At 40.7% G+C, this 121,896-nt stretch overlaps 5 protein-coding genes across 5 annotated transcripts in view; 2 read left to right on the top strand and 3 right to left on the bottom strand.

Annotated features, from left to right (window-relative positions):
• Positions 1-1,222: 1,222 nt before the first annotated feature.
• Positions 1,223-19,954, top strand: WIPF3 (WAS/WASL interacting protein family member 3; the record flags this gene model as incomplete). Its single annotated transcript, XM_079538306.1, has 7 exons — positions 1,223-1,303; positions 14,321-14,453; positions 15,389-15,517; positions 16,852-17,577; positions 18,552-18,698; positions 19,345-19,446; positions 19,914-19,954. The coding sequence occupies 7 exons, from the start codon at positions 1,223-1,225 to the stop codon at positions 19,952-19,954; spliced, it is 1,359 nt and encodes a 452-aa protein (XP_079394432.1).
• Positions 19,955-25,638: 5,684 nt separating this feature from the next.
• On the bottom strand, positions 25,639-58,173 carry SCRN1 (secernin 1; the record flags this gene model as incomplete). The annotated part of the gene is made up of 8 exons (XM_079538564.1): positions 58,026-58,173; positions 49,951-50,110; positions 40,497-40,678; positions 36,254-36,456; positions 32,796-32,990; positions 31,070-31,235; positions 27,200-27,380; positions 25,639-25,797 (listed from the first exon to the last, which is right to left on the bottom strand). The coding sequence occupies exons 2-8, from the start codon at positions 50,107-50,109 to the stop codon at positions 25,639-25,641; spliced, it is 1,245 nt and encodes a 414-aa protein (XP_079394690.1). The 5' UTR covers position 50,110; positions 58,026-58,173.
• A 10,381-nt stretch (positions 58,174-68,554) lies between these two features.
• FKBP14 (FKBP prolyl isomerase 14) lies at positions 68,555-74,084 on the bottom strand (the record flags this gene model as incomplete). Its single annotated transcript, XM_079538676.1, has 4 exons — positions 68,555-68,713; positions 70,270-70,397; positions 72,561-72,712; positions 73,891-74,084. The coding sequence occupies 4 exons, from the start codon at positions 74,082-74,084 to the stop codon at positions 68,555-68,557; spliced, it is 633 nt and encodes a 210-aa protein (XP_079394802.1).
• Positions 74,085-74,790: 706 nt separating this feature from the next.
• PLEKHA8 (pleckstrin homology domain containing A8) lies at positions 74,791-95,829 on the top strand (the record flags this gene model as incomplete). The annotated part of the gene is made up of 14 exons (XM_079538529.1): positions 74,791-74,830; positions 83,613-83,729; positions 84,288-84,443; positions 85,375-85,499; positions 86,169-86,327; positions 87,130-87,170; positions 87,895-88,052; positions 90,071-90,230; positions 90,635-90,720; positions 91,399-91,457; positions 92,550-92,680; positions 93,248-93,318; positions 94,683-94,744; positions 95,632-95,829. The coding sequence occupies 14 exons, from the start codon at positions 74,791-74,793 to the stop codon at positions 95,827-95,829; spliced, it is 1,563 nt and encodes a 520-aa protein (XP_079394655.1).
• Positions 95,830-108,149: 12,320 nt separating this feature from the next.
• The window catches only part of COLQ (collagen like tail subunit of asymmetric acetylcholinesterase), a gene marked incomplete at both ends in the record, with an annotated part of 33,121 nt that continues 19,374 nt past the window's right edge, over positions 108,150-121,896 (bottom strand). Inside the window, 8 exons of the mRNA XM_079538717.1 lie at positions 108,150-108,219; positions 110,420-110,522; positions 111,746-111,866; positions 112,439-112,558; positions 115,104-115,243; positions 116,904-117,000; positions 120,769-120,849; positions 121,503-121,538. Of these exons, the coding sequence (XP_079394843.1) occupies positions 108,150-108,219; positions 110,420-110,522; positions 111,746-111,866; positions 112,439-112,558; positions 115,104-115,243; positions 116,904-117,000; positions 120,769-120,849; positions 121,503-121,538 (768 nt within the window). The remainder of the gene's footprint in view (positions 108,220-110,419; positions 110,523-111,745; positions 111,867-112,438; positions 112,559-115,103; positions 115,244-116,903; positions 117,001-120,768; positions 120,850-121,502; positions 121,539-121,896) is intronic.

Genomic DNA, 121,896 nt, shown 5'->3' with positions numbered 1-121,896 from the left:
ATGTGAGGGGAGGAAAGCTCTGCAGAGGGATCTGGATAGGCTGGTTCAATGTGCTAAGACCACCTGTATGAGCTTCAACAAGACCCAGTGTTGGCTAATAGTGCTTACTTCTAGTAACTGTGAATTCTAGTCTTGGGTGATGTCTTTGCTATATTATAACTTGAATAGCTATTCAAGCATATTTTGGTATGTCCAGTTAAAAGATTCTGTAACGATCTAAACTCTAACTAAATAATGTTAAAACAGTGTAAAATTGCATCTTTTCTCAAACAATGCAATTCAATTAAATTTGCCTAGAATACAGTCCAATTATGGGAGCTTTGTGAAATGCAGTCAACCAAAATCTGTCCTTAACCCAAACTCTGCAAATTGTTAATGATATATCTATTAATATTACTTTAGGTACATTTGCACAAGCTTTGGGTGTTGATAATCCCATCTCCTATTTGTAAATTAGTGTCTTCAGCATTCTGTTGGAACACATTTGTCCTTTTAGTCAGTATATTAATAAGGAATTGTGTAAAGTTAACATTTTAAAGTGACACAAAACAACATACATTTGACTTTAGTGCTTGAAATGTCTGATCCTTATATGCTGCCATTTAGTAATAGATCTATATTTAATGAAACTCTAATCTGTAGAACTATTTCTTTTTTATTCAATCATGTGTGTCTCTTTTTTTTTTTTCTTTTTTTTTTTTTTACATTGTGAGTCACTGGACTTGCTCCAAAGCTCCTTGCTTGATCTTTTGAGCATCAAACCTCTGATTTCAAGACATCAGAGTTTTTGTCCCAGTAGGAGTGTCTACATTTGGTTGACTGCGATTAGTTCTCTGCAGAGTTGCATTTTGGAGCTGTGGGCTGGATTAAGGGAAAGCATAATAATTAAAGCTGGACAGCTTGGCATCTATGCATTTGGTATTCATGGCACTTGTCCAAATATGTGAGCTTGGTCTTTATGTGCTTGTTGTCATCAGATAACTGTAATGAGGCTGTTCTTACTGTAGTTTTGGAAGCGGTGCAGAGCAGAAGTCTTCAGTCTGCTGAGAGCTAGAAATTTGGCTGATCTTCAGCTTACAGTGCATAAACACATTCGTTCCTCTTCTTTTTTTTTCTTTTTTTTTTTTTTTTCTCCAGTTTTCTTTCTCCTCCCTTCCTTCCCGTCAAGGACACAGACTTTGGCTATATTTTTCATAATTGTGTGAAGCTAGAAACCTGACGGATGCCTGTGCCACCTCCGCCGCCTCCTCCTCCACCACCTCCACCACCTTCTGGAGGGCCCCCTCCACCACCACCACCTCCGGTAAGGCTGACTTTTTATCTCCATTAGCAAAATCTCATGTATGGTAACCAGCTCAGAGCTCCCAGAATTTGGTGTGCACGTTCATAGCAAGTATCTGGGGCAAGTGTTGTTTTGCTTGCTTTTGCTCTTCTGTTCACTACAGCTGTGGTCTTCAGAGTGAGGTAAAACTGTCCATTGAGGGGAAGAGAGAAAATGTTTGGACTTCGGTAGTATGTGTGTGTCATTTATAAATTAGTAAATATATGTATGCTGGTTGTGCATGCTGAAAATTTTTTCATTAATAGGAATGTATGATTACAAAAAGTTAAAAGATTGGAGACCCCTACATTAAAGTACATGTGGTGAGAATTTGGCATTAGTGAATTCTTCTCCCGTCAGAGAACTGATTTTTGTGTTATAACTTGCAGGTGGTAAGTCTTAATTTCTTCATCTGCTTTCATATAGCTTCTGTTAAGACTCTCAATGCTCAGCTGCTGCTGTTTCTCTTTCTAGCACATGCCATCTTCCTGGGGATACAGCACAATATGCTTTTATACACGTGCAGGAACAATTACTGCTTGTAACAGATCATTACTTTGTGTGCCATGAAGTAGAACATGTACCTTGCCAGCACATTTGCAGTAAGGGAAGGATGCTGCGTTTGGAGTTTCATGGTATTACATTTTGAGAGCTTCACAATTAACAAACAAGGTTAAGCCATTCCTTTTATACCGTAATCTTTTGTTCATAACCTGTTTCTGCACTGAAATTCATAGGCTGTTTTTGAAGAAGTAAAAGTTGGCATGGTTATGTTCAAGACATGAAATCTCTCCTTATGTTTCCATGTATTTTCCTGTCACTGTTGTAATTATTTGTCATGTAAGTTAGTTCCTATAGCAAAACAGTACTTTTTCATGCCTCAAATGTATCTGAGGAGGTTTTTTTGTTTGTTTCTTTTGAGAAATAAACGGTCTATTGGGATGTGGCAGGGTCAAAAGCTTTATTCCTGTCTCGTGTTCTTCAATGTCTGCTATTTTGTTCCCACAAAGATCTGTTGATTTTTATTTTTTAATTTTTTTTTAAATAATGTTTTTATGTTGTCTTCATCCAGGTGGAGATTTTCTTGCGTGTTTCTCTTAACTGCTTTGCAGGCTGAGCCATTTTGTAGAGCTCTCCACGAGCTGTGGAGATGAAGAGGAGGAAGACAGAGACAGTGCATTAAATCAGCAGTGTTTGATTCCTTTCGTCATTCTGCTTTAATTTTGGGCACCATCAGCAGTGTTTTCAATTAGCAACTCACTGAGTTGGTACACCTACAGTTAGATACTGAAATAGGTGGGCTGCATTTTGTAAGCAACTTAATGCCCACATCAGCAGCCAAAGTCAACAAAGCTGCAAGTGTTCTTATCCTAATAAATTTAGCTCAGTAAGAGAACTTTTTAGATTCCTAAAACATCTTCCAGATTGTAACTGACTTGGGAAAGCTAAGAGGACCCCTAAGAACCAATACCAGCAAGTTCTGTTTTTTTCCATCCTCCTTTGCTGATGGCCAAAGCCTCTGCTACGATAGTTTTGATATAAGAATTATGACAAAATTATACAATATTTCCATATTTTATCTAGATCATTCGTTAACTAAAATTATCTTCTGTTGGTAAGATGTACAGAATTTACACTCGGTTTCATCTTGTTGATGCGATGGAAACTAAACGTATTTCTAATTCATTTCCCTGTTCATTGCAGTTGGACTAGATGACTTTTAAAGGTTTCCTCCAACTCTAAGGGTTCTGTGATTCTTTGATATTAAAGCCTTCCATCCAAAGAAAGTACTGAGCACGTGTGCCAATGTAGAGAATTAGTATACCAGTGTGAGTGAGTATTGCTGTTCTGTAACAGCAAAAGGATTTTTTCCTGTCGTAATGGAATCAGAGAGGGCCAACGCTGGGAAGACCTGTAGTCCAAGTTCAGCTGAAGCACAGTACAATAATCAGATCTCCAGCTGATGTTAAGTTGCACAGTAAAATCTTCTAATTGAGGAATCCATGAGAACTTGCTACAGGCTCTATTTTCATTTACTGTTAAGCTGTTTTTTAGAACTTGGCATCTGCCTTTTACAGCTGCTAATGTGCACAGCTGTTGTTACAGCTGCTAAATCTACAGTTGGAGGATGGAGGCATAAGAATTCTCATAGTCATGTAGCTTTAAGCAAACCTTCAAAGCAAGCAAGTTTTACTTGGTCAACACCCAGAAATATTTCAAAATACACAGCACTGTGATTTTTGTTCTTTCATATTGATATAATTAAACCACAGTAATACTTAACATATTGGCAAATAAAAGTTAGAGTGTAATTGCTGTGTTGATGTTTAGGCAATCTGCTGGTTTCACGGACTTGTTTTATGCTAAAAGGGAGATGAGTGTGTGTTGATTGGGGTTGTAGAATCCTGTCATTTTGCATGATACCATTACGTGGGTTATGTGGGTACCACGGATTGGTGTTGCTTTACTAATTGTATGGGTAGTAGCTGTGCTTTCTCTTGGCTTTCAGTAATAAAAGATTTTTAGAGAAATAGTCATTAATATTTTTTTCTGCATGTCTTAGTGAATATAGTGAGCCTTGATCCCAAATGATGTTGCAGTCCTTACCTCACTGAAAGCCTAAGCACTTTGACATTTTTGTACTGTTAACTTCAGTCAAAAGAAAGTTTGGTTCTATACTACTCTTTTCAAAGCTTTGAACTTGCAGATACCCTGAAGTATTTGTACTGAATTCTCACTTCTTGCATAGTTGCAAGGCCATACTAAAGTGATTTGGAGATGATATTTAAGACATGCTTGGAGCCACCTGTGCCCAACAGCTGAAAAGACTGCTAGAGCATACTTCAAAGAAAACCAAGTGGAATTTTTGGGAGGGAATGCTATGTATCTGGAATAGCAGATGCAGGTGGCTGAGTCAAAATGTAAATATAGCTAATTAGATTAATTAGGCATGTCTTCAAATACATGCCTTCATGGGGTCAGAGGAGAGAGATGAGTAGGCAGAATAAAACTGTGCCCCAATATATTTGCTGGCATTGGTTTGCACGATTCAGATCTTTTATCCTTTTCTATTCCTTTTCACCCCTTTTGCCTTTTAGTTGTATGAGGCATGATGGTTAGTTTAGGTTGTCATATTTCCAAAAGTAGAGACCACTACTGAGACAGATCAAGAAATTTCTCAGGTAAAGCTCCGAAGAGATGATCAAGAGAGAATTTTGCTTTGATAAATCTTGTTCACTTTTTATGTGCAGTGCTTTGTTGCCTTTGTACATAAGAATTCCCAACGTTATGTTCAGTCATCACACATTAAAATGTTAATATTGAAGGAAGTGTGTATATGTTGCAGGCTTGCTGAGTTGAGCCTTATTCACAGGAGGTGTTTGTTTAATGACTCATGTATTTGTGGAGCTTAAGAAAATACTTCTATTCTCTTGTTACTAACAAAGCCTTAGCGTAGAAATGAACCCCAACATTTGCAATAGATCACGTGATTGAAGGCAGTAAATCAGCACCAGGAGCTTATTTTCCTTATTGGCCTACTAAAAAATAGGAGTAAAGGAGAGGAAAGAAATACACTTATTGGGAGACTACACTTCAGTGGGAAAAATGTGAAATTTGACATAATGCTGAATATGAAATTGGTATGTAAATTAGTCTGAATGATTACTGCTTTCTCATTTAGTTAAAACAAAAAGAATTTCTGCTATGGATGAACGTATGTCAGTGTTTACCAGGTTTGTTATTTTGGCCATACTCTATTCTTGTAATAAAAAAAACTCAGAAGAACAATTCCTCATGGTATAACACTGTGACAAATGCATAATTTACACAGAGATAGAGTTAGCAATGTTAAGGAAAACATCAGCTTCGTGCAATTGTTGGAGTGCAAACCTTGTTGAGCTGTTTACCCCAACCTTCCCAAGGAATTCAGAGAATGACAGTGCTTATCTGAAAGTGTGTGGGAGACGGTTTTACTCCTGTGACATTTGGTTCTACTGTTCTTTGAAAAGAGAAAAACAGTGTATGTAAAACAGCTTGGCTGAAGATAATGACAATTGGTGGTACTCTGATTTGGTCCTACTGAATAGCATGAGAAGAAGAACGTACACGCGTATGTATGTGTATGCATAGGTAGGTGTGCATACTTGCTCATCATTGGTTGTAGAAGTAAAGGCCACTTCTTAAGTTTTCATTTGGAACCCGAGATGTGCGAACATGATGCTGAGTGGTTAGCAGAATCATGCATGGTGCCGATTATGAACTATTTAGGAATGTGTTTATTAAAATTTTCTGCGAGCCTTGAGTAAGAAGATACTTGCTACTTTGTCATGAAGTCCCTAGGTCATGGGATAGCAAATCGTCATGTTTATTGCTGCAGAGAGGGAGCTCATGCCTGCTGAGCTACTTGCTGGCTGGCCATCACAGGGGCTGTGCGAAGGGCTGGACAAAGTGTGGCTGAAATTGTTGAGGGTAATTCATTCCAACCGTTCATTCCATCTTCATTCCAAAATTCCAAAATAAGCTGATTTATGATGTTTTAATAATGTACTGCATCTCACTCCAGTCTGCTTGCATAAAGAAGTGAGGGGCAATTACACTTCTGTCTGTATGCAGTTTGTTTGACTATATTTTCGGAGAGTGGAAAATGTGAGATTACATAGCTATGGTGTCACAAAGTGGTGCTGCTGTAGCTTTCTGCACCTGTAGGCAACGAATACAGAACCGATCTGTGGGAACCGTGAAAGGTGGGGAAGACGTGGAGAAAGCATAAGTACTACATTTTTGTAGTGTGTAGTATGTGTTTCATCTGGCCAGAGACAGGAGCACTGCATTTGCACGTGTGTGCTAATTTTCTTCATTGCTTTCCTTGAAATTTCTTTGGTCACTGCTTTTGAAGCGAGCTCTGTTCTGCAATATATTTCATAATGCTGTGTGTCAGACATGCCGTATGAATGCAGTGGAAAGTATTTAAGTTTATTCTTGCTTTGGCTGTCTTTTTTTTTACATTTGATCTGTGAACCACTTTCTTGTATTTAATGGCTAAAAGTATGAAAACTGTAGTGTGCCACTGTAAGTGGCTGTAACTGGTCGATCCCCAGCACTAGAAGCTTCAGAGAGCAAAGGGTTGATTTACCTTTCTTCTCACAAGGTGTTACTGCCCTGAAAAATCACATCTGCAGTATATGCAATAGCTGCATGTTAAATTCCATCTCGCAATTCATGCTACACTTGAATTAGCCTCTCAATTAAAATGCAGCCCGGAATTGTAGCAATACCTGTGCCGGAATGTGACATTGCAAGAAACCTCAGTTTCTCAATATTGTTCCAATTTGGGCTGACCATAATTTTGCATTGGTGCTAAAATGCAAATCCAGGTAATTGGGTCGGACGGATAGCATAGCATTCTTAAACAGAACAGAAGGTCAAGTTGCAATATGTGTAGCTTGCCACCTGTTGTTGAATATTTTGTTATCACCACTCAGAATAGCCCATGTCATTCTGGAGACCCCGCTGTGGTAGGGCAGGTGGTGACACCAACTCCCACTGTGGTATTTTCAGCCTTGTTCAGTGTGATGTTTTTATTGTAGTGCCAGGACTTTGGGTTTACTTCTTTATATAAGAATTTTCACTTTTTTTTTTTTTTTTTTTTTCTTTTTTTTTTAAGAGGAGAGCTTGAGAGTTTGAATCCCCAAAAATGTGACAAAATTTTGACATCAGAAGGTGAATTTCTGAAGCCAGACCCAGGGTATTTTTGGTATCTGACTCATGATCTTTGTGAGCTGCTGGGAAAACACATCAATGATAATTTGATTTTACAGTGCCTCCATTCTGGTGATTTATGTTCCTCGGTATTTTATTTTAGTGAAAGAATGGCCAGAATTTGTGTTCAAAGTGTGAGTGTCAAGAAGTTAAATATGTGAAAGCTGAATGGCTCAGCAGGTATAAATTGTCATATTGATTTTGCTGCCTTTTTGCATTCAGGTACAAAATTTAGCAACCCACACAGGAAAACTTTAAGTACTCTGTTGTTAATAAACCCACAGTTCCATTCATAGCAGGATCAATCTAACTCTTAAGAATGCAAAATTTGTCATTGTCTGATGGAGTGGCACTGACATAAAGCGAGGAGGGTTTCTGTGGGGCGCAGTGGCATTGATTGCTGGTGGCCATTGAAATGAACACTGGAATAGAGAGGTACGAGAGAGTAACTCCTACTGTGCTTTTGTTATCTTTTGTTCTCTGCCATTGTGATTGCCAGCACATTTGCATCTAGTTGTACCTTGCAAGCAGGTAGGATGCTAGCGCAGAACACAGGGCTTTGCTAATGGAGCACCTCATTACTGAGATCTGCTAATGCCGGGATTAGGCTGTGGCTGAAGTGCTGGAACAGGTCTCTAACTAAACTTCTGCACCACACTTCCTTTGCTTGAGGATCGAGTGTGGTGCAGACACAGCCTATCTAAGTACACACATTGCTCGATGGCCTTTTCAACCCTTCAGATTCAGATTGCAGAACTTTGTGTGATAAATGTCAAGATCACGGTTAATCATTACTTAGCTGGGTGTAGATGGAATCACAAAACCCTGCTCTCGTCATTCTCCTGAAACAATGACTTGATTAGCTGCCAGGAAGTGATTTGGCGGGTCCCTCCTGTGGGTTCCCTCAGAAATAATGTGGGCTGGATCATGACCCGTCACATCGTGTGTGCTTGGAGCTCAGATCGCTACAAGTGTGTGAGATCGCCGTGTTTACGCAGGTAGACTGAGTGCCAAGAATTAATTGGTTTCATGCTATGCTGTAGAGCAGGAGTACAGGAGTAGCTCTGACCTTGCCATTGAGAGTACAAGGGGAACTTGCACCGTGGTGAGGTTTCCCTAATCGAGAGGCTTGAAATCAGAAGCTCTGTTGTTAATGGACAAACCAAAATTTTCGAGTACTGGATCTCACAAACTTCTGTGTTTTTCACTTTAGAATACATAGAATACAAGAGATTATATATTTTGTTGGAGAGGATTGTTGGATTCTTCCTCAAGCTGGAAAAGGGGGATGCTTTGTTTATTTTATTTTACATTTGACAGTGCATAATTAAAACCACACCTGATGCACAATTAAAACAAGCAAAGAAGGGTGACAGCATTTTTCTCTACCATACCTCTGCTTGCGACTTGTTGGAAACGGAGCTTATTATTTTAATAAGCTCCTGGGTTTTGTTGCACTTGAGCTTCCCAGCACTTTCCTGAGGGAGACCTCAGCTGCCCATCAGAGAACGCTCTGTGATAGGAATGTTCCTGCCTGCTGAGCAAACTGCTGCTGCTACAAATTTAACACTGTGAATTCCTGGCGTAATCCTGATCTGGTAGCAGGAGATAGATTTTGAGGGAAACAAGTTCCTCTGGTGTTTCAGATTTTGTACTACTAAAGTATAGATGAGTTTCGTAATTTTGTGCCGAAGAGGGGGATGGCTCACACTGAGACTTATGGTCATCTTCAATCTTCCATCTTGTTCCAAAACAACCTGATTCCTTCAATGAAAATTATGATATTTTGGTTTGTTCAAATATTCTGGCATCTTACTGCAAATATTTTTTTCTTTCAATTCTGTTTTGGAAAAGGATGGAAAAGTCATTTAAAAGTTGGATCATTTAAACCCGTGAGTCCTGATTCTCATCCCCTCTCACTGTGCTCATCTGCTTGTAGAGCCTTGTGGTGCCATATGGGCAGTGAGAACACCAATGGTCCTTCCTGAGAGGAATCAACCCCCCCAAAAAATGTGTTCTGTTCCTTTTGATGTTCTTGGCTGTCCCTAGCATTGTGCATACACAATGTACACAGCTAGCTTAACCTTTGTTGTCATCCTTCCTGAACAGGCTGTATCATCCGCTCTAGGATTCCAGTTATTGGGGATATAGGAAAAAAATTTGTTCCTTGTTTTTTTTGGGGGGGAGTAAGGAGGGGGGGGTTGTATCTCTGATTGTTCAGACTCTTCTCCCGGCTTCATAGGTTCCTTGAATTCTGGTTTCAATGTTGCAGTTTTTCGGCAATGCTCACGCACAGTTCCTTCACCCAGATTGGCACTTTGCATCCCTGGCTGCATTGCCTGAACAGCTGGAGCTGGTTTTGACGCCATCTGCTGCTCGCGCTGCTGCTGTTAGCTGTGCATTGCCACACCTGTAGCCTTACTTCTTCTTTCACATTTCCAAGTTTGGTCTGTGAATCATGTCTGCTTGGATGCTGGAGGAGGCCAGGTCTGGCCCTGTGCTCCTTCATATGTCTTTGTGATCAGGCGTCCCCTATCCTAAAGCATTCTGTTTGTCACTGCAATGCATTTCTACTTCCTCACAAGGCAAAAGAGAGATGCTACATGCTGCCCAGGGGAAGATTTCTTGCCTCAGCCCATGTCTGGGCAGGTTCTGCTAGGAATAGCATAGGAAGATAATAGGAAGGCAAGGATTTGTTAAGGGATGTCCTCAAGCTCTTTGTTTACTGAAATACACAGAGTGCAAGCATCCTGCCAGTGTCTGATCTCTGCATCAAATTCCATTTTGATGAGGGAAAAATGGAACATAGGAGAGAGTAAGGAAGATTGACAGCAGATTCAGAGAAATAAATGAAATTGTTGGCAAACATGAGAGCTGTCTTTCTGCCCATAATGAAAGACTGTGTGTCAAACGATTGATTGATCTTTAATTTTGTTGCCATATATCTTACCAAATAGATATTGTTAAGCATGGGCTAAATGTATTTTGACTTTCTTTAAGATCCAATTCAGGTAAATAAATACATTTTCTACACGGCTCTCCTTAACATATTTCTTATAGAAAGTGACCAGGAAAGGGAATGTACTGTGATGATGCCATTCATTAAATATTATGAATATTAAAATATTAATGCTCTGAAATAAAAAAGAATGCAGTGTTCTTAGATGGAATTGTCCTTTATTTTATCTTACTCGTGGCTCCTACCCACTACAGAGATGGAGCACGGGATCCTTTTTCCCCCATCAGGTGATGGGTTAATTCTGAAATAAAGGTCTATGGCTCTCTGGTTGCTGGATTTGCAGAAGGCTGGAGATACATTTGTGCTTCAGCTGTCATGTTTATGAAGATCTACACTATCCCAAATTACTTTTGAAATTCAATAAGGAACATATTTAAACATCAGAAAAAGTATAACCCATTTATGGGACAATTTATGCATCCACTGTGACCTGAGCTACCTGTCCAGAGGAATTCTCCTTTTCTGAGTGCAGAGCTGCTCTTTAACATCTGAAAGGTAGTAATTAGTATGTCCCTGTAATTAGTACTACAGTGAACTTTTCCAAATGCCTGGTGCTTTCTTCATTTACATCATTTCAGTACCTGAGCACATATACCTCTTAGATATTTTAAGTGTCATAGGAGCCCAGAGGGTAGGTCAGTGATTGCACTCAGCTTGCAAGATATGAAGTGAATTTCCTAGGATGAAAAAAAGATTTTAAAAAAGCCCAATGACTTGTGCTTCACAAAAAGCTCTCTGCTGCAGAGGGGCCAGCCTTAATCTGAAAACAGAGACTGAAATAATCTGCTGTTGTCCACAGTTGTTTTCCTCAAGGAATGGTCACTCTATAATTGCCTGCTTTCGAATCGTAGGTTGCCTGTGTTTTACATGCAATCACCAAACGCTTGTCTCTGCTGGGTTAGCAGGTCCTTAGCAGTCACCATTCTTTCTCTGCAAGGCTCTGTGCGTTCTGTAGGCAGATCACTCTCAAGGCTGATCAACCAGGCTGAGCTCCTGAAATCTAAATGTTTGCTTTCTGACTGCCACTTTGGTTCTCTTCTGGCATCTCCAGTGGTGGAGAGTATGTTTTGCATTCTTGTTCTTTTTGAATGGCCTCAACATGCAGTGATTCAAAGCCTCTATATCCTATCCTCATTTTCCATTACTGTGCTGGTCTGTTACCACCTGTAAATTTTGAAATGTTTATTTCCATTGTTGTTAATTTATAAGCTGGAACATCCCATTTGATGGCATTTTCCTGTTTACAAATGCTTTGGTGTCGTGTTATGTAGTCCAAACTTTCATAGACTCACAGAACCGTAGCATGGCTTGGGTTGGAAGGAACCTTAAAGCCCAGATAGTTCCAACTCCCTGCCATGGACAGGGCTACCACCCACCACATTAGGCTGCCCAGGGCCCCATCCAACCTGGCCTTGTGTGCCTCCATGGATGGGGTCCTGTATTGATCCAATGCCTTACAGAGAGCCTGATGTTAGGACACTGAAGGCAGAACTGGTGGAGTTTGAGACGAAGAGGGAGTACTTCTGTTATGTTCAGGCTATTTGCATGTGTGGTTTGTTCCATTCTGTTTCAAAGTACGTATTGAACATGCCGTTGCTTGTACTTGAATTAGTAGCAGAATAACTCAGTGGCTATTAAAACAGTGAGAGCCCACCAGTCCTCTACTGCTTCATGTAAATAAAGCATAGAATCTAATTTCAATCTGTGTTACCTTAGGCAGCTCTAGCATCTGATAAAATAAATTATCTTTGCATTCTCTGCTTCCCTTTTGGTTTTCATTGAAAGAGTGAGGTGTTTCTGTAAATAAGTGAGACTGCCCTTCAGTGAGGGGAAAAAGAAGCAGTCTGAGACTGACTTATGTCCTTTGTTTTGCACCTGTTTTCCCTCAGTGACTCAAAATAGATTTATTTTCCTGCTTAATTATTTCTATTTCATGTGCTCTGACTTGAAGTTGAACTCCAATAAGAGTTCTTGTTAGTGATGAAAATAAGAATTTGCAAGGACAGGGCAGTATCTGTGTGGGTGAGGTCCCTGCTGAAATGCTTCTTGACAAGAACAGTGGCAGCCCTTGAAAGAGGAAGCCACAAACAAGGAGTCTGCAGGAGCTCTGACCAGGGTGCAGGCAGGCAACGTTACACCCAGAGCATCCCTACTTTGTGATGGAAAAAGAGAATCCGTATCAAGCTACTCAGCAGCTCATCAGCCACCCACGCTGATCATAGTTCTCTTACTGGAGGAGGCAGAGACAGCTGGGGCTGGGCACAGAGTAGGTCCTGAAGGAAGGGGATTGTCTTCTGGGCCTCCAGCATAGCATTCCTTTCTTGTGTTATAAATTGTGAACAAATTGCTATCTCCTCCCTCTTACAGTGATATCAACTCTTGGGTTGCTTGCAAATATAAGTTGCCACAAGCAGGGCATTTTAATCTAATAGCTGTGTGGCTATCATGAATTTTTATATTCCAAGAATCTTCCTGCTGAGAAATGCAGGCTGGGAAGATGGAGTGGGCAGCTGGCAGAGTGTGTGGACACTTGAACCTGGAAACGAAAACAGCTGCTGGAGCTAATTTTAAACATAGGTCCTGATCAGATCCTTTTCAAACCTAATTGTCATGTAGCCGTAGAGAGGCGTGAAGCTCAAGATACTGGTAAAAAGCTGTGTGGAAAGGGAAGTCATCCTTACTCCAGTTATGGTATTTCCATTTTTCACAGTAAGTACTGTCAGCTTTAAGGAAATGTGAGTGGAAAGAGCGCCTGGCTTGTCCAAGATCTAATGTTGCTTTTGCTGTACGTGGAGCGTTTCAGGGTGGTCATAAGGGAAAATGAGAATCCCTGCCTTTAAAGCACAGGGGGAAGCAGCACTGGTTCAGATTGGGAAGCTATGTAAAAGAGTATGTTTTTTTCCATAATATTTTAAATGAATATATAGTTACGTTATCAGTCACAAGATTGTGGAATACAGAGTTTTTACATCAGTTGTCAGGAATGCAGCTGGCATCAGCAGCAATCTGGAGTGCCATCTAGTGGGGCTGTGCAAATGTGTCAATTTATAAATATTTTTGAGCTAATGTAACTGCAAATAATAACAGTGCAATTTTTCATTTAGAATTAGAAGTTAAGCATTTTAATAATTTAGCAGCTGGTTACATTTTTTTAAGCTTTTGTTTTGCCTTCAGAATGCTATAACCAAGTTGTGTGTGGTTGGCTATTTTAAAACATGACAGTGTTGTACTTTATTATGCCTGTGATGGTAAAATTAGGGTTTATCGTAGAGTCATAGAATCACAAAGGTTGGAAAAGACCTCTAAGATCATCCAGTCCAACTGTCCACCTACCACCAATATTTCCCCACTAAACCATGATCCTTAGTGCAAGATCTAAACTTTTCTTGAACACATTATGAAGACATAACCTGTGGAAACCTGTGGGAATTTGTAGTAGATGCAGCACGTTGCTGCTATGAAGATTTCCCTCTGTTAGACTGCTCTGTTAACCACATGATAGGATTGGAAATAGCTCTGCTTCAGAAAAGCAAAACTGCCAAAGATTTAAGCAGAATGTGCTTCTTTTTATAAAAGGAAACTTAATGAAATAAGAATAAAAAATAAAAATATGTTTTGTTTTTATTTTGAAACTTTGAACTTCAGCCTGACTTTACATTTACAGTCCTCAGTTAGGCTAGAAAATTTAATGAAATATAATTGCATTGTTGTAAATATTGTCTACTTAAACTGCTTAAATTTTCCAGTACAGAGAATCTAAATCAGTTAATGGCTAACAATCATGTTCAATTATAAGTTTGATATGCAAATAATAGTCTTTTTCCCTAAGGCAATACAACTAAAACAGAAGGATGTTTGTTCTAAGGAGGCTTAGTTACAAAGCATTGTAAATAGAGTGAAAAGAGATAAAGACAGTTGGGGCTGCAGTTGTGGGGCAGAGACCCCAAGCGGCCAAGTGAGGGGTCACGTTTCATGTAAGCATGACCCCCTAATTTCCTTTCAACAGTGTTAACCTCACTGATATTAGATGTGTGCTATATTTAAACTTTCAGGATTGCTGCCTTCTGTACAAACGAATGCTCTTCTGATTGGCTGAATCCAAAGGCTTTGGAATGACAGCTGCCAGGGATGGTTTATTTCAAATTTTCTGTCACATTTGCGTCCTTTCTAAGCATACATTTTTATCAGGACCTGCTGTCTAATGCTCATATCGTCAACAGGTGAGTTCAGAACTGCCCAAATTGCAAAAGGATGAGCAGAAAGCACGGAACGCGCTGTTGGCTGATATCCAGCAGGGAACTCGCTTAAGAAAAGTGACTCAAATCAATGACAGAAGTGCACCACAGATTGAAAGTAAGTACCTGCAGGAGGGCCTTGGGTGGGCTCTGCAGAAGCCCCGTTTGTGGAGGTCAGATGGGCAGGATTTGTGTGGGTTTGGAGTTCATCTAAGGACAACATCTTTAGGATGTAAAAGGGGAGGGCTCAATTTTCTAAAGGTACATCTTGTCCTGAGATCAACAGCTATTAATACTTCATAATAAGGCTGAATCTGGGTGTCACCTTAACAGGCATTCCTCGTTCCAAAGAAAAAAAAAACAATGAAGTCAGGAATGATGAAACCCATGAGAGTTTCTTTTTAAAATGATTGTTTAAACAGGAATTACTGCCTCCAGCAGAAGAGCTGTTCTTTACTGGATAAAAGAGAAATAAAATAGAGAAAAGACTGTTAGCAAGTTACAGCAGTTGCCAGAGCCTTTTCTTTTTAGTGTTTGTTCTCACCTGAACCCTTTCCCAGCCAACTTGCTAATGGCGGAACCCTGTTGTTGTTTAGTTGTTTTATTTATTATTAGTTTCTTGTCTATCTTAATCTGATAGTGGTAGAAGAAAGTATCTTGGGAATGGTGTGGGGAAGAGGCAAGACACAGAAGTAAGGTTATGAAGATCTTGATGTGCTCGATCAGCCAAACCCTAAGTCACTCCTGACAGGTCTGTTGGAGAATCTCCAACAAGGATTACATAAATATCTGTGATCTGAAGGTCTTTGTATGTATTTAAAACAACTTTTTGCTGGTGCCATCATTGACGTGAGATTAAAAAGCACCAGAGGGCACAGTGCTTCAAGATACCGGTCAGAAGAATGGTCATTACTGTATTAACTGTCCTTACTGAGCCAATTGAATGAGGAAGAAGTCTGGTCTTGACTGTGTTTATTGCTGCTCACTCTTAGCAGCCTGAGAGCATTGATGAAATGGCTTTCTGTCATGCTTTTTCTTTTCTTCCTATAACAGAACCCAAAGGAAGTAACAGAGATGGAGTTAGCCCAGCCATTAATAAGGGTGGCTCTCAGCAGCCCCTGGGAGGCTTATTTGCTGGCGGCTTTCCCGTTCTCAGACCAGCAGGCCAGAGAGACATGCCAGGTGAGGACTTCATTTGCACAGAAGAGCAACTGGGGGGAACTGCAATGGATAGTACAATGGATAAGAAATAGATTCAGTAGACTGCAGAATTTTACACTGGTATATTTTTACATCAGCTTAATGTAAACTCTTAACTGTGCCTCAGATAACCTCAGATTTCAATACTCTGTTTATCACCTTCAGCATAAATGGCAAAAAAAAAAAGTCATACCTCCTTCTCTCCATTACTGTGTATTTCTATGATGTTACAGGTTTGTATGTTACTTTAGAATTTAATTTTTAAGACTTATGCCATCTGGGTTTTATAAAGGACAGTTCTGATCCAGCAAGGTAATTTACTGACCTGAAAAAGAAGGTAACTGATGCTTCACAAGGACAGAAGCAAGGGATGAGTGGGAGCCCTATTGCTGCTTTTGTCTCTTTTCAGCCCTTTAGAATGGCTGCAGTGACCTCTGGTGCTGCTGGGCAGCTGGTGCCTGCATGGGCAGGACATAGCAGCAGGCATTTGCAAGGAAAGACAGCAATTGACTCTACCTGCAGCTGTTCTGTTTTTTTTTTTCTGGAAGACAAGCTCAAGATACTCAGCACAGGTTATGACGGGGCTTTCTCACAAAGCTGCAGTAGCTGCTTTGAGTTGTTCTTAAACTAGGACCAGACTTCTCAGAATGCAGAATGAGATACCTTTTGGACATCTTGTTTCAGAAAAATTTGGACATGTACTTAGGCAAATCATGTAAGATCAAGTGTCTTTGGGCATTTGCTGTTGAAAAGAAAACATTTGAACCTGCATCTTCTGGAAAGCCTTTGAGGCACCACTTTTAAAAACCCGCAGGATTGAGATTTATGTAACATTGGTGTGAATTTTTTAATCATAAGCAAGTACTTAAGGATGCAGGTGGATGTGCATCAATCTGCTTGTGTTCTCTGGGGCCTTTCACTCCAACCCTCAATGCCCCCAAACTTATGGACCATTCACATCCAGCTGGCTGCACCAGGCAGATGTGTCACTATGTAGGACACCTGCTACCACAGAAAAACACCTTCTCCTTCAAGTGCTTTGTGTTGCAGAAGCTGAGGAACAGAGAGGGGAGCAGGGCCTCTCAGTAGGTCAGCATTTAACTAAGCAGAGTCTGTAGTGTCTTGTAAAACACATCAGCTCCCAGGTCCTCTGCACCATGGGGAGACTTGTTGGATATGAGGCATTTTGAGTGGACTCATTTAATCACTCTGAGTGACCACTGGGGAGGGAAGATGAACAGTGCTTTTTGTGCTGTTTTGTCTGATGAGATGGAACAAAATACCAGTATGTGAGGTGTGATCTCTCTTTTTTTCAGGAGGGAGGCCTGGGCAGCTTCCTGGAGTCCGGGCAGCGGCTCCCAAGGCCGCAGCCCCACCGAACAGCGCTGCAAAGGCAGGCAGTAGCCCGTCAAACCCATCCGACAGCCCCTGGCCAGCCGTCCCACCGGAGCCTCCCAGCACCTCCCGGGCTGGCACCGCACGGCCCAGCCTTCCTGCGCCTCCTCCGCCACCTCCGGCTGCCAGCAAACCTTCCCTCACCTTCCCTCCTCCTCCGCCTCTTCCCCCTCCGGCAGAAAGGCCTACCAAGGGGGGATCCCCCAACTCTGTTCCTCTGCCCCCGCTCCCTCCCCAGGCCGACAAGCCCACAAAGTTACCAGTAGGTGCTTCGCAACTGCCTCCTCCTCCTCCTCCCTTACCCCCCTGTGGATTTCCAGCCAGGGTGACCGATTTCTCCACTGCTGCTTCCTCCCCATCAGAAGCAAGGGATTATCCACCTCCCACACCACCGCCGCCAGCTCCTCCTCCACTCCCCGCATTTCCCCCAACCTCGAACAGGCTCTCCTTCCCACCCTCCCCAGCCATCGGCAGTGCTGGGAGTGGTGGTGACGTGCCCCCACCACTGCCCCCCAAGTCTCCCCACTTGCTGTCCCATCTGCATAAACCCAGTAATATTCAGTCGCTCCCTCTCCCTCCCACCCCACCCCTTCCTCAGCCAGCAGCAGTGGTGGAGACCAGGAAGAAGAGACCAGGCCGAGGCCCAGGTGAGAGCAGCATTTGTTTGAAATAAAGTTTTCTACCTCTTTTGCCCAGCAGGGAAGTGGCACTGATGGCTGAAGCGCTCACAGGGGTGCAGGTACAGTATACGTAGCAGCAGGATGAAGTCCATAATGTGGGAGGAATGTAATTAGCATAGTGTGTAATGAGCATGCCAGACCTCAGGCTCTTCTGACAGTAACATCTGTCTGATTTGCAGTTACTCAAATTCCAGACTGCTTTTAACATCCCTCTTCTGATGTAATTGTGCAGACTGGAGCTATATTGGGAAATTTACAGGAGAGAATAGAATAAATACAGTATAGCTGCAGCCATAGATGTGTAAAGGTAAATATGGATGCAGTCCCCTGCTTTTCAGCAAAGGTAAGTAGAGCATGAGGCTCTTCTGAGTACTTGGGTAGTGGAGATACTGGCTAATGTTTCCCTGAGCAGATGATATGAGGAACTTTTTTCAGACATGATATAATGAGGATAATTAAAAAATGAGTTTAGATCTGTGTGGACTTGTGAAATGGAGACAGCTATTTAATATGGAACATTTGAAGAGAATGTTCTGTACTCTGTATCTCAGCAGCCAGACGTCAAGAGAAAGCTTACTGGTTCTCTCTGACAGCCATGGGAAGGCTCTGAGTACAGTAGATCAGCTGCTTTGTGACAGTGATTAATGCTGCTTGGGAATTGTGTGATGAACCATTATTTTATAGAGATGCTTTTCTTGTGATCATTCAACTTCTGAGGTTTCCATTTTGGTTATCTAGTGGCTAACTTGGAGGCCTCAGGATCCCTTTCTCTTACACAGTGTGTCCAGAAGATGTATGTAGTCACCTACAACAGCTGGATATGTTTGTCCCAGATATTGCACTCTTTTTTTATAACTCCCTCCAGTTCTGTGCAGAGCTTACTGTCAGTGTCATTAATTCGTGATGATCTTTTATATGCTGGTCTGCTTCCTCTTTTTCAGGAGCTGGTGCTGGGAAGCTTGCCATTCCTCCACAGCCACCTGCCAGGTCACCAACAACTGAACTCACAAGCAAGTCTGGAGTCTCAGCCTGGGCAACAGTTCATGACCCCTACCCACCACTCAAAAATGGAAATATGCATATTATTGGTAACGTCATCTAAATTAGCTTTAGTTGAAGACTTTAGTACAAAAGCCTTTGCTTCTCAGACTTTAGAAACTCATTCGTGTCTTTCTCATAACAGTATAGTAGTACAACTAGACTAACAGATTTTTTTTTTTGCTGAGAGAAAATGAAGGTGTTTTTTTTTTCCACAAAGGTTTTGAACAATTCAATAGACAAACTCAGGAACTACCTGCAAAATTATTTGAGATTTTGAGAATTTGCTACTGTGCTTACATTATTTTTCTTTGAAACAGTTCACAGACATTTTGTAGCTTTAATCCTATGCAGCAAAGCCTGCTAAACGCTACTTTTGTGGTCTGATGAATTGGCCATTCATTCTTGCTAAATTGCTTGAAAACCACGGAGGAATACATCTGTTAGCACCACATCATCAGTGCAGAAAACTGCAAAGGCAGCCAGAAGCTTAACTTCAGTTTCTAGCAGTGTTTGCAATTAAGCTAAAAAATTTGTATGGCTCACAAACTGGCTCAAGACTTCTTATTTGGAGTAAGCCACTATCTATTCCAGGGAAAACCAGTCTGCATTTGAAATCAATAGTGGCAATTTTTATTTATTTATCTATTTAAATCTCTAACAGTAACTAATGTTTGTTTCCCTGAAACTTCCTAGATGACTTTGAATCTAAATTTACTTTCCATTCTGTGGAGGATTTCCCCCCACCTGATGAATTCAAGCCATTTCAGAAAATATATCCCAGCAAGATACCTAGAGGTAAGTGTGTAAACATGGGAATGTCATACAGTTATCCAAGAGCATTAAATAGGGTGAGAGAAAATAATGAACAGAAACCAGCTGTACTATGAAAAGCTGGACTGTAAGCATAGAACAGATAGGACTGAGATTTGTTACAGTGGTAATAGAGACCAAAGATATAATGAAAAGCATTTAATTACTGTAAAGACTTAGTAGCAAAAAAAATAAAATTATGTGGGTAGACATGCAGTTTGTGTTCTTCAGACTTTTGCATTTGTGGAACAAATAGAAATTAAGTCTGTCTAAATCATCATCTGTATATAACACTTTTTGCATCGGAAGGCCTACAGAGCAATATGTATCTGTTTAACAACAGATGATAAACACAACATAGGTTGTTTAAACTGCTGTAGAACTACATCCAAAATGCATTCCCAAAATATGTATCTATCTCCTCTGAATTAACCTGTCCTACGTATTTACAGATCCCTCTAAAAATCCACCATTAAGAACACACGTGAGATGAGAAGAATCATCTGATCCTTTCTGGACTGGTATTAAAGAATGGAGAACATCAAGATAATATACAGAACTGAAGGGTCCCCATTACAGCGATAGAAATTACATTTGGATTGCAAGTGCTGCAATGTTAACATTTTTATAAGCTGAAAGAGAGATGTAAATGATACTTTTGGAAATACTTTGTGGCATACACACCACAAAAGTGTTAGCATAGGCTTTTAAATATTGTATATATGTGGATATTTTTTAAATGAAGAAGCATAAAATTTAAAATCTTTGTAGTGTTCAGACAATTCTTATTAAGCTGATATGTTACCTCAAAGAATACTTTTTGCATGATGTGCGTGTAGTTCATTTTTCCTCTTCCATCTTCATTTTTAAATATTTTAGTAATCCTTCAGTTATTATTCAGACATTTTTCCATGAGCTGTCAGAAGCTAACATGACATGTTTAGTTTTTTTGTATGCTTTTTGACTTCTTCTGTTCTACTTGTGTTCAGATTGCAACAGAATGGCACTTTCAAGAACAGAAAGGCCCATAATAATCCTCATCAAGCATGAAGAGAAAGGAAATCAGGGGTTGTGGCAGCTGTTGAGCTACCTCCTATTAATTACAGATCCCTATAGGATAGCAAACATGTCTGAAGAAACCCAGCTGGTAGGGTGGCCACAGACCTGACAAAGATGACAGAACTTTTCCAGAATGGCTAAAGAAAGAGGAAGCACACCATATAGAATAAGGAGTCCCTAAGATTGTGATTCCTGTTAAATGAATTGGTTGGAAAAAAAAAAAGCAAGGCAGCCAGGGATGAGACTTGAGCTCCTGCTTTTAAGATGCAGTAGTGAGATGTTTGTTTGGCTCACTGATGTTCAGATCACACAATGTCTGCTTCCAGCAGGAATTACACAAATGCAGCATTTCACTGTATTAGGAAGAGCCACCACCAGCTTGTGGGAAGTGATCACTCCTCTCTACTCAGCACCACTGAAGGCTTATCCGGAGCGTTGTGCCCAGTGCTGGGCTCCCCTGAACAAAAGAGACATGGACATACTGGAGAGAGTCCAGCATAGAGCCACCGAGATGATGAAGGGACTGGAGCATCTCTTCTGGCAGGAGAAGCCATCTATCTATTCTATCTCTTCTATCAGAAGTCTTCTGTCTTTTATCAGGAATAGTCAACATGGATTCACCGAGGGCAAATCAAGTTTGACCAACCTGGTAGCCTTCGATGATGACATGACTGAGTAGGTAGATGAGGGGAGAGCAGTGGATATTGTCTCCCTTGACTTCAGCAAGGCTTTTGACTCTGCTTCACATAGCATTCCCATAGTTAAGCTTAGGAAGTGTGGGATAGAAGATTGGACAGTGAGGTAAACTGAGAACCAGCAGACTGGCAGAGCTCAGAGAGTTGTTATCAGCAGCGCAGAGTCTAGTTGGAGGCCTGTAACTGCTGGTGTTCCCCAGGTCGTGTTCAACACGTTTGTTAATGAGCTGGATGAAGGGACAGAGTGCACCCTCAGAATGGTTACTAATGATTTGACAGTGAGAGGAATGACTGACATCAGAAGGCTGTGCTGCCATTCAGTAATACCTCAAGAGGCTGGAGTTGGGCAGAGGGGAACCTGAAGGGTTCAACCAGGGGAAGTGTAGAGTCCTACACCTGAGGAGAAATAACCATATGCATCAGTACAGGTTAGAGGCTAAGCTGCTGGAAAGGAGCTCTACAGAAAAGGACTTACTTTTTCTGGTAGACAACAGGTTGGCCATGTGCCATAGTGTGCTGTGTGGCCCAGGTGGTCAGTGGTATCGTGGGATACATTAAAAAGAGTGTAGCCAACAGGCTGAGAGAGGTTCTTCTCTCCCTCTACTCTGCCCAGGTGAAGCCACATCTGGAGTACTGTGTCCAGATCCAGGCTCCTCAGTTCAAGAAAGACAGGGAACTTCTGGGAGAGAGTCCAGCGGAGAACTGCAAAGATGATGAGAGGCTTAGAGCACCTCCCTTGTTAGAAAAGTCTGAGAGCTGGGACTATTCACGGCCTAGAGAAAGAAGACTGAAAGGGGATCTTACCAATGCTTATAAATCCCTAAAAAGCAGATGTCAAGAGGATGGAGCCAGGCTCTTTTTGCTGGTGTCCAGCAATGGGACAAGGGGCAGCAAGCACACAGTAGAATAAAGGAATTTCCATGTGAATATGAGAAAGAACTACTTCTGGGGTGACGGTACTAGAACTGGGCTTCCCAGAGAGTATAGTCTCCTGCTGTTCCCTTTTAACAGCCAGGTTATTTATGGTTATTTTATGATTTATTTCTAGAAATACCACATTTTACACCGGCAGCTGTTAAAAATATTATAAATGGTGGGTGGAGATCCTTCCCCATGGCTATTCCTTTGGACAACAGTATTTAGAAAAGACAGGTAACTACACCCTTAGATATCTCTGCTTTTCTGTTAGTTCTTGTAACAGCTCAGTTATGCTATGACTCCTATTCATAGAATCATAGAATCACAAGGTTGGAAAGGCCCTACAAGATCATCTAGTCCAACTGTCCTCCTAGCACCATTACTACCCTAAGCTACTAAACAATATCTCGCAGCACCTCATCCATATATACATGCATGCTTACCGTGTGCAGGTGCTGTAAGGGTAAGAAGCATTTAAACATCTTGCCTGTAGGACTCCAAAGAAGCATCATTAGTCTTTTACGATTCCTTGTTCTTCATGTCAAAAGAAAAAAAATTAGCAATGCTTTGACCAACGCTTTCTGTTACCAGTATTATAGTTACTAATAAATATGCATGGATGTAGTAATAAGCAGGGGTCAGCACTGCTTCTCAAACAACTGGAAAATAAGTTCAATACTGTATTAAAGAATATTTTGCTCTATTATTATTAAAAATTGATGTACTGCTGATTTTCATGTTTTGGAACTCGTGTACAACTCTGCAATAAGTATCTTCATAAATATTTGAAAGCTATATATAGCTCAGACCACATGCCAGAAAATATCTAATGGAAGACCAATGTTATTCCTGTTTTTATTATGATTAGGAGTGTTTTAAAAAAAGATACATCTTATAGAAATTAAACTGAAAAGCTTGCACATATTTTTAAGTGGTGGTGCAGTGTTATTTAATACATATTAAATCCTTGTTGTTCAAGATCTATTAACACTTCAGTAATTCCTAGCACTTGGATACAAAGAATGACTCAGGCCAGCACCACTATGCCCTTGCACTGTTCTAGGCCATGTTTGTGCTCAGGAGCACTGGAAGCTCCAAGCCATGGAGCTGCTTTATTTTTCTCTAAGTGACTGTAACCAAGCACTGTAGACACTTGTTTGTTTGTAATTCACTACCTATCTTCCTTTTGCTTCAGCTATTACAAACACTGCCTAGATCACTGTGCTCAAAATGATGAGTTCTGTCATAAAAACAATTCGCAGTAAGTACATAGTTTCCCACAGCATAATTGCAGATGTGTGATCCTTCAAAAGGGCAAATATGCATCATTTTTTTTAGCAGGAACACTATCTTGCCTCTCTGCCCTCTAGCTGGGACAAGCATTTTATCACTAGTCTCCCCTTCTTCACCAATATCCAACTTTACCTTTCAGGACACCGTGCTCTGCAAGCAACAGCTGTAGAAGCAGCTTTGAAGTTCAGTTGGTGAGTGTTAAGTCTATTTTGATAGGAGTATTTTCATTCTAAGCACCCTTTCATTCCACATGTGGATTTCATAGGAAATCCATTTACCTGAGTTGTCAGCAGTTAGGAAAAGCACACCGTTCATCTTCATCCAGTGCAATAGTCTCTGGAATGAAGCGTGCTTCTTGCTGTCACTATTCTGGCCAGGAAGAAAGAAGTTAAATTTTAGGCTTACTTGGCTCTTTCTTCGTTCCCCTTTATGCCCTTTATCATTTTTATAATACCAGGGCACAGGAGCTGAAATAAAGGAGAAAGATCTATCCGGGTAGAGCTGTTCCCGTGGCAGAGCCTCTCAGAGGAATACAGTGTGAATAGGAAGGTGATTAGGTAGGCCTAAGAGAACACATTTTCATGTTTACGTTCTATATATGGAAATTCAATGTTTTCTTTTCCAATTCTCATCTGTTGTATAAGGCAATATCAAGGTAACGAGGCTGATGGAACAAATTCATTAAAAAAAGTTAAGAATCTGACAAGCCAGTGTGCCAATATTGCAATTTCCCTAATTTTAGTTTCAATTTGAGGTACTGCTGCCTTCTAAGTAGCTTTCATTTCCTCAATACAAAAGTCTGCGATTCATCACTATCCCTTCCCTGAACAATGAAGGATTATATCTCCAAATGCTAATGTCCATTTATTAAAAATGTCTTCTTGTCTATCCCTCCTGTTAAAACAGCTGTTTTAATATGACATGGAAAGCAGTGTTTACTAGTTTAATTCGTAAAAGTATTCCCCTCATCTGACTTCCAAAAGAAAATACACAAAAAGCAAGGTCTATCGTATAAAGAAGCGTAACACAACCATTTCTAAGCTTAGTCAGACCCACCAGTAGTAACTCACTGGTACTTACTGGATTCATCAGCCATGTATGTACATCACTGACATCACCAGTAACTGTTCAGCATTACTAAGGCCTGGAGGGAAAATAGTTATGATGAATGTCCAGCATCTATTCCCTCAAAATATTCCAAATTTATAGCTTGTATATAAGTACATTGTTTAATTAACTGTCTTAAGAGTCAACAAGGTATGTTCAGATGTCTTTGGCATTCAGCCTGGATGCACTGCAGTACTCAGCACTAGGGTATTAGCCAGGTGCATTACAAACACCAAGGTAGCAGATGAAGACAAAACTTATCCTGGGGGACCTAATTCTGACCATTTGTGCAGGCATAATGTGAGATGCTAAGTCACTGTAACCAGATCTGCCAAAATGAGACTGGTACAACAAGGCCAAGAAACAGGACTTACCTTCCTGCCCCCTCAAAACTGGGATTTCAACTCTATTATTCTTTGCATGAATTAGCAAAAAGACAAAAATGCAAGACAGCTTTGCTGCAAGCCTAGACCTGAGCAGCAGAGAAAAAAAAACAGATTGCTTTCAATGACAGTATGGTAGTTATCCTGATGAAGTTAATCTTTGCTTTAATTTGTTGCCCAGCATACATTTTTAAACATTCTGTACTAAATTAGCCAGCATGCACACAGTAATCGGACCAGTCAATGATTTTCTCCTTTCACTATATACATACACAAACAGGAACACCACAAGATTGGACAAAGGAAAGCAATTTGTTAACCAGATATAGCTAGCAGGTAACATTTTTTTCCCTCTAGAAATGTCTTTCCTGCAAATTCATAAGTGTGAAGACTTTCTTTCAAGGCTTGAAGAACTTTGCAGTCTTCCTGTGAAAAGGCTAACAGTAGCCACTGTAGCTGAAACGAGATAAAATTGGTTTAAAATCCATTCCAAGCAACAGTGAAACTGAGAAAAATGTAAATATAAATATAAATGCTTGCACTTCAATACAGAGCAAAGAGTCAATTTTGAGACAACTAGATGCACTGAAGTGGAAAGGTAGCTTTGGACCTGATTTTGAAACTCAACTTCACGTGAAAGAGGATGGTCAGAATTGGATCCAACATTTCACATTCACTGACAGCTGGTACCAGTATCTAAAGAATTAAAGTGCTTGCTTACTTCATTTGAAGAACTTTAGTTCTGTGTCAACACAGTCATAGAAAAGATCTACTACTTCAGCAGGATCCAGAATCTCGGTACGAGTAAGGATATCTTCCATTGCTTCTAAGCCTTGCTTCTCAAGGTCTAACATAATGCTCATCAGTTTCTGGCCCTTCTCCTAAAAGCATAAAATGACCAAACTGAATTAAGCAGTAAACCAGCTCATTCAAGTATTACCCATTCTCTTCTGCTGCACAGATCTTTTCAAGTACTTTTCAAAATAAGAAAGCCTGATTAAAATATACACTATTTCTATTAATAGCTTTTTTTGGATGGTCATAGGCTAAAAGGAACAGTGCTGGATACTTGATGTTTTATGAATAATAACCAAGAAACAGTTGCTAAGTTTAAAGCATAGCAGGTAGATGAAGTGAAAGATAGAGGAAAAAGGTATATTGTGTGAGAAAGATGTAAAGCAGCTTCTTATGCCTGAAAACCAGTGAACAAATCTGTATGAGAAGACTAGAAACCCTGAGCATTATACAGATGACTGTTTATCCCCCACATCATCACCTGCAAGACAATGGCTACATCTGAAATGATGCACAACGTAACAGCAGTGAGAGTCCAGGCTGCTTGCATCATTCTGGGTTACTTCTCTACATGTTTCTTGGCAGAAAATTCACTCCTAATGGTGTCATTTTGTTTTATCCAGATGTTGCTTAAAGTCTCTTATTCATTGATTTATACTTAATGGAAGCATGCCGTTTGTTTTTGCTTGCAGCTTTCAAAATTGAATTCCAGAAACAAAAATGGCTTAGCATGAGTGAGGGTTTCCAGGATTTAAACTGCCATTTGTACAGAAAAACAGTGCACCTAAGCTAAGCTTTAAGCTTTCAGATAGTCAGTTATTTTACCATGAATGTGGCTAAAAGTTCATTTTCTTCTTAATGGAACTTTTGGTGCCACACTGTGGGACTTCTTATTTTAATAAAAACTTACTAATGCACTGCTTCTAAGTCTTCACTAACTCAGCATCTCACAGAACAGACTTCAATGAATGTTATGGAAAGCAGCAGTATACTGAGTCAGTGTTACCACAGAGGCCACAGCTTTAAACTAAACCATTCCAAGGGATTAAAACCTAGCCAAAACTGCATTTAAATAGAGTTTGTACTAGCAGAGGTTACCATAGGTACCTTAATCCCTAATGAGCAAGTTTGAATGCTGTAATGATCTTAGCAAGACTCTGACCTGAGGAAAACCTCAGAAAAGCAAGTCCTCTGTGAAAGTACAGCATGACATTGCGGGTCTGCACAAACTGCCTGAAATACCAATACCACCATGACTGGGAGGCCCTGGTGATCCCACTGTTTTCTTCCCTCTCTCTATATACCTAGACACCACTATACAATACAAAGATAGCTAGTATTTTAAATTCAGACTTGAATGTTTTCAAGAAAGGATGAGAGTGGAGCATAAACCTTGTATGGTGCTCTAACTCAAAGTAAGTCATCAACAGATAGCTTTAAGGAAATCTATATAAGATTATAACAGTTTCCAGGTCCCACAGCTCTTACCTGATCACTCTCAAGGAGAGACCGGGCCCATTCATGTGCCTTGTACAATTCGTGCCTGCGATCGGGTTTCTCCTGGAATCGAGGTATCTTTTTAGCAGGATCATCATCTCCAAAAGAAGGGGACTGTACTTTTGGTACTAATTTTACATCGTCAACAAAAATAAAAGGCTTAAACACGGACCTGAAAGAAATGAGAGTTACTGCTTGCAGCAGTCAGACAGATTTTATATACATCATTCAAATGTTTGCCAGGCACAGCATAGATAATTCACCTACACCATCCACAAACTAGGTTAGAGAGTCGGCACAGTTCAGAAGCAAAATAAATCTCCATGCTTTAAAAAAAGCAAATTTTGCCAATTATTGCAAGACTTCATTCGCTGGGTTTACCTACAGCTTTCACTGGTCTCCTCACCAATTCTATTGTTACTTAAGAAAAGTAGTATTGAGTTGTTAAAAAAAATCTCAGCATTCAGTTCCACATCAGCTTGTTCTCCTCTGTTCACACTGCCATCTCTCATCTCCCCACACAGTATTTCCATTAAAATCACACAAATGCAGATGTGTGTGTGATTTGTGTCCATGTGTAGCATGAACAATTACACAGCTTGTTCAATATCAGAGGACTTGGCATATGACCAGCAGTACTGGTGAATTTTATGTGAGGAGGAAAAAAAAAAAAAAATACATGGCTACCCATACTGTGACACATCATAAGCAATTTCAATGCTTAATTTGGATCTGACTTCAGGGAGAGGAGAAATAAAAGAAATAGGATCTTAATTCCAGAGAATCTGAGAGGAGAATGTGTTCTCATATGCATGGAGAAACTGCCTTCCCTTTAGATGCACATCAAAACAGCATCCTGCATTCTGCAGAGAAGCTGTGAGAAGTGCAAGACATGCAAAAATGCTGATAGTGCTGCCTGCATACACTCAGCAGGTTCATTGCTGCAACTCTATCCATCACTGTCATGAGGCCTGACTCAATACCTAAGTTAAAATAATGCACTTTTTAAATGCACTGGAGCAAGAAAAGCCTCTAAAGTGTTTTCGGTTGTATGTTTGTTTTTAAACAGCCAGACTCTCATTCTTTAAAAAATAAAGAAATCTCATCAAAACTGTTTGAAGCCTTGCTCATTTTAATCCCAAATAATTTGCATCAAATCAAATAAAAGTTTTGGTAAGCAAGCTTAAATTTGTTTTCTTAAACTTTAGCGTCTGAGTTGCATAATGCAAGGTGGATGGAAAGTGCCTTTGGCATGGATGATTTCTGTAGTACTTGGTAGCACAATAATGCTTAACCACTCTTACAGGAACAAACATCATCTGTTCGAGGACAACATTTTCATTTATTTCTCCCTATAGCTTCTTTACCTCAATGCAAGAGGCAAATCTCTGAATAACTGAAGTGATGCAGCTTAATATCTGTGATTCCCAGGCGAATTCTGTTTATAACCGAAGATAAATTATTTCTCTAATGATCTAGCCCACGAGTTCCCTTGTATACTCAGGTGTATCCAACTAGAAGAGACATTGTTAAAGCAATGGAAATCCAGCCTCCAATAAGGAAGATATGTGGGAGCAACTTTATGGGAGCAGCTTGCGAGTGCTGTGTATGTTCTGTTCACTTTTGATGCCATGCAATACCATCTCAAAAACTCCCATCTTCACTATTTAGGTTTAAAACTGAAAAAAGTACCTATGTGTTCAAGAGAGTCAATAAATGGCCCACAAACCTCCTGTCTCAACAAGAATCCAGCTGGCTAGTAACCACTGCAAACCCAGTCTTTTAACACAGGGGTCCATTTAAACTTGCAACGAGATGTAGTTCATTAACACAGGACTGTCAGACATGACTGACTACTGATCGTATTTCTGGTTAGAACATGCTCTTGAAGCATTTGCATATACTATAAATACAAACATCATGCACTGTATTCATTAGAAAGTGTATGTGAAGATTTGCATTGCCTTTTTAAACAGTAACATTCCTAAACAGCACTGTAACTATGGTGCGCTTACAGCCTAGTGACCAAAAAGTGACTTGAAAAACAGCTGTTAACAAAGTGCTGTCTGGTTTTCAGATAATGAAATTTTCAGATTTTAACTTGATGGCACAAATACACCCTTTTCACAGAGACCTAACTGGCTGGTCTGTAGGTCAGATACAAACTAAAGGTTTTCCAAGGACATCCACCTCTTCCCTCTAACAGGGGCCTGTCAAAAATGGCTAATTAAAGTGTCACATTAATCCAAGAGCATTCTGTACTTAGATGTCTGTTTCTTGTGCTTGAGTTTATTTGCACACTAAGCTTTCATTATTATTTTCTTTCTACATGTATTACTGCCTTCATGCTGACAAAACTGACAAAAGAAGAAAAGTTAAGTACAATTAATTAACCAGAAAATAAGTAATTCTAACTCAGAATTACCGCCCAGGTTATTTTCATTTCACTTTAAGAATGAAACACCTTGAAGTCTAGAAAAACTAATTGCTTTATAAACTATGTTTATATTTATGTTTATAAACATGAAGTAATTTAGATGCTCATCAATACCTTGAGGAAAAAAAAAATTCTTTTCTTGGATCTGTTTAATAATGAAGATGTCATTCTAAAAGGCCTTGCTTCCACCGCGTATCTGATCTGATCACCAAAGACAGCCCACTAAACAAGCTGAAATATCAATTCACGTGCAAAGTTATCTATAGGCTAACAGGGTGAAATGCAACAAACCTTTTATTTTTCACTGTCTACTCAAAATTTCTTTTTATTCTATGTTCAGAAAAGCTTTATCAATAAATTCCAAAATCTGACCAGAAACCAGAATGAGAATATAGTAGGTGATGGGCAGGGTGTTTGAGAGGATTTGAGAGGAATTAATTCACTGCAATTCTGTCTTGTCAGAAGGCTGCTCATGGTTCCTAATAGCTGCTATCCATAAATACTTACTACTTCTTCCCTCCTCCCATCCTAGAAATCTTTCAATGTGAAATAATCCACAGGTCTATTCACAAATAATTTCTTTTGAAACAGAAAGAACAGCCAGAGAAAGAAGTATCATGCTGCAGTCTGGTATAGGGATGTTTCTCTTCGTCTTCACAAGGATGGCTTTAAAATTGAAGAGTCCCCTACAGACTCTGTTAATTGAAGGCTGTATAATAATAGCTCATCTTTCAACATCCTCCACAAAAAAAATCTGTGTCCCTAGAGAGCATTCATCGGTCCCAGTTGTGTGCAGTCCAAGCTGAGATGTAACACTGCAATATCTTTCCGATCCTGCCTGCCTAGCCTGGAAGTTGTGTTATTAGCCTCTCTGTTATCATCTCTTGACCCGGTGCTCCTCTCATTACATCCCTTCCTCTTCCAACCTCAGATGACTGGTAGGGAAGACAGGAAAGAGCCCCTTCAGCAGCAGGAAATGTTCCAGTCAATGGAAGCTCTGCTAATACAGAAAAGGCAGCACACATCTCACCTGTTCTGTAAGTGAAGGAAATAACTCTGCATTGGCTTTCTCATGAAAGGAAGCGCAATAAAATGTACCTTCCCAACAGCTACCAGGAATTGACAGTTATTTTGAAAGCTGACTTTGTGTCACTGTAATTTTGGGTTCTGCTAGTGTTCAGAACAACCATACAGTTTCACTCAGCTTTCCATTTTGGAAATCTTATTGGCTAAAAATGTCTCTGGAAAAAAAAAAAAAAAAAAAAAAAAAAAAAAAAAAAAAAAAAACCACAAAAAAAACACAGGACAGGAATGGAAGACAGACACTTCTCTATTCAATTCCAATTCTGAAAACAAAGCTTCTTTAATATCCTTCAAACCATCATCTGCTCTGCACCCAGAGGACTCCCAATGTTGTAGCTTACCTTGAAGGGTCTGGCGTGCCAGTGAAGTAATGAATACAAGGAAAACTAGGGTCCTGAGGCAGAGCAGACACTATGCTAGCTGTAGTAAGGAAAGATTCAGAGTCCACACAGACACCACTATCCTTGTCACGCAGGACATCAATCATAGTTTGTGCAGAAACACCACCTATATGAGGGGAAAAAAAATTCCTGAGTGTTCAGTGGCTTGGACCCCACGGAAAGATTTTAGTCTGAATGGTGTTTGAATTAGTTTGTCCAGTGACACTCAGTATGGCCAAATCCCACTTAACAGTTTAACAATGTAAACCCAGAATGAGCTTACCTATCAGTAAAAGAGAACAGCAGGAAGCATTAATTAGGCATTACAATTACTATGTAGGGAGAAATCTCATATAAAAGGGTTTTTTCAGGTAGCTACCCTGTCTGTAATACTGCCTCAGCAATCACTGTGAAAAGATTACTTGCATGAAACACCTAATTTTCCTTTAAGAAGCTACCCCTGTCCAAGTTCAGACAGAATAGTAACATCCTAATTTTCCACTTCTTATCAATTTCCTTTAGTTCTCAGTCAAATTTTGGAGCAATCATCTTACATTCATTAGGTCTAGCCTAGACACAGAGATTTTTATCCAAACCTGCAAGAAACTCCTATTCTCATGTTATTTCCTGCACATGCCTTATCTCAGCTTTTTACCCATGGCACCTCCATGCTATTTTGCACTAGAAGCCAGCAGGGCTTCTTTATACAGCAACTTCCCAAGCCTCACCCTTATGCGTTTGGGTGCTTCAATCCACAAGGAGACATGGGATAGCCCAGTAAGGCCACAAGATTTGCAGCCATGGCCATCTGTCCATCAAGATCCTCAGAACTATTATCTGGGTTTATTAATCCCTTTCATCTACGGTCCTTCACACTTATTTGCCTCTCACACGCAAGCTATGCTTCAAGTAATTCTGTAATGTTAGCAGGAGCCTACGCTGCAATAAGCATTTCATCTCTACACAATTCTTGACATTTGTCAATATATGAAAATGCTAAAAATATAGTAAACTCACATCCTTACTAAAGGAATCTTCATAAAAAGTTTATCTGTACCACTTTTCATACATTAAAAAGCAAATACCCGTCAGCTTTGCACTGCTACAGGCTGATCATATTCTAGCTACTTTGGCCAGCTGCAGTCATTAACTTCAGTCTGGAAATAAACTCTTTATCTGACTGAAGGCAATTGGCACATCGTCTGTCCTGGCAGCTTATTTCCACTCAACAGTGGAAAAGGAACTTCAGTTCACAACTAAATAGCATTTATCTTCCTTAAACTGTGTTCTGAATTCCTACCCCAAAATCCTAAATATTCCAAACACAACATTCTTTGAGATCAAACTTTCATACAAGAGACTAATACTATAAATACAGTATTAAAAAAAATAAGAGGGCCACTGTATTTGCACCAAAGCACATCATGCACAGTAGAACAAGAGCAAAGCAAACTATTTTGTAATTTCAACCCTCTCTTAAAACAAAATTGTGAGGAACACTAAGGACTTCATTCTAAACTGAGGCAAGTTTAAGAATAGCCTTCAGTTCTGGTGTTCCTTTCCACGTGGTTTACATTCAGTCACCTGCAGTTCTGACAGATGACAGAAAGTAAGCAGTAGTGAAAAAAATCCTGCTGTATATGCAAAAAAAAAAACAACAAAAAAACCAAACCCAGTTCACACTTACCACTTTGCTTTTCCAAGCTCTCCCTGCCAGAACAACAGGCTAAATGCCCATCACCGAGAGAAAACACTTCAGAAAAATTGAAGTCTGTGTCTCCATTCCACCAGCCTTGACTTCTCACATAATCCCTTAGTTCAGGATGCTCAGCATCAATTTTTGTAGTTAGTGAAAGCTGATTGCAAATGCACTTCACCCCCTCTACAGAAAGAGCCACATATTACAAGAGTATTAATGCAGTTCTTATGGGAGTTGCTAGAAGGACAAAGTAATTGCAATTAGGAAAGAAATGAAAGCATCGATCAGGATGTACGTTTAACATAACTGCATAATTACACACGCAGTTACCATTCACTGCAAGTTGCAAAGCTCAGTTCTCTCTGCCCTATGTAGATATTTACACTGCCCCATGATTAATAGTGCTTTTCAGTCAGACAGCAGTTTCACAGTACCTCTGAACTTCACATACATGATCATAAAGTAAAGGATGTCTCCAAATGCCACAAGGCATACCTTAAGACTGACAAGATGCCAGCCTTATTTTTCTGTCCAGTAAGACAGCTGCAACAAGACTTGAGGTCTAATTTGATTCAAAAAATATATGTCGGTCAAGCTTCATTTAGATTAATAAATGCTCTTTGTCTCCTACCCTAAAACTGAAAACATAATTTGGAAAATATTTTAATTGATTGCTTTAAGCTTCCCACTTGAAAAATAATTTTATTGTAAGCAGCAAAAGATAGGCCGAAGTTAAAGAATTCATTTTTAATGTTAAATTTTAAAATGCCATGAAATGAAATGGCAGCATAAACAATCTTCAAAGAATATTGAAGTGTTTGTTGTTTTTTTTCTTAACTGCTTTCCTCAAAAATACTGCAGTGCTCATACCCATATATCTACAGCATGACTAACAAACAGTGCCAGCTGCAGATATGCCTTGGAAAGGATAAAGTAAATGCATAGGAAGCCAAAGGAAAAGCTGATAAAGCAAATCCGTCAACTAAAATAAATCAGATTCTGGAATTTGGCACAAACTTTTCTTAAACAGAAACCAAAGCAGTATTTCTAAAAGCTATTAATTAATATTGCCTTCACAAAAGTAAGCTCACCTTTCTAACATCACATACGTTCTATTTAAATAATCAGGAAGAACTACAGTGGAAAGTTATGTGTGTAAGTCTGGGAAAGTTACTGCCATTGAGCTCTGGTTTGTACTTGCTCTCTGACAGTGTGCTCATGCTTTCAAGCAGCATGCCTTTCAGAGAACTGGCTTGACTTCTGTGATAAAAATGTTTGAGCTCACATCAAGCTAGCCAAGCTACTCATTAAAAAGTCTTTAATTATTACACTTAGTAACTGACGTGAAATAGCATTTCATGGTTTTGATCCCCTTGAAGGGGACAAGTTTATCATGCAGATTAATTTATCCATTCAGACTGAAGAATAGCAACAGGATGAATTTTAAAATGTTTATCCTTGAATTACTGTCAAAAAGTTGCTTGTAAACATGTACTATAAGCTTTACAGAACTATAGCAATGAGAAAAGAATAATTCTGAGAGTCAGGAAAAAAATTCCTTCCCACTGCTGAGAAATGACACATTTTCCCTGTTTTAACAGCATCCACACATTCATTTTTCAAGGCATAAATACGGCTGCAGAAAAGAACCTCCTGAACAAGTATGAAATACACAATTCTTCAATAGCCAGCAGCCATCCACTTTCATCCTGTCAGCCACAGCAGGCTACAGGAAGGAGATGGAAACTAGTCAATTTAATCTGCTGCTCACAAGGACCCCTGGAAGAGAAATGTGCTGGTAAAAGTGAGAACAGAGTTGCAGTATCACTTCAAAAAGATACAAGCTGCAGATGAAGTCAACAGTTTACTTGCTGGGAAGTAGCACACAAAGATTATATACTGCTGATATAGCTAAAAAGGTTAAGTGAAAAACACTTCAAACAGCAGCCAGGCAGGTCAATAGAAGATGGTTGTCTAGTAATTTTTTTTAATTCGTTCAAATGTGTGTGTAATTTTTATAAAGTTCTCGTCTTACAAAAATAGAAATCCCTTTAATACTAAAAACGATAAACCAGATCACAAAAAATATATGCCTTAGACAATCTTACGGCAGCACATATACTCCACAAAGTTAATGAAATTTAGAAGTCACTTTGGAAGATCTGGCTTCACACACAGAGAAAAACAAGTGATCTATTAAAGAGAAAAAAAAAATCCTTTATCCTGCACTGTTAGGTAAGAAATGGGAATATGAGGGGCCTATATCTATTGCAGTAAAGCAAACAGAAGCAGACCATTCTATTTACCACTGTTGTGCTTTAACCCAGCAGGTGGCTCATAACCACACAGCCATTCACTCATTCTGCCCCCTCCCAGTGGAATGGGGGAGATAATCAAAAAAGCAAAGTACAACTTATGGGCTGAGATAAAACTATTTACTAAGATAGAGAGAAGAAAAAGGAAAGTAATTATTATATATGTGTATGTATATATATATATAGTGTATATATATAGTGTGTGTATATATATGTGTGTGTGTGTATATATATATGTGTGTATATATATATGTGTGTGTATATATATATATGTGTGTATATATATATGTGTGTGTATATATATATATGTGTGTATATATACACACACACACACATATATATGTATAAATGTACATAACAAGTGATGCACAAAGAATTGCTCATCACCTACCAACCATTGCCCAGCTAGACCCTGAGAGGTGGAAGAGAGCCCAGTTCCCCTTCAGAACTCCTTCTGCATGATGTCATATGGTATGGAATATCCCTTCAGTCAGTTTAAGTCAGCTATCCTAATTCTGTTCAATCCCATTTCCTAGGGTCCTTCGCTGTGAATGGAATGGTCTTGGCTCTGTACAATGCTACTTAGCAGCAACTATAAACATCAGTGTGTTATCAACATTGTTTTTCTCTGAGAAACAAAACATAGAATCATACCAAACACTGAGGAAAACAATTCTGTCCCACCTGAAATTAAGACAGCCACCTACACGTAAGCCCTTTTCTCAAGCTGCTAATGCTTATCCTAGCCTCTTAATATTTCAGATTGGTAAGCAATAATTTCTACATTAACTACAGTGAAAAGATTCTTGACACATTCCAAGCAGTAAATAAATCTGGGAAAGCACAACACTTATCAAACATAAAAGTGTAAACATAATGATTATAAAGCTTTTGTATACAGGCAACATATTCTCCAACCTGACAGAAAATGCTGTTACATTAACCAATGTAAATCAATGCTTAAAAGCTGAAAGTAGTATAAATATGTATATAAAAACAAGATTAAAACTGATCGTTTCATTGAACACTTGCATAAATTAGTTACTTAAAATCAGATACTTTAAGACAATTCTTCCAAAACAATAATAAACATTAATTATAAACGAGGCTTGCTGTGAGTGATGAACTGACCTGTGATTTTTTCAGCTGCCCAGTACTTTCCAGATGTCTCCAGTACCCAGGCTTCATTTCTGTCCACAATCAAAAATGCACTTTGGAAAGCATGGCATGAACTTGCATCTTCATAGTAATTTCCTCCTTGCCCATGCTCTTCCAACAAAGCAACTATTACATCCAATGCTTCCTTGGCTGTTAAACCTCTTTCTAGGCCAAGTCTGTATGAAAAAGAGCAAAACATTTTCAAGCAGATGTATAACAGTGAGATGTCTAAGTTATTCATTTTGAACAGCAGCACTGATCTGGTATTAAAACACAGAAGTGCCAAGTCTGCCTGGTGTAAGAGTTCTCACTTTAATGAGTTACTAGAACTATAAGACAAAATACATATTGTTTCAAGCTTTTATTTTCTTCTCTGCTATCTTTATTTTCAGTATCAGAGCTAGCCAAAGAATTCAAACCACCAACCAACCACCTTAGCTGCACTATAAGCCCTGTAACCTTTCAATACTCTATCCCACTCAGACAGAATGTAATGAAGAATAATTTTAAATGGCATTTTTAAACTAACAGCTATATACAAGTTTGCTCTGCTCTGTACAGAACAGTGGAAAAATTAGAAGTGATTATTACAGGAGATAAGAGACTGTAATCAGTTTTACTTGCCTGCAACCTCTCTTCCTGAATGCACAAATTTTTAATCAGCCATGGAAGCTAAGTGTATGTTATCTTTTGATGTTTATTACACACAGGACAGAGGCATTTGTGCATAGTCTACTGTTAGCCTTGTTTTAGTCTCAGTTATTGAAAGCAACAATTTCATCTCTTTACTTGGTGACAAATGAAATCCTACTAAAATTTTAGATACTGGCTTTAAAACTGACGATTCCTCCCCTATCATCCTTTGACTTCATATTTATATCCCTCTCATTTTGTTCGTCATATTAGCTGAAATTCATTTTGCATTGTTGTCTCTATTTTCAGTCTCTATGCATTTGTATTACTCCTTCATTCTTTTCCTCACTCGTCAGCATACACTATATACATCATCTACTAAAAGACAGCCCAAAAGCAAGTCTTACTTATTTTCTAAGAACAACTCCACAAACTTTCCTTGGTCCATGTAAATTAATGGATTGATAACTACTACTTTGATGGCCATATAGTCACCCAGTTCAACAATAATCTATTCTCCTCTCCTCGTCTTATGATCAAAAGCATTAGGTTATAATTAGATCAAAACCTGGCAAGGGACACAAGATTACACTAAACATTTTACTTCCCTGCAGTTTTCTCTCTGAGATGGTTAGTCTAGCTTTCTCTTCAAAAACTCCAGCAGAGATTTAGGCTATAGAAATCTCTTTTAGATCACTGTATGGCAAATAGCTTCAATATTACATTTACTTCCACTTTACTAAGGCTTAGGCTCTGCTTTTGTTTGTGTGCTCCTATTTGTCAGTTGCAAGGGACAGGGAAAATAAAAAACAAAAAGCAACAGAGCAACCACACATCTCTACAAAAACGTTGGTCTTGCCACTTATCTTGGCATCAACTTGCTGGCTGACTCTAGCATAACTTAGCATAACCTTCTCACTAACACATTTCAGAGCACTTGTTAAGGGACATTGTGAGAAAAGCTTAACGTAATTTTGCACTGAGATTGGACAGCTTGAATTATCCATTAAGAAATTTTCTGTGACTTAGTACAGCCTACTGCCTCAGTGCTATTCTGAAAAACCATAAGATTATCAAAAATTATCTTAAGCTTTTCAATTTCTATTCTCATTTACTCTATCTCTTCAGAAGTTATGCTGGAATCAATTTTCTCCCAATATTTCCATCTGTCAAAACTACCATTATGTCTTTCCCTTAGATAAAACTGGGATGGGGATAGGCCTGTGTTAACAACCGACTTCTAACCCCCAGATCAACTGCACAAACACCACCCCTTCTTAAGAATCATTCTGATGTTCTGATCTGCTGCTCTGTCATATGCTATCAAGATAAAAATCTGCAGATATGTCTTAAACCTACTATGCTGCCATATGTGAGGAAATATTTTTTTGGCTATTATATCAGCAGCCACGCACTAAACAAGCTAAGAACTCCATGAAGTGCAACTTCACAGATATCCAATAGGGTTTCCATTGAGAGGGAAGGGCAGGGGAGAGGACTAGCAGACGTGTGCATTTCTTAATTGAGCTTAAAATTCCTCCTCTAATTTTCATTCGAATAAATCCTGAGTGACAGAGATAACCATTTTTGCAGATCGGCACCAAGAGGAAGAGCTGGTGCCAGCTGCTTCATTGCAGCCTATATGATTGATTTTGCACTTGATGGCTCTCTTTATTCTATGAGATCATCCAAAACAGTTAAGCTTAATGCTACCAGCCAAGTCTTTGCAGTAAGAAAGAACCACTCTGGCTGGAACAAGAGACAGATGGTAGACTGCAAAATCCCTACTTCTCTTTACCTCAGATGCTCTCTGCCTTGCAGCTACAAACAATTTCCTCTGCAGATAAGAAGGAAGAGAGGGAGATTAATATCTCCAGGTGGTGACCACTGGTAGGCTGTGTCATTTCTCCTAATATTTTAGTGTCGATAAATCTAGAGCTACTGGATAACATATATACTTCAATGTTAAACAGTATTTCGAGAATGCAATAACCTCAAACAACAACAATAACAACAACAACAAAAAAAAAAAAAAAACAAAAAAACCAGAACTGTGCACCTAAAACAATGGTTTATTAAAATTGGAGAATGATAGTAGGAGGGGTAAAATAAAGGTGGACTTTGGAAAATCACCTACCACATCCCTCATCTTGATAAAAGCTTGCCCTACTTCTTCTTTAAAAAGCTCCTCAGTCTATTTTATTTCCCTTAATGCAATCAAACTCAAAAGTCCTCCTATGTACAGCTTCTCTGTAGACTCCTTCAGCAACACCAGAATTAGAGAAAGGACCAAAGAGGAAAGTAACACCAATCCCAGCATGATCTTCCCCATTGATCAGATTCTCTAGATCATATTTCCCATTTTCATTGTCTGCCCTCCAGCTCGCTCGCATTATTCTTGACTGTGACAGCTGGAACCCAATACTGTATTTCTGCAGAGACATTAGGGTCAGAACATCCACAGTGTCAGGCACTGTACATCTTACAGCAATTTCCCATGACTACGATTCCCAGCTTACTTATGAGAATACCTTCCAAGGTTTTAATGACCTTGTAAAAGTCAAAGTATCTATTTCCTACTCCTTAGCATTAAAACTTGTTGGCTCATTACAGGGGCAAACGAAGTGTTTGACAGGATTCTTCATGACTAAAAGTCAGTACTGAACATTTGTCATCTCCTTGATATTTAATTGCCTTTTCTCCCTTCAGTTACGTTGGTCTATACCCACAGCTCTTCTCAATGCTTTTAGATACACCACAACATTTAACCTTTTCCAGCTATCCAGAATCTCTCCCATCTTTCACTAGATCAAGTAAAATGAGTATGCTCTTGAAATTGGTTCAGCCTGCTCATTAAGTATCCTAGGAAAAATTTCAGCAGGATCACTGGATCACAATCTGAAATTGATTTGCTTACATAACTAGCAGTTGTCCTGTGTTATCTTTTAATTAAATTGAACATTCGCTCTCCTTTATTTGTGATGGATTTGCACCATATTCTCTTGTTCTTTCATTTTCAGCTTTCTTCCTCCACGTAACTCTTCTTTAAATTCTCTTCACTGTAGCATCAGCATGCAGACTGAGACACGCAATGCAGCACAAGTGTTCCAGGCAGACAGCCTTCAATGAACAGACTTCCATGGAGTTTTGTTTGCCAGAATTTAAAAAAAGGGCAATGGTTTGTGTTGGAATGCATGGGCTGAAGTGCAGCATAGTAGTTTGTTTATGCCTACAGTTGGCTACAAGCCCAGGATAAGCTTTTTAGGTCAGAGTAAGCTGTTCTAAAGCAGTGGAGAATGAAGGGTGCATCAGCAATATGAGGCTACAAATTAGGAGTTCCTAACTAACAATGTAAAGAAATAGTCACTAGACTGTATAGTAGGTAGACAAGGTAGGTTCAGTAAACTCATATTAGGCACAAGTAGCACATAAACAGTAGCCAACTTCAGATTCCAAGTGCTTTAAAGCTTCTGGTGCCTTTTGTTTTAAAATCTAACACCAGCACCACTAAAGCCATTACCCATTCTCATCAACTAAATGTTTGGCCTTTAAAAAGATGTTCACAGCTCAGCAAGCCACCCACCTGACAAGATCCATTCCAAGCAAGGCTTCAGATTCGGAAGCTGGTTCTCTGGTCACGACAGCTTCATTAGCTATACAGACTCCATGCTCATTGGCTCCCATTTCTGCTCCCCAAAGCCAGGAAGGCCTGCTCAGCACAACAGCATGAGTCTTTGGCACCTGCTCAATCTCAATATATGTGCACTGCATTGGCAGAGAAAACAGGAAGAGAAAATGTAAAACAGCTGCAAGCACTGGATTTAATCTTCCAACTCTAACATAGACTTCAATCTTTAGCACAAGATTTAACGTGGAGACAAGATACACATCATGAAAAAAAAAAAACACCTCTTGAGTATGAGCTGGGGAATTTTTTTAAAACAATATTTGTTAGGTTTGAACCTTTATGTCTTGATATTACAGAAGACTGGGAGAAGACATCTGTTTCAACAGGTGAAGGCTTCAGTTAGTCATGCAGAACCCAAGTGCTAGAAGCAGTAGAAAGCAGAATTAAGTGGCCCGTTTCTCAGTGTTAGCAGTACAGTTCATGTTTTCTGCATAACAACATCAAAACAATCTCTCATCTCACTTAAAAACCATCTCCTGTATTTTATGTAAATGGTGTAATAACAATAATTGGACAAAGCACATTGGAAAGTTTCCCCCTGAAAGTTTCCCCCTCTTCCTTAGTGCTTTCCCTGCACCAAGTCTAAGTCTGCTGATAGAAAGAAAAATCAAGACTTGAAAGTGTTCGGTGGATAAACAGCCACTGAAAGAAAAGCACAGGCATTGTTTTTGCTTAAAATTGATGTTTCAGCTATTTTAAATGGTTTACTGTAATCTGAGTTCTATGGATACATTCTAACAAGTCAAAGATGCAGAGGAAGGCTGTACAGAAGTCATTGACACTGCAAAGAAGAAAGAAATCATTCATTATCTTTCACATATAATTACTTTTCTCTTGTTTTGGAATATAAAAACAAGCCCTGTTTTCCCAAGCAGCGTGGAAGAAAGCTTGATCCATCATTAGATCGTTGGCTTGGACAAACCAAAGAAATGGGTTTTATATTTTATTCCTGAGCTCACATCAAGTTCCTCAAGGACCACAGATTTTTTGACTGAGGAAACTGAAACTGTCATATTTATGAGACAGCTCTCAATGTCTAGCATTCCTGGTGCAACACCTTCCCTGATGGAAGTAATCTGTACCATTTTGCAGGAATATTTAAAAATTTTTCCTTTTAGCCATGTGTTTGATTTTGATATTTAGTTTAGGCAATATGATTCTGACAGGGAAAAATCCCTAATATTTGACCAAGCTGGCATATATATTGCTTACATAGTAACAGACTATCATTTAGTAGATACAGAATCAATCTATTGGAGTGCAACAACATATGGCATTAGCCTGGAACTAAGAACCATCCAACAAATATATATATTTTTGGCATGCTGTGCAATTTTTTTTTTTTTTTTTTTTTTTTTAATTTTTATTTTGTCCAGAGCTACAGGTCACCACTATTTGGAAAAGCACTTTGTATATGTGTGAGAATGAATAGAGAGCAGCTGTATCTTCTGGATATATGCAAAGGAGAACACAGAGTTGCCTCAGTATGAAAAGGGGCTGGGTCAAGCACCTTCCTATGCAACACACACAGACATGACAAGAGCAAATTTCAGGCAGTCTGCAGACAGGGAAACCTCAACCCCTCCACAGGGCTATTTCTGGCTCCCTAAATCTCATAGGTGCTCCATCAGCAAGTTGAAGCCATCCTGCAGAGCCGTACAGTATATCAACCATCTCAACTCTGGAGGAGAAAGCAAAAACCTGAGGCAGTACGGAGAAGATGTCAGTACTCTGTAAGTCCATCCTTGTGAGCATTCCCTGACCGAATAGCCTCTTATACAACCTTGAACACATTGGAGCTTTAATTTTCTAGGAGAACAAAAATGATGAACACTGTGAGAAGTGATATACTGAGAAAAATGCTGCAATTTTTTATTCGTAAACCATCATCTACTGCATATCCCTGTCACCAAACACTTACTAATTTGGGCTTCATCCCAAAACCAAGCATTTCTAAAGTTGCAATTCATTAAGAAGATTTTATTATCAGCAGTAGCAGCCAGAGAAGGAGAAAGAGGAAGTTGTGTGCTTCTGTTGGAAGGATACAGAGAATCCTAAACAAAAGAGAAAGTGCCTCTGCTTTGTAACTGTGTAATCAGGGGCCTCTCCAGGCACCTCCTTCATTTAGAAATATTCCAGTCTGTAAGGAAGGCAGTAGGCTAAGTGCAGAGGAGAGCATTTGAAACAGCAAACAAAATACGTCTGACACTTTCTACATTGATTCTCCACCTCCTTCCCTCCCCCACCAAGCAAACACAGGCCATACCTCTGTGTTATTTCAGCTTCAAAAAAAAATCAACACACGTACACAACATTCACATCTTATTTGTATAAACCATCTTAGAAGATCTAAGGCAACCCAAGGGAACACTACAAGCTTGGGGCAGAAAACTGTGTAGAGGAAACAGACCTGGGGATATTGGTCAAATTTTGGCCAAAACATGAACCAGCAGTGTGCACAGGTGGCCAAGAAGGCCAAGAGCATCTAGGTCCAGATACAACAATAGGTTGTTCATTTTAAGCTGAAATACTTTAACCCTTTGTAACACAAATTACCCCTTAAAATAACATCAGAAAACTATTTCCTGGATAAAATAATGTCTTCACAGTAGAAACAAGGTGCAAGAAGCAGAGGAACCAGGTTATCCACCTTAATCCAAGATGCATCAATCATAAAGGTAGGTCAGTTAAAACTAGTTGCTGGATTTGCAGTACAACAAACCATTCTATTCCACACAAATCAGAACATGTGTTCATAACAGCTGACAAATGGAAGAAAGTATTAAGAGAGGATAACAGTATGCACAGAAACTCAGCAGCTACTAGATCTCCAGAACTTGGAGCTCAGGTGAAGACAAGATTTCAAGAACAAGCATTAGTCACAACCTCCCTATCCCCCCACCCTGAGCCCTTCTGATCTGGCAAATCCCTCCAGCACAGTGGCATAGCAGCCTGTCATAATGAGAGCTGTGCCAAACTGGACAATGACAAATCCAACAGACAGAAGGTACTGCTCTGAGTCTGCCTGCAACCAATTCTGTCCTTAAATTCCTGAAGCAACCAACCTCAGGATTTCCAAACCCTAATAATTTTCTTACAGCATGAATGCTAATAACCACAAGACTAGTGACACAGCTGATGGCACTGGCTGCTGGTGAGTCAATGGTCAGGCTCTGCTGATTTGCTAGAACTCCAGTCCTGAAAGCAGCACAACTGCACCACGTGCTGTGACAGTGAATTTCCAATGGCACATCTCAAAGTAAACAATAGGGACTTCACATGCAAGAGATGCAGCCAACATCTTTGAGAAGAGTTGAGCAGGCTGAAAACTAATAATGTTTCCTTTATTTCACAGTATATTTAAAAAAAAAAGTCTTAACAAGGCAATTCTAAACTTAGCACAAAGCACAAATGCGCCTCCCATCCTAGCTACAGCATACAGGTACATTGGAGGTATTCCAAAAGCAAATATGGAAGTCATAAGCACAAGAGACTTCTCCTTTCATTATGAAAAGAAACTCGTTTGTGCAGCTTCTACTGCACTGCAATACAGCTGCAGGAGGTGATTCCACAGATGACATGGGCACCATGGGCATTCCCCACGCATGTGAAGGGGAGGACTGGGAAGATAGTATATGGGTGCTCAAGAGAGCTAGAAGAAGATGAACTGTTCTCTGATAGGAGAACTACATGCGGAGAGGAGAACTACATACAGAGGAGAACTCTGACCTATTCCACCAAGCCACCAGAGAGCCTCCAGCATTATGCCACACTATGAATTGAACTTAACAAAATAAAATACATAAGTTGTTAAACAAACCTCTGAGTGCAGCACATCTCCAGCACGCTCTCAGCCTTGGGTGCCATTACATATCAGAAGTGATTTAGCAATCAAGAATTCATCTCTTGCTTTGTGAGTTACAAATCTAGCACTCTCATGCATTCTAAACAAACATAAAACTGAAAGCAGGATGAAACTTATTAAGTTCATTTTTAAAAACTGATAAGAAAGATTTCAATAAAGTCACAAAAAACCGTGAGAGTTTTTTTAGAATTCACAGATACCTTAAAATTAATTTCTAAGTTTGGCCACTTTGAAACACTCATATTTTTTGGCCACAAGTAAACACTGAGCCAAAAGAGGATATAAGTTTTTTCTGCTCCTCAAACACAAATGCATAGCTCGAGCTAACTAGTTTTGCTTTGTGGCAAATGGAAGCAAAGCAGCAGCACTTCCCTACAGTCAAAACACAGGCTTTGAAAAAGCAGAAACATCCAAGAGATTGACTTCTAACTCTGAATTACTGCTGGCTCATGCATGGTGTTACAAAGCAAAGTCAAACACATTAGTTTAAAGGCCAGTGGCTTGCAATGGAGTAGAAATGAGAAAAAGCTTAGATTAGCCAAGCAACAGAGCCTGCTGAAGGCAGAAACCGCTTTCTCTCTTTCATCAGTTGCTGTCTGCCTGCATAGTGCTTCCCCTCTGAAGTCTAAAGGTTAGCTTAAACAGGGTGGGTTGAGCTAAGCTGTCTGACTGCATGCCATGATGGGCTGCTTATACAGTCACTGGCTTTCAGCTAAAAAGCAAGAAAAGACAGCTTCCTAAACTGAACTGTAACCCTTTAGACTACAATCTTTTGCATCTCCATAAAGCAAATTAAAAGTTTTATCATGGGCACAGACATCACTATGTTTCTTGAAGATTTCCTGATGGCTAGCACTTACTCCTGAAGGTGTCACACTGGGACGCCCAGGTTTAAGTTCACAGCTGCAGTGACACAACTGCAAGTGTTGCACTGCCAATCTGACCTGGAAAGCAAGTTCTCAGTAGATTCAGCTGCTGCTTGGTTTATATTACCACATATATGACAGACATATATGTCTGAACATGTTACTCCCAGATATAATACAGATATCTCAGATAACCTCCCAGTCAGACGGCATAAGAGGGAATCAAAGCATATCAGAACTGAACTACAGCACTGGCAGGACATCTGATGATTATGTTAGAAAAACTATAGTGTATATCCATGCAATGCAAAGCCAACTTGAACATAATCAGAGTATACTTTCCAAATTTTATATCCACCTCCTAACATCAAACCAGACGCCATAGTTAACCTCAACTGAGTTTCTGTCTGCAGTGTTCAAAGTGATGCACAGTAAAAAAAAAAAATTATACTTCTCTGACAACTCAGAGGAGCATCTCACTCCCCCCAACCAAAACCGAAAAACCCCACACCAAAAAGAGCCCCACATCTCTAAGGCATAACTGTGCCAAAAACTTTTAGAGAACATGGAATTCCTCCTACCCCACAGAGGGCTGGCTTTAAGCCCAGAAGACTGTTTAATACCAATTTACTAGAAAACTGTGCTTATTCCACAATGCAATAGACTTTATTGTGGACCATTCTTTGTAATTTCTTCATTCCGTTCCTCTCATAAGATATTGCATGCTATGAAGACAGAGTTTGTATTGCTCTGTGTTCTAGCAAGGCAAGCAACCCATTAAATCATGGGTAAAAGGGTAGATTATAAGGAAGGGAGGTTGAGCTAAAAGAGAAAAAAAAGATCTAGAAAACTAAGCTACAAAAAAGGTTATCAGCCCAAGAATTCTTCAGGAGAAAGAAAATCACAGCAAAGTGACAGGTTACAAGAGAACAAGAGAAATCTAGTCAGTAAAATCTGCCCTAAAAACAAAACAGTTTTGCATCTCAACACTCATACACCACAAATTCTCACTAATGCACAAGACAATCCAAAACTGGGAAAAGATAAAATACTTACTTTTAGTACAGGGATTCCAAAAAGGGCCTTATTTATGTTTAAGGAAGCAATATTTTAACCTGTGCACCCAAATTTGCTATACTGCCCACTACAACGAGCAATGATCAGCATTTGCCACTGCAAAATAACAATGCAAAACGTGAACAAAGTTTGGAAAGGTTGTCACACACAGGCACAGAATAGACCATAATGAAAAGCCCCTTTGTTCGGGGTCTTGGGAACCTGCTGACATAGAGGGAAGGAATTATGCTGATGAGTTAGCTGCAGGGTTACTGTCTGGTTGGTTGTGCCACAAACGTCTAACTTAAAATGACTTGCAGTATTCACTAAGCATCCATCTTCCCTTGTTTAAGGTGCTGTCACACACTGGCTGATAGCTATGTAACAAAGCCTGCTAGATTTCTTTACAGCAATAATCTAGCTGAACTACTATTCCATTTTTTTTGTTATATTGTGCATTATCACAGTTAGAAAAATGAGCAGCACAGAACAAACAGGACACAGAGTACTTGAGAGTCTTGACCTTGTAAAAGTTTGTAAAAAAAGAGTGACAGAGTTATGGAAAAGCATTCAAAATGGGTTAGGCACTGGAGTACACTACATGTAAAGAGTAGAACATAACAAAAAGCAAGCCCATCATCCTTGCCCAGTGACACTAAAGGATGTGTATCTAGCATAAGAAGCCAATAAAAAGGTACAACTATTCATCTGGGAGAAAAAAAAATGCATGGATGAGAGAGAAGTATTAGTCAGAGGCACAAAGGATTATTGGCTTAGGAGGAACAGTAGCATAAAACAGGTTAATCACACTTTTCATTTTGTAAAACCTGCATTTAACACTCTCATACCTGTTCAATTAATTTTATAGGACAAAAGAGAATCTATAGCAACCCAAAGCAAAACCCCAGAAAATGAACATTTCAAAGAAAAAGGTAAGAGTGATGTCAAAGGATACATCTAGAAGCTTTGAAATTCCTTTATACTCCCCATATTAGCTTATTATCTCTGACAGCTCAATAAATTTTCTTGGAAGGTAGATAGAGTCTCACATAGCTGCTAGTTTAAAAATATGAAGCAACTGAATTCAAGCCCTCCAAAGCTCTTCTTAACTTGTAAGGATCCAATTAACAGTACACAGGAAATTAATGAGTTTTGCACAAGTTCTGCATATAGGTAAGTATGCATTTATCCTGAGATGAGCAGAGCATTAGACATGTTTCTGCATTAGGAGAACACCACATACATTTTGGCTAATTAGCAAAAACTGAAGATCATATTCTTCTTCTGATGTCATGAAGAGCTAGCATGCTTAAAATTGCAATCTTCTTATTAATCAGATTCCTTTAGTTTATACAACAGCAAAACCTAGAATCAAACCTAGCAGCCTGAAACTCTTTTTTTAGAGCTTTCATTAATCCACTCAGTCAGTTACAATTCCTACCAAATTAATTACTATAAGGCTTTTTGGAAGACCTTTGAAGTGACTAGTTTACAAAAACAGCAAAATCTGAAGAGAATCACTCTCCAACATTGATATTTGCTAGACTCATTCATTTGACTGAACTTAATATACAAGGGCTGCTCCAAAAAGCGATGCCTCCTATTTCATCATGTCAGCCCACAGCATCAGAGGCAGATGTTGGTGGTATGGCAGTAGGGATTGAACTGTGCGGCTGGCACAGAAGCGTGTATGAAGCAAAGGGATGTCACTGAATTCCTCCCTACAGAAAAAAATTGCACCCCTTGACATTCGCTGGAGACACTGAACATTTATGGAGGCAGAGAATGTGAGCACAGTGAGGTGATGGGCGCTGCGTTTCAGCAGTGGCAACAGCATGAAAGACAGGTCACATTCCAGACGGCTATACAGATGTTTCAGTGCTGTATGCAGGCCCTTGTTCATTGCTGGAGAAACACACAGCTATTGGTGGTGTCTATGTTGAAAAATAGCATTTTGTAGCTGAGAATTTGCTCTATCAAACAGCGTTATTGTGCTCTATCTGTTGTAGTTTCCATGAAAATAAACATTACTTGCCTATGAAAGCAGGAAAAACATCTCAAACTGGCAAGTAAATACGTGCTTAGGTCTGTCTGAAAGAAAGCTCCTAAAGGAGTCTGCAAAGCCACCAGAGAATCTTCAGACCTCATAAAATAATTAAAGCCAGTAACTGTTCTAAGCTTACTTTAACACACATAGTTTAAACAGCAAAAAGTCCCACTCATTAACAATACTTAGTGCTGAGTGTGATAAAGATGCAGTGCAAGCAGTCACTTAACATCAATCCCAGAGCAACTGAACACGTTTTTATTCTCTGCTAAGAGGAAATGGGAAGAATTTAGGCAAGCAGCTGGAGCCCACACATTTTGTAAATCACAGTACTCTTAAGGTAATGTAGAATTATACAATAGCATAGTCTAGCAGAGGCCAAAGTAACCATGTAATTAGGGCTTAAGCCCAAACTTCAGAGAAGTAAAACTACATACAATTAAGGTATTTGTCCACTTCAGTCTCTTGTCTAATGCTGCACCTGCATCACACTGCAACAAACTTTACCTCCATTAAAAAAAAAAAGTTTCTATGATTTAAGGAGAAGGACGAGATATGGGGAAAAGACTCCAAAATAAACAAATACTCTAACTCTTTAAGCTCTTAGAATTATTCTCCTTTGAAGAGACAAAGGCTTAATTTTTTTTTTCCTCCACATACACACTTTTTTTCATCTTCAGTTTGGTGATGAGAAGCTGTCTAAAAAACTACTTTGCAGTTTTCTTCCTGTCTTATCGTCACACTTGTGTTCTGTTACTAGCACAGGTCTACTGCAGTGCGACTTACTCAGCACTGCAGTAAGCAGCAGTTTGTGCTTTTCAGAAGGGGGATGGGATTACTTTACATCCAAGATTAAACCATTACATGTGAGTAGTGAAACAAATCAGGAGAACATTAACTGCTGCAAAGACAAACAGCACCACAGTCTCTAAAATTTGGAAGTGGTCCCACTTCAAGGACAGAATAAAACTGGCACTGGCGTTAGGATCTCTTCTGAGGAAGTATCAACTCTGATATCCATAAATGATCCGTAGGGATTGGTGATACACTCCTCGTGCATCCCACCTAGTGTCTTCTGCTTTCTGCACAGCCACAGAGATGGATGCAGGCGCTGAAATGACCACCCCCACTAATCCTTGTCTTTCCTTCTACTACCTCAGTTTCTTCATTTCACCTTCACTACACACTTGCTCCTCCTCCTTTCCAGTTCATTCTCCCCTTTCTTAACCTCCTCTCATGTAGGCTACATTGTGCAGTTTCCTGAGATGTGAACAAGTCAGCCTGTCTGCTGGAAAAAACGCAGCTCATGGAAATTTCCTCAATTAAACAATAACAACAAAAATATTACATTCCAAATTTCACTTTTAAAACTTTCAGAAATGTCATATTCCCCTACTCAAGAGAGGTTTGAATGAAGGGAACAAGGATTTCATGATCTGACAAGAAAACAAGCATCATTCATTTATTTTAATAATACTCATTTCTCATTGCTGAAATGTAATGGTTCACCCTTACCTCAACTTTACTTCCTGGATCGTGAGTTGCAGCAGCAAAGTAGACCACCTCCTGTACTTCATCCCTAGGCCGTGCAGAGTTCTTTCCAAACACCACCAGCCCATCTTTGGAACATGGGGGAAAGGCTACAAAACAGTAACTTGGAGGAGCTTCAGCCATCCTAAAAAAGAAAAAAGTTAAAACTGATGTTTGTCTAATTTGTAATTTCATGCAATAAAGAATCATTAATTCTACTGCGATTTGTTGCATCTTAGAGACAACATATCACCTCTAATTGTCAGTTAATTATGTAATGATAGTGGAAGATGATGTCAGTTCAGAGGAGGCTCATCTGGGTTTAATAAAAAGAACTGTAGAGATTTTCAGACATGTTTTACCCAGGCCTTGTGAAGGCACACAGAGGAGAAAAGAAGACAAGATGACTGTACCTTAATGAAACTACTTAGTCTCCATAGAAGGAAAGAAAATATTCTGCATCAGAGCTGTTTGGGAACACATGACCTAGATTGTATACTGCTGACTCAGACAAGTGCAGAGACATAGAAGAATTTTAATTTACTCTCACTGCTCTCATGCAGTTCAAAATTAAAAAATAATAAATTAAAATTGAAAAAGAAAAGAGAGAGAGAGAGAGAGAGAGAAAACACGTTTGAGGGATTCCTGAGGGAGGACAGTGGTGTAACTGGAAACAGAACAAAGATATAGCACAGTTATAACAACCGCCTGTCAATTTATCCACTCAGATCAGGGAGACTGAAGCACTAATGGCACTTTATTTCCTCTGCGGTTTGTCTGCATTGTTGCTCTTACCTAAAGTTAATTGATTGCAGTTTAGTTGTTTATGCAGGCTAATATGAATATTCTTTGAAACGCTTGCATGGTAGCACAAACATTGTAGGTGTTCTTAATGCCAGTTATTCATAAAAAGTGTAAATGGTTTCAGGACTATGACACCCCTGTAGCTCATCTTGTGTACATTGCTATAACTGAGTTTTTCTTCCTTCACTGAACCTTCTGACACACACCAGAAGAAAAAGGTGCAGTGCTTGTTAAAATAGCACTCAGCATCAATTCCTGAGATCATTTCACAGATCATTGCATCAGAATTTATCAGAAGTTCCCTGCTGCAAAAACGAATGTGTATATTCCTCTTCTCCTTCCATCATATTCTGAACAGGTAAAAACAGGTGCACATGTTTCAATGCATTAGACACAACATACACAATCAAAACTTTTCACAAAATGGCTACTAAGTTCTTTGAAAGAGCACTATGTGTACGGGGAGGGAGATGTGCAAAGCTGTTTTTGTACACTATTCAAATTTGACATTTTCTTTTAAATAGTACCACTTGAGAACACACTTTTGAGACAGAATAGCAGGCTTCCAATGTTAAACCATTTTATGTAAAGGCTTCCCTTCAGTGGGCTATGAAGAAAACACCCAAGTTCATCTATAAACCATGAACAGGTCATAGATTTGCTCAACTTAAAAAAAATAAATCACCAAGAGACAATGTGCTAAAGGTGTCCCCTGACAACACAATGAGGGCTGACAAACTGTAGGGAACTCACGTAACAATTTAATTTAGGTAAGGTTTTACACAAAATAACAAGCCAGCTAAGATGAAAACACACTATGTTATACTCACAAGCCCCTCTTTACAGGCATAGTTTAGACCACTGATGAGGGCTGAGCAGCTGTAAGCCAGAGTGAGTTCAGCTGGTAAAAATGCACCTGGTGGAGGACACCTATTGGAGGACTTACTAGCACAGCATACATTTTGAGTTGCACATAGGTGTCTTGCAGATGGACATGGAGACAAAGTTCCACTTTAATTGCCATTCTCACCCATTGTGAGCCATCTGAGCATTACAATTAAACTAAAATACAACTTGTCGGTGATTTGCCCAAACTGCTTCTCTAATGAAGCAATTTAGTATTTTGCTTGGTGTAAACCATGAATTATTCCAGAAACATACATTTCTTTTGCTACATTGGTGATGTCAATTTAGCTGCTTTCCAACAAACACGAAGAGTTCACATCTACACTTAGATAAATCATTGCTCAGAGCTCTAAATTTTATTCTGATGTTTTGCCAGACCAGCCAAAATCTTGAATAACTTGCAGCCTTACAGTAGATATCAGTAAGCAAAAGATTTTTTTTTTTTTCTATTCTAAACACAAGTGGGTCTACTTGAAATGCATTGAGGCAACTGACAGACACTAACCTTCTTTCTACACTGCTGGATGTTCTTCTATCTACACACCAAATATATGGCCAGGCATGCTTAAAAAGAAGCAAAGGAATATTTAAGGTATTCAAGGCAGACTTCTATGTACCTGCAGACTGAGTAGTTCAGGAAAATAATTAAAAATCTGTAGGTATCTAATGCTGTAAAGAATCCGAAGTCCTCCTTGGCGTAAAATGGGGTCACTTCTATCTGTCAGGTTCTTGATTTGTTTCTTTAGATTTACCAACAGTTACTGAAACAAAAAACAAATTGCCAATTTGGTAACACTAAGGATGAACACAGGAGTAAGCTACTTTGTAACACTCCACAACACTACACTCCACACAGGGCTGCATATAACAGTTACACACCACAAGCTAAATGTTATAGCCTTGTACTGAACACACAATTATCCTAGAAGTCCTCCCTGGGATCTTAAATTCTGTTTCTAAAGAGGGAAGCCAGTTAGCAGTCAGCTACAACTTAAATCTGCTCACTTTGCTAGGTAGCAGTTTTTCTTACAATCTCACCAGGTTAATTTTAAATACAACAAGGACAGCAGTTTCTCGAATACACCACAGCCCAAGTTTGTTCAGAACACCACTGATCTTCCTTCATCACACAACTGAAGCAGTTTGTTAGCAGCTACGTATCTAAGCAGGAGACTTCCACTTTCCTGCTCTTTCCCCTTTTCTTAGTTCATCGTCAGGTTGCCCTCGTTCTCGTTGTCACGCATTTCACAGAACGCCTGAGGTTGGCACACACCTCTGTGTCCATCTGTCCAACCTGTGCTCCAGCAGGGATGCCGAGAGCAGGGTGCCCAGGCCACGTCCAGGTGGCTTTTGGAGCTCTCCTAGGAGGACACCTCAAGCCTCTGGGCAGTCTGTGCCAGTGCTCCGTCACCCTCGCAGTGCAGACGTGCTTCCCGATGTCCAGATGCTGCCTTCTGTATTCCACTTTGTGCCCGCTGAGCCTTGTACTGGCACTGGGCACCACTGAAAACAGCAAGGCTCCGTCCTCTTTGCACCCTCCCTGCACGTATTTGTATGCACTGATGAGATCCCTCTCAGCCTCCTGTTCTTCAGTCTGAGCAGTCCCAGCTCTCAGTCTCTCCTCACAGGAGAGATGCTCCCATCCCTTTACCACCTTGGCAGCACAAGATGCTCTTCAAACAATCACAGACACTACCACAGACACTCTTTGAACATTTTCTGCTTGTCTCCAAGAGTTTTGTTGATACAATTATTAAGCTGTACAGGGTGAAGTCTAAACTCTCCTCAATGCCCTGTTTTTCAAGCATGCTGGTGATTGTCCTTGGTTATTTATTGTCATCTCCAGAAACGGTCCACATCTTTTCAAGCCTGTACCCACAAACACAAGGCTGAGAGGGTTAGCACTAGGGTTTCATCTCAGACCTTCACAACAGTTTCAATAACCATATACATTATTTTTCCCCACTCTCACTTCTACAGTTTCTTGGAATTGAAGTTGGTCTGGGACAAGTGCTTTGGGTACCAGAAATACAGAGGCTGCTAAACTTTTGCTGATAAGTTTTGAATGCTTTCTGGTTATGTCAATGTTTTCTTTAATTTTTATATTGCAAAAGGTGCCTCTAAACTCCAGAGAGCACATTAAGCCTTTTACAAAGACACGCAGCTTGTTTCTGTGTATAAAAGCATGACTTTTCCTCACTGTATTTTGTGCTCTTACAAAACAGAATCCCAGCTGTGCTAATACTTCTGAACTATTCAGTAATGTTTAAAGATTCCAGTAAGTCTGTTTTCATTGCTACCAGAAAGGACAAGTCGCCTAATCTGCAGCAAACTTCTGCAATTAAGAACTCAGAGGCAGCACCTGAACAACATTCCTCAAATTTGGATAGATGCTCTCTCGTTAGGAAGGAAAGAGTACATCAAATGGGTTATACATACCCTCTTACCTCTCCCGTGTTCTTAATAGGGAGAGAGGAAGGAATCTCAACTGTGAAAAACTGTGTTTAGCCATTGGTTTCGAACAATGCTTTAACCTTCAAAATAAAATGCTTCCTGTGCCTGAGACAAGCTTGTCTTTCCATTACAAATCAAGTCTAGCATCTTATGCACAGAGACATGTGATCTCTGCATCCTGCAGAAAAGCAACATTTCCAAAAACAGAAATGAAGAGCAAAATTCATTCAGCTTCAGGCACAGAACAAAGATAGCAATCTGAAAAGCACAATAATAATACTGTTCCCAACTTAGGAGACACTGAAAGGTTGTTTGTTGTTTTTTTTTTTTTAAATTGACAATTTGGACAGTTTTAAAGACTGACTTAGCAGAAAAGAGGAAGTTTGCATTAATTAAAAAAATTAGAAAAGCAGAGGCTGTCCCTGAACGTAAAGCACAAAACTGTGCCAGATGTGTGTTCCTATGGTTTGGACGTTTCATTATTAGTCTGACTCTTTCCTTACCATTCAAGAACAGTGGCACAAATTCACCTTTCAAAGGTGCCACATCCTACAGAATTGTAACTCAGTTTTGATTGTCTGTCTCTCCAACTGCCTGAGGAGCTATCTAAGAAGAGTTAGCAGCAGCTGAAATTTCACAAACCAAGCTCAACTTCTCCCTCTCTCTCAAGTCAGTCACTCTCCTTGAACTAATTACATCAGAAGGAATTACTGCATTTTGGAGAATCAGAGCAAAACCTCAACATTTCTAGCTATATGTTTGGGATGGCCATTTTCTCCAGTAGCTTCACTTTTATTACTTATAAGATGTAGCAGTTCCCTACACAAGGATAAAAACATTTTAAAGCTTTCCCACGCAGCACACCCCCTTCGGTCATTTTACTGAACAAATGCATAATAGGACTGAAAGGAACCGAAAATATTTCTCTTGCTGCACGTGGGGAAAATTTGGGATGATCCTGAAGACTACTGCTAGATTTTTTGCATCTGTGTAGCAAATTAAATACTGGCATAACTCTTCAGCATTTACAGTCTTAACATAAGCCATTTAGAAAGTCTGCAGTCCTCTGATCAACCAGTTCTATTTTCATTGTCTAATAAGCCCTCAACCATCCTGTCATAGCAGACATCTTTCAAAAGCAAATGGGAAATAATTTTTTGCCTCAAGTAGTTCACATTACATTGATGAAAACTAGTTCTATTTAAAAACAAATTAGGGTCAGCCATCCAGAAGACAACAGATTTCAATCTCACTTCCATTACAGGCTGTGCACGCAGGGAAAATTCAGTATTTATACCACCAACTCTTCACCGAGTGGATGTCAGCACACTTAATTAAGTCTCCAAGCAGACACAGAACTATATTCCTTCTGTAGATGCTATTCCACCTTGAGACCTAGGGTCGTATTTGTGCCTCTGCTTTTGGTAGGGAAGGATTTGTTTTCTTGCACAAGTTCTCAGCTTCTGCCACTTGGGCAGGGACTGTAGTCAGGACTTACTGGCATCCAAAGTATCTGTACAGCACAAAAGTTCATTGTGAGATGGTGTTACTGCTGCACAGTTTTTATCAGGGTACTTCTCCATCTTTATACAATCCAGTTGTGCTGTACAGTGAAGCCCTGATCCGGTACAGGAAGGGATGCCCACCTCCACACAGAACTGGCTGATGTGCACTGACTGGCAGTCCATTCAAATCAGCAACGCTGTGGTGTTAACAAGGAGTCAAATACAAGGCATCCAAGTGCCTTGTTGGAAGTCTCACTTTTGATTAAAATATAACTCCAAACAAGAGTAAATGTTGCAATGATAGCAACAGAGTTTGCAAAAGTCACCACATAATAAAAAACCTAGCATCAGAAGCCAGCCACCTGGGTATCTTAGTGACAGTCATGGACCTCAGTTCCATTCTGTTTCTCAACTTAATGACTTTACATGAAGAAAAAGCTACTACATAAACAGGACAGCTCCAGTTCCACAAATCTGTAAGTCCATAATGAACAAGGGAATTCTCACTGGAAGCTCCTAGCACTAACTAGCACACCTTCCCACATACAATCTGCGTGGCTGACTTCTGAAGAGAGGTTAGATGGAATAAATTGGTACCTCTACCAAAAACACACTCAGCAAGAGTAAGCAAAAGCAATTTAAACCATGCCCTGCCAAAGAAGGAAAACGAAAGTTACAAATATCTTTCAAAAAGATCTCAAACTCCAAGCACCACAAATGCTATTTTGGGTAGGATAAACCCTACTCATGTCAATAAAGGATTTCTTTTCATCCACCACATTTTCTTCAATATGACATCTGTTCTCAGACTGTCCACACAAACTCTGGGACCTAAACTGCTTGGGAAAGTTTATAGCACTATGAATGGTTTAATTTTCTCTGATTTGAGATGAATCAAAGCTAAAGTTCTGTGTTCACAGGAACAAGATTCCTAAATACATATGAGAGGGTTTGTTCTGAGGTTGTTTGTTTGGAGGGTTCGGGGTGCATGTCATGAACCAAACTGCATGCCTAGAGGTGCTTTAAGTCCATAAATCCATATCAGCTTTTAGACCAACAGTATAAATGGTAATAGCCTATAATGGATGCAACTTCTCACAGGTTCACGTAGTTATTACCTCCTGAACTGCTGAGTAAATCCAACACACATAATGAGCTTGCATTTCAGAACTAACCCACTCTACTGCAATACAATCCGAGACTGCTGCATTTAAAGTTCCACATTTTACAGGTATGGACGGCTTCACCCACAGCACTAAGGAAATTTTTCACACTGATGGATTTATACACTTGCACACTCACAGGCTCAGGCCCAGTAAAGCTCCCTTCTGCTTGGGATGCTGCTGCAATAAGATCTTTTTCTCTTCCCTAATTATCAGTACCGGAGAAAAGGACTTCATTTTAGGCAGGTCGATCATAGAGCAGCATAAATCAAGAGCTCAGCTTCGCAGACTCCGCACGGAGCCGTTCGTGCAAGCAAAAGCATCGCGCACCCACCTGAGAGCAGCAGCGCCTGGAAACGGCACCGGGGCGGCCGCATTCCAAGGTGACTACGCGAAAAGGCACCTTCAGATAACGGGGGGGGGGAGTGGGGGGGGGAGAGAGGAGGTTGGGGGAGGTGGAAGAGGAATAGGGGAAACGGCAAGCACTGCTCGCTTCAAAAGCAGAAGGGAAGCAGCCAGCAGAGAGGGCAGCCCGAGGAAAGCGGGCACCGGAGAGCCCTGCCGTCAACCGGAGGGCGAGGGGCGGCGGGGCGGCACCGAGGGGACGGCGAGGGGTGGCCGAGGCAGCCATGTTCCGCAGCCCCGCGGCAGGTGCGCGGAGCCGCCGGGAACGGCGATGGGCCGGGGGGAAGCGGGACCGCCGCCTCCATCCGTCTCACCGCCGCGGCCGGCAGCTCGCTGCCCGCCACCGCCCGCTCCATCGAGCGCTGCCCGCGGCGATCCCGCACCGTTACGCACCTGGCGCTGCGCTCCGCTCCCCTCAGCCCGGCGCTGGCTGCGGTCCCTGTCGGTCTCCCCCCTCCCCTGCGCGCGCAGCCGCCGCCCGAACCGCTCCGCGCTGCGAGTCCCGGCCGCTGCGGCTCTGCGGAGGACGCGGCGGTTGTGCGGCCCCGCGGCGGTTGTGCGGCCCCGCGGCGGTTGTGCGGCCCCGCGGCGGTCTCGGCTCTGCGACTCGCTGTCCCGGCAGCCAGGCCCGTCGGCTCCGTCCTCAACACCGGCTCTGCGATAACGGCGGTCTCCCCACGCCCCCGTGTGAGGGAACGCAGCGGCTCCTCGCGGCCGCCGCCGGGGGGTCCCACCGACGCCACGCAGGGGCTACGAAAATGGCGGCTGGAAGAGGTGGCCGCGTTTGGCGTGCTTGGGTGCAGAGCGGCCCACGCGTCCTCGCCCGTCCTGCGGCTCCCAGCCTTGATGAAGATGGAGGATGGCCTCGAGATCGAGGCTTCTCGGCTGGCCTCAAGGGACATGGCACAGTAGGCTGTCACCCCTCCAGTGGCTGAACCCCGAGGACCTGCCAGCTCCATGGTCCTGAGCATCCATCCCTCTGAGGCCCAGTACAGGGCACAGCCTGCCTCGTCCTCAGTGCAGGGATCAGATAGCTTGCCCTGTGTGCCAAACCAGCCCCGACTGAGGCAATAGGAGCCACATTGCTCTGCCAGCATCATCTCCAGCCCACACATTCAGTGTGCAGAAGAGGCTGCCATGTCTGCTAGGAGGATGGAAAGGCTGAAAGAAAGTTGGAAAGAAGGACAGAAAGACAAGGATGAACCAAAAGGCAGGAAAAAAAAAAGAGCATTAACAACTAGAGCTTTCCAGCCAAAGAGCAGAAAGAGGTAAAGATGCAAAGCTGTATACCAGTGTAGAATCTGAGGAAGGCCGAGAAAATACAGAAATTTATAGAAAAGCTTTATGCCCCAGATCAAGAGGTTTATTCTCAATGATTGTCTCCTATCGCAGGTCTTATGTGTTCAGCAAGCAGAATTTAGTGCCGACAAGTTCCTTGTCATGATGTGCTCCCTACTGCTGCATAGTTTTGTGGTCAGAGCTGAATTCCTCAGGACATTTCACAGAATCATAGGGGTTGGAAAGTACCTCTGGAGCTCATCTAGTCCAATTCCCCTGCTAAAGCAGTTCCTATCCCTTTTCAGTCGCCAGAATTATTAGGCTTAGCCAGGCTAGCCTAACAGATCTGCAGAACGAATCACAAAAGCCACAGGACCAAAAGTCACTTTCAGCTTGAATAAGTACAAGTCACTCGCCTCTTCAAGGTAGAAATCAAGATACTTGAATATCACATTGCTCACTAGATCTAGTTTAATAACCTGACAAAGGAAAGTCAAAAAGGCAGACAGGCTCTGTATACAGCATCCCATATGAAAAGAAAATTTAGAAGGAAAAATTCTGGAACCATATATGGAGGCAGTGATTTCCTCTCACCACCTTAAACAACATGGATCCATGAGACTGTGTGGGTTCGGAAATCACGGGTAAGCTCTGGACACCATCACAGACCAGAAGTTGCATCTTCATTAGCAACAAATAAATAATTAGTACAAATAAAAAATAATTGCTGTTCACACTTTTAAATTTCAGTGAATGAAAAATGCTGTGCCATCTGTACATTTCTTTGAGTATATCAGCAACCTGAACAGAAACTAATAGAAGTCACCACTTAGGCTCAGTGCTCTTGGTTAAAATACAGGGCTGATCAATAGCTTCGTGCAGTTCTTGATACTCCAAGATCTTCCATCCTGTATTTTAGGTAAGACCTTTGATTTTTCTGCACTGAACTGTTTGCTGTGATCAGAATTACAGTGTAAGATGCTGTGCAATAGAAAAAAAGGCTGGATACTTCCTACTTGAAATACCTGACTGTAAGGTGATTTGAATCGTTTGAATCAATACTGAAAAGCTGAGGAGTTTACACCAGTTTAATTGTAATAACTTTGTTAAAACATAGCAATCCAAATTCCTTGCTCTGGGATTACATCAAGGATGAACCAAGTCAGCTTGCTTCTCAAAAGCAGAAAGATAGCAAAAGAAAAGAGCAGGTGCAATTTAAAAGGAATTTTAAATTATATCCTATAACACACTACTTTCACTGCCCTATTATGCTCACTTACATGACTAAGTCTGTTCTCCTAATTACTCTAGAGATGATTATGGCTAAGTATAATCTACCTAAGAATTATTACTGTCTACTGAATGACTGAACACTGGCTACACAGAAATCCTTGATGCTTCTTTTCTGTGTAAGCTGTCACGACCTGTGTAAAGCAGCAAAGACGAGTGGTTAGAGCACAGTCCCGGCAATCAGGGGAGCTGTTCTGCCATAAGCCTACTGCTTGTTAACCTCACAGCAATTAAATTGCCTTATAAATGAGATGGAGAAAATGAAATGGAGAGAGCTCTCAGTTACAGCTGCATCTTTGAAACCTCTGAATGGAGATTGCTGCATAAACAAAAAATACAAAACTATTATGGTTAGGACAAAACCATGATGTTCATCTATTATTTGTTCACCACATTTAATATAATGACATCAGAATTTATGGATATGTAAAAAATGCAACATTGAAGGAACACAAGGACACATCTTCACAGAACAGAAATTTAAAGAACCCTTGTTCTGCTTGTTTTATTTATTTATTTATTTTAATGTGTGGAAAAACTAATCAACCAGAGCAACACACAGTTTAAGTCACTGTGTGTTTGTCCTTTCAACACCTCCTCAGTTGGAGATCAAAGCCTATTCAGCAGAACTAGTATCCAGCATCCTTAGTACTAATAAATTTGATTCCTCCTTTCCAAACTATTTTCCTCTGGAAATCTAGGAGAGCAGACATGCAGGCAGGCATACAGTCAATTAAATGACTTTTTTTTTCAGCACTGTTTAGAAGGAAACAAATTAGCTTAATTCAGACAACAAAAAAGGACCACTTAGGTTTTTAAATCATATATGTTTTTGAGAGAGGTGAGTTCAGCCAGTAAATCCCTTTTGTTGGTATGCTTTTCTGATATTTCAAGCAACTATCTTAGCCTTGTCCTCTCTGGTGGAGCATTGTTTCAGAGCACATAAAAATCAGATGAGTTAGTGTTGTACAGAGAAAAATTAGCTGCCTACTGCTAAGTCAGAATTCTAAACCTGTAGCTATAAAGGCATTCTACTAAACTTAATGGACTCCATTTGCAGTGAGTTACAGAAGCAAAAATCCTAAGCACAGAAGAGCTAACTCTGTGCAACACTGAAAAACCCCTGAAGCCCCTAGGATAATAATCATATCATAGGCCAGTAAATTCAGATGAGCTGTGATGCTGTGATGTCATAAATTAAAAGAGCAGAAATCATCAATGACACTTTGGTGTTGGTTCCTTTTTTATAGTCAGGAGATTGGTGCAGATAGTTGAGAGTACTTCTCCCACACTCTGGGAGTTCTGTCCATAACAAAGGCAGAGTGCAGCAGGTGCAATATTCTGATACACAGAGATCACATCTGCTGGGCTCAGTGATTGTTTGAATTACAAAGATAGGAGAAATCCTGGGTGCACTCCCTTTATCCAATTAAACCATTGAAGATTAAGCTATGTAAATGGCTGCAGCTGTACGTAAGATGCCATCGCAGGCACAATGGTATGCTTAGATGCCCAGTTCTTACTCATGCACACAGAAAGTAATTCATTTCTCCATTGTAGAAGTGACACAACAAAGCACAACTGCTAACCAGAGTCACAGGGACAGAAGAAGCCAGCAGACCACAAGGATTCAGGGTGTGCTTGATGTCTAGAGACCTGTCAGACTCAGCACTGAACTACACAACTAAACACCCATTCAAGACGACTGCCTTTCCCTGGAGTGATGATTGCATTTACCAAAAAAGCATTGTCTATCACTTGATTCTTAAAACAGGAAAACTAGAACATTGATGATGTATAATGATCTGTGACAGCATACTTATTTTCATAATTCTAAAGTTATCATGAGACATATTTATCATTACTGACTTAAGAAAAAACTCTAGGTCTATGGCTTTATAGGTGAGTTGTAACAGAATCTGTAACAATTAGGCTGAATCTCTTGACAGTAGCTCACAATAATAAATAGTCAAAGTAGGTGAAAGAAATAGATCTGTCATTCTGAGAAAATAAGCCAGTAATAAAAAAAAAAAAAAACAACGGATAAAGAGTCAGAAAATACAAATACAGAATTTTTAATGAAATTATCCTTAGCCTTCATCCATATTCTCATTGCTAGCATGCTGCCTGTGCAGAACTGCTTGTAGCAGAGCAACGAATAGAAAAAATGGTCTCACTTTATCTGCAAGAAATATGCTATGGTAACCATGTGCTCTATATATATCATTATTGAAATAGTAGATCTTTGGTTGCATCCACCCAAGCAGCTTTGTATTGTATTTTAGCATGTCACAAATCTGAATAATGTGTCTAAATTGCTACAAATTAAATCACAGCACTTAGAGAAAAGATTGAACAGTAATGAAAGGGACAGAAAATGCCACTACGTGATGTATGAGCCATCTGGTGCAAGGCAAACAGCACTCATTCGGAGGAGGTTAGCCTTCTGATTAGTTACCACAGCAACAGGTCTGCCAAGTACACTTACAAGTCAAACGTGTCAGCAACCACTTTTCACCACTCCATACACATCATAAGCTGGGACACTGAACAGTGGCACGTCCCATCTATGCACATTTTTTTTTTTTTTTTGCAGCCTTTATTATTATTCTGCACATCAGGGGGCTTAAGTTCTGGACAAACATTCCCAAGTCAGAATTTCTCACTCATAAAAGAGCCCATAGGACTTTACATTGCATACATCTACATACATTCATCCAGAATGTATGTCTGGAAAATGGCGGAGAAGAGGTGGTGGGGAAGATAGTACACAGTTCGAATTCTGCTATTTCACACTGGTTGCATGCTATGTACTTATTTTAACAAAGAAACGTCAATCAGTCACCTAAAAGTGTTTAAGCTTCCTTGGCTGAAGTTATCAGACAAGAAAAGGGGGCTGGTACAACAAGCTGGCCCCCTGCCTTTCTATTTTCTCTTCTATTTCCCCCCATTGCCAGGGGTATTTTCCCCAGGCTTGTGCTTAGCTTTACACCCTAGGGCTGCAGTGTGACAGCAGGACCTGGCTGACAGCACTTCAGTTAGTTATCTAGAGACATTATTGCCTCTGTACTGCTCTCCCACAGCTGCCTACTGAAAAGGCAAGGTGCAGAGGTTATGGCTGCCTTCACACTGCCTCACTGCTTTGTGAATGGCAGCTTGAGGCTGTAAAGCCCTGCTATAGGAGGAACTTGCTAACAAATTAACACTGGCTGTTTCTGTTTCCCAGATTTTAACCCAACTAGTGACAATAGCAGTGAGGACAAGATGGGATTCCAGCTAAGGGCTGGAATAATAGTAACAATTTGCATTTGCATCCTTCTGTTAAAAGGAAGGAGCACAAAACAGTATTTTCAAAGCTGCTAAGAGTAATCCAGAAAGTCAGGATTTTCTTTAAGCTACTGTTAGTCTGCTAGGTATAACTATATGGATTCCATAACCAGAGTTGGGCACAGAGTCACTAATGCATTCTGCTTTGCATTTACGGAATGAAAACCTGTTCTCTGAAATCACAGCCCAGCAGACTAGAGATACCAGAGCTAAGCTGAGCTGTTTACTTCCAGAGAGGCAGCAAGCCACATGTGCAAAAGAAATGGGTATTACCTAGTTTATTAGTCTGGGAAAGAAGAAACATCAGCTCCTTTAAAGAAATTTCAATGGCAACAAAATGTAAGAGGACAGAATTGAGTTAATGCTTTCAGTCTGACTCTCAGATGAGAAATCAATTATCCTGCATCATTTAATCTCCTTAAGCAGATCACATCACAAACTAGAAATTAGAAGCATCATACCTAATACAAAGAGCAGCTCTCAGTAGTAGGAACAGCTTCAGAATTTTTGAATTAGAGGAAAGCACAAAAGAGATTTGAGGAGCTCTGAAGAGTTGGCTACACCAGATTTCAGCAGCCAAATAAACCCTAATATTTTTTTTCAAAGGTCTTTGTTCATTGTTTACCTAGTCAAGATGCAGAGCAGTTACAAGAAAACAAAGCACCACCTCCACAACAACCATGCATACATGTGCAAAAGCCCCAGAACATCATTTTCCCTGGTTTCCACTTATGGCTCAGTCCAGCCCTTCGCAAGGACAGGAATAAGGAATAGACAGCACATATGCTTAAAATCCCTCCCACATACATAATGTGTTACTAACAACATTATGAAAAGTATTTCAGTCAGTAAATAAAAAGCCAGCAAGCTTTTAATGTAAGCCTTCAGAGATTTTGTTGTTTCTCTAGTAGAGAACTCATCCCTCTGTACAAACTCTCACCCTCCATCAAGAACAGGGTATTCAGAAACCTTGCACAAAATCTGCCTGACATGCTGAAGTTTCAGTTTCTTATATTTTAGTGGCAAATTTCTCAGCTAAACTAAGCTTTTTTTTTTTTTTTTTTTTTTAAAAATATCATCCAAGATGGAAAATAACACAAGACTTCCAAATCAAGTAAAAGCTAAACCACTCTACTTTTGGATCTGAAGCTCTGGGAATTAAAATTATGCAATGAAAGGCGTTTCCCATCTGAGCTCACTGCAGGTTGGGAAAGCTAAGCAAGGATGTCTTTGTCCCTGCAGCTTCTTACTGATCTTCTTAGTTAGCTTCCTGAGTAAAACTGTGGACATAATCAAGCACAGATGTAAGAGCAGAACCAGGATAGCTAAAGAAAGATCATTATGTCACAGTTGTTTTTCTTGAACACCAGGAGAAAAGTAGGGCACAGAACGTAAGCATTATGATTGGCTTTCAGGAAAAGCTAAAATTATCCAGGATTATATGAAAATAATGAGGCTGTTTTGGGTTTATTTCATGGTTTGTTTTTGCAAAAGCTTTACAGTGAGGCTGGGATACTTTTAAGACAACATTAAACTCAGAATAACTATTCTGAATATTCTTTAATGAACCTTGAAAGAGTGAATTAACTTTGTGATGAGTAGAACCCACAAAAAGAATCAGCTGAAGCAGCGATTTCTAACCCAAGTCAGACCAAGAACCCACCGCCTTACAACGTGCAGTACCTGTAGCAGTGGCTGCCAGTTTTCTGCCAAGGAATCAGATGCCATAGGATTGAGAAAACAAAGCCTTCTGCATTTCTCAAATCACTCTTCTGTGCCTTACTGCACTTGCCCTAGCTTCACTCCTTTTCCCAGAAACATCCCAAAGCAGTGAGCTCTCTCCACCCTGCTGATAGCTGCCATTTCAGGCTGAGATCTCTGGGTCAAGAGGTAGACTCTCCAGCAACAGAGACTGTGTTAGAGAGCACATATGACAAAGGCACTTGTAATTTAATGGTTGACCTGTAACACCTATTTTTTATGTGGAATTCTCAGACATGCCATAGATCATTTTTGTCCTAAGTATTATGAACAATACGTTATCATAGCAGTGCAATACGTACTTCACACTGCAGTTTTATGATCTCATCATAAACACCTCAATACCAGAAATGTTGTTGATAGCACAGACGTAAGATATTATAAAGCAAAGACTTGAAACCCAGTACAGCAATTTCCTTTAGCTTCAACACCATTTGCTGTGTCAGTTGATTTCACAGAAGAAAGCTTCAGAAAACACTTAAGATTGTAAACACTGTTCCTGAAGCTTTGCCAAAAGCCTTCTTGTGTCACTGCAACGCTTATCAAGGATTCTCAAATAAAAGGAGCTCTGAAGTACACAAAACAGCAACTCCTATTGTAATTGCTAGGTCATAGCTCTGAATGACAGACTGCTGTATGTTAAAAAAAAAAAAAAAAAAAAAAAAAAGAAAAAGTGTTTTCATCTGTAACCAGAAAACAAGAAATGTGGGGAGAAGGCTACAAGCTGCAAGAGGAACAATCCAGAACATGCTCACACCACCATTGAGCCATCTCCACTTTTTCAAGTGCAGCATCTTACAGACAAGCAGCAAAGGTTTGTTTCTTCATGGAAATAGAGCTTGCAGTTTGCACAGAAGCCGGTTGCTGAGTGCTACTGAAGTTCCAATACCCCTTCTCCCATCAGAGGAGGAGCAGCTGCTCATGTCTACTCCCCTGTAAGTAGCTAGCTGGCTCCTGCTGACACTGCAGAAGCACGCCCCAGGGACTAACAACCAGACACAGCTGAGGGTAAGACAGGCAGTTATTTCCTAAGAAATTTTTTCATTTTCACAGAAGGACTTGAATGACAGCAAATGGTAATGAGGTTGCAGCAGCTTCTGAAATCTGCTGCTGATTTTGCAATTTCAAAAAATTTTTAAGTTCAATTTCAGAAATGTAACATAGCTACCAAGAAAAGCATTAAAACTAATTCACTCCATGTAAATCTATGCATAGCACACCAAATAAATCATCTTGGCCTTGCAGCTTTAATACTCTGCTGGCATTAATTGTCTACAGTATGTATGTTTACTTGAAGTTATTTTTATGAAATATTTTCAAAATCTAAACAGAAGATAATGCATATTTCACAGTATTCACCGACTCCAAACTCCTACTGAATACAAGCAAAACGTTTGGCCTTCACTTTAGAAGTAGGTTGGTATCCATTAAAAAAGCTTAAATTTGAAGTATTTGGCCACTAATCAGGGTCAAGTTTTATTTCGTGCTTTTATGCTTTCATTTCCCAGTCAGATGTTCAGTGAGCATGCTAAATACTGCAGATGATTTTAAAACCTGATATACCCATTCCAAGTCTCAATTCTACTCTTCCCAGCAGCATACACATTGTAATTCTATTTGGTTGGCTGTTACCAACCAGATCCTGAATCTTAAGCAGTACTGCCTCAAGGGTCAACTTTATAACCCATTAGACATTCTTGGCCTTGGATGCAAGAATTGTCTATGCTCCCCACTTAGTTAATGGGGGAAGATAGGCACCTCTGACTGATAAAGCATCTACCTTAACAGAACGTGAACTATATAAATACGATGAATTACTCTAAAGTGCCTTGTGCTCTGGTGACTGTAGGAGAAATCAAGATGTTCAGCACACAAACAATGTCAGGCAAGACAAATTTTCTAGAGCAAAAAGGAAAAAAAAAGTTTATGTAAACTCATGACTGGTAAAATGACTTGTTAATTATTTCCTCACAATAACCAGGACAGGCAACAAGCATAAGAACAAATGGAAGTAGCATCCTATGCCGTTCTACTGTGACTGCCACAGAACTAAAGAATAAATAGGTTCAAGAAAACTAGATATTGTGAAGGAGGGGAAAAAAAACGCTGTTTAAAACAAAATATGAAAACTACACATCAGGTAAGCCACATGCCATAAAATACCAAATGCTGGAACACAAAAACTCCACCCCTGCATATCTTCATGTAGCACAATCACTGTACAGAAATCCTTGCTGTCTATAATAAAGCAGTCTTCTAATACTTACACGCAACGCTAGATTGCAGAGAAAATTTTCATCAAGCTAATTGAGGATCTTGAATGCAACTCCCCCCAAGCTCCCCCACCCCTCCTTAGCACATTACAGCAATGCTGATTTTATACAATTTGGTTTACCTCATATCCCTACAAAACCTATGGCAGTATTTTTAAATTCAAGTATTCTGTTCAAAAACCCATTTTAGTGCTGGAAGAATAAAGGCTAAATCCTTCTAAGAGATACCTCACCCACTCATTCAGGCCCATGGATGACGGCCAAGCTTCTTCCTCTTTAGAGAGGGTTCAAACACACAAGACAGAGCTGAAATCCTCATTATCTCCACACCATAAAGATTCAGCAGCAGAATGTTTACCTCACACTTCTTTTTTCTTTTTTTTTAAAAGTCACTTTATTACTTAAGACTCAGATAACTTTTGTGCTACCTGTGAAAATACAGCAAAGGTGCAAAAAAAATAAGACAAATTCTACAATTCAGGCAGTAGCAAAGCTGGCAAGTAACACAAAGTGTTCTTTAGGACATACTGACCTGCATGTTAGCATGCTCCTTCCTTCCTTTCTGAAAACGGGAAAAAAAAATTTGCTAAATTTTTCCTTTAGATGTCTCTCAACACCTGAAGTGAAGAAAATGTAATCTCTTCACAAACCAATGCATGTAAGGAAGTGAAGGACGCTACCTCTGCAGAACAACAAAACTATTTGGAAAATAGTACCTTATCTTCTAGAACACTGCTAATGTAAAAATGAGAAGGTCTGATATTTAACTCCTATTTTTCTGTTTGTTTGTTTTTTTCCCTTTAGTGATGCAAACAGTTATTTTGGTATTCTCCCTTAGAAAAGCAGAATCAGCATAGGACAGCCATTCTTCTCATTCAGCTTCGTATGAGTTTCTCAGCTGTCTTACAAGGTGTTGATGCTTTCTAGTGGATATTTCAAAATCTGCAGAAAGCAAGCAATGCCAGCACACTGCTTTACAAGCAGCAACGTACAAAAAAGAAGGTCAAATAATTGATTAAGTCAGACTAGAAGTCATATGTAAAAGTCACTGAATGTGATCTGAAGAAATAAAGCACAGAAAGGCACTGTACTGGATTTTGATTTTCAAGATGTTCAATACCTGGAAACCTTGTTTCATTTCTGAAAAAATAAGTTAATATAAAATTAAAAAACAAAACGTGCAAGTCTTCATTGCACAACAGTAAGTACAATTTCAATCTTACAAATAGTTTAAAATACATATATATTTTTAACGTAAACAACTGAAATTCTCTTTTAATATAAAAAAGTGTGGGTTTGTTTTTTTGTCATTTCTCTTCCGCCAATGGCAGCTGTCAACTCCAAAACACAGAATCAAGACGACAAGAGAACCAGACAGTCTAAGTCATTGCCATTTGTGTCAAAAAAATTATGTCATCCTTTCCTACAGCTCATCATGCTTGTATGTGAATTCCCTTGCAGATATAAACCCATCACTGTCTTCATCTTCTTTATCAAATATGTCTTCAACCAAAGCATCATGCTGGGTGTCATTTACCACTGCTCCATGCTTCTCAAATTCTTTCTTCAAGTAAATTTTCACCTATTAGATAAAAGATGAGAGTTAATGTCTTCATATTTAAGATAATTGATTACTGGAATGTAAGAGACAGAGTTGGGATGGTAGTATTAAACTATTAATAGTTATCTTCCTTCCTACGCCACAACAGAAGGAAACTTGTCTAACCAGATTCTTTGGCCCTGCTTGGTGATGAAAGAAAATAAAGCTAGCAAACTAGCTGCCATGGCTTTATTGTACGACTGAAAACTGTGCCAAGAAGGTATGTCATCTGATGTCTATATAGTAAAGTATGAACGGGTAGGCAGAAATTATAGCTACCAATTGGTCAGAATTAAAACAGCATTCTCATGTCTTAGCAATTTGTCAAACTAGCAGATGTAAACCCAAACAGCAACCCCAAAATGATACAGAAATCTATCCATAATCTTTACATTTACTGCTCTAATGGCAACACATTACAGTGTATTACTAGAAATCTCAAGGCTCTGAAGGGCAAATAGATTCAAGGCAGTTTTTGAATGGAGAGCTAGAACAGTTATGTACACCAAGCCATTTACTAACGGCAAGCAATTTTTACTGAGTTTAACTACCAAGAGCCTAAGCGTTCTAAATCACAAAGCTTTCTATCAGAGTACTAATAGCAATGCATCTCCAGAATAGTAATAGCAACACATCCCTTTGTTAAATAGACAGAACCTGTTTAACAGAAACTGCAAGAGTGGACTGTTAACAGGAAGATAAATGGGTCACACTTCAGGTCTGTTTTATTCAATTCACATTCCAGTGTGTGTTATGGTCATTACTCATGTTTCTAACATGCATGTTGGAAACACTGACACTGCCTAGCTGCTGTGCATTACAAAAAGATAACCCTCCTAAGGACTGGCAAACTGAACCAGTCCCCAAATAAAAAATGATGCTGGAACAGGCTGGCCAGGGAGGTGGTTAAGTCACTATCCCTGGAAGTTCTCAAGAAATCTTTAGACATAGTACTAAGGGACATGGTTTAGTGGAGAAATATTGGTGGTAGGTGGACAGTTGGACTAGAAGACCTTGGAGATCCTTCCCAGTCTTGGTAATTCTATGAACTTAGTGGTTTATCCTAACTTCTCATGGATAACATCCACACAGCATAAAAACAGAAGCCTGAAAATAAAAGGCAACAAGAATAATGCAGAATAGTGCTCCATAAATGTTCTTCAGGCAGTAAAAGCTACAAAACAGGACTGCTTTACAGTAGGTGATCTTCAAAATCTAGTTTATTAGTAAAGCAGCAACTAACTCAAAAAAAAACAAACAACCAAACCTTGAAGTTTTATTTCTAAGATGTTTTACTTCATGAAGTTTTCCATAAGTGTGGGGTGCACTTCCATCACATGCCTATGCTGCAGCTTGCAAAATCCACTTGTAGACTCCTCAATTCAGCAGCTCAAGATCCAAGGCTCAGCTTGGTACAGCATAACCGTGCATCTTCAGCTTAGTTTTATTGAAAGCTAAGCTTCCAAGCTTTACCTTATCTTTTCATTTTTACTACATAATTCTGTTAAATTTGCTTGCAACAAAAGTAACCCACTCACCTCTTGCTTGGACAGCTTCCAGTCATCATTAAGATCCATCTCTTGAAACGACTCATGAGACCTGGGTCCATTCCTAATTTCTAGAAGGTCAATATTGAAGATCAGTGTGCTCTCAGGTGGAATTTTTCCTGCACACAACGAAGTTAGAAAGATACACGTTTAGTGCACCATGAAAGCCACATGCTTCAGAGTAATCCCATTATTTCAAAGCAACCTGCATTTTGAGCCAAAATGAATAAGCATCTGTAACAGTGTTAAGTACAACTATTTTAGATTGTAGCTCAGACCCTGAGCAGCCCTTGCAACACATGTGCAAGTTCAGATGCAACCAGCTTCGTTGAAAGCTAGCGTGTACTCTTGTGAGCTCCTATTCAGTAACTGTCATCACAGACTTATGAGACAAGATTCTTGAACCACTTTTTGAGCCAGACCGAGTCTGAGCAGAAAGCAGTGAAATAGACCATAGAGTTAGGTGGCCACTGTTTCAGTACACAGCTCAGAGCAATGGACAGCAAGGCAAGTAGTGCATCAGATGGACTGAATGCTACCTCTGTATGTGGTATCCTGACACTTCTTGACAAGAAAGGCAGAAGGGCAGCAATGCTGTTAGTATCCTATGGCTGTCTCTGAATTGTAACACAAAAAGCACTGAACTACTTCCAAACACACAGCAGAAACTGGGCACATAAGCCTGATCATAAGGTTATTAACATCATTTCATTTTGATGCAAGTCAATACATTAATAATTTTCTGATAGTGCCAGAGAACATTTCATTATTACCATCCCTAGAGTTTATCAGTCTCTGGCTTTTTCAATAGCATGATACATCCTCACCCTAATGGCTGATGCTACTGTCAAAGACTATTTAGCTCTGAACTTTGCTCCTCTGCCATTTGGTCCTATTTAACCTCTCTATTTCTATATCGGATAGAGGCACTCCAAAAATACGTGCATGCCTTGAAATAAGGAGAAAATTAATCCTCACTTAACAGTTTGGAAGCTGTGATGTTTATTCCTGCAGTTCAGAATATATTTAACATGCTAATAGATCTCCAGAATGAATAAATGTACAGAATCTTCTGGAAATATAGGCCACGGTGGCCTGCGTGGGGTTTGGAACATAGGTAAATTTTTTTCCTGAGGGTTGCAGAATAAGGCATGTGACTCATCATTCAGGGCAGAGAGCAAGAAAGGGAAGCTGGTGAACTGAGTGTTCAGTGGAAAGTATGAAGAAAATAGAATTCTTCAACAGCACAGCAACATAAGGTTCATACGTTCAAATACTTCAGTGTTTTCCCAAAGCACGGCAGCTAGCAGTGTTTACTAGTTCAGCCTTCTTGCATTAAATGCATAAGTGAGGCTTGCAAGCCTTTAATATGTAAAGCACTACAGCTGCCTTCAGTCAAAGCGATTAGGCCTGTAGTTACCAGGTGAGCTCTACAGCATTTAGTGTTTCGGTGGTTTTTTTTGGTAGAAAAAGACTTACAGCTGTGCCCTGCATAAAGCAGAAAAAGTAGCATTCCTGCATCATTTAAACTGTCACTCATTTAACCACACATTCCAGTCTTGACCTTCTCATTAAAAGCAGGGTTGTCTGAAAATGTTTGAAAGGGGAGAAAAGTACTGCCAGCAGCACACAGGTTGAGAAAAAACATTACCAGCCATGCTTTTATCTGCCTGCACATCATTCAGTACATTTTTGGTAGATATCAGCTTCCTTGTTAATGTTCCCACATATCTTATTTTGGGTAACAGGCACAGCTGCCCAAAGTTGTAAGAAGGAAAGAATGAAGTGCCCCTATATGGAGAAATAAATGGTGAATTTTCATTGTAACATTTAAGAACATAAGAGGATGAACAGAATTGGAGGTTCTTCAGCTTCCTAGAAGAAACCCACAAAAAAGAACAAGGCTTGCACATGCACATTCATGGAATTATTATCACAAACACAGATGCAACAACCAAAGTGTTAACTATAGTAACCACTTCAAGCTTGACTGAAAATAAATAATAAAGCAGAGCACTGCTGAGCTCAGCACTAACAGAAGTAACACTCAGAATGTACAGCACAGCTGCTGTCATGAATTCCTCTCCTGCATTCACCACTTAAGACACTTAATGAGTATTTTCTGCAGAAAACAAGTTTTCGAGAAACAGCACCCCACTCCAATAATTTCCCTTAATTAATGATATCAACATGGAAAACTTCCTAACCTCTTCAGTCAAAATCAGTAAAATTAATAGAGATTAAAAACAATTTAAGCAAGAGAAGGAGTTCAGGCATTTTACCTTTCCCTTCTTTTCCATAAGCAAGGGCTGGTGGAATAGTTAGCTTCCGCTTCTCCCCCACACACATGTCCTTCAAACCTTTGTCCCAGCCTTTGATGGCTTCTCTTATGCCAAGTGTAAACCACATAGGTTGCCCATTGTTATGTTTGTGACTGGAAAAGAATGGAATAAAACACAATCTTTAAACAGCAAGTTCCATAAAAGGCAAATGGGACAGACCAAAAAACACTCACACTTATGCAATAAAAAAATAAAAGCCTATATGGTATCTTGGTATTTCTCAAATGAAAGTTCTAAACTTTTAAAGTCCTTAGAAGTTATGACTTGCATGACAAGGCACCTTAAGAACTGCAAAGGAATGAAACAGCACATACAAGGTGCACCCATGACAACGCTGAGAAACCTGGATCCTCATCTTCACTTTCCTGATCATTTATTTTGCTTTGAAACTGATCAGACTAGAAAGGCATTTATGCTTGGAAGTTATGCTCAAGGCTATGTAAGCTCTTTGTAAATCGCAAGTCACAAATCAGCTTGGCCATGACTGCAGTATACCTTGTAACATGCTTAGAAGAGTCAGTCACATCTCTTCTGAAAAAGCCAGCAGAAGAAAAAATGACTACACAACAGATACCTAGAAAAAGAGAAATAAATGCATGCAGAACATTTAAAACAGGCAGACAACCCCCTTTTCAAATATAACCAGGTGGTACAACACAACCACTTCCAATTTATTGACAGGCACAGAATTTTAACTACAGCCCAAAGCTCCATTTCTAGTCATGCAAGAAAGGTGCAACATAAGAGCACTTACAGGAGTTAGTCAGCAGCAAAAACTTAAAGAGTCACTACAACTCCTTTGAGAGAGGCGGGTTAGCTACAAGAGAAAATTAGTGAGATTTTAATTTGCATCTGCAGGACCGTGAACATGCAAAACGTTGTCTGTTTTGACTGCTATTTAAAATGACTTCCACAAGTGATTCCAGTGCAGCCTCGTGAGCATCTCGTTGTCTCCCACTGTTAGCACCCCATCGCTTCACAGGAAAGGCACCATTAGCAAGGGATTTGCAGGCTCCTCCTCATATTTGCATCGCAGTTGCCCTCAGAATGCGATGTGTCTGGGCCGGGTACGGAACACCACTTACAGCACATCAGAATCTAAAAGGCAGCAGCGTCTGCCAGCGATGCAAGCTTCCTGGCTGCCAGCTCTGATGTGATAGCAAAGCTCTCGTCTAGCTTGTTTCATCCTCTTGCACCACACACTTACACGCGCACACACACACATACACATCCTATCCACAGAGCTGGCCCCGCGCCCCGGGAAACTCACGTGGAGTGGAACATGGAGCCGTCGCTCTGCAGGAAGCCCTCGTAGTGCACCAGCATCATGTCCCCCCACTTGGTCCTCCGGTGGCACAGGAACGGCTTCTGCAGCACCTCCACCTTCACGTCGGCCGCGGGGATGAGGGCCGCGGCCGCGCAGCCCAGCAGGACGCCCAGCAGGGCGGCCCGCAGCGCCGCCATCCCGCCTCGCCGCCAGACCCAGCGCCCACCTCAGCGCCGCGAGCCCACCATGGCCCACCAGCTGCTGGCAGCACGGCGGCCGCTCGGCCCAGCCAGCCCGCAGACGTGGCAGCTGCCCTCACGGCCGGCAGCCCTCGACTTCGTGCCGGCCGGGACTAGGGGGAACCACGTCCTCTGATTGGTTCAGCTCAAGCAGAAGCGTTGGCCCATTGGCTGCCTTTTCCGAGGCTCGGTTTGCCCAATCGGAAGCGGCGCTTTGCGAGAGGGTCGCTAAGCGAAGGGGGCGGGACCTGAGCTCCAGGAAGCGAACGTTAGCGCGCCGGAGAGTCCGCACAATAGAGCCGGCTCCTGCCGGCCTCCGATTGGACAGCGCCATCACCAAGAAGGCGTTCCTATAGGCTGCGGGAGGCCACCTGCTTCGGGCGTGCTGCGCCCGTTCCCTCCCCCTTTCGCGTGCTCGTCAGGCGGAGTTGCGATTCTTGGAATGTTTTACGCAACCGTAGCGCTGAGGGGTGGTTCTTTGAGCGCACCCTGCGCCAGAAGCGTGGCAGAGGGCCGGCACGGCGGCGGGGGCCGGGCCGCGCAGGGCGGGCGGCGCCCCGCTATGGCCCTGGGTGCCGGCAGAAGCGGCGGCGGGAGGCAGCGGCGAACGGCGTGAGCGCGCCGGGGGCCGGCCGCGCTGCATGGGGGCGGTGGCCCGGTCGCCATGGAGGGCGTGCTGTACAAGTGGACCAACTACCTGAGCGGTGAGTCGCTGTCCCTCGCCACAGCGGCGGGGTCTGGTCCTCTGGGGAGGCACCGTGTCAGCCGCGCCTTGCTGTGCGGGTGGGAGGGCGCTGGCGATCCCAGCTAGGGTTGAGCGAGGTGCGGCCGGGCGGCGAGCGCGAGCCAGGCGGCGGGGTCGAATGTGCTGGGGCATTCCTGCCGCTCTTCCCCTTCACGCCTCCGGGGCTCTGAGGGGAATCAGACAGTGAGGCACCAGGCGTGGGTTTCTTCGTTAGTAAATACCCTTATGTTGTGGTATCTGTGCGGCGAGAGCAGCCGTTCTCGGCTTTCCGTGCGGGTTGCAGTGTTATTAGTCATTTCCCCATCGTCGGTAAGAAATCAAGTCCTGGGTCCGTTTGATCTAAAGTTGTGTCTGTTTGTTTTCGCCCGTTTCACGTAGGTGCTGGGGCGTATTTTGAAGCCTCACGCTTGCTTTCATGCCTTGAGCTCTGAGCTCCGTGTCCCCGTGCCGCTGCAGCTGAGCGAGCGCCTTTGGCACCGCCGGGCGCGCGGCTGTGGTGGGCTCAGCAGCTGCTCTGCTGGAAATGGTCCGTCTCCGTCAGCGCTTTATCTTTTGGTAACCACGCTGACGTTAGGAAAACAACTCTTCTCCAGAAGAGTTGCAAAGTGGCACAGGCTGCCCGGGGAGATGGTGCAGTCACCGTCTCTGGAGGTGTTCGAGCACCGCGTGGATGTGGCACTGAGGGATGTGATCAGTGGGCATGAAGGGAGTGGGTCGGTGCTTGGACTCCGTGACCTTAGAGGTCTTTTCCAACTTTAATGATTCCGTGATTCCCTTTCAATCGACCCTTATGAAGAAGGATGACGCTGTGCAAACGTCAATCTGAATTAATGCAGGGCGAAATAATCTGATTTATCTGGGTGCATGAGGTTTGCCACAAGTGAAAGCTAGATAAGCTTTCTTCTTCACAGGGAGAAACCATGTAATGGATGATTGAAGTATCTTTCTTATTTCTTGTTTCTGCTAGTGAACGTAGTGGCCAAGGTTACCCTGTCTTTTCCCAGGTTGTTGAAGGGCTGTCTGTGTTGTGTTTGAGAACAGTAAATTGGCTGTTCTGCAAACTAGCAATGTTGCATGTACTTTCTTTAGGCATATATTTTCTGCCCTGAGGCCACTGGGTTATAACTTTATGCGATCATGCAGAAAAAAATACAGTGGTGTATTTCCCCACAGCCCTGGGGCAGGAAGCTACATCTTTGTTATGACCTACATGTTTACTTGATAGCAAGAATGTTTCGGAAGTAGGAAATGAATTGGATTTACCTTGGGCAAAGGTTGGAATGTTTGGATTGCCAACTGAAACACAGATGAACTTTCCTTACTGCTCAAACAAGTTACCTCGTTTCACAATAAACACATTTGTTTGCTTTATTATAGATTAGGATGATGTGAGTTAGTGTTGATTGATTTCTGCTTGGAGATAGGTGTTCCTCTGGTGTTAAGCCTCAGTTTGTGCTGTGATTTCTACACATAGGTCCTCCAAGCTGCCCATGAAATCCGAGTGTAGAGAGTTTGGGCTTTAGAACTCAGTTGTTTTATCCCCAATACAATGGTCACCAGACAGTGGTTTCTCTTTATGTCATTATTACTACTATTTTTTTATGGTCATGTAAACTTTCATGGAGTTACAGAGATGCAGAGACTGGGAGACCAGAGACATCTGGTCCAACCCCTCTGCTAAAGCACATTCCCTAGAGTAGGGATCAGATACTCTTTTCTGTGTCTCATCCTCTGAAGCAGATTAAAGAGAATGGGGCCCTTTGTAAGAATCGTTGCTGAAGTATTAAATGTGGTAGAACTTTTTCACTTGGCAAATACGATGCATCAGCAAGCTTCCAATTACAAATCCTTAAACTCTGGTTATCTTAAATCTTGGAGGTATGCAAGTTAGATAGCCTCAGCCAAGTCTGTGATCAGAGCATGCAATTTGATCTTAAAAATTCCTACATTTCATCCTTTGCCAAAACTGTATTTCAGCATTGCTTGGTGAAAGTTGTGAGGCCTATTGTAGCCAGCAGTCTGAGTGCTAAGAGCATCACCCTGTACCTTCCCTATGCCTCTTTGGTCTATTGAGCTGCTGCCCCGTGGCCCAGGCCAGCTGAGAGCTCTCTGGCACGTACAGTGTCAAAGCAGACTTTTGGCTGCGGTGCTGTAATGTAACTGTTCCCAAACAGGGGGGATGCTGATTGCAGAACAAAGAAAAGTAGAGAGCAGAGATGGATTGCACACACAAGCTGCTCACTTCTGCTTGGAAGCTGCCTCCATGTGATGCTTCTGCTGAACTCAGGCTGCAAGTCACACTTCTTGTTTATCACACTCTGTGATTAATAAAATAAATTTCTTAACTCTTCGGAGATTGCCTTGTAAAAATAAGCTGGGATTTTGATTTCTCACAAGGTTTATAGAATGAGCAAGCTATTATTATCCAAAGGGAAATAGGGTGGAGACAAGGAATACTTTCTTTCAGTTATGTGTGTATCAGCTTGGCACTCTGATTGATTTTTCTACAATTTTACTTCTGAAATTGAATTAAGTTCAGATCTTCAGCATAAGGCATGCTTTACCTGGGTTAACTGGCCCCAGGCAGGACTGAGGCTGACTCTGGAAGGGATGGGATGTATCAGGTCTTGGCTTGTGGATCAAAGGCAGCTTAGTCATTAGAAAGAAAAATGCTGACTGCCTCCACTGATTTGCCTAGCATTCTTTATGTGCTTAGGGAAGTGGCTTTGATTGGTTTTATTTTTTCTAACCTTTTCCTAGTGTTTAAATATTCCCTTTGCTGAGTAACTCTAACCCTACCAAGTTCATCTTCCTTAAGGCACCTCACATTCATGCCATTGCTCGTGATGCTGCATCGCACCACATACCACAGCTGGCTCCTCTCATCTGCCTTTATGGTTTGTTCCCTGTAATTTTATTATTACACTCTGAATTCCTTGCAGTTTGTTCCAAGATGCCAAGAGCCAGCACCAAGCAGTAGATTTTAGGCTTCATGTAGAGCTTGAAGTTACTCATGTCTCTAATGATTCAGACTTCCTTAAACAACTTGAGGGGAAACTTTAAAGAAAACTGACGCTCTTTCAAATGTTTGTAGCTATGGATACATAGATCTGCGGATATTTGGATGCTATCGTAGAATGAGTTTTTGATTTCAGAGTTTAAGAAATCTGACCTTTCAGGATGGGGGATATGTACACATCTATTCGATATGAAGCTCTGAGAAGTAAAGTCCTCTATTTCTTAGATGGAGGAAGTAATTGAAAACTGCACATTAAGTAAACATTTGGTTCCCAAAAGCTTTTGTTTATCATATTTCTCCCTCTTTTTGGCTCTGGTTATAGTCCAGCTTGTGACTGCATAAAATGAGAAGGGCAGTGGTCTGACCAGCATTACTGACCGTGTCTGCTGTCAGACTGGCTGTTAGTCTTTGCATTTTGTGTAATTGTTTGTGTGATTTGACCTTTCCTATCCATTCTCTGCAAGCACACCTCCCTCACTCCCCTGCTTTTCCTTCACACAGCAGTCTTGCTTCTGTCATACCTTTTTGGAAATGAGCACCGTGCTTTGCAGCAGAGAAGTTGGATGAGGCTGCAGGAAAGGCCGGCAGTGTCCCCTCTCTCCTCTGTAGGTGAGGGAGCTGCAGAGCAGCACAGCACTTCCCAGCAGGTATGCTGCAGTACCGGTGCCTCTTCATTCTGCCCTTCTGCACGGAAATAAGCGATCACAGGGAACACAAGCAGAAGGTGGGGCAGAATGACGGTAGAGATTGTCTTGTGTGTTCTGGTAAAGTCATTGTGTTGACTGCGGTTAGCAGGTTAACCACAGCGCAGGTCACAGACAGAAGCTGGGGAAGTGCAAACAGAGGAGGGGAATTTTGATAGGTGAATGTTTTGTTGCTTAGAAGACTCAAATTAGTGTGTCTGAGCAGTGAGCTGATTTGCTGCACTTTTGCCTCCATCACTGTCAGCAATCAATCCCTTCTCTGCCCTTTGTCCTTTCACCATCCTTTTTAAAAATGCCTGGTTACTGGGATGATGCTCTCCATTCCTCTTAAGGGTAGCTGGCCATGGCTGTAGAGCTCATTTGCAAACACACAGACAGTTGCTCTGTGAAGGCAGGTTGCTTTTCCAGTGCTGCAAGTATTGTGCTAACAGTTATATTTGGAATGGGGCTGGATTTTGTGAGACTTCTGGGAGAAAAAACATTTGGGAAAGGGTCTCTGTATTTAAGCCAGTTCTAGCTGCTGTGTGCTTCACTTGCACCACTTTTCTCCCTCAAAAGAGTGATGAATTCATGACCAAAAAGTGATACAATGGTTCAAGTGCTTTGTCTGTTAATTTCAAGGCTTTTAGAGGCTATTGTTATGGCTACCTTTTGTTACCATGCACATCCTCCAGTAGTCTGCAGGCATTCCTGGCAGCTGCTCTCTAGGTGAGAGGATAACAACTCAAAGGTTGTTGTATGAATCGTGACCCGTTCATTTGCAGCATTTCTGCTGTCCCTCATGAGTGGATTTTTATCTTGGCAAATTGTTTCACTACAGAGTTAAGGTTGCAAAATGCATTCCGATGCCTCAGGTTGCACCTTCACAAAATCCTTTCATAGCTTTGGAAGGCGGTTTGGAAATGCAACAGGATTCTCTGTCAGGATAGCCCATTCCTGTGTTGTTTCTGCAGGAGAAAAGGGAAACTTTCAAGCTTTGTCTATGCAAAATGCTCTTCCTCTGAATACTGTTCCTGAGTGATAACATTAAATATTTGGACATGAGAACTGAATTTAATCTCATAAGAGGTAAAAGAAATTAATTCTTAAGATCAGAACTTTAAGATTTACTGTGTATGCTCCTAATATTTGAGATTGCAAACAAGTTGGGGTTTTGAAAACATTTTGTCATTTTGCAGCATGGAGATTTTTATTGCCTTTCTTTGACAGAAAAATCCATGCCATGTCCTTCAGATATTAGTGTGTTAAAATCAATAGGGTTGCTTGTGGGCTGACATGGAGTATTTGTGTTATTTGTGTTGTGCAGCTGAGGAAGTGCAGGGAGCTCAGTGGAGGAGGAAGTTTACCAGCACAGCCTGGGACAGCTCAGCAAGGTATCAGGCAGCTGGAAATAAGATCTCTTGACTCGGTCCTGTGTTGTGACCATTGAAGATACATCCTTTTACTGGAAAACCTAGTTTTCTTCATCATTGGAAGGCAGGCATTTTGTAAGTAACTGTTACATGATAAGAAGATGGTGTATTCTGGGTAATAGCTACTATCTGAACAACGAGGGGCAGGCTGGGTTTAGCAAAGATCCAAATTTTATATTACATTCATAGGCTTGCATTAGCACTGGCAACTTAGCATTTCACTTAGGTTTTGCAAGCTAGCAGCACTGCCTTGGGCTTGTTTGAGCTCTTCCAGCAGCTCTCATCAGGCTATCAGTCATGGACATGATACCTTGGGTGCTGGGAGATAAAATGATGGGTGGAAGTATGTTGAACACTGCTTACCCTACCCATGGTGGGATGAAGAGATGGATGTTGCTTGCACTTGCTGTGAGATGTCTCTCGTGACTTTGCAAAGAAGAAGTGCAAAGGCCTGCCACAGAGTCATGTTGCTGGGATATTAGCAGTGGGGATGGGGGTGTGTAGGCTCCTGTTAGGTGGATGTTGCTGTAATGTGGAAGGTTCATAGTTATCTCCTATCCACATTTAAAATCTGAATTCAGGTCCAAGAAATCCAAGGATTATTTATTTATTGTATATGTTTTTCTAAAGACTTATGTTGAAGCTCAAGAAATTAGTAAGCATAAAGTTTTAGAAAATTCTCCTGGGAAGTAAGTAGTAATAAAAGCCTATGTGTCTTGCCTTTGTGCCTTTGAGAAATGCAACTGGAACTGGCATCTCTTAATTGCAGCTTGTTTTCCAGGTCATCAGTTTGACTTCTTGAGTATGTAATTCTCCCAGATGGTTTGGCGTTATGGATGTCTGACATGATCTACATGTCTTCAAATGTGGGGTTTTTTTGTTTTTTTTGTTTCTCCAGGCTTGGTACTTTGCAACCAGAGCTTTCTGGAGTCTGAATTGTGTAACATTAAAATTTGAATTATGTCCATATTTCAGCGGTGTTATCAAGAAATGTCAAGTTTACTCAGCAACAGCCACATCCAGACTTCCTCAAGTGTAGTGATGGAAGTAGGCAGATCTCTCAGACAGGGGAAACTGCTTAAATGTTTGTTTCTGTGCTGGACAATATTTGGTCTTCCAGGCTCTGCAGGTACTAACTTCAAGTTTCACAAAGAAGTGCTGTATTTATTAGGACCAGTAACCAGTGTCTGTTGGGTGTTTATTGTTAATGGCTCTGTGCCTCTAAGACAAGCTGTGGAAGCAGGTGCTACATTTTGTTCTGCCTGCGCACCAGCAATATGAATGGACTCAGTAAATGCTGCTGTTGTGTTAGTGCTCTCACCAGAGGTTTGGCTTTAGCTTTCTATCTCAGATGAAGCCTGCATTCCAGCAGTTGCAGTCTTCCTACAGGAGTTTATGGGTAGAAAATAAAACCAAATAAAGCCAGGGTTTGTGCTTATCGAAGTATCTTTTTGCTGCTTTCTCTTCGTTGTTTTCTTTCTCTGCTCTTTGTTTGTCTGTGAATGTGAAGTGCCTGTAATTGAAGATTGTAACCCTGTTGCACTGTCCGGGATTTGTCAGCCATGCACTATTTTTAGCTGGTTGTTTAGGATAACCTTCCTGTGGCATTGAGAACCAGGTGGTTACTGCATCTTCTGACAGAATCCTGCTGTGATTGGGGTTTTTTTTAAATTGTTTACTTTCACCACAATGCATTTTTATTAGAGTAGTGATAATTGTGTTCAGAAAATATCTGCCGTTCAAGTTAACGGTTGTCTATCTCTGTACTTTTAATGCCTTCTTAATAAAGAAGACTTAGGTTCTGCAAAGCAAGACAGATAATTGCTGATACTGCAGATGAACCCCAAACAAACAAAAGCCTCCACAAAATGTATTGACTCATGACATTTTTAATCAGCATCTGAAATGACAGGGGCAGAGTGCTTTGCATGTTGGCTAATTGATAGCTTAGCCTTTGATTGATGAGATGCAATTTAGTAGAGCATCAGCTGCATGAGCAAAGCTGAAATAGTTTGCGTGCACCAGCTGGATCTCCAGACTGAATTAGAGGCCTGTATTGACTGTGACACTGTGTTATTTAAGGGATTGGATCTGTGCCATCAAGTGTCTGAAGCAATGAACTGCTTCTCTCTGCTCAACAATCATCTCCTTTTTTTGTGAGCTCCTCCATACAAATAATGATTTTAGGATACTTACTGTATTTTGGTGACAAGACTAATAAGAACCAAACTTGTTGTTCTCTTTTTTTCTTTTTTTTTCCTCTAGAAGTTTCAATCTTTGTAGTTTTTGCCATTCAAGCAAATAAAGAAAATAAAGAACCTTTGAGAATGCTTTGGCATTTACAGCGCTTTTATATTCTTCTAGAAAACAGTGGAGGAGCTCTAGAAGAATATGAAGAAGGCTTTATGTTTAATTTGTTTTCCCATTTCCCCAAAGGTTTGGTAATGTATAGACCAGGCTGTCCTTCGTGCTGTGGTACTGCTTATACACAAAACAAAACCCATCTCCTACTGTTTGTCTGGGGCTGTAGGGCTTTCTAGGGGTGAACCGAGTAATGCTTGGGTACAGCACTGGCTTAAAGCCAGCTGATTAAGAGCAGTCACTCCTCCAAAGAGATGTGCTCAGGTTCTTGGGGTGCTGTGTGCATCATGGCCATGTTTTTTTCCTGTAAGATTGCTGACCCAGTGTGGAATATGGGTATCTCAGCTCTGGCCCTGTCCAGAGGAGCATGTTGCAGCTCAGGAATGAAAGCTGATTTGCTCCAGTGACGTAGCTGTCTTACTTCTTAGGTTAATGAGCTTTTAGTTTTTAATTAGAAATAAATGGTGGCTACTCGGTCTTGTTTATTTGTATCCTTTCATGCTAAGAAGTGCTTCCAAAAGAAGAAAACAGAAGGGATAGTTTAGTTCTGAAGTTGGGCAGCAGGGTGGACAAAAGCAATGCTCAAAACGTTTTGTTTTGGTCTAGCCTGGTATTTTCATTGTTTTCCTGGAATGGGTCCAGAAGTGCAAGTTATTAATTACAGGCTGCTTTTTATAGGGACAGCATGGGAGTTTCATGAGCTATTGAGAAAAGCTTTGTTAAAAGACAACTTTCAGAAATCAGTGTATTCCCCTTTTTCCCTTGATATAAGATCTTCTTGCCTTTTGTTTCTGAAGGTAGTTGGAATGGGCCTTTCTGAAGGAAGGTAGGTACATAAGGCAAGACAGTTGTGCTGACTTCTGGAGAGAATGAAGGGGTGGATTGAGAAGCAGTGGATGAAACTGAAGATGGTGTTCTGAGAAGGTGCTATAAGGAGAGAAAGAGTCCGTTATACCTTGCTAGTATAACTACTGAAAATGACATGTGGCATCTCAGGAATATACCTCCAGAGTGTAGCTGACAGCCTTCAAGTCCATCTGCCTGCAGGAAGGATGTGTAATTGCTGGCAAGCAGTGGTTGTAGAGTACAACATCCAGACCTGTCACATTCTTACCTGTTGGAATGATTTATTTTTCCTGGGGGAACCGAGAATCTTTGGGGCCTTATTTGCAGCAAGTCTTGAATTAGAGAGGTGGTGGAACTGCAGGGGATGCAGTAACGGAGAAATGCAATTTTGTCTCTTAGGCTGGCAGCCTCGTTGGTTTCTTCTCTGTGGTGGTATCTTGTCCTACTATGATTCTCAGGAAGATGCCTGGAAGGGTTGCAAAGGAAGCATCCAAATGGCTGTGTGTGAAATTCAAGGTAAGTCAGATGCAGTGACGCAATTGCACAAGGTTTGGCTAATAAGCATATACTGCATTTTAGGTGAAATTTCGGGTCACGAGAGCTGTTTGTGCTCTTATCTTGATGCTATGTATTTCTAGTAAATAAGGAACTTGATTTATGTACAAGGTAGTATTTTGAAAATGTTAGAAGAGCTGCAAGTCTCATACAGTGGGTATTCTACATGGAGGTGTGTCGCTGTTCTTTCATGAGCCATAGTGGAGGAACACAGAGCTTCAAGTGACTCTTCCTATGCACAAAGTGCTAAAACTAAAATTATGAGTAATAAACTTTGATACTGCTCTCTCAAATGGGTTTACTTGCCATGGGAGGCACAGCTCCTAAAAGCTACTGTACTGATTGTGAAGCTGTTTTTCATAGCCTTTTGTCCCACAGCTGTATACATGTCCTGTCTATTCCCTTGCTCAGAAGTAACAAAATGGCAGTGGGGGAGTTTTGAGGCTAGCATATCTGCTGAGATATTCAGTTGGGCTGGGAAGGGTGGAGGAGCTGGCCTGAAATCTGTGTTGCTTCTAGTTCATCCTGCAGATAACACACGAATGGACCTGATCATCCCAGGGGAACAGTACTTCTATCTGAAAGCAAGAAATGCAGTTGAGAGGCAAAAGTGGCTGGTTGCACTAGGAACTGCCAAAGCCTGTCTGACAGACAGCAGGACACAAAAGGAAAAAGGCAAGAAATCCCTTTTGCTGTCACACATGTTTGCATTTTATTTCCCCGACCCCTAGTAGATGAAACACAAAGATGACAAAATCAGTACTTGATCTCTGTGTCCAACCTGTGCTTCAGGCCTTTGGTGCTGATAAACACCAAGATGTGGGAGCTCTAGATAGCGATGTCAGGCATTAGCTCTCACTGCAGGGATTTGAATACTTCTCCTTAAGACATGCTGTGTATAAATATTGTGAAAACTGTGCTGATAGCTTCCATGAGTACAAGAAGAGTACACAAAATGCCATTAATACAAGACAAAATGTCTTTATTTAAGGGTGGTGGAGCACTGGAACAGGTGGCACAGAGAGGTTGTAGAGTCCAAAATTGGCAGTATTCAAGATCTGTCTGGACTTGATCCTGAGCAACCTGCTCTAGCTGTCCCTGCTTTAAACAGAGGAGTCAGACTTGCTGATCTCTTCTAGCCTCAACCGTTCTATGACTCAAAGATATACATTAAGTTTTGTACTTGAAAGTAAATGTCTTTTCCCTCCAGTGTTTTCTGCTCAGAAGGTAGAATCCCAGTTCTTTAACTCAGTGTAATTGTTTGCTACTTAGTGAAAACAAGCAAACAAAAATACAGTATGTAGGATTTTGTCTTATTCATAAGGTCCTTTGAGGTCAAATGTTGTTTACTTGTTTGTTTGTTTTTTCTGTGCTGTAAGCCTAGGAACATTCTGAGCCTATGGCAGCAAATAGTGAAACGTATTTACCTGTCACAAGTGTAATCTTTGGCCAACCCTGCTCATCTTTTTGAATTTATAGAAAATGCTTTGAAACACAGTAGTATTCATTGAATTAGATTGGATAGTAATGTCTCAGCAGCTTTACAAAATCACATACTGCAAGATGGATACACTGAATTCAACATTACTATTTTTTTCATTTTTAGAGTTCACTGAAAACACAGAAGCCTTGAAGACTAAAATGTCTGAACTTAGACTATACTGTAACCTTCTTGTTCAGCAAGTGCATAAAACTAAGGAAGCCAGCATTTCTGCTGTATCAGAACCAGAGGTACAGCTCTATTTTTGGTGTAGACCTCTTCAATAAAGACTTAAGCTTTTTGAACTCTTCTGGTTAGCCAGTGCAGTATTTGTTCACGCTTACTGTTGCACTGCCTTTCTGCTGAGGACCTGTGGGAAGTTGCATACCCACACAACAGTTCTTGTTTAAATGAAGTAATACTGTATTGTTGTTGGCAGTGTGTTACTTCATTCTGTGTAATTTTTTTTTTTTTTTGCTTGTGGGATTTTTGAAGTTACTTCAAAAGTTATCTTCAGATTATTCTGTCTCATTTGTTTACTTTCATTTCCCTTGTCAGTGATACCATTGGAGTACCGCTATTGAATACAGCAAAGCTTACAGTTAATGTATTTTTAACATCAGAGATGTGTAATTTAAAAGGCATATATTATATATATTAAATATACATACATATATATATTATAATACAAATCTATTCTGCTTGTTGTAGAGAAAAACTGACGAAAGCAGCAATGCTATAAAGGGGCATTGGCCCAGTAATACGGGATGCCAGTTCTCTCAGCAGCTGACACTTTGTCAAACAACAGCTTTGTCAAGCAACAATCATGTCTGTAGCAGTTATGGGATTTGTAGATGTTAGTTGATCCAAGCTGATCTTCTGTGGTGTGTCTGTGTGTTCCAATTGGTTTATTCCTACAGAGTGGGATTGATGTGGGAGCTCTGTTGAAATCAACATGTGACACCTTCCTGAAGACTCTTGAAGAATGTATGCAGATTGCAAATACTGCCTTTACTTCTGAGTTATTACATCAGACCCCTCCAGGATCCCCACATTTAGCAGTTCTCAGAACAAACAGGGTAGGGACCAGTACCCTTTTCTATCAGTCTTGGTGTGGAAGGCGCCGTTTCTTAAAGTAGCATTTGTGGAAGCAGATAATGATTTTTATTTTTATTTTTTTTTGGTGGCCAATCTCTTAACTCTTAATTATAGGTAGAAGCTATTAACCATTAACTTTCAGGGCCTGATCCAGCTGCAGGCGTTTAAAGTATCCTGACTGTGTGCCCAGGATGGTCCATTGTAGGAGATCACAGCAATTAATACTCCTGAGTTACCAGCATCACATCTGTCTTAATGTGCCACCAGGGGCTGATGAGCTTATCTTCTTAATAACTTTCTTTAATCTCAAATCCATAGCTACAGGTGTAAAATTGAAGCATCTCTGGCAAACAGCTGGTTAAGGTGTACGTAGGAATGTAGATTCTTCACTGCACCTGGGAAGTGAATTCACTCCGCTCTATCTGGTGCCTGGCTTCATGTTTCTCACCCTGGTTTTTCAGTTTTTTTTGTTTTTTTTTTATTTTAAGTAAAGAAAATATCACTGCAAGGAAAGCACTTTGCCCTGGTTTTGTACATGTGCTATATGGCATCTCACTTGGTACTTGCTAGGTAGCTAGCTTCTGAAAGAAGTAATTATTATTATTATTATTTTTTCTATAATAATGTTGTCATATTTTTCGTATTTCTCTGTATATTGTTTTTGGGTCTGTGCCTAGCTTTTCTGCTGGCTGCAGTTTGGATTTGTTAAAATGCAAAGTTCTGAAACACAATACAGTCTTATTATAGAGAGCGTCTCCCCACCCACCCCCTCTTATCTTACAGATGAAACACTCGGTCTTGTCCAGTCACACCTCAACAGAAAGGTATAATAAATCTTTACTATAAGTCTTTTTCTAATCTGTTTCTGATAGTCTGTTCTTTGCATATTTTTCTCTGATATTACCAGTAGTGAGTACAGGCAGAATTATATTGCTCTGAGCCATATACTTGGGAACAGATGCAATGAAAAGGAGCTAGCTCTTCCCACTTCATATCTTTTCTTTCTCAGCCTTTTCCCCTTTATTTTTCTCCTCCCCAGCCATCCACCATGTGACTTCCTGGCCAGTCATCAGCCATCTCTTTTTACCTCGATGCTCTTCCCTACATCTTAGGTTCCACTGCATAAGCTCATTAAATCATTGATGGAGAGCAAGCTATATTATTTATGGCAAGAAATATTATGAAATGGCAAGAAGTGTCTATATATATTATATGCATAGTATTAAAAAGCACTAACGCAGGGATGATTTTTGGTTACAATACCTCCTGTGATTTCCATTTTTTGTAATCAGTTGAACTTCTTTGATTGCATCTCTTTTTAATAGATTATTGTCAGTACATTTGATATTCTGAAAACTGACATATATATCATACTTGCTGTGGATAAGTGGCCTTGTTCCTTTTGTTATTGTAGAGAAGTTATTTTTCTCAGAGCAGTCTGTGACAGCATGTAATTTGTGACAACTGTTTTTCCTGTATTGTTATTTGTGTGTTTTCTCAGGAAGAAGTACTGTTTCATACTAACCATCATGCCTTCACTTTCTTCAGACAGATGGAATTGAACCCCTGTGAAAACGGCTCTGTAAAAGCAGAAATTAACCAGCAAGAGCAAACCTTTATAAAAAGTCTAGCATGTTTAAACTTGGAAACAAATGAGGGGAGCAGTGTTGTTTCTGTTGAGGATCATATTGGAGAAGATTCAGCAGGTAAGTATGGGTACCATCTTTTATCCAGCATCGTCATTCTTGTAGTGTAAGTGGAGGGCTCCATAGGCTGCCTGTGAGAGTGCTGCTGATGTTTTGCTTCCTGGGAAAGGGAATGTCCGTGTAGTTCCGTCTGATACCTGCCCGTTGTCAAGTCTTCTCAGCTTAGTTCTTTCCCTTGTTGGTCTTAGGACTGAATGGGGAACAAATAAGATGTTCTTTTTCTTTTGGACAGGTGCAGGCTCCTCTAGATGCTGATAGACATGAGCACCGATATGTTCTGGCAGAGCATGGGATCTTCTTGATCTGTGAACAAGTATTTAATTCCCAGAGGCTCTCTGCTGAGAAAATCAGCACCTCTGCGAGTATATAAGGTTGCAGTGTCAGAAAGGAACATTGAAGTTTTAGGTGCCTGTGTCAGAATGGTTGACCTTGTAGTTGCTAATGATTGTTCTGACAAATATTTATGGAAAACTAAAGCTTTTTTCCTTCCAACAGAGTATGTTAAAAGCACCTTTTATACTTCCTGGCCTGACAAGAGGTGTTTACCCCCAGTATTTTTCCCAGCTGTCCTGAAATCAAACCTATTAAAATCTTTTCAGTGGATTTGATTTCTCTATAGGTTTGAAGTACTGTAACATGTCTTCATCTCAGAGCTTTTGCTCTTTTGTCACTTAGGGTTTACTATTTGAATTAGATATTTCAGAAGTCCCTGGTCTTGATGCATGGCACTCACAGTGGACATGGGCTGTTTCTTTACTCTCTGAGTCCTCTGTCTTTTTGCAGGACAAATCAGTGACATCCTTCAAACTCTTGTTCCTTACCAGCGTTTATTTGCTTGGAAACAAGGCAGGGATATAGTGATGGCTGAGGCCATTTTTCTCTGTTTTTTTGTTGTTTTTTTTGTTTTTTTTGTTTTTTTTTGTTTTTTCCTGGTGTTGGTTTGTTGTTTTTTTTTTTTGTTGTTTTTCTTTTTTTTTTTTTTTTTTTTTTTTTTTGCCCTGGGGATCATGGGTGAAGTCTCATTGCTGCTGCTGTTACCAGATGTGAATGGTTCTTTTCACCCAGCGCACATTCCAGGCTTATTTAGCGGTTCTGCAAATGATTGGAATTGCTGCAAAATTGCTTTCAGGCTATCTTCAGAGGAAGAAAGTTTGTTGCAGCTGAATCTTTTCTGCCAGAAGTTCAATTTCACTTCAGGTCTATAAATCTTCAGTGGCATTGGCAAGTATTCCTTTTCTGGAGAGACAAGTTCCCTGAGAAATTCTGGATGTTTATTTAATGGTGTGGCAGTAGGATGTGCTTTGGCCTGCAGTTTCCTATGAGGTCAGGTGGTCTTGCCATGCATGGATGTGACCTTTCTTTGGGTATATAAAACTTAGATAAGTTTGGCTTTGGAAGTGATTTTGTAGTCCTCCACATTAAGCAGATGTACTTGTCCCTAGAGGAGAAATAAAACTAACTGCACTGGGGGAAAAGAGAACAGGATCTTTTTCTGGGAAACTTGAAGGTTATTATTTCAAATCATGAGAATGCAGCAACCTTTAATATCATAGCACTACCCACCTAAACAGGCACTTTACTTACCAAGAAAAGCAAACAAGTCAGCTTCTGAAAATGGGCAGTGCTGCTTACCAGTACTGGGGAAGCTACAGCTGGGTGAGAGCTATTTTCCTTCAAACAGATCAATCTGTACTGACTTGCATATAACAGCTTTTTCAAAGCTCTTCTCTACTTAAGGCTGTCCTTGTTGAGGATGCATGAGTTTGGTGACATTGCAGCCTGGTACTTGGTTTGGCTGATTAAAAATAGTGGGAAGGAGACTGGTCTAAATGTTGTCTTAGTGTAGCTGAGAGCAGTAGAAGTGTGGTGTCATGGTGCTGGCAGAGAAAACTTACATGATCAGTTATCCTAATGCCTTCCTTCAAATAGGACACATCTTGAGGAATAGTAGTCATAGTATGGGTATGTGGCTGTTCTTTTTCTATTTATTTATTCTTTTGTTTCCTTTGAATTTTAAGGCATGCAGGAAGATGGAGAGAACAAGCTGCAAACTGTAGAAAGCCTTGATGCCCAGAAGTTGCTGCAGTCAGAAACAAATTCTTTAAGTGGATTGACTCTGTGTGAGGAAGATGAAAATGAAAACGGGTTTCCTACTTTCTTCAGTGTCATGAGCAATAGGTAGTACATGTTGCAGATTTAAATCATGAGGATGATAAAACTTTTTAAGCCTTTAATTGACTCATTTTCAAGTCTGTTCTGTCTGCAAAGCTTAATTTGCTGAAATAATATGTAACAAGAATGCATAAAGCACAGAAATGGATGAAGATGCCCTTTGTAAAATCAGTTGTACAGAGAGGAGTGGGAGGGTTTTTCCCTTGTTTGTAATTACATGCTTCACATGCCACCAGATGTGCATTTTTTGCAGTCATTAAATTATTAAAACAAAAGCTATGCTGGTGGTTTAATCTGTATAAATTTTAATTCTGTTCAAATTAAGTAAGCATGAAACAGCTCTGGTTTTTTGTAGTTACAGAAAAGGCATTGTTAAAGTAACAATTTTTTCTGCTTGTCTTGGATACCAGGTTCAGTGATATTGAACTTCAGGAGGAAGAGGGCATACCAACAGAAGAGTTTCTGGAGTCATGTTATGCAATTGTGCCCGTTCTGGGTAAGCAGCTTTTTTTCATGCTGTGGTGCCTCTGAGTCCTTTTATCTGCCACCAGCTGGGAGAAAAGGTGGATCAGTTGTTCTGGCAAATTGTTTACTTCCCTGAATTAAGGTAATGTAAGTAGTTCCTGCCAGCAGAATTAATGTGACTGGTACTAGGAGATGTTTCTCATTCTTGCTCTTTATAGAGGATCCTCTCTCATTTAGATAGGACCTGTGTATAAGCTGTCTGGAAATCCATGGCTATGTCTGGAACAGTAATTTTTTTTCTCCTCAAAAGAACAGCACGTAATTCCTTATGCATCCAGTACAGCTGTCTGCTGTACCATCAGCTGTACTATCTATTGTCACTCTTTGATTCTCCCCCCATGCCCCAAATAACTTCTGTTTCCAGCTGGTGCAGTCCTTCACCTCCATTGTCCCTAAATCTAACAGTGGGTATAAAGTCCTTTTAAGTGTGCATCTCGAGGACTTAGCATTTGGAAGTCTGCATATTTTAACATTTGTTCCAGCCAATACAGATTTGTTCTGCACCAAAGAAAGACTTCAGTTCATGTTGTTCTTCTAGCTTCTCCTGCTTTTTAGAGATATTGTTAAGACAGTAAATAAAATTGTTACTAGGACACGAGGACTGAAAAGAGTAATAATTTTAAAGTATGTATCCCTTTTTTTCCTCTAGACAAGTTGGGACCAACTGTTTTTGCTCCTGTTAAAATGGATTTTGTAGGTAACATCAAGGTAACTGTTGATTTTTTAACGCTGCCTTTTAAACAAAATATCTGCCTTAGCTACCAGACCCCAAGAATTTTTGTCGTAGTAGTCAATTCTGGAAGGCTTTATAACATTTGATAATTTTGCTATCTGCCTGATCAGAATGCTGAAATATTTCTAATTCTGTTCTTACAGATATCATGTATTTGGTAAATCCAACTGTTGTGTATGAGCAAACTTGAAAAATACTTAGACTGCCAAGTAAAAAGTCTATTACATAATTTGTATGACTTTGATTCTGGGCTGAAAAGATCATAAGTTATAATGTGGTGATATCAATATTAACTCTAGACTGCTGGTCAAACAGGAAATAAACACTTTTCCTCACCCAAGAAGGAGCAAATTAGCTCACTAAGAACCAGTTTCTCAGCAGCTGCAAATTGGGAACAAATCCTTCAACTTAGATTCTCCTGAAAGTTCTTCCAGCTCTAAGTCTGAAAAGGTTTGCTACTTGTGAGATAAGATGTATTCAGTCAGACTCTTCATAGCTTTTCTTTCAAGGCTGAAAACAAAAAAAGCAAAGCATATCTCCTGAGTGTATGATAACAAACACTGGAAGAATGCAGTTAAAAAAAAAAAATGCAGATCCTTGACTGAGCCACTTGCTTTCGTTTGCGTTTTGTGGTGGGTTCACAGTAGGAGCCAAGTCCTGGTGCAGGTAGAACCAGGCAGTGCTGTGGTGCAAGGCTGATCCAGCGAATCTGTGGCCCCTCGTGACTAGCCAGATGTATATGGAGCTGTGTGCAGCCATGGGGAATGCATGACATAAGCCTGTCAGTTGCCCAACCACATAATCACAGAATCTCCAACGTTGGAAAAGACCTCTGAGATCATCCAGCTCAAGTGCCCACCTATCAGCAGTATTTCACACTAAACCACGTCCCTCAGTACAGCATCTAAATGACACATAATGAGCATAAGAGGATGGAACTGATTGTGGAGGGGGATCTGTAATATCTCTCTGCGGGAAAAAATTATGATAAATAAGTGGCATGCATGGGACAAGTTGTTGTTTAATCTCAAAAACAAAGCTTTGCTTCTTGTTTTTCTTTCCTCCAGAAAATAAATCAGAAATTTATAACCAACAAAGAAGAGTTTGATACCCTGCAGAAGATAGTACTGCATGAAGTCAGTGCAGGTGTAGCTCAAGTTAGAAATTCTGCTACAGAGGCACTGCTATGGCTGAAAAGGTAACAGTTTTATAACTATTTCAACTCTAAACTATCAAGTGCAACAAAGGGTCAGCACAAGCTTATGTATATGGGACAAACTAGTTACTTTCACAGGCTCCATCTAAATTGACTAAGCTCAAGATTAATGTATTATCTGTAGTTGTGTCACAGCAACTTTACCAAAACACCTGAGAAAGTAATCACAGTCAGTCTTTTTTTCTATTAAAAAAAACCAAACAAACAACAGAACAAGTTATAGGGAATGACCATTCCTGCTGGGACAGTACATCATGCAGATCATTTCAGTCTTCAGCACAAATGTTTTAGCAGTATTTTTTTTCCTTAAGCTGGAAGTGAGGTTGGAGGACGTGCTATGTTTCTTTGTTCAGATTGAAAATGATTCTGTAATTCTGAGTTTTGTAAGCAATGGGTGTTGAGCTGGCTCCAGAATATCCCTCTGATATGTGGAAATGAGTAATTGACTGTATACTGACATTACAAAACCTCCAGAACTGTACCGAACTCTGTGGGACTTACTTTGTTATAAATATGATTTCTCTTTGTTTTGTTGTTTCATTCTGGAAGAGGCTTAAAGTTCTTGAAAGGGTTTTTGACAGAAGTGAAGAATGGAGAAAAGAATATCCAAACAGCTCTGAGTAAGTACCAGTTGCTTTATTCTTCATGTGCTTGTGAATTTACATACCTATTTTCCTTCTTGTTTTGAATGTGTTTTCTTTTCTTTGGTGATTAATAATATGAATAACCTTCAAGACACAACTTTTTCTGAAAATGTCTGTTTTTTAAAAGTGGCAATCATCAAGCAGATCGCTAAATAATGATTTAGTGCCACATAAATATTTGCTTAATAGGAATACTTCTGGCAAGGGAGCAGACATATCTTAGGAGAAAAGTTCTTTGTCTCAGCCCATTTTCTCTGCTGATGTGCAGCATGAGCATTCCCAAATTCACAGTTGCTGTTCTATTTCTTCAGTTCCTTGAGAAGTTTGCCTCTGTATTTGTTGTTAAGGCCGAGAATAGACTTGTCAATACTATTTGCTACACAGTACTTACTTCCCCCTTATTTCTTTGCTCTTACTGCTGTATACTTTCCACATACATCTCTTACTGTAAAGATAAAAAGGATATATTTGCCAGTCATTGGACTGGTAGCTGTGGAGTATTTCATATTGGAGCAGATACTGTGGCTAGCTTTTACTGATTTTATATGCTCTTCAAGAATAATTGTCTGCAGTTCTCTGAGCAAAGATCCAAATGCAGCAAAAGAGATATTTTCTTGATGCAGCTCAGGGAATCTGTAACAACACCAGATACTTAAAAATTAAAGTGAAAGCCAAGGATATTGAACACTGACAGTAACAAACTTGGAAAATGAGGCTCAAAGGTGTTCATTTTGTATATAAAATGTTTTCTATATGAAAGTGGAGCTATCTAGGAACATTAGGATCTTCATCCAAGGCTACACTTGGGAGCACTCACAAGAGAGGCACGGAGTTTGCGTGTTTTGTTTTGTTTTTTTTTTAAACAAGACTCTGCTTTCTGTTTCAAGGGTTCTTAAACTTGGCTCCCAAATGTAAAGAGAAAGTTCTCGTTCAATATCTGAGTTAACCATGTAGGCTGAAGCTGGCTAATGATCTGCTCACAGTATAGTTCCATCCCATGTAATATTTTCTCAGACTTGCACTGAACTAAGAACTAGACAATAGAGGAAAAGTTAGTCATGAAGCACAGCTAATCAAGTAATTGCCTTTGCCTTCCTGTCTGCTAGAACACTAACTTGCCATTATAGGAGACTGACAGCTGAGCTGAGACCCCAGTGCGGAATCTTGATCTGTCTCTCCTTTTTTCCTTCCTTTGAGTCATAACTTTAATGCTTAAAGCAATCATTTGCATTAGGTAGCAATAATATATCCTTGACTAGTTGTTCCTAAGCTGCAATATCCTTTGGTGATGCAAAACTAAATGCCATACATGTATCTTGTTTTGTTTGGTTTACTTTAAGACAATGCTTATGGAAAGACATTACGGCAGCACCATGGTTGGGTTGTCCGTGGGGTGTTTGCGGTAAGTGCTTCTCTTAGCTACTGTTAAACTTGAGGGTCTTGTTATTGAGAGCTTCTATTATTTTTAATTAAAATTAAAAATTGGTATTAAAAATTGGTATTAAAAATTGAAACATTAAAATAAGTAGATTCCTTTCTTAGAATCTTATTCTCAGAGTGCACACTGTAGCTATCAAGGTATTTAGCGCTGAGCTTTCAGGATAGAACTTGTTTTCTGGACCTGAAATGGATTATTTTTGCACGTATATTGTTTTTTATAGTGTGTTTTGCACTTCAGTCTTGCAGGCCTGTTAAAATAAGCGAACTTTTGAGATTGCTTGTTTGAGGATTTATCTTTCTTTGTGTATGAGCATTTGAGAAGGGCTGATGCAGTGTGACAGAGTTGAATGTATAGGCTCCAGTAGTTTATTTTTTGTCCTGTCTGCCAGCTCCCCCTTGTGTCTTTCTCTGGAAATTATTAGTGAGACTATAAAAACAAAAAGGAATGCCTCAGCCAGCTGATCACAACTGGGATTGGGAGAAACAGGAATAGTGAGGAGAGTTTTCTAAAAAGCATTTTGAGAATGGGACTTCAGTGCTGAAGCGGGTTGGGAGCTTCCCTAACAATCTAGACTTAGTTGGATTTTCTGTTTAAGTAACTTCTGATGTTCTTTGTACAAAATATGATAAACTGACACTTCCTATAAATCTGGCACCTCTGAGGATGTCTTAAAATGAGGATCTACACAGAGATAATAAACAGTTTAGTCTCTTTTATCAATTAATAGACTTAACATATCCATATATGTGTCAGTGTATTAAATCTAGGCAATCTAGGTGTCACAGTTTCACTTGGGTTTATTTTCCTGTTCTGTTTGGTAAATCTAAAAGCTTTTTTTCCTTTCCCAGTTAGCTTTAAGGGCAGCTCCAACGTACGAAGACTTCGTAGCAGCTCTGTCTGTAGAAGACTGTGATCCTCAGGAGGAAACATTTTACAAAGCAATGCAGAGGGACCTCAACATTTACTTACCAGCCATGGAAAAGCAGCTAAATATCTTGGACACTCTCTATGAAGTACATGGTTTGGAGTCAGATGAGGTGGTATGACTACAGTAAGACAGCATCTTAAAACTTCAGGGACTGTGTCTGTTAACAAAGATTTTTTTGAATATCATTTCTGTTCACTGTAGCTTTTCAGGTGGGAGAGGTGTGAGTGTTTGGGGGGAAGGGTATGTATGGTTTTTATTTCTTGTTGTGCTTGTTTTGTGTTTAAATGCAGAGGTACAGTTTCTTTTTGGGCTATAACTATGTCTGTAATGAATGTTTTTGACTGTTCCTCACTTGCCTCACTCCCTGTTCCCTTCACCTTGTAAAAGTAATGGAGCAGAATTTGCCCTTTGCTTCCACACTTTGTGTGGGAGCTGCGCATGCAGCAGAGCTGTCATGATATCCACATGGAACCAAGCAGGCACTGCTGGCTCGGACTCTCTCCTGCCCTGTTCTGCCCACTCTAGTGAACCTTATTGTAGCAGAAGAGAGGGTGGTTAAATGCCAGCTTAACAGGTATGCAGTGAGTTTTTACCTTATTTTGGGTTGAATCTTTTTTTTAATTGTTTTTTTTGTTTTGTTATGTTTGGGGTTTTTTTGTTGCTTTTTTTTTTTTGTTTTGTTAGTGCAGCGTCTCTAAAAGTGTTAGAGATCTTCACCATGAGCACATGTAGCTGGTGATCTGAGCTTCCACAGGGAACCAGCCTTGGAAACTAGCCATTGTGTTCTGTCCCAGCTACTTGTTTGTACCACATTTTCCCTTCTGGCTCCTGACAGTGAGCCAAATCTAAAGGAAATTTTCCTTAGTGCCCTCCACAGCAAGATGCTCCTGCCTGTATTGCTTGAGATGAGCGTGCTGCAACATATATTGTGGTGCAGGAAGGAAAAGTGTGTGCATGACAAGAGAAGGGAAGGCTGTGAGCATGGAGTGCCATTCTGTCTGCACTGGTACCACTATTGTTCCCTGCCCTATATTATTGAAAGTGAGCATGAAATAGCAAAGCCTAGGGGAAGCTAGAATTTATCACCGAGTTGTTGTACATTATGCCATTTGCAGACTTTAAAATCTAAAATTATGCAGAAGTGGCTAGGAAGTAAGAAGGTAAAATTTGCTCTTTTCTTCCTTTACAGATAAAAAAATGCACCTAGTTGCTGTTAGAAGTGATAAAGAAATCCTTCTAGATAGTTTGTTATACATAAATGAGTAAGGACAAAATTCCTGCTTGTGTTGAAGATTAGAATGCTATGAGTTACTTACTGCCAGTTCAAGGTATAAGTGGGTTTCTCAGTAGTGACACAGGGCTTTGGATGGCTTTGGATAGCTTTGTCCAAAGAGCTGAGTATAACTCATGGGCAAATAAGACTAATGCTCATGAGGTTCCTAAACTTTGGTAAATCCTCGTACAATTTGTCATCACCATACTCACAGGATAAATACTGGCTTTTGCTAGGCTAAAAAGCACATTCTGACTAAAATGAATGTACTGCAGGCCTGCTGCATCATTCTGAGAAAGCAGTCTCTGCATACGTAATACTTGATCTTTTCTCAGGAGCCTAGCACTGCAGGCTTTAAGAAAAGTATATGGTGAGTGAAGAAAACACCAAATGACACACTTGATGCGTAAAGCAAGATGCTAGAACTGTAATTGGGCATTTAAGTAGTATGACTTTCTTGTTCCTGTCATCTTTTCTGAACTGTGACTATCTATAGTCCCTACGTGCACCAGGATAGAATCAGGAGGATATAGGGTCTTTAGTTCTTGGAGTTTTCTTGTTTTAATTAGTATGTATTTATTTGAATATGAAGTCAAAACTTTTGACCAAAGCTCAATTCAATTATTTCAGTACTTGCAGTGCTAAAAACGAAGCAGAGAGCCTTTGAGATATGACTGTCTGCTTCTTCAAAGTGTGAATGCAAAAAAAAAAAAACAAAAACAAAAAACAAAACAAAACAAAAAAATAGCAGAACAACCAGCTCTCCATCCCCTGTGGTTTCCTCAATCTTTTCCGCTATTATGTGGGAAACTTTTCTGTAACAGGTCTTAATGCTGTGATTAGGTAATGGAGACCACATTGCCGCAGAATAGCAGGAGTGTGTGGGGAGGGCAGGAAGAGATCAGTCTTCTCTAAAAATTGATAGTGAAATCATGATGAAAATTGACTTCTCTTTTTTTAACTGTAAGCTTTTTCAGTAGCAGCAAAACAGATCTAGCACTTAAAGGCTTGGGCATTTTTTGCTTTTGTTTCATTTGTTCTGTTTTGTTTTTTCAGCTAGTGAGAGAACCGCTGGCTTGTTAGTAGCTTGCCAAGCCAAGTATTTGATACAAGAAGTAAAGAAGGTTTATTTCTTAAGCAAGGAACTGAACAGCTTCACTGGGCCACTAGCTTCAGCAATTACCAACTTTTACAGTTCTTCTTTCTTCCAACAAATATGAAGTGATCTGCAGTGCATATTGTGTAATTAGCATGGCATCCAACCTCAGAGCAGGCCTTCTTGCCTTGCTCTTCTGTGTAAAGTTGATCTTTCTAAACTGTGGAATTGGTGCTTGGGAACATTCTGTGAAGATGGTGGCTTCAGGAGATGCCGGTGTCTGGGTTGTTTAATAGGGGACTTTTAGAGATGGAATTGAGCAAGGTCACCTTGCTTTTAAAACCTGTGCTGCTTCTTGCACTGTTCTTGCAGGATGTTGAGCGCTTTTAAGACTTAAGGATGCTATCTTTTCAAACTACCACTGAGAAATGCTGCAGCATGTTGCACAGCTGAACTCCAAGTTATACCTCTAAGGATGCAATAGACCAGATCATTACGCATAAACAAATACACAGCTAGATGACAATTTCTTACCTGGCAAGCATAGAAGATGGTTCTTATTTTCAGTAATTGTAGAGGACAAGCAACTAACTTTGGCCCTCAAATTTAAAAACGGAGAAGGGGTAGGTGGTTTTTGCTTGATTTATTTGGCTCGTTGATTAGTGATGATGGGTTGGGTTTCCTTGTCTTTGTTTAGTGGCTGACATTTATAAACAACTGACCTGTATACAGATAGCAGTCTTTGTGACTCAGATAACAGCACCCTTGCTCTGTATACTCTACATGAACTGCTTTAATTTCTTAAACTGCACTAGTCTGAAGTTTTTGTGTCCTTTTCCTTTACAAGTGTTTTCAGCTGTTTTCTTCAGTGTCCAACAGTTGCATATTCTCAGGGATATTACTTAGCCATGGCAAAATAAGAGTAATCACAGCCTTACCCTAGGAGAGTCAGACTGCTTTTTGAGCTGGGTATAGAACTCTGATACAGCTCATGACACAGACAAAGTCTGTCCAGCGCACATCCTTGCTGAGACATGGTAAATCCCAAAGCAATCTGAAAAAAAGTGCTATCTAGTGCTGTATAATGGCTGTCAGCATATTTTAGTAGAGATCCTACACACATCTTTGTAATACAGTGCTGTTGGCATTAGAGCAGAGCTCCTAAGTGGTTTCAGTCGAGTTCTGCGTAGCACTGGCAGGCTTTTATTTATTTTATTATTACGTATTTCTTTTTAAAGCAAACTGTGTTTTGGAGCCTCCTCTGCTATTTTAAGACACCACACTCAGTTGCGTACTGAAGTTCTCTGACATTACAGTTGTGGAGTCTGAATTGCATACTCAAGTGCTTTAGCGCTAAGGTCTCGTTGAAACATTTTGTCTTGATACTGTTGTAATATGAGTCTCCCTTCAACAAATGCGCTTAAAGCTAAGGACTGCATACCTTTACCGACAAACCTTTTGTAAAGCATCATCAGGATTTAGGTTGCAGTCATTTGCTTTAAAAATGTATCACAGATTGAACATTGTCACTTGCTCGGCTGCCCACATAGAAGTATGCCCAAAATGTGCTCCAGTTGTTTGTGATGTGCTTTGGCAAAGAGATGTGGACTATAGAGAATGTTATTTACCTGTGTGCTTACACTGGAGCCTCTCACCATCTCTTTTTATCATTTTCAGCTTTTGTGAAAAGCTTTAAAGATCCCTAAATTTTAGATACCAAAAAAGATCATTAGCACACTCCCACCTTTCTATCTTTCCTCTTCCCCACTTGTTTCCCACTCCTTCCCTTCCTCCCATTTGTCACCTTCTTTGTTGTCAGAGCTGTTGCCGTCCAGCCAAAGCATCTCCATAGCAGTGTGAAGTAGGAGGTTTTATAAGTCGTTAAATGGGAAACTGAAAAGCAGATCTGAGTTTTGTGGCAAGGACAGAGTTGGATGGAGAATGTGCTGCTTTTCTTTGAAGCTTTGCCCTGGTTTGAGATACTCTGCTAGGACAACCATGCCGATTTCATTGATTGAATTTAAATCAGGACATTTCAAAATTGGCAGCTCTACCTCTTAGGAGTGAAAGCATGGGGTTTTGTATTTTTAATGGGCTTATTTCTCCTCTCTTTGTGTGCATAGTACCAATAACAAAACAGAGAGGAGGGGGGAACTCATGACTGAATTCCTACCTTTTTGCTGCCTTCAGTAGCCCCTTGGTGAGCAAACCCTGCACACTTTGATGTCCTGCATGCTCTGGTATGAAATCACCCATGTGCAGTGAGGAGACCAGAGCACGCACTCTGCAAACCCATTCAGGAGCTCATCCTACTCAGTTCACACAAGGATTTAAGCACTTGCTTTGAAGTTTGAGCACAGGCATATGTTTCACTGACAGACTTCTTACATTGGCACGCATTTCTTCAAAATGTGGCCTTTCACTGGCATTTGTTAATATCCCTTTCTTGGTATAGTATTCTGTGTGTGTGCACCCCCATACTCTGGATGTCTAAAGACTTTTCTTTAACTTTGTATTGAGAAGGAATCAGGATATGGAAACAAGGAAGTTTCACATTTGTTTACTTTATTGTGCACTGCAGCTTTTAGGGATCCCGAATATATTATTTGATTCCTTCATTTAAAGCCACCTTGAAAGTTGGTGATTTTTGTCTACTTGAAACAAAACAAACAAATTGCATTCTGGAATATGGTGACTGAACTGAAAACCAAAGCAGCTTGCTTTTGTGGTTTCCATTTCTATTTTCTTGCATTTTTCAATCCAGTTTTGGGCATTCATTTTATTAATGATAAGCTGAGCTTACAGTGAGCCTTATTGAGATATAAGATGAAGAGAAGGTATATTGCCTCACAGTTTAATTCTAAGGGCTTGTTCATGCCCCAGAAATCACCTCCACCAGCGTAAGCATTGCACAAATTGTGCTGTCGTAAGCAGTTCAATCTTGAAATTTTGGAGTTTCCAATCTGCGTCATCTCTCACATGATACAGCATCTGTTTTTTTTTTGTTTTTTTGTTTGTTTGTTTTTTGAGTATTGTTAAGACTTCTGCCAGACTTTTTTATTATTTCATTGTAATAAACTTATTTTAAATAAGCATGTTTTAAAATCTCACTTCTTCCTTGCATGGATTTGTTTTTTTTTTTATTACAACAGAGGGCCTAAAGTGCTCTTCAGGACTGCATCTGTTCTAAATACTGTGTGAACAGTCAAAAAGAGTATGTTTCTGGTTGATAGAAACTGCCTGTATGTATCTTTGTATGAAGAATGTTCACATACATGGAGCCTGTTTTGATTACGAGAATAAAAGCTGCATCGGCAATATAGCTGTGGGTCCTTGGCTAATGTAAATAGCTGAAGGCTGTGGTTAAGAAACCAGCCTGGCACCATCAGAGGATATGTATGTAACAACTAGAGGTAAGGATGACCTTCTGCCTGGACTTGAATTTGTTCTGTAGGAATACCTCAAGGTTTTCAAATTTCTGGGGTCGTCTTGAGATGAGATGAAGACAAGGGCCTTTTATGTACTGTAGATACGTAACTTGTTTCTTTCATTCCCTTTTCTCTCTCTGTATAAACAGAGAGGACACAAAAGCAGAACTATCTGTCACATCTGATTGTCTTTCCGTAGCCCTGTCTGTCCAGCATCAGTGCACGTGTGAGTGAATGGAAATCACATGCACAAAAAGCTCACGGGCAAGCATTTCTCCACAATTTCTTTCTGTTAAAATAAGCAAATCTGTTGCCACTACAGGGTCCCATATGAGCTGCAGAAAGAGCTCCAGCTAAAGCTTTGACAGAATTTGTCATGTTCATAAGTAAAGGTCATGGGCTTTCTTGTCTCTGCAGGAATCCAGATCTGTGGCTCCAAATATGAAGTGGTGGTGTGCTGAATGTATTGGACTTGTAGGAACACACAGGTGCTGCTGTTTAAATAGGAAGCTTAAAGAAGACATATCAGCAGTGACCAGAAGATAGTGGAATAGTCTCCTACCAGAGAGAAAAACAGTAAAAAACTTATCTGAATTTGAGGAAAGAACAGCAATGCAAGCTCACAGCACTGAAATTGTGACCAGTGCTACCAGTGTGAAACTTTTACCGAGTTGTTTTCTTTTGTGGAAACCCCACTGCAGTGGAGAAGTGTGGGACTGACATGCAATCATGTTGGCCCACAGGCAAGGCAGAGCTGCTGAAATGCAGCGTAAGGGTCTGTAATGCTGTGATACAATCAATCACGACAGAGCACAGGTTTTCAATACAAGTTCAATGTGTTTGCACAAAGCTGTTCTCTGAATCAGAGCCTCAAGGAGGAAAGTTTTATTCCAGTCATTAGTGAAACAAAGCCAGTGTGTGTCTGTCTAGAAGTTTAGTCAACAAAGTTACTGTGTATTTTTTCTTATATGTCAGTACATTGACCCAAATATATCTTGACAGAAGGCCTGTTAAATTCCTGTCCCTACAGGAATTTACAAACATTTTTTACTTTTTTTACATTTTTAAACATTAATTAACAAACATTTATTCCTTTTCTTTTTGGTCTAAAACAGATTTGAGTTTCTTGTGTGTTGTCAAGGGGGAAAAAAAATCCATCAGCCTTAGAAAGCTTCCAGCTTTCCTTTTCTGTCTGTGGTGGAGCAGTGGCCAGAGAAGCTGTGGATGTCCTATCCCTGAGGGCACTCAAGGCCAGGTTGGATGGGGCCCTTGGCAGCCTGAGCTGGTGAGTGGCAGCCCTGCCCCTAGCAGGGGTTGGAACTGAGCGGGCTTTAATATCCCTTCCTACCCAAGCTGTTCTGTGGCAGCACAGGCTCGACCCCTGACTTTGCACATTAGGGAAAAAGGCTTTTCCAGGTTTCATTGCATTTTTGCACCCCCCTAACCTTCACCTTCTACTAGCCCATATTTGCCGTTTCTGGTTTCAAGGTTTGGTAAAATTCTTCCAAAGATCATTCGCTATTTAACCACCACTAGAGCAAGGGGTGACCATTGATACCAATACTTTGCCTGCAGCAGGAGGAGCTGAAATTGGTGATCCTTGCATCCTTCCAGAGCCATCAGCCAACAAGACATGGAGTCAAAGAGTCATGACCTGACACCCTCCTGCTCCAGTAATGGCTTTCTGCCAAAATAATTTCCAATTAATTTAGCATCTGTTTCCAGCATTGGTATCGTCAGCTCATCTGTAGCCTACAGAGACAGGCGTGCCTCTCATAGTTTCCTATAGGTCACACTTTTCCACTTGCTTTCTTGCTTGGCAGCTGGTACCAGGCGTGAGGGAGCCCTGTGCCTTCAGCACCACCTGAAACTCGAACCTCAGCTCAGGGATTCAGTGCTGGCCAACACGCTGCATCCCACACTGTGTGATGAGTACGTTGCCCAGAGCTACAGAACGGAAGGCTTTGTGTGGGCAACAAAACGTTCATGCGGCAGGGTGGTAAGGGGCCTTGTCCCCTTCCTCAGGGGCAGCTGAGCTTCCACTCACCTACTGACTCCTGCCATTTCACTGCTGATTTTCCTCAATTTAATTCAATGCTTAATCTTTTGAAGATTCATGTTCTCTCTCCTTAAATAGACATAATGCTGTTGATGTGTAAATAGCCACTGCTGGGTTTGCCCACTTCATGCTTTATTGGTCACCTTGGGCAGGAGTCTCCAAAGAGCCCCATAGTGAAAGATGGGGACAACCCTGGCTGTTGTGAAGAATCTGGGACAGCTTCTTCTCAGCCAGCCAAAAAGCTTCTCCATCTGGTGTGTTGTTTTCTTACACTGATCTACTTGAAGCTGGCACATCCAAGCTACTGCTCCTTCTGAAAGGTAGGCCCTCCTCTGAAAAGGTAATTAAATATAAACTTACATTTTCTTGAGCCTTAAGCGTTAGGAAATCAAGTCATTTTTGTATATTCCCTGACCAGCTGGTGAGTGTGTCCTGCACTAAAAGGCTTTTGCCTTGGAATTCAGTTTCTTGAAACCAAGGGACAGTCTGATGAACTGCCATGGTTCACGTCCCTACATAAATGTCACATAGAGCTGATCATCTGCATAAATGAGAGCGGTTGGGCACATTGTCCTTTAGCCTCAGTGCCCATGTCCAGCTGAACTGTAGGCAGTGGGAGTGCCTTCCACTCCAAAGTGCTGATGTTACACATGGGCTCTTTGTATGATAAAAATCACAGTGTTTTCAGCCCTCGTGTGCCTATGCTGTGCAGTACAGGTTGTTCTGCTGTGAAACTTGGGCATGGATGTGCCAGGCAGGGAGGAGAATTCAGTGTCACCACACTGTCTGGCACTGCTGAAACCCTACTGTCGATGTACTGCTAGCTGCCTTGTGACACCTGGGACTGGCTAGCCTTTTCCCTGAGGAGCTCTGGGCTTTGCTCTACCAAGCCCTCAGCCCACACTTAAACCAAGGCAGCCTTGCACTTAGCAGGGGTTTTCAGCTCCTTTCTCCTCAGCTGGAGCCCCTCTGCCTCTTGGGGTGGCTGCCTGCTTGTAGCCCTGACTCCAACGTGGATGTTACAGCTACAAAATGCAGGGGCAGCCCTTCGACATATATCCAAAGTTCCTTCACCATGGCACTCGCCACATGGCACCTGTTTCCCACTGTGCCTCAGGAGCCTAATGAAGCTTCATCAGGCTGCCAGGAAGCTGAATTATGACAACCAGCCAGCCATAAAACCGGGCTTGCAGCTATTGCTCCAGGTGTTGCTGCCCACTGCTCTTTGTCCTGGGCAACCCTCAGCCAAGCCCCCTCCGCACACAGAGCAGAGGATTAAATACTGGACGTCTGTAGCTCAGCCCAGCAGCAGCTCAGTGACAGGCAGTCCAAAGCAAAGCCTGCTCATCCCTGGGCAGAGCAGGTACAGATCCATGGTTTTATTTAGATGCTGTAATCCCACAGTATTTCACGCCAGAAGCTGTACTACTCAGAAAGTCCCAGCACGAAGCAAGCCCACAGAGAGCAATGGGTAACCCTGTTTTCAATGTCTCTCATAGCCTGTGCATGCCAGCAGCAGAACCACTGAAACCCACCATCTGACAAGGACCCTCTGTCAGCCGCACAGGACACTGCCAGGGCTGATTAAGAGTGCTGGAAGGATGGAGCTGTGACTCAATGCTTTTTAAGCTCCAAGACGTGGGTTGCAGGGGAGAGGGAAGCAGCTACTAATGTGATTTCCAGGACTGTGCTTCTGTAGTGCACTTTAGCCTGGCTCCCCATCTCCAGGCTCATGCCTTCCACATGCATTGGATATTATCCATGAAGGAGCACGTGCTGGGACTTTGCTTTGTTCTCCCCATGCTCAGGATGACATCAGTTCTCAGTACACACAGCCCCAGCTTGCACACAGCTAGGCACCTGCAAGCTGTGTTTTGAAAGCCAGATATAAGCAAAATCAAGCAAATGCCAGAACGAAGGTAGCATGATTTATTGACATAAGCTGTTAATACATGCAGTAGATAACTACACATATTTAATCACATAGTAAGTGCAAGCTGGCTTTTTAGTGTACTTTAAATACAGTGTATGATGTAAGCTCATACTAATTCTGTGTTCATCTACAGCTGCACACTAACGATTAGAAACCTTTCCCACAGGCATTTGCTGCTACAAAAGGCCGAGGAACTGAAGTACCTCAATCCACTTTTGAGCCACAGTTGGCACAATGCATTAGGAAACTCACAGAAGGAGGGAAGATAAATCATAGCATTCCAGGCACCATCCAGCTGATGAATCCTCAATTAATAATAGATACGTCTGAATTAAGGAGGAAGGTATTTGCAATCTTTTTTAACATGAATACTTAACACCTCCTCAAATGTTTTTTATGATGGTTTACACAAGATGATAATGGCAGTAAGAAACTTGTTCCATGACTTTTATTTTTTTTTCCCTTCCAACTTGCATTTCTTTTTGTTAAGATATTGAACTTTTTGTGCTGTATTAATACAGTCCTTCTGAAATTCACGCTTTGTTTTCTGACCAGGCTGATGCTGTACTTCTTCTCTATGTGCAGCACACTACAATTTGACGTGTGAGATCATGACTTGTTTTTCTTTTCCTGCCCTTGGTGCACTTTGGCTTTATAATGTCCTGTGGAGGTAGGAGCTTTTAAAAACAACAGGACTTAAAGCTGAAAGTGAAAGGCCACTGAGACTTCCAAATTTCTCAAGGACTCCAGCCTTACGGGGTCTGCAAGTGGAGATGGACTCCTTGGAGAAAGTGCTGGATCCCACCAGCTGAAACCCATTCCTTTGGATCAGTATGGGATGTTACAAGGCAGCTACCCTAGCGAAAGATTTCCAGAGCTTATGGCAAGTTCCTCACCCCTTTGGTTCTTTGACCTTTTATTAAGACCTCTGTTTAAATAAAAAATAATAACAATAATAAGGCAATGAGAAGAAAGGCTTTGAACTGTTGAAACAGGCTACAGCTGTTGGTGGTTGAGCTTCACAGCACAAGCAGCCCAGGTAAGCAATAGCAGTAAAATACATTAATTTTATTTAGCTTTTAATTGACGATTTCCAGTATCACTTCGGACATGCAGAGCTAAAGTCTCCTATACAAGTGGTAGAAGTTGCATATATTCCTGCTTGCTTTAATGCATTATCCACCCTTTATTCAACCTTTAGGAGGTAACCGAGTAAGTGCAGCTGCTGTGGTGCTCCTATTGTGACAAGCAACTCACACACTTGAAACGTTCAAGTACAGCATTTACAGCAAAGCAGCAAAGAGTGGCCTGCATGAAAAAAAAAAAATCACACCTTGGTTTGAGCTCTTAGTCCTGAACTCCACACATCTTTGTACCATTTTCTTCTGTTATGAACTCTTTTTTATATACAGTATTAAATATGCTTCCCCTATGAAATCTGTTCTTGAATGCGTGCTAATAAATAAGTAGGTAATTACCCTGACTCCTATCAGAGCTAGCAAAATTGACCAAATGTCCTGAAAAACAGAGATATACGTACATCATACAGCATGAATGAGCACCCACAAGCACATTAGGCCAGGATTGGTGTCACAGGGATACAAAAGTGAGGCAGCACACTGCAGTGTGCTCCAAGCACAACAGGAGCAGGAGAGCAGGCCAGAGGAGTCAGTACACAGGATGGGTACAGCCATCATGGAAGGATGGAGTCTGGGTAGACCATGAGAGAAGAACAAGGCCTTCCAGCACCATGACCAGAGTGCAGGCCTGGCTGCATTGAGGTTCCAGGTGGGCAGCCACCTGGACCCAGCACTTCCGCAGTCCTGTTGGGCTCACACAGAACGCAGCTGGCTTGGCAAAGGCGAAAAGTGAAATCAGCTCATCCTGCATCTTTGCTCCCAGCCTGATGTCCTCCTTGAAGTGAGAGCACCTTGGCTGCATCACCATTTGGTTGTCCCCTTTGGCCTTCGTGGCCTGTGGCTTGGTGTGATAGCCAACCATTTTCCTGGAGTTTTTTTTTTGCCTCATCTGCTGATCTTTAAAGCATTTGCAGGAAGGTCCCTGCTCTTCTGAGCCACAAAGGTGTGCAGCTAACCACAATGCCGCTGAAGCCACCATCACACCCCCCTGGAGACAACATGAAGGAAGTTCACATTGTAATAAACGAGAAAGTCTCCATAAACACTGTGTCCAACACATGCTTTGTGTTTATGCTGAAAAAGCTGAAAAACAAAAACCCTGAAGAACTTAATTTAGGCTGAACAGTGCTAAGCCGAGGTAATGTTGTCTTGTACACAGTATTCCTGGTTAGTGGCATTTGGTTTCCTGTAGCATTTGTGACAGAGAAGTCCCCACACACAGCCCACGAGTCTTACTGGCAAACACTGTTTATCTATTAAGACAGGATACAGTGGTCCTAGTTTTTCAGAATCTGGCTTAATTAATTAAAAAAAAAAAAAAAAGACAAACATCTCAAAATGGCCATCAGAAGCACGAAGTCTGTTTGTTTTCACAGAGATGGCTTTTCTTCTTTTTGCTTTTTTTTTTTTTTTCTTTTTTTCTTTTTTAAATCCGAGACCTTCCCAGATAGACAACAGCATAGCACCTCGCACCCCACAGCGTGTGGGATGCTGCCCTTCTCTGCTCCCCTCATGTGAAGTATCGGCACTGTGTAGAGTCAATGTAGCAGTAAGAAGTGCATCGCAATTTTCCATAAGACCTAAAATAAAAGAGAATATCTCAGTTTCAAAACATGCCGTAGCTCACATCACATGTTCTCTGTGTGCAGCTCTCTGTAAGAACTCAAGAACATCAGAAAACACCAAGTGCAGTGACATCTGGCAATGAAAAGATGAAAGCGATTTCCTGAGGCTCTCTGCTGTGCTCCCCCTTGTCACTATGAATAAAGTCTTAATCGTCAATTACTAGAATTAAAACAAACAAACAAACAACAAAACCAATTATCAGAATTAAAACAAACACTCGTGTGTAGGTGGAGGAAGCCCTTGGGACTCACTTACAGGAAAAGCATAACTAAATAACTGAGAACCCAAGGTAAGTGTTTTTCCAGTTACTTCCAATGGCTCCAGCAGGCATGACTGCACCCATCCTTTAACTTATTTTTCATAGCAACAGATGTATACCTTTAAACTAAAAGAAGGCCTTTCAAAGGGCCTTTAAAAAATGAGAGAAAACATTTTTGATTTTGTCTTTCTGCTTGCTTAGCTGAGCTGCCGTGACTACCTACTGAACATCCGACCAGTGATGCTAATGACATGAAAAAACATTTTTGCTGAGTTTTTATTGTGTTACAGCTGGAAAGATTATTGTGGTGAAAATAGGAAAAGAAACAAATAGGGAAGCAATGCTCACCTGTATGCAAAATCTAGGTTCACAGGAAAGACTCCACAGAGGAGGGATCTCCAGAAAGAGATCCTTCCTAGTGGCAGTCAGCCCTTAATTGGAGTTTAGGAGAGGTGCAGCCAGGCTCCACCCCTTCTGGTCACACAGCTGAATCGCCTTCACCTGTGCTCACTGGCTGACTCAGTGCTTGCCTCAGGTGGTCAATCAGAGGCTCAGGCTGTGACTCAACAGTTCCCATACATATTGCTATGAGTGCAAGTGAATAACTCATCCATCAGATAATCCACAAATGCACCAGTCCTTTGAAATGCGTCCTTGGATAAACCACTTCCTCAGAAACAGAACAAAAATTTGAAGAGAAGATCTATGAAACGTGAGGAGAGACTTGGGACTGGAAAAAGTACAGATAATGGGAAAATCAGTTGCAGAAGAGGTGTTGGAGAAGAGGGTGAAGCTCCTGTTGCAGTGCCAAGCTCATTTATTCACCTCATTTTACTGACGAGTCACAGCTCTTTCTTTGATTAAGCAAGTAACCTACAGACTGCAAACACAAAGATAAAGGACCTAAATGGTTTTTCACTACTTGATTATATGTGGAAAATGAACTTTATAAAACTTTCTCAAGCTTTTGTGAGTCTCATTTCGGCAGCAAACTTCCTATTCTTAAGATGTAACAGCTTTCACAGGCGAGCAGCTCCACACTGTCTGCAGATGGGAGCTCTTTAAAATGTTTTGGGCTGTCAGGTTTACTAGTCTCAATTTTAGTAATCTCTTACTCCAGGCATGCTCCAACAACTGCAATGGAAGGATTAGCACAGCACTTGCTTTACAAAGATGTCCTGTGGTTTCTTATTCCTGTCAATTAGCACATTATTCTTCCATGAATGATGAAGGCTCTGCACATAATTTCATTTGCAAATTAAATGTTTCCTGTTATCGGGTAACAATACCTGACAGTTAAATAGAGGTGCTGCTGCTTGAGGCAAAATGCTCACCAGAGGAGGCTGCTTGAACAAAAGCAGAGGAGGCAAGTCAACTGTGCACAGATGTTTGAAAGGAAGGGTGTTGCTAAGCAGATGTATACCCTCTCTTCTGAGTGAATTTCCTGGTCTTTAAAAAGGCTGATAGATGAATAGTTGTTTCAGAAACAAAAATACCTCTAGAGGACTCATTAAAAGTACAGGAGGTTGTTTGGGGGCTGTGGTTTGGTTGGTTGGTTTTCTTTCTTCCAACATGATCATCTCTTCATCATGGTGTATCCTGCCCTTAGTATGTTAAGGGTGAGTATTAATGCAATAATAAAGATACCAAATAAATAAATCTTTGAAAACAGTGGGTAAACATATATCTGTATGATCATTCACTATGTAAGCAAGTACTTATAACTGAGAAATGAAATTTAGACTTAACAACATACAAAAACAAGGTGATAAGCTCTGTCTCTCTCACTACCTGCTGTGGTCCCAGAGGAACAAGGTTTATGTGGGTGATCCTCTTTTCTTTCAATGCTGAAGGCGAAGAAGAAAATAACAAAAGGGAAGACAGTTCACACATACCCAGGGAGATATGTTTTACATGTCAGATATCCAAAATCCTTTCCGTCACAGTCTTCCACCCCTTCATGTCTGTAGCCATCTCCGCAGTAAGCACGGCGACATCCTAGTGAAAAACACAGAAGGAAATACCTTTGTCACACTCCATATGTAATGGATTTTGGAGAGGCAAGTGGTGCTAGATTTAGGGTAAAGCATAAACTAAGACACTTTGGGGTGGGCCTGTCTGGTACATAGGCACCGTAATTTGTGGGCTGTATTTTAATAATTGGAAAATGCTTCTAAAAACAATGAGCCGATTTTACAATCAAGTCCACTTACCATTTTTTAACCTCTTTTGATATAGTTCCAAGATCAGAAAGATGATGATGTGCTGATATTCAAGTAATCTGTGACATTAAGTAACATGGTATAGTAATGTGACTCAGTAGGTCAAGTTATGATTGGACTTGGCGATCTTGAAGGTCTTTTCCAATCTTGATAATCCTATGACTTTATAATTCAATTAAAACTTTCCAGGTCACATCAGTGTCAGAAGTTTGTGTACTGCCAGGCTGCTATGGACTCTGCCCAGTGCATAGCACACAGCAACATGCTGGGCTTCCAGATGCACAATGTGCAATTTCACAGGCACTAGAGCTAATGAGCACTATTTGTCCTGCATGTTTGTTCCCCATGGCAGACTGCAAATTCTAATTAAATCATTTTCTCATGCTTGGAGCCTGGAAAACTCAGTCTCACTGGATTGCTCTGTAGGCAGGCAAGCTTGGAGGGGCATTTATACATCTGCATTCTGGGGAAGGAGCCAAGCAGTGAAAGCAAGGGTGGATGTGAAGGCTGTGATAGCTCTTTGTGTGCCAGGCTTATATTCTGCACTCCTTGCCTTCGCTGTCCAGAGCCAGGGAAGCACGAAGATCAGCTAGACAGGAATCAAATGTAGTGTAAAGCTAAGTAATGGCAGTGGGCTGAAAGTGATGGAAGGAGCCAGAGCACATGCTTATTCAAAGGGGTTTTGTGTATGCTGCAAAGGTACCACATCTTGTGGTCAAAAAGACACCCGTCCCATTGAAGGTCTGTGTGTAAAACAATGGCTGGATCCAGTCCCTGGAATGCAAGGGCTTTGCTCTGGTGCCAAATACCTCTGTAGTCAGGGACATGGTTTTCAATGAGGATACATGGGAAACATTTGGCATCACCTCTGACTTCTGCCTGCGTGTGGCATCCATGTACATGAAAGATCTTGATTTTGGTGTTGTGGCCATTGTGCATGTTATTCCACAGAAACAACTACTGTGCCTTCCATGTAGAAAGAGGCTGCTTCCCACTTACTTATGCAGTCATCCGTCACGACCGTGTTGCCGTCGTCACACTCTTCCCCATCCTGAACGATCCCATCTCCACACGTACTGCCAACCTCAACACGGTAATCCACAGGGTAGAAAGGGGTGAGCTGGACAAAAAGAAACCACACTGAGATTACCGTGTAGGAATACCAGCAGCAGGGCTCAACAAATAGAGGTGTGGAAGGTGGGTACCAAAAACATGTTTCCATATCCCACTACATAATCGGAAACAGGGTTTGTACAGAATTTGATTCAAAGCCCAGTGGAAAAAATAAGGATCCTGTCATTGATTTCAGTGGTACTTAGCTCCTTGAAGCAGTAAGAAAATACATGATTTTGATTTGCAGGGTTTGTGTCTTCCCACAACTCTTATCCCTGCTGAGTTTTGCCTTATTCTGTGTTAAATCAAGACTGTTTGTTACAATTGTGATTACCCAAACTCAGTCCCAGCTGGCTGGTTCAGCAGCTGGTTCAGAGAAAGGTCAGCAAAACCTACAGCACTGGTAAGTAATGAAGACTCCTGTGAACAAAACCCACAGAATTAGATGCAGTGTTGATAATGCTGAAAAATAAGATTTTTCTTCATTCACTTGAGTGATTCTGTATGATAATATACGTGCTGTATTTAAAAATGAAACATACACTCACAAGTTTTCTGAAACCACAGTCATATTTTCACCTGGACTGGGAGCCATCCAAAGGTATCCTTGAAATACAAAGATCTCTGGTCTCTTCTAAAAGCTAAGGCATTTTCAGTGTGTAATCGATCCAATTCTTCTTGATTATTCACCACAAAAATCTGGGGCAAGAAAAAGAGGTGATTGGTAACCGCCTTGAGAAGTGTTTTGAGTTGTCATGGAATCCAGTTTTGCAGACAATTATGTATCTGCAAATATATGAAGAATTGCACAGAAAAAGAGTCTGCTTTCTGAAACAGAATGGCAGGCCAGCTCTGGGTGAGAATGTACATACGTACGATGCTGCTTTGCAATTGGTAAGAGACACAAGTCTTCAAAAGCTCATGAGTACCCAGCTATGCTCCAGTGACCCCAACTCTTACGCACCCACAGATAATGACCATGCAAACACTCATCAAACAATGCAAACAGTCACTGCTGAGAACAGTTTCAGATGTTCCAATAGTTAGATGCTGGCACAATTGCAAAATCCATACGTGCATAAGTATTCTTTCTAGGTTTGTGTGTAATTTTTAGGCTCATTTATGGCTGTGAATAAAATAAAGCATTGCTTAGTGCAACCTTCACTTATCTTTTTCTACTTTGTACTTTAGACTTCATGAGCATTGAAATTTGTGTTTCTTTACATGCACATACTTCAGTCTAAACTCAAGTCTTCTGTTAAACAAAAAAAATACTAGTAACAAATTGAGAGAATTAGGACAAGCTGCTCTTTTCACAAATTGCTTTCATGTCTCATTTACCAAAATTTGCTATAAGGGCATTAGAAAATAACTTCTTCCCTTGGAAGCTTGATCAAATTTATTTTAGTAAGATTCAAACCATTTTTTAATTAAGAAAAAGCAAATTGAATGATTCAGAGCAAGTAGATTTGGGTCAAAGCCTGATTCCCACCAGCATAATCAGAACTGGCTCTTTTTAAAACAAATTACCCAGAAGTTTTTGCATAGCAGAATATTCCCATAGCCCCCGACAAAGGCCAATTGAATAAAAGTGCCTTCAGCTAGAATGAAAGAGAGCAAAGAAATAAAGAGCCAGCAAAGAACCAATTCTGTAGCTGTGTCCAGGAACTGAAGTCCCAGCCTCAGAGCTGTAGTTTCTCTGGAAATCAATAACGGATTGTGCCCTCTGAAAATCTCTTATAGATATTGCCCTTTGAAAATGCAAAGAATTAAAAAACCTGACTGACTCACAGCCAGTGACAGAAAAGCAGTCCTTTGTTTCCTACCCTCACCCCAAGCAGTGTAGCACTGATGGGCAAGTGGGTGGCTGTGCTGGGGATGTGCAGAAGGATGGAGGACCTTCTCTGCATCTTCCCACGTGCAGCTATAGCAACCCTGACTGCAGTCTACAAGTGGCACAAGGAGGGTTTCTGAGCTGGTTTTTCTCTTTGCCGTCCCTCAAGAGAAATGGCACTTGGTTATCACGTGTGAGGGTGTATATAATGTGGGTTACTTATATTCAAGGTAGCTATGCTCTTTTAAACTCTACTCTTAAACAGTGCCTGGTGAAGAAGGAGGACGATAAGAATGACACATAACATTGTGAGCCTTATTCTTTGGCCTAGGAGCTCCCCGTGAACTATATCACATTTGTTTTGCAATATTGCATGATGCAGTATGCACCTTGATTTCATGCACCTTCTTCTACTGCCAATTTTTGCAGTGCAATAGGGACGAGCAAGCAGCTGACAAGACTTGCAGCACACTTATGCAGAAGATTCAGCTCAATGACCTGGTTAAAGGAACGGTGTATGGTGATCATGTCCCTTTCACACAGAAAGCTCTGGAAATGTGAGGGATGGGAAAGTTAACAGAGCTAATCACTGCACGTTCAGAGACAAGACAATGGGCGATTGCCACTTGCTTGAGTGGCAGGGCTGTGCCTGTGCATAGCAGCAGCAGAAAGGTGGCATTTCATTGCTAATTAAGTGCTACAGTGCACAAAATAGAAAAATCAAGGCCCAGCTGAAGGAAAAGTCCAGAAATGCTATTTGCAAAGCCTAAAGATATCAGAGATGGAAAACTGCTACGTCACTTTTTAACAGTGACTTATCCTTTATATTACCTTCTGCAATTCGCTTGTAGAATTCCTTCAAGAAGGCTAGCAACTGAAATTATCTCTGTAAGTGCATGCCCATAGCCAGCACTCAGAAGTCTGACTCTCTTTTTGTTTCAAGGTGGAGGGTTTGTATTTTGGGGGACAGTTCTGTAGTATATGTGAAACGTTCAACCCCAGTATTCAACTCTGAAATCACTGTCTGTGTAGAAGAAAATATGATAAATAAGCAAGAAGTAGATGCTTCCTTCACCAGCCAATCTGAAATATACTGCAGTTGACTGAAATAAAAAGAACAGATCGTGTGTGCAGTAAGAAAAGAGCATCCTCATGCTAAGAGAAAGGTTTCTAAAAAGGTGCCGCATTACTGGTGGTTTGAAACTGCTGCATTTCAGCACCTCCATAACATAACCCTCAGATCGGTTGAGAGACCATATACTCGAGCACAGATTGATCGGGTGCTGGACGTAATGCATTGCCCAGATACAGCCATCTTCCTGTTACATCCAATGTAGTAGTTAATACAATGATTCTTATAATAAAAGCATGTTGAGAACCATTCACATCCTCTCCCAGAAATCTGCTTACCGCAGGGACTTTTGGATACCTGTGTCCAAACACAGACTCCTCATATGGTGGATTATTCACATGTTGTGGGGGTCTGCAGTGGCATCTTCCTGGAGGTCCTGGAAGTCCTCTTTCCCCTTTTGGTCCTATTGCAAATTGCCCTAGGAAGCAAAAAACTCTGTTGCACTGTTATGAAATTAACAAACAAAACTCAAACACAGCCTTAGTGGGAAAAGCATGGTCAGGTGGATGTATGTGTTCACGTAAGTTTTGAGTTTCGTTTCTCCCACAAACAATACTGAGAATGGAAGGAAGTAGTTTCCAGAATCACCAATTCCAGCACTTCAGAAGAAAGAAAGAATTTGTGCCACAATCATCTTTCAGATCACACTTTAACCACTATTTTGGAGAAAGAGAATTGCCATTTGCTTAAGATTTCCAGGCAAAAATCAGCCTGGTCAGAACAGCTTTGTGGTGAGTTTGGTAAGATTGACATTAAGTCAGTCTCTGTAGATGTCCACAACACATTGTGGACACTTCAATACTGTTGTTTCAAAGGTTTTTGTACAGGAAAACCCAACAATAAACAAAGGAGTGCTACAAATAAATACATAAAAACCAACTGCTTTTTGACTTTCAAACTCTGGGAAGGATGTAGTGCTCTGCAGAATTAAATATGAGCCAACATGTTCATACTGCAAGCAGTGATATTATTACAGGAAGGTCATTTAGGACAAGAATTTATATTCTAGAGGGAAAAGACCAACAAGCCTGATACATAAACTTTCTGAGGATGTAATAAATCCTTTTAAAAGCAATCTCAAGATCCTGGCCTCCTTCCCATCAGCATGGTAAAATTCTGTCCTCTGAAAACTTCCAGCTGAATTACTCAGGTTAAAGATATTTTGTACTGAGAGACAAGAGATGTGTAGATATCGAAGCAGCCTCAGCTTCGAAGAGGTACCATTTCCATTAGTACCATTTGGAAGAGAATTTCTGTCCACTGTTGTGAGCAAGAGAAGAAAAAGGGAAAAGAAAATGGAAAGAAGACATCAAATTGCCGAGGTACAAACTGCTTTTGTCCGTTTGTGACAACAGCTGTTTCCAGCTGAGCTTGCCTTTCTTTACCAACACTTGAGCATATATGCAGGTTGGGAAAACACTTCCATTTTCACTGAATATTTTGTGTACAATCCTTCATGTCTATTCTTGGTCTCACAAGAAAAAGCAAGCTGCTCAGAGTTTCTGTGAACATAGTTTTGAAGTTGTACAATAATCAACTATGAGCTTTTCTTATGATTTCCACAATACACAGAAATGAAGACAGCATACATCTACAGCACTTATTAAAAAGAGATATTTTTATCATCGGTTTTTCCTCTAACTCTTACCTCAGTCCTTCTCTTGAGTCTCACCTACTTTACTTGTACAGAGCTGTACAGGGTAAATATGTCCTGGCTGATTAGAAATCTCGATTTTTCACTGTAAGCCAGGACATCTAGAGAAGCAGCAGATGATAGAGACCAGCCAGTCCCTTCAAGGGTGCCGGATAGCTTTTCATCATTCACATCTGCCAAAATTCCACATGAACCATCTAGGCCTGGTTTTTGGTTTTATTTGAGGCATCAAAAGTCACAATGTAGGCATTAGAGTCAGATTTAAAGCCCTTATAATGGATAGCGAAGGCATGATGTGCCTTGCAGAGAAAACTGTCCTTATTGTTGGTTGATCATTTTTTGTAGAGGCTACATACGCATATGCATTGAGTTGGGAGGGGTGGAGAGGATGGACACTGCATAAGATGGCCTGATCCCCACTTACCTAATCCTGAAGGTCCAGGGGGGCCTGGCTGGCCAGAAGGACCAGGCCTTCCAGGTGGGCCCATGATACCCACAGGTCCAATGTCTCCCTTTTGCCCCTAAGAAAGAGGAGACATTCATTTATTTCCTAAGCAATTAATGTCACATAAGTTCCCCCAGCCTGCACTGGCTTCCCTTTCAAGAAAGCCAATGCATCTGCCAATAGGAGAATACATAATGAACTTCATAGCCATCATTCCAGAGAAGAGAGGTGTTGTCCTCTTCTACTTGGGTCCAGGCAGGACTTCTCCTTCTGAAAGTGAAAAGTACCAGCAGATCTGCTCGGTGTGCAGTCAGGGATCACCCTGATCTTATTTCAGTCATTCAGGGGCTTTCCTTCAAGGATGCCTTTTTATCCCTGTCATTCCCTAGGAGGCAGTGCAGCTCAGAGACAAAGGGCTGGTGGAGCTGAAATCCTTGGTAAGTGGCTCTGACTTCAGGGGCATAGGCTGAGTTTGCAGGGTAGACTAAGAAATTGATTCACTGCACCTTCAGAAAGAGAAAATTAAATAAGGAGTCCACAAGGGCTTCTACAGTGACATTTCCCAGTCTTAAGGCATGGATCTTCAGAAGAACACTAATTACTTGGAGACCCACAGTATTTTCAGAAGTACTTTAGAACCTCAATTCATGTATCCCCTTGGCTGTTGCTGTGAATATACCTTTGTGAACAAACCACTGCAAGGCAAGCAAGGGATTGCTTTTGCAAAGTGTAAGCTAGTACACAGTGACTGCCCAGCTGTACGCTGACAAATGATGTTGCTCTGGAGCCTTATCACTCGGTCAAAATGCTGTAAAATTATCTATAGAAGACAAGTTTATAGAGTTACCACACAATAATATAATATTCTGTAAAATCAGCCCTAATTTGCCTCAGGGAAGCTTGTTTGTGTAGCCATACCATGAGGCATTTGAAAGTTTTACCCTAGACCTATTCAACACCTTCCTATTTTTGCTACAGAATTTAATATGGTGACACTTATTAAAAATAACTATATTTATCTTCCTGCTCATATTCTCTCCGAGGCTTGCATTTCTCAGCTTTATATTTCAGAAGTGTGTTACATAGCTTAAAGCTGAGATAACTGATTTTATTCTTATGTAACAGCATATCATTTAGTAAAACAAAAATGTGCTGTGCTATACTCCTTTCAATGACAATGAGATTAATTCCTTCAACAGAGTGATTTTGAGTTAATGTTCATTCAAGGACAGATGATGGGCAGTTGTATAGCTAATTTCAGAGTAATGAAGCATACATAGTAATATATGCCAAAATAATTTGTTGTTACAGAATATCCCGCATCCCACGAATACATCTGAATGTCTCTTGCACCATTTCAACAGAGGAAGGTTATTTTTTTTTTTTATGGCCCATAAAAAACTAATTGAATATTTGCTTTGTTTAATTCTATTAGATAAACTCTGTGCCATTAAAATATTCCAGGATTTATGTGAATGTCAGCAATGTTGATCACTAATTGCTTCTTACATCACGCAACAACAATACAGAAAACTGGCAGACCAAGACTTTGAAACCCTCAAAGAAAACATTGGGAAATCTTATTCCCCACACTGTATCCAGTGCTATTCTGACATATGCTGCTTGAAATTTAGCTGAACTCTGTGACTCCTGTTTTGGAGGAATGCCTGCTTAATGCTCTCTTGCTTAGCATAGGTAGACTGAAGAACTTGTGACCTTACCTTTCAAAAAGTTGATATTTACAGTCCTCTCCCTTTTTTCCCAAGTAATCTTGACTAAAAGTTTAAGTCATTCCTCCTTCACAAAGGAAATCCTAAACTTGCTCCTCAGGAGTCAACTCTCAAGTCACGGAGCTTTGAGTGTTATGAATTGTTTGGGGACAGTGAGGCTGTGATGGCTGTGGCTCCCAACTCTTGGCCACCATTTAGGAAGAACTTGCCCCAGAGGCACAGCAGAATTGAAGAAGTGAATGCGATCATCAAGACGTATCTCAAAATGGAAGTGGAAATGACACCTTCCTAATTTAGCTGCTTTCATCTGGAGATGTCAGCTGGATCAAGAGACAGGAAATGGCTCCATGTTGATGGAAAACATCAGCTGAACAAACAGCCAGATAACTACAGCTCTTAAAGGCAGCAGTCAGATCTACACAGCCTTAAAATGCTACCTGCAGTTTTGCGTTTTGTTTTTTAAAGTTTTTTGGGGGTTTTATTGTACTTTTTTTTTTTTTAAGAGGAGAAAGGAAATAAATAGTTCATTAATTACAGAAGGAGAAGCCCTGTTTTTCTGCAGAAGATCAATGCTGAAATTGCTTTCAAGGTGACAGATAGGGGTTGTATAACCAAGCCTCCATGAATCCCTACTTCAGTCAAGACTACATTTCTTTCAGTCACACTGATTGCTGCCCTGACCCACGACATCCTATGTGACTGCTTTTTGATCCACACATTGTGTAATGTGACAAAATGTCTAAGATCACGTATAAAGTCCTCTTGGAAAAAAAGGGACACTGCACTGTTTTCCTGTTGATCTGCAGGCACTCTGTCTTTTCTCTGCCTTATGCTACAGAACAATATTCTGTGCACATCCCTTGTGTGAGGAAGAGATGAGCACAGTTTACATTGCACAGACTTAGACTGCACATATCTTCTTTATGTGATGACTTAGCACCCAACATCCAATTTTTATTTTTCCCCACTTGAGTTTTCTTTCTCTTCAGATATAAGCTGACAACATTAGACCAACAGCAAAGCAAGCTTGTGCCTCTGTCTGCAATGCTGGGCATAACCAGACTGCAAATAAAACCACAGCATCTACGAGCTCTAGTATCTGAGCAGATACATGTTAAAAACAGTGTCAATACAGCAGGAGTCTGTTCCCTGCCCTGTCAGAGGAAAGAAAATAGACTCCACAGATGGCAGTTCAGAGCAGTAAAGGGACTACTCTCCTTGGCATCAGGTTGGACTTTGTGTCTACTCTCCCCTTTCCTCCACAATGTCATTGCCTCTAATAAATATACAAGGAAAGATGAAATTCAAGAGGTTTATCTGGTGACTTGAATAGGCAGCTATCACTAACACTATTACCCTCTTGGAAAATGCAGTGTTGGAGAAGCCAACACACAATTCCCAATCCTTACAATTAATCTGAAAGTTTAAAAAAATCAGTTCAGCCAACACAATTATTTTGATCCCCAAATAAGGAGCATGTGCAACCATTTCATCTCTAAGACACTTTCATAAAATATTACTGCCCCTTAATGTCAGTGTGTGTCTTCCTGAACAGACCCCTGGCATGCTGTACTACAGTGAGAAGTATCACATAAATATCTTTGTCTAACAATTAAATATTGTTCTAGTATTAAATGAGAGAAAAAGGGGTGCTGTAGTGCTTTGATTCTTTGCACTCTTTCAGACATCTTCAAAGCCTTGCAGCTCTGCAAGATGGTCTGTGTCACCAGCACCAAGCCTGGCCAAAGCCTCATAGAACTAAATGGGATGCAGTGGACAGAACAAATCCAGTTTGTCCCACTCTCCAGTTATCAGATGGGATTCAGAGTGTAGCTCTGTGATTTTTAGGATTCAAAGGGTCTACTCTTTAGGTTCAAGGTATGCTCTGATTATATTCAATGAGCTAGTCATCAAACTAGGCAAAAAGCTACTTGAGCTATGCTGCACAGCAAGGGATTTGAGCATGGAAGACAAGACTTGGACATGCATGCGAGGTGCTACACTCCTGCCAGTGGGACCAAGAGCAAGGCGCCCACACAAACCACACAGTCATACCCCACCATCATACACACTGAGAAATGCAGGGAACTGAAGGGGAAACACCAAGGGCCTACTTGTTTGCCTCGTTTTCCAGGTCTTCCTATAGGTCCTCTGTGTCCTGGTGCTCCAGATTGTCCCTTTGGGCCCATCTCTCCCTTGGTGGGTGAGGAGGGAAAGAAAAAGAACATAAGCAGAGCATACTTGCCTTCTATGGCACAGCAGATGGCTGATGTTTTTGTTCATGCAATTCTTGCAATTATGTTGACATCGTATTTTTCTTGGAAATTCACAACATATTTTAAAACAAGAGTAAGGCCAAAAACATCTATTTTATCAAAATTTCCTTGAAAGATTCCTCTTTAAAGAGGAAGCTGAATGGGAGACCAGAAATATTCTAAAAGGGAGGTGAAGACTAGCAAAACTCTCCAATATCATGTTTGCTGTTAAGACGCACATTTGGAATTGCAGGATTAGAAAAATAAGTGAAAAATAAAACCCAAACAAACAATTAGGCTGCTCATGAATATATATCATGTGCCTGACTATGTTAAATAGAAAGAAAATTGTGACTAAACCTACATTCTGTGAAGAAAAAGAAAAAAAAAAAGAGAAAAAACAAGCAGATAAATCTTGGGTTTTCTCCTAAAGGAAAAAAAAAAAAAAAAGAATTTGATCACATCTAAGAAGTGCTCATCATTGAGTCAAGCAAGACTTTCAATGCCTTGTGCCTTCCAGAATGTCTCCAAAGCCATTTATTGACTGTATGCCAGCACTTATTGCAATTCCCCAATATACTGTGCCCACTTACTTTCTGTCCCAGCATTCCGGGGGAGCCTGTTTCTCCCTGCAAAGTGAAAAGAGAAAAATCATCAAAATAATCGGAGTGATCTTTGACAAAGCAGCACCAATTTAGGCCTTTAAGGAAAAATTAAAAGTGCCATGTACTGGTATCAGTTAAAAACAAACAAATAAACCTACAATGTGATTCATCAGTAGCAGTGACAGTAGAATTATTAGAATTGTTCTGGATTTACAAGATTTTTCTATAAAGATCCTTGTATAATAACATTGATCCTTTGATCCTCCACAGCCTGCTTCTTCTTGGCCAAAACCATACCAGTTGTGCTTCTGTCCGCAGCCACTTGGACAATGCCCACAGTTTGTCTTTGGGAATGGCAATTCTCCGTTTACATCGAAAGGAA

This window comes from Tetrao urogallus (genome assembly GCF_951394365.1).
Source record: "Tetrao urogallus genome assembly, chromosome: 7".
Taxonomy (NCBI): Eukaryota; Metazoa; Chordata; class Aves; order Galliformes; family Phasianidae; genus Tetrao; species Tetrao urogallus.
The sequence above is the reverse complement of the archived record's forward strand: the minus strand, read 5'-3'. Positions and strand labels throughout refer to the sequence as shown.